The sequence below is a fragment of the Podarcis vaucheri genome (genome assembly GCF_965113315.1).
Source record: "Podarcis vaucheri genome assembly, chromosome: 1".
In the NCBI taxonomy this organism is placed as follows: Eukaryota; Metazoa; Chordata; class Lepidosauria; order Squamata; family Lacertidae; genus Podarcis; species Podarcis vaucheri.
Window position 1 is genome coordinate 14,919,319 of NC_138759.1, and position 114,785 is coordinate 15,034,103.

Consider the following 114,785-nt stretch of genomic DNA (forward strand, 5'->3'; position numbering starts at 1 on the left):
AACAATTGTCATATGGAGAGGAAATCGATGTTGTGCTAAGGCAATTGTTACATCAGGGAAAGCATTTTGGCTTGTCGGATGGAATAATCCCCCTTCTCTACTCCTCTCGCTGTTCTGGGGGTTCTCCTGACCCCCAAAGAGCCAATACCTGAAGGAGCGTGTCCACCCCCATCGTTCAGCCCAGACACTGAGGTCCAGCTCTGAGGGCCTTCTGGCAGTTCCCTCATTGTGACAAATGAGGTTACATGGAACCAGACAGAGGGCCTTCTCGGTAGCAGCGCCCGCCCTGTGGAATGCCCTCCCTTCAGATATCCGAAGCCATATGAATGGAGTCAGGTAAGATTTGCTCCCCAAATTTAGACCTCAATAACACCAGTCCCAAGCCTTCTAGCCTCAGGTATGGTGACTCTCCCCAGTCTCTAGCAGATCACATACTACCTCATTGCATAGAACACCCTCCCTTCAGATGTGAAGGAAATAAGCAGCTATCCTATCTTTAAAAGACATCTGAAGACAGCCCTGTTTAGGGAAGTTTTTAATATTTAATGCTGTATTGTTTTAACACTTGATTGGAAGCCACTCAGAGTGGCTGGGGAAACTCAGCCAGATGGGCGGGGTATAAATAAATTATTATTATTATTATTATTATTATTATTATTATTATTATTATTATTATTATTATTATATTAATTCCAAGGGTGACAGGAAGCAGAGAACAGAAAGTCACATTTCTCAGGGCTTCTGCTGATGGGATTCTTTGGCTGATTCCTGCCCATGTGTTTCTATTAACTAGCTTATCAACACCTTTTGTGCTAGCCAACCTTGCAAAACGCCTCTAGAATGGTTGGGTGCAATGGAGAGAAAACGGCTCTCACCAGCCGTTTTGCTAAAATAGGGTGCTGCAAAACTTACTTTGCTTCTTTAGGATAAAAGCGATGACAAACCTAGACAGCATCTTAAAAAGCAGAGACATCACCTTGCCGACAAAGGTCTGTATAGTCAAAGCTGTGGTTTTCCCAGTAGTGATGTATGGAAGTGAGAGCTGGACCATAAAGAAGGCTGATTGCCGAAGAATTGATGCTTTTGAATTGTGGTGCTGGAGGAGACTCTTGAGAGTCCCATGGACTGCAAGAAGATCAAAACCCTCCATTCTGAAGGAAATCAGCCCTGAGTGCTCACTGGAAGGACAGATCCTGAAGCTGAGACTCCAATACTTTGGCCATGTCATAGAATCATAAAGTTGGAAGAGACCACAAGGGCCATCGAGTCCAACCCCCTGCCAAGCAGGAAACACCATCAGAGCACTCCTGACATATGGTTGTCAAGCCTCTGCTTAAAGACCTCCAAAGCAGGAGACTCCACCACACTCCTTGGAAGCAAATTCCACTGTCAAACAGCTCTTACTGTCAGGAAGTTCTTCCTAATGTTTAGGTGCAATCTTCTTTCTTGTAGTTTGGATCCATTGCTCCATGTCCGCTTCTCTGGAGCAGCAGAGAACAACCTTTCTCCCTCCTCTATATGACATCCTTTTATATATTTGAACATGGCTATCATATCATCCCTTAACCTCCTCTTCTCCAGGCTAAACATGCCCAGCTCCCTTAGCCGTTCCTCATAAGGCATCGTTTCCAGGCCTTTGACCATTTTGGTTGCCCTCCTCTGGACACGTTCCAGTTTGTCAGTGTCCTTCTTGAACTGTGGTGCCCAGAACTGGACACAGTACTCCAGGTGAGGTCTGACCAGAGCAGAATACAGTGGCACTATTATGAGAAGAGAAGACTTCCTGGAAAAGACACTGATGCTGGGAAAGATTGAGGGCACAAGGAGAAGGGGACGACAGAGGATAAGATGGTTGGACAGTGTTCTCGAAGCTACTAACATGAGTTTGACCAAACTGTGGGAGGCAGTGGAAGACAGGAGTGCCAGGCGTGCTCTGGTCCACGGGGTCACTAAGAGTTGGACACGACTAAATGACTAAACAACAACAAAAAACTTACTTCCCCAGAATTGAGTGCAAGTAAAGGCATAGAACAGGGACGCGGGTGGTGCTGTGGGTTAAACCACAGAGCCTAGGAGAGATATGTAAAACTATGCCACCTAGATATTCATGACAAGAATAAACATGCCTGCATTTATAGTGAGTGGGGTAGTAATGGAAATAGCCTTCATCTAAACATACCAAGAAGGGACGCGGGTGGCGCTATGAGTTAAACCACAGAGCCTAGGACTTGCTGATCAGAAGGTTGGCGGTTCGAATCCCCGTGACGGAGTGAGCTCCCGTTGCTCGGTCCCAGCTCCTGCCAACCTAGAGCAGTTTGAAAGCACATCAAAGTGCAAGTAGATAAATAGGTATCGCTCTGGCGGGAAGGTAAACAGCGTTTCCGTGCGCTGCTCTAGTTCACCAGAAGCGGCTTAGTCATGCTGGCCACATGAGCCGGAAGCTGTAAGCCGGCTCCCTCGGCCAATAAAGCAAGATGAGCACCACAACCCCAGAGTCGGTCATGACTGGACCTAATGGTCAGGGGTCCCTTTACCTTTAAAGGCATAGAACAGTATATACACTAAGCCAGACCTCTCTGAGGTTATTCAGAACTATGTGGGATCTAGCAACCCACCAGATGGATAGAATGGATAGCATTGTAGAATTGCAAAATGCTGCATATCTACAATTCTTAAAATTCTTAAATTAAATCCTGCCTGGGTGAACAGTTCTTATACTACTTTCTTTAGATTTGTTGTCTGGAAACACCCTAAAACTCCAGTTTATACTACACTGGTACATCCAGCTTATGGGCAGGGAGGACATTATAATCCACTTCTTACGTATGTTCCCAGGAGTCTATCTAGGGGATTCATCAGACTCATAGCACCATAGCCAGTGGACTTTCCAGAGGTATCTGACTGGTCACTATGGGAATCAGGATGCTGAAGTAGAGAAGACCTTTCAGATGATCTAGCAGGTCTCTTCTAATGATCTTAGGTTTAATTTTAGAGCTGGGGGCAGGGTGGTCTGCTTAGAGGCATTCTCCAGCTCTTCACTGGAAAGGTGAGCTCCAGTTTCCCGAAGTAGGCAAATTATTTCCATGTGCCTTTATAGAAAAAAGAAAGAAACGTCAGTGTAATTATTGACAATAGTTAATAAGTTCCTTCAACAGTCCTTAGTGGAACTACCAGGGATGACGTGCCAAGACAAAGCCAGTGTGAGCACTCACTTGCTTTCTCTCTGCGACTGGCTTGGCAGCTACCCAGAAGGGGGAACTCAGAGGTGAGATGATAAATTGGCGGCTCCTTCAATGATCAGCCCCATCTGATGTGCCACACAGAGGGAGAGAGGGAGGGAGAGCATAAACACTTGCTCCGCTTTTCAGCAAGTACTCAGCCAGCTTTGCGTGCCCTTGGCTTTTTGCAACATGAAGTTGAATGCGGCCATCATAATCTTCACAGCTTAAGTTTCCACCCTGCAAAAAAGAAACATATCTCCCATCTGCGAGAGCAAATGCAATGCCATAATGAACTTTTCAATAAGCTGAATTCACCTCATCAGGCCAGCAAAGCCAAAACTGAAATGTTGTAAAAGAGATTGTAGCTCAAAAGGTTACAGGTTCAGTATCTGGCATCTTCAGGAATAAAACAACCTGGAGCCTTAGAGACACCAGGCCAGGTGGGTAGATTTCAGCCTTGTAGGTGGTATTTTTGGGGGTTTTCCAGGAATCCAAAGAACCACCAGCCAGAGTCAGGTGCAAAATAGTGGCTCAGCCTGCTGACGTACATTAAATGCACTTCCAGATTACCTGCTTATTGAACATTCATCCTGCTTCATTTGCAGGATGAATAATTGGCATAGACTATTTAATATGCTTGTTCTGATTAGTTTGAAGGAAGATTAGACAACATTGCCTATTTCACAAGCATCCAAGCTGTTTAGTTTGCAGGGAGATTAGACAATGTTGGCTATTTAATAAGCATTCATCCTGGTTTTTTGCAGAGTGGTTAGAAGATTTTGGATATTTAATTAGCATTTATTCCACTTACAGTGGTACTTCAGGTTAAGTACTTAATTCGTTTCGGAGGTCCGTACTTAACCTGAAACTGTTCTTCACCTGAAGCACCACTTTAGCTAATGGGGCCTCCTGCTGCCACCACACTGCTTCCACACGATTTCTCTTCTTATCCTGAAGCAAAGTTCTTAACGTGAAGCACTATTTCTGGGTTAGTGGAGTCTGTAACCTGAAGCGTATGTAACCTGAGGTACCACTGTACTTTTCAGGGAAGCTAAATGATGTTGCATCAAAGTGAGTGTTGTCCCACACTCCCCACAGCATTTGCCTGCCACTCCCATTAACAAGAAAAGTTTGGTATTTGGGGAAAGTTGAGTATGTTGTGCAAGATATTCCGGTCAACAGCAATTATGCAATCTGAATTTGCTGGACTGTGATTGAATCACACCACAAAATAGCAATGGTTTGGAAACGCCCGTAGAGGAAGTCACAATTACACATTGAGTATTTATCATGCTTCTGAGCAGGCTTCTGCTATTTTTATTTACCACTTCTTCTATTGCTTTCAATGTATTCAGGTTACCAGTATTAGCAACAGCACAAGCCATAGGTGGAATTCAAGCTTCTAGCTCCTAAAGAACGACAAGAAAAAATTAAAAGAAAGATTATGTATACATTCCATAACATTAAGCAATAACTGTATGGTATTTATATTTATTTATTAAATTTCTGTAGCACCCTTCATTCAAAGATCACAGAGCAGTTTACAATATAAAAACACAAACATAACATAGTAAGAAATGAAAACAATAATCCCTCCACACAGAGTTTTAAAAGCCATAGATTAATACATCTTATCTGTGAGTACAGCAGATATTTATATAAATATGGCAACACAGATATGTTAAGGTATTGCTGTTTTAACTGACACATTTGTCATGAATTATGCTATTGTTAGGAGACACTGAAACATTCTTTTAGCAAAAAGCAACACACAAATAGAATGAATAATAAATAATATTAGTGAGATTCCGAAATGAGCGAGAGTGTGAGCAAAATAGGAAAAAGAAATACAGGGTTTTCAAGTTAATGTCATTACCATTTGAACTACTCAATACAATAACCAAGTTTTTCAATCTACTTGGCATGAGTCTGAATTATTTATTATTATTTCTTAAATCTGTATACCACCCTTCATCCGAAGATCTCAGGGCAGCATAAAAATCAAAATTTAAAAAACTATTTTATATTTTCAGGTTTTAATCAACACATTGTGGCTGGTTTTTTGAGCTGCTTTGGAACTGCTATTGTTATACTATATGTAATAATAAGAATAATTTATTATTTAAACCCCGTCCATCTGGCTGGGCTTCCCCAGCCACTCTGGGCGGCTTCCAAAAAAATATTAAAATACTATAATACATCAAACATTAAAAGCTTCCCTAAACAGGGCTGCCTTCAGATGTCTTCTAAAAGCCTGGTAGTTGTTGTTCTCTTTGACATCTGGTGGGAGGGCGTTCCACAGGGCGGGCGCCACTACCGAGAAGGCCCTCTGCCTGGTTCCCTGTAACTTGGCTTCTCACAGTGAGGGAACCGCCAGAAGGCCCTCGGTGCTGGACCTCAGCGTCTGGGTAGAACGATGGGGGTGGAGACACTCCTCCAGATATACTGGACCGAGGCCATTTAGGGCTGTTTATGTGCTGCTCCTTAGCAAGCTGTGGGTTCCAGTGAGCATTGATGCATATGTCTGAACTGCCTGCTGGCCCAGGAACGCTCTCCCCGCAACAAGTGGAGAGAGTCCAAATTTGACAGTCATTGTCAACAGGAGTGGTCTCAGGGATCACTTTAAACCTCTTGTTAATTACCTGAATCTGCATAAATAAATTAAATAAATGCACTTAGGATTTGGGGGATGAGTCCCGCCCGCTTCCGCCCCACCATGCGGACACCCATGTTTTTTCAGAAACCTAATTTAAAGGGAGAAAGCAGTTTAGCCATTGCTCTTGTGAGACAACAACAGGGAGTCGTTCTTGCCCACCTAATGCAGATCGCCCAGAGATCCATCAACAGATCCACAAGCCATTCCACAACTTGCTTTACAGCAGCTTCATATGGAAATGAAAAGTAATACAAGTTCAAAAATGACAACTTTCCATGTAACACATTCTTTACCTGCTTCTTCTCTTTCCAAGAAAGTTGCCTTTTGCCCAGCACGTATGAAAGCTTTGCCAAAGACACCTCAAGTGTCATATCGCCAGCTGAAATCACTCCAACGTGAGCAAGATCCTGCTGTTGTTTAGTCGTTTAGTCATGTCCGACTCTTCGTGACCCCATGGACCAGAGCACGCCAGGCACTCCTCTCTTCCACTGCCTCCCGCACTTTGGTCAGACTCATGTTGGTAGCTTCGAGAACACTGTCCAACCATCTCGTCCTCTGCTGTCCCCTTCTCCTTGTGCCCTCCATCTTTCCCAACATCAGGGTCTTTTCCAGGGAGTCTTCTCTTCTCATGAGGTGGCCAAAGTATTGGAGCCCCAGCTTCAGGATCTGTCCTTCCAGTCAGTGAGCACTCCGGGCTGATTTCCTTCAGAATGGAGAGGTTTGATCTTCTTGCAGTCCATGGGACTCTCAAGTGTCTCCTCCAGCACCATAATTCAAAAGCATCAATTCTTCGGCGATCAACCTTCTTTATGGTCCAGCTCTCACTTCCATACATCACTACTGGTAAAACCATAGCTTTAACTAGATATAACCAAATGCCGAAATGTTGGTGCAGCTAATCTAACCGGCTGCAAAGTGATGATGTACAGGGAGTTGGGGGTATAATATCTATTTAGAGAAGGGGTTGGAAACCTCAGGCCAGGAGCCCAATCTGTCCCCTCCAGGTCTCTCAGGGTATCATACCCTCCAACATTTATCCGGGATCAAATCAGACACCGGGACGGCTTCTGTAAATCCGGAACTGTCCCTGGAAAATAGGGAGACATGGAGGGTCTGTGACAGTTTTGAGTGCTAGTGTTCTTAAAACTTAATCCTTTATATCCCCATTTTTGTGCTGGTTTGTTTTTTTGTTTGTTTGTTTTTGCTTATTAGTTGCTACTTAAAACAAAAATCCACCGATTTTTCATAATTTCCCACTTAAAATTATCATCACAGAACCCAGCACAGTCTACTTTATTATAATTTTAAGAAATTCTGCACCATGCATTTGTCCTATTCATCACCCGTCTGGTTCCATAGGTTGAAGCCACAGACCCTCGCAAACACATTCTGCTCCATCACTTGCTGAAACTCTTCCAGCAAATCAGGGCGGTTGTTTCCAGCAAATTGGGGAGGATGTTTGCTGCATTGCCTCATCCTTAAGTTTCCAGTACGATCCCCTCCATCGGAGGCTGAAGAAAAGCCTTCATCTGACACCAGGAATGTAGAGATTAGATAAGACTTCTCATTAAAATTATGTTTCTCTTGATCACCTCCCACACCAGTTCTATGTACCTGTTCCCTTCCTGTTCCCCTCCCTCAGATGCTCAGTGCCAGCCTTAGAGGAGAAATGTCATCAATGGAACTCACAGCTCGCTAAGGAGCAGCAAATTTATTACAGTGATGACCAAATTATAAACCTGGATGTGAAGACAGGTTCTGGCAGATTGAGTGGATGAGACCAGTAATGGAATGCAGATTCTGCACATTCTGTGGAGGGAAGTGAGGGACAGATGGCTTATCAGCCTAGGAAGGTAGCCCATCTAGGAGATGGAAAGCTCTGATCCTATACCTCTGCTGCCCTGCTGGATATCTTCCGGGTGGCTAAGGATTAAACCCTACAAAAATCCCGATTGGAGTCCCTAAGACAATAGGCTGGCACCTTGGAGCCTCCTTCCAGCAATTCCTGCAGCCAAGTTGGTGCCATACATATGCCGTATTCCATTTGACTTCATACCAGAGGCGCACTCCACTGTCTCTCGAGACAGATGCCAACCACAAAGTAAGGCTCATTGCTTTCCTGAAGCTCATTCCTTTCTGGAAGCAGTGAATTACTGAAATAGGAATGCCGAATCTAAGTCCACAACTAGTGCAGCCCCAACCACTTCCACAGGCTGCATGCAAATGAAGTGGCACTGAGACAACCTCGTGCCACAGAGATGTTTCCAACCACATCTTCTGTTATGTACTGAGTTGAATAGGAGCCAAACTGCAGCAGTCTGATTGGTCCTGGAACAATAGGATCCAAAATGCAGCAGTCTGATTGGTCCTAGAACAATAGGATTCAGAATGCAGCAGTCTGATTGGTCCTAGAACAATGCAGCAGTATGATTGGTCCGCAGGAGCCACCCAATCCAGCTCCAGGTGGAAGTGAATCCACAACCTGATTGGCCTACAGGAAAATCCCGGAATTAGCCAATCACGTGCGGCCCATTGTGTAAATAATGTATATAAAGCAGACATTCTGGGGGAACTTCCATTCCTCCTCAACACTATGAGCGGAATAAAGAGCATGAAATCCACTCTCGACTCCGAGTATATTTCATCTTCCATCACTTCTGACCATTGTCCTCTCAGGTTGGGGCTGGTGGGAGCTATAGTCAGAAGCACTGAGAGGCGAAGAAGGAGGAGGAGGAGGAGGAGGAGGAGTTTGGATTTAATATCCCGCTTTATCACTATCCGAAGGAGTCTCAGAGCGGCTAACATTCTCCTTTTCCTTCCTCCCCCACAACAAACACTCTGTGAGGTGAGTGGGGCTGAGAGACTTCAGAGAAGAGTGACTAGCCCAAGGTCACCCAGCAGCTGCATGTGGAGGAGTGGGGAAGCGAACCCGGTTCCCCAGATTACGAGTCTACCGCTCTCAACCACTACACCACACTGGCTCCCCAGGGTTTGGAAAAGGTTTGGAGAAGGCAGATCCGCACTAAGTGGCAGCAGGGCTCTCCAGGGTTTCAGAGGAACAGGTTTCCCCAGCCTTACCTGGAGATGTTAGGGATCGAACATACAAAGCATGAACTATGAACTCTCCCCCACAAGATCAAAAGTGCTCTCTTACTCAGGGACAAGTAGCATCATGCACCATTAAAGTTCCCCATCCTCTGTCTCCCCACTGTGGGCTGTCACCTCCCCCACCCACCTCCATCACACTTGGCGCCCCCAATGCCAATGGTGCCCCCAGTGTTGAGCACCGGCACCCAGGCCCTAGCCTCCTCCCTGGCAGGGCAGACCTCTGGCGAGCCCCACAAGCTCTCGTGGCTCAGGGGAAGAGCTTCTCAGCTGCTGGAGCCATGGGGTGCCAATGCCATGCTCTCCAGGCAATTCCAGGTTTGCCACTGTGGTCAGTGCTGCTGCTGATCTTCCCAAAGCCTCAACCGGAGTCTCAGTGCACTTGCTATTTTTATCCAAAGCACGTGCACCTCCCATCTGACATTTATCCCTTCTGCAGTCACTACATCCTTAGATTTGCTGGTGTCGCTGCAGAAGGCTGAACAGATACAGCCACTCGCAAACTCTCAGGCTGCAAAGCCTATGCAATCAATCAATCAATCAATCAATCAATCAAGCCTTCATCATTCATCTCATGAGAGAAAGCTTTAAAGGTACCCAGTGATTTTTAAACAGAGAGGGTAGTTTATTTGTCACTGTGTTTTTTAAAAAGATTTAAACAATTTCCCAGAGCTAAGAATTCACATAAACACACACATAAAGGCAAAGGGACCCCTGACCATTAGGTCCAGTCGTGACCGACTCTGGGGTTGTGGCGCTCATCTCGCTTTATTGGCCGAGGGAGCCAGCGTTTGTCTGCAGACAGCTTCCGGGTCATGTGGCCAGCATGACTAAGCTGCTTCTGGCGAACCAGAGCAGCACACGGAAACGCCGTTTACCTTCCCGCCAGAGCAGTACCTATTTATCTACTTGCACTTTGAAGTGCTTTCGAACTGCTAGGTTGGCAGGAGCAGGGACCGAGCAACGGGAGCTCACCCCGTCACGGGGATTCGAACCGCCGACCTTCTGATCGGCAAGTCCTAGGCTCTGTGGTTTAACCCACAGCGCCCCACACATACCCACATACAAAACACAATGCACCTAGCAGTGTATAGGTATAGGCAGATTTTTGTACCTTGCTATACTAATGCAATACGAAAACACTCAATTTTGGAACAAAGTGGTTATAAAACTTCAGTTCCTAGGATTCTTAGGTGGGAGCCATGACTGTTTAGAGTGATACGATATTGCTTTCAAAGCAAAGTGCAGATGAGGCCTAACGCTGGCATTCTGCCTGTTGGCAGTTGATGAACTGAATATATATTCCATGTTTTGGAAGGAGCTGCAAACCTGCAAATAAATTTCAAATACAAAGTAAATCCATACTGTCCACTGGGTGGCAGCAGATTCCCAGCAGAACAGAAAATTGTATTTCCCATGTGTGTTTGGTGATGCTGCTGGGAGGATCAGGCTGCGAGAGATTGCAGTCAAACCTAACTATGCACAACTGCTAGTTATTGCATGAAGAGGTTAAGGACCACAGAGTTGTAGAGAGACTCAAGTTACATCCAAGCCTTTCTATTCGCCCCCCCCCCCTGTGCTTCATGTAATCATTGAAGGAGGATGTGTGTAAGCTTGCTCCTGAGCTTACAGCACGTTTTGAACTATATTCTGCATTTTCTGCTCAACAGTATGTTGCCTGTATTATCACTGCTGCGGCATGAAACAATGCATGACTGAGACCTTGAATCTGTAAGTAAAACATTTTAAACTTACTTAACTGTGTGTGGTCTGCTCATCGCAAGAGGGGTAGAAAGAGGTCAGCTGCTGTATGCAGCTAGATGAGAAAAGGTTTAACCTGTATTCCTAAAACTTTAATGGGCTGCTTATTTTGTGATTTTAACTGGGGCTACTGGGGCTATGTGTTAGCCCCCACATTTGAATCCAGACACTCAGCCATTTCTTTTTGTTGTTCACACACAAACACATATATTTCATTTCTCCTCATACAGACAAGGTCTTCTGAACCCTCTGCTTCCCTTCCAGGGAGAGGAGTCATCCCTCTCTCCAGACTGACTGGCAAGGCAGATAACTCAACTACTAAAATACCATCCAACTGGAACTGCATCAGGGACTGGAACCTAACTGTTACAACTCTACAGAAACCATGAAGGAAAAACAGGGAGCGAACAAAGAAGACAAGATAACTTCCCCTGCAAGAAAAGGCAGAAGCCTCCAGTTAAGGAACATCTGCCTAAGACAGGGAAAGGAAGCTCTAACACTATGTGAGGTGGCAGCAGAATTCATTACCCACCCACCCAGATATTGTCAGCAGAGAAAGGAGAGGTGAGCAGAATGTTCCAAAGGACCATTAAAAAAAAAAATCAAAGAAAGACAAACTTCCATATCTGCAAAATGCTGCTGGAAGACATTCCCAATAGGGATATACAAGAGCAGTATCCAGATCCTGGGCAGGCTTCCTTCGCCTTTCTCCCCAGTTTGGGGTTTGCATGTTCCCTCTCAACCCCATCTGTGCCCTCCTTGTGTCCAAATTGGGAAGAAGCTTTTGGCAGAAGATCTCCTCTTGAAGGGGTGCTGGATAGCCCTGAGAGACTTGGCGAGTTCAATAGAAATAAACACTTTAACCCAGGACTTGTAAATTGTTAGACAAGGCATGGCCAGGTCACACCCCCTCACCTTCTGCAAGGAAGTATTGTCTGTTTCTTGTTCCTCCCCCCCTCCCCTTTTGTTCCAACCATGAGCACGTCAGAGGCTGGGGCTCCAGACTCAGACCGCATGTTGGAGACTAACACCTGCATTTTGCAACCAAAAAGACCTTGCCCTTATGATTTCTGCTGTTGCATTGAACAATGCGTGAGTGAAATCTGTGATTACTGTAAGTAAAGCACTTAAACATACCAAGGTTTGTGGTCTATTCACTCTAAGAGGGGTAGAGGCTTTGCAAACGCTGCACAGACCTCTGTTTTAAACTCTGCTGGGGGCTGTTTTGGCGAAAGAGTGAGTCAAGCCCTGCTTGCGCTTTTTTGAATTCAGGCAGTCAGCCATTTTTCCTTGGTAGTCCCACACACGTGGGACTTGCAGGATTAACTGGTGTTCCCAATTCTTTCCCAGAAGTAACAGTGTACCGCTCGTTTCTTTCGGAAACAAGGTTCTATTACATCAGGCAGTTGGTCTTCACCACACAGAAAACTGGCAGGATATTCATGTTGTTATGTACTGAGTTGAATAGGATCCAAAATGCAGCAGTCTGATTGGTCCTAGAACAATAGGATTCAGAATGCAGCAGTCTGATTGGTCTGCAGGAGCCACCCAATCCGGCTCCAGATGGAAGTGAATCTACAACCTGATTGGCCTACAGGAGAATTCCGGAATTAGCCAATCACGTGCAGCCCATTGTGTAAATAATGTATATAAAGCAGATACTGTGAGGGGACTCCCATTCCTCCTCACCACTATGAGCTGAATAAAGAGCATGAAATCCACACTCGGCTCTGAGAATATTTCACATGTTTTAATAGATCGAACAGTATCTTGGATCTAGAGGTGTCCTTCTACTTTAAGACTTTTTCCAGACTTTATATGCAATGCATTGAGTCAAGGGCACCACATCAATGTAATCCAGGCCTCTTTTCTTGTGCAAGGCAAGGAGGATATCTTGCTCTGGAGTACAATTTCTGGAACATCGGGATTAAATGACAAATGGGTCAGTGAAGTATTGCAAAAACAAGTAGCTGGCAACAGGGTTGGAGTTTTTTCTTGTTACTTCTTGGATTTGCCTCAGAAAAAGTAAATCCAGATTTTGGAGTGGGGGTGAGAGTTACAGGCTGGCATTTGGATGCCAATGATGCCAAGCTGATGTTGTTCCTCCAGTCTGCCAAAGCCCTGCCCCACACGTAGACCTTCATTGGCCGATTTAGATTTAAAATTTAGGCAGCCTATCCTGTCACCCTCCGTGGCTGCAGCCTTCACCCACCTTTAAAGGTAAGTGGTCTTTCTTGCACTGGTGGGAAAGAACTGAGCAGACTGATTGCAGTATTTTTCCTTTGGTTGCCAAACCACATTCTGTGGTCTGTACTAAGATTATGATCTGGTTAATCAGTTCTAACCAATTCTATAAAATTGCCCTTTGTGTTTCTTGCTTTGGTGTTGCTATTTGTTTTAGTTGTATTTCCACTGCTAACTTCTATAAAGGCATGTCCGTCCATCCCCCCCACACACACACACTTCAAGCTAGGAAGAAACAAATGGCAATTTCCATCATGCTGCATGAATGTAAAAAGGAACAACAGATTTGATTTAATCTGCGCTGTTCCTTTTGCCCAATATGTATTTTAAAAGACACAAAAATCACAGTGTATTAAAACTCATTGGCTTTATTTTTTCAAAGCAAACTAGCAATTGCAGATATAGCTAATAACAGAAAGCAAATGTTAAATGGAACACTTAAAACTTGAAATGCACTTTAATCCAAAGGCAAAACCAAAACGTTATCTTCCTATTTGGCTGCTGTGAATGCTAACTACGAGCTAAACTGAAGCGGCTTAATTATATGCACTTTAAAGAATCTGTCGCAGCTAAGCCCTGCTGTCAAAACTATCAATTCCAAGAATCTTAGCCATAGCAACTTGTATGCATCTTTAAAGCACGGATAGGGGACTTTTGTCCCTCCAGAACCGGTAAGACCAATTGTCATGGATGATGGGAGCTGTAGATCAACAAACATCTGGAAGGCCATAGGTTCCCCCCCAGCCCTGCTTTGAACTCAAGAAGAGAAACATCATAGGCAGGGTTAAATGGAGGTGGCGAAGGACTCCTCTTCCTGACACTGCCCACCACGGCAACATCCCACGGTGCTCCCACTCGTCCTACAGCTGCTTGGCTCCATCCCGTCAACTTCTGTACATCAGGCAGAAACAGCTTGCTTTGTGGGGCAGAGTCATTACATTAGCTCCCCGGTGACAGATGGGTCACTGCTGCTTACTGGGAGGGAAAGTGGCAAGGGAGGTTGGCACGGTGCAAACATGCAAGCAGGAGCACCGGATTAGCTCTGCCTGTGCGTCTGCACTGCACCAGACCCCTTGTCATCTTGCCCCTCTCACAGTAAGCAACATTGATCCAGCTGCCAGGAAGATGGCACAGCAGCTTCACTCTGCCTGGGAAGCCGTTCCTGACACCGAACTCTCCCCTCCCCCAATGCCAGGAGCCAAAGGTGATCAGGGCTCTCAGGTGTATGAAAAGGCCTAAGCATGTACCGTCCCCCTACAAACCCTGGCATTCAGAACTTTACTGAATGCATATAGGTTGGAGGGGTGAAGCCAGGTAGTCTAATGTTAGGGATAAGCAGTGCCTCATGTGGTTAGTAAGTGAGCAGCACTAAAGTTCTTCCAATTTCAAATACTGTACTGCACATACCTGTGTCGTTTTCTGGGGGCTTCTTGTTTGTTAGGAAAACAAGACAAACAGTTAAACTGGTAACGTCACATTTTTAAACACATCTTTTATATTTTTCTGTAACAGAACAATAGGTTTTTTTTAAAAACAACAACAACATTCTGATCCTAAACACACTTATTTGGAAGCAGATTGCACCAGGTCTAATGGGACTTTCTTCCAGCGAAGGACGATGAGAGCTGAAGCCTTAGGCATTTAACAAAATCAACTTATGCAGCTGGTACAAGGAATCAGTCCTCGCTCGTGCATCTTGTGGTTCAGACTGGTCAATGACAATGTTTGACTGTGGCTAAATGAGAAAGAAAAACATGGGAACAATGTCCAAACAACGTAACTTAGTACATGCAAGTAATGAACATTTTATTGTTTGTTCTTTTAAAGTGAAGGTTTAATGCTTTGGATGGAAGGGAAGGTTTTCTGGTGAGGTTGAAGGGGGGGGGGGAGAGGGGTGTCTGTTCCAGTAACATTTTCTCCTGGGCAGAGCTTATAACTCACAGAGGATGGATGGATGGGTAGGAAGGAAGGTAGGTAGATAGGTAGGTAGATGTAGTATAGAATGTTAAAATTATCTCTAGCACTTGGCAGGATGGTACAGGCACAACTACAAACTAACACAATGACATGAGGGTAGAGACGGGCATTTCTGTATATTATTTTTATTAGTATGTTCATTTTTGAACACAAGCATTTCTTGACTAGAGAACTGCATCGCTAAATCTGGGGAAGTGTGTGAATTTTGAACGATGGCTGCAGTTCGGTTTACATATTTTTTTCGGGAAGTGTTTAGCTTCATTTTGGGGGACATTTTTATGCTGGTCACTATGTCTCAAAATTCAGAGAAGAGTGGAATGCAAAGGATAAATGTACTCCAATCCACACCGCAGTCTAGGTGCTGTGGATCAGGGCAGGTCATACTGAAATTCACTGCAACAAATTCGTCAAGTATCCCCAACCAGAACACCCCAGATTCAAACCCTGGCATCTTCAGTAAAACAGTCAGGTAGTATGTGATCTGCTAGAGACCGTGGAGAGTCACCATACCTGAGGCTAGAAAGCTTGGGACGGGTGTTATTGAGGTCTAAATTTGGGAAGCAAATCTTACCTGACTCCATTCATATGGCTTCGGATAGAATTTGGGAGGAACAATTTCACGAGGTTTTGATTTACAAATCAGGCTGAGAGAGCGGGGAGAAAGAAACTCTTTGTGAGTAAAGAAAAACCGTATTAGTAGGACAGACATTTAAAGCACTCTTATACCACTTGAACAGTGATGGAGAATCTGTTGGGATTTCATTCTCTCCACTGCTGATGTGTGATTGTTTTCATCACATGTCTGTGTTGACATTCCATACAACTGGAATCATGGGAACGGAAGTTCAGTTACACGGTTCCGTTACTGTTGTATTTTTGCATTTGCTGTTCTCTCTCGGAGAAGAAGTGGAGAGGAGACATGTTTCCTTTGTTCTGTAACACCTGATCGTGTACATAATAAATTAGCTGAGAATCTACACTTCTATGCCTAGTTTCTGTTAGGATATTTCCGTTCCACCTTAAAAGGGAGCAGGATGTTTGTGTCACAGCCTGCGTATTTCCTGTTCACAGGATGTTTATGTTGCTATTGCTTTCGTTTCTCTCTCTGTCGGAGACACTGACGCAGAACAGTCATGTCTTTCTTTGGTCTGATCAAGGTTGAATAAAGTCTGTAGATAATGCTCACCTGGGTGCGACTTTCGCTGTGCATAATCTGCTGATAAAGAGTGTGCACGAGCCCTGGAATGTGGCAAGGTATTTCCAGGAAACTCGTGTCGCTAAAAGCTCATACTGCTGACTACAGGGATCGATGGATCGTCCGGCAGCCGGCTTGGGGCCATGATGGACTTTATCTCCCTGGCAGTATCCCAACAGTTTCTGCTTGGACTCTGCTACTGTATTGTGTGCACGTATCTTCGGATATGTGTCGCAGAAGCGCATCGGGACAGAGGAGTGATGGATCATCCCGAGAGGCGCTTGAGGGGGGGAAGAACGCAGCTGCCTGGTGTTTTCCCAAGTTGGTTACAAGGCCCAGCGTAGTACACCAACAGAATCCTGGGAGCTGTAGTTCTACAGTGCCAAACTACAGTTCCCAAGATTCTTTGTGGGGAAAGTCAAAACTACTAAAGTGGTGTAAGACCGCTTTATATGTATGGTGTGAATGAAGCTCAACAGGCCTCTAATTGTGTTTTTGCCTTGCAAGGGGAGGGGTAGTAGCTGAGGTCCCCAGCAGGGGGGGCAGGCAGAGGCTACACAGAGGGCTGGATGGAGATTCCAGGGCCCACCAGTTGTCAACCTTACTTTGTTGGGAAGCCGCTCAGGAAAAAAATTCAGCGTCACACAGAATCTGGTGCCCTAATTATCGGAAGGGGAGGTGTTAAAGGGGTCCTTAATGAAAGCCAGAAAGCCCACTTCCAACATTCCCCAACTGTAGCCAAATCCTGCCCCCCTCCTAACCTTCATTAGGAGGACAAGCTAAGAAGGCCAGCAGCTCCCCCTGCCCCTTTCTAATTCAAGCCCTGGCTGAGCTAATTTATTAGGAGTATTTTGACAAGGCAAGCATTTAAAACATCATAATTTAAGTTGATCTCCCAGTGCCAATGTTTGCATCAGCCGAGTGCATACACGTGCATGTGCCCGAATTTGTCTATGCAGATCTAATCCTAGCTATTTTGGGAATGTTTTGTCGTGTGTGACAACTCGATTACTACAGACTCCCCGCCTGCCATCTCCTGTCTCCCTGAGCTGTGCAAAGTACGGCAGTGATACGTTTTAATTCATTCTGTCTAGACATGTTTTTCAAACGCAGAGTTTCCCGTTAAGTAGTGATGACATATGGTAAATACAATTAACTTAAAACTGCAGATGCACGAGTGCCCCGAATACATAATGATACATTTAGGTTCTTTCGCTTCTCCAGGATTGTTAACATTTGTGCCCGGCCTTCTCTACCCTGGTGCCCACCAGATGTTTGAAACCACAGCTCCCATCACCCCTGATCCATGGCCATGCTGGGTGGGGCTGGTGGGAGTTCGAAACATCTGGATCGCAGCAGGCTAGGGAAAGCTGAGTTAGCGCTTCTTCAGATTTGTAATGCACTCTCTCTCCTGCTGTGTGCTATAAAAATGAATGCAACTTCTTATGGCAAAAAAAGGAGGTAATTTACCCTAAAAGCTTCTGGCGAGTGGCATCCTGCAACTGGGCAATTCTCTCTTGACCAAAATGCATCAGGCCATTTGGACCATCTGAGACCAGCTTGTTAATGGCGATCCTTATAATGTTTATCTGTGAATAAAAGAGGGTCGCTTTTTGAAGGCAGCAGAGATGGCGCCTGGTTGAATACAGTGGTACTTCGGGTTAAGTACTTAATTCGTTCCGGAGGTCCGTTCTTAACCTGAAACTGTTCTTAACCTGAAGCACCACTTTAGCTAATGGGGCCTCCTGCTGCCGACACACCGACAGAGCATGATTTCAGTTCTCATCCTGAAGCAAAGTTCTTAACCCGAGGTACTATTTCTGGGTTAGCGGAGTCAATAAGCTGAAGCGTATGTAACCCGAAGTACCACTGTAGTTGAGCTTCTGATGAAACTACTTTTCTGACTCAAACTGAAACACTTTTAAACCAGATCTGTTAAAAGAATTCGTTAGCTTAATCGTCTACCCAAATACAGGATTATTTCCCAAGATGTGGATCAATCTCATTGCACATAAACCAGCCAAGGCAGTTGGGTTCACTTCCAAGAAACCTGGGGGGGGGGGGAGCATGAATGGGATGAACTGGTGCGGAATTTACCTGGGTTATGTCCTCTGCATCAATTTTCACATCAAACATAAACTCCATGTCGTGGTCAGAGAGGATGGGGACTCCCAGCGAGTAGTTCCATCCCAAGCCACAAAGGACACCAATGTATCTGTTCCTGCTTTCATCAACCCTAATGAGAGCAACAAGCTTTTTAATGACCAAGTCATTTATACAGTAAACTGGCCTGTGATCCTCAGATGAGGAGTGGTATATTAAAATAAACAATTGCAGAAACTTTATATGACATCATAACCGAATACCACTTGTCTGCACACAATGGCGCTGTTTGTATGTAATTGTAAACCATAAAGCATGAATGAGCAGTGTTCTAGGCATGCTGAATCGCTCCCATTTCACTCCAAGAGCAACAAGCTTGGTTGTTTTTCCCCAAATGACCCATGATCCATAGGCCAGGAGCAAACCTTGGCTTACCACTATGGTTTGTCTGGAGAGAGATAAACCATGAGTGCTGATTCACACCTCACAGTAAGCACAGATAAAGGTAAAGGGACCCCTGACCATTAGGTCCAGTCGCGGACGACTCTGGGGTTGCGGGGCTCATCTCGCTTTATTGGCAGAGGGAGCCGGCATACAGCTTCCGGGTCAAGTGGCCAGCACGACTAAGCCGCTTCTGGCAAACCAGAGCAGCACACAGAAACACCGTTTACCTTCCCACCAGAACTATTTATCTACTTGCACTTTGACATGCTTTCAAACTGCTAGGTTGGCAGGAGCAGGGACCTAGCAACGGGAGCTCACCCCGTCACAGGGATTTGAACCGCCGACCGTCTGATTGGCAAGCCCACAGCGCCACCTGCATCCCTTCACAGTAAGCACACTTGTGGTTTATTGCCCGAAACTCAAGGAAAGGAGGACCTAGACAAGAACGATTCAGCAGCATGTTCATTCACAGTAAGCCATGCTCTAGGGATTACTGTGATCAGATTTCTTGAAATCCTGTCCCTCCTGACCCCTTTGCACCTGAGCTTCTGTGATTTGGGCAAACCCTACCCACAGACTCTTTTCACCTCTTTCTTTACAGAAATATGATTCTCAGGGATAGCAAATTTTCAGTATCACCTTCTGAACTTCAAATCTGACAGGTTACAAGCTTTTAAATTCGGCAACGTTTGAAATTAATTACTTTAAATATGCACAGGCCTGGCAGTAAGCATAGCCCTGGATTTGAAAAAAAGATCAATGTTTACTATCAGTGTGGGGGACTGCATTTTATGTCACACAACAAGAAGCCTTTGGAAAGAGTGTTATACATTCTATCAGGGAACTATAAAGGAAGCAGCACAAGCGTTTAAGTTGACTGCGATGCTCTTGTTTAGAAATGTGCACATACCTGAGATCTATCACAGGAGCAAACAGCATGGCCAGCAGTGCTGGAAGTCCTGGAATATGAGGCATCAGAGATGTCTCCCTGAGCAACATTGTGGATCCTGTTATCAGAAAACAACAGTAGTAACGATAATACTATTTGGTCATTTTAAAGAATGCAAATGTAAGATCCAGTGGTAACAGAACTACAGTACAGGCACAAGTGATCGATCAGCTCTTTATCAATGCTCTATTCACCCAGGAATGGTACACCACTTACCTGTTGCATTTACCGTCACAGAGGCAGCAACCAGCATCTGTTGAAACGAGTCTTCAGGGGCATCAACCACCACCACAGAGTTCACACTCTCCTTCTCCACTAAGACTGCTCTAGAGGGGAGGGAGAGGGAGAAAGAAAAGCAATTCAGTTCGTTTAAATGCCAGCCTCGCACAGAATTCCTAATATGAAGCAGAAGAAATCCAATGTCGTGAAATTGTCACTGACTAATTAGCGAAATTATTCTCCTCAACACCTTTCCTACTAAAAGGGTTCTATCAAACATCTTTTCTTTTCTCTTCTTTTGCCTGGACAAGTATAATGCAATTTGAAACTCATTTATACAAAATATAGTAGGTCGAAAATTGCAATTGTCAATTGATAATGATTGTTATGGCAATGTACTATATCCTTTGGGGTTTTATTGCTTTCATTTTTTTCTCTCCTCCCTCTCTCTCTCTTTGAAGCAGGCATAGGCAAACTCGGCCCTCCAGATGTTTTGGGACCACAAATCCCATCATCCCTAGCTAACAGGACTTTTATATGCATTGTAAATCTAAATCATCATCATCATCTTTTACGTACAAGCATTTACATAGAACTACTGCTGACAGGGGGCATCATTCTTCAGTCTTCCCCACAGAGGAAAGCGCTTCTCTTCAAGACAGTTCCCACTGTGGCATCTGTGCACCATCCCTTGATAGAAAAGGCACATCCGGGCACAGCTATATGTGCCTGGGTGACCTATGATTAGATTACCACAATGCATTCTACCTGCGGCTACCTTACAGGAGTGTTTGGAACCTCCAGCTGGCGGCAAAATGCTAGGGCTATTTAATGTCACGGCCTCGGTTAAGTATATCTGAAGGAGCGTCTCCACCCCCATCGTTCAGCCTGGACACTAAGGTCCAGCGCCAAGGGCCTTCTGGCGGTTCCCTCACTTTGAGAAGCCAAGTTACAGGGAACCAGGCAGAGGGCCTTCTCGGTAGTGGCGCCCGCCCTGTGGAATGCCCTCCCACCAGATGTCAAAGAGAACAACAACTACCAGGCTTTTAGAAGACATCTGAAGGCAGCCCTGTTTAGGGAAGCTTTTAATGTTTGAGGTATTACAGTATTTTAATATTTTTTTGGGAAGCCGCCCAGAGTGGCTCGGGAAGCCCAGCCAGATGGGCGGGGTATAAATAACAAATTATTATTATATTATATTATATTAATCTAGTTGCTTTGGAAGAGGGAAGTGTCAAGGTGTGAGAAAGCCCTCAGGAAAACCTTTGCTCTTCCTACTTAGTTGGTTTACTTAGAAAAATAGAGGGAGTGTGTTCTTAGACCGGAGTTTATTCACTTACACACAAACCCACCCACCCTGTGAAGAAGCAAAAATCCAGAAGCACAAAAAAAAACCCGCACAGCTTGAAAAAATGCATGTAAAATACAAGCTCAGACCTGTAAACTGCTACTCAGGTTGGGACCAAGTAAATAATAATTTAATCTCATGAGCCCTTAATGCACTGCAGTTGTCTAAATGAGATTAGGTGCTTGAGTGAGGAGGGCTTTTTAGGGGGGGGGAGGGTCAGTGAGATGCAGGGAATGGCTGTCCACTGTTAACATTTAAATACTTAAATATTGTGAAATCAGGTACAATTGGGCTCTGGGTCTTAATTAACCGCAACAAAGAACTACATCAGGAAATGCAAATACGTTACACATGAAATAACTGGTGTGAAATCACATAATGGAACATGGCAATAGTACGACCAAAAAATGTGTAAAATTCTGGCTGTAAGTGGAAAGTGAGATGATAATGTCACAGCTGGAAGAAGCCAAACTGCAGAAAAACTGAATTGGCTCTGGTTATGACAAATACATGTCAGAATGGACACTGGTTTGGGGATTTTCTCCCAAAGGAAGGTGAGATTAGCCCCATCCCCGATGCTGTTTTAGTCGAGCACAAGAAAATGTTCTTGTTATGCATGGATTTTAATGTATTGTTGAAGCTTTTAACTCTGCTTCGTTGGATTTTACAGTTTTAGTTTTAGCTTATTTTGTTACTTAATAATCATTTTTGGTTTGCTTCTTTTTGTAAAACTGCTGGGTTGGGGCTTATTAGGGCAGGAATGCAGAATTAAATAACCTAAATACCAAAGCAAGTATGCCTTTTTCTCCAGAAATACTAATTCAATGAAGGTCAGGCTTATGCAGATTTGGCAAATTAATCCATTGAAATTAATTTCAATTAATTGATTATACGTTCTTCAAATTTGGAGGTAGCCCTAATAAAAATTATGTGAGCCAGGGGGACACAATTTTGTACATGATCTGGAAGGAGATCAATGAGAAGTCCAGTTCAGCCAGAATGTCACGGAATGACCTTGAACAAAGCACAGTAACATGCCATCCTACCTAAATCTGGAGATTCTGGTCATGCTGCTGAATTTCAGGCAGTAGGGGTTGTATGGGCCAATAAGCCTTGCCTTAGGAGGAAAAAAAATTAAAGCAGAACATAAAACACCCAAATTAGTCCATTTCGGATTTTCTTCTTATGGTAGTAAAGTGTGGCTCATGTTTTGGGGTAGGAAGGGTAAATATGGAGGCATCAAAATAACGCCCCCACCCCAAACCCTTAAAATCAGTTCATGAGTAACATGAAACCACGGATTGGCGGTGCAAGGATGAGCTACTGTGAGCCTGGGGCTCACACACCCCCTTCTTCCAGCACAGCCACCGAAAGACTGAAAGACTCTGCTTGAGATTAACCACAGTTAAGTGTGCCATGCATTCCTTAAACGTAGTTAAATTTAACTAAGGTTTATTGAATCAATCCAGCTTCTTAAAACTATGACTTGACGTTGGCTTGGTTTCAACAAGCAAACAGTGAAGACTAACCACACTTTGTCAAGTGTGGATGGCATACAAGATGTCACTGAAACAAAATCCTCTTTGCGGGGAGCGTGAAACTTGCTCCAGTTCCTTCTCCTACACACTAAACCATGGTTTGGCAGCACCGTCAATGCAGCCTCTTAGAGCTCCGGAAAACCCAAAGCATAAAAACGGCTTGCACAAAATCGCAAGTTTACATGAACATTGTGCGTTTTGTTATTTCGCTCAGCTGCTCTCACACGTTTCTGTAGAGATGGAGCGATCTCCCACCCCCAAAGTAACCTTCACCAGCCACGTGGTTTCAGTGATGAAGAAACCTGGTATTAATAGATACTTGGATGGAAAGGCTGAATTACGTCCTTCAGGACACCCACAGCACGCCACTCTGAAAGCAGGGGAAAGTAATGACCGTGCCTCTTAAGCTTACCTTGCAGTTTGGCGCACTAAACCTATTGGCAGAGGCGTTCTCCAAGAGCATTTCAATCAAGCGATTCTCCTCTTCACTTGAGCTCCTCTGGAGAGAAGCATCCCTCTTCCTTTCTTCTGGCTTTGAAAACAGCTCTTTAAGATTTTCGTGGCTGAGCTAAGGGAAATTCAAAAGAAAACATTTTGAGAGTTATTGGGCGGGGGCAGAGGGAGGAAAGAGACTTAGTTATACTACATGGGGCATGAGAACTGTACTTAAGCCAGGCATCCCCAACCTTTGGCCCTCCAGATGTTTTGGACTACAGTTCCCTTCATCCCTGACCACTGGTCCTGTTAGCTAGGGATCATGGGAGTTGTAGGCCTAAACATCTGGAGGGCTGCAGTTGGGGGTGCCTGACTTAAGCTTTGCTTTGTTGGGAGTTGAGCCTGGGGCCAGACTCCCCTTCTTCAGGGTATAACACTGAGTGGGAGAGTGGATAGCCCTCAGAGCCAGTCCAAGAAGCACCACAAGATGTGTCTGCAGTCCCTGTCAACCCATGGCCTGAGGCAGTAGACTCCAGTTCAGAAGCCGTAACACAACCATAACATCCCCTGCTGCATTGGAGTCAATAAGTGCTAAAAAGGAGGGTGGGGCTCCTTTCAGCAAAGGCGGAGCCAGTTGCTAGGACAGAATAACAAAATCAGAGTTACAAGGGGCCACCATGGTCACCATCTATCTGCTTCAACCCCCTGTGATGCAGGAGGTGCAACTTGTATTTAATGCGCTGCCGGTGAGTGGCCGCCGGGACCACATAACACCGGTCCTGAGAGATCTGCATTGGCTCCCAGTACGTTTCCAAGCACAATTCAAAGTGTTGGTGCTGACCTTTAAAGCCCTAAACGGCCTCAGTCCTGTATACCTGAAGGAGCGTCTCCACCCCCATCGTTCAGCCCGGACACTGAGATCCAGCACTGAGGGCCTCCTGGCGGTTCCCTCATTGCGAGAAGTGAGGTTACAGGGAACCAGGCAGAGGGCCTTCTTGGTAGTGGTGCCCTCCCTGTGGAACGCCCTCCCTTCAGATGTGAAGGAAATAAGCAGCTATCTTCTCTTTAAAAGACATCTGAAGGCAGCCCTGTTTTTAATATTTAATGCTGTACTGTTTTTAACACTCGATTGGAAGCCTCCCAGAGTGGCTGGGGAAACTCAGCCAGATGGGCGGGGTATAAATAATAAATTATTATTATTAAATGACTGGCAGAATCCGAGACCAGGGAGAAGAGTTGGTGGAAGAAGATTGGAGGAAATTTAAAACTTATTTACAGAAACACTGCAAAATTTTTGAATGCTGATGACGTTGAAATGCATTGAAGGGGTTCTAGCAACAAGGTAAAATGTAAGATGGGATTGATAATAGATAAACTAATTGGATATGAATTTGCTGAACCAATTTTTAAAAAGGGATACAAAAAAGGGAGGCGTGAGGAAGTCAGGAAAATAAGTTAACTAAAGATGAGAAATTAAAAAAGAGGGAGTTTTGTTTTTTCTTTATGTGTTTTTCTTTTTTTTCCCTTCTTTTTTGTGCTTAATGTTTGTTTTTTTGTATTTTGACTTTGTATTTTTCTGTTTTTGTATTTTTTCTGAATTTTTTCACTGACAAAACTTAATAAAATATTAATAAAAAAAATATAAATAAATTATTATTATTATTATTATTATTATGGCTTGGTCTGAGGGACTGCTGGTGCTGAAGCAATGTCCCAGTTCTGCTCTCCAGCCTAAGCCCTGTGCAGAGCTGTCCAGGAAAACCGTTCCCCTGCAGCTCCACCGACATCAGAACTAACAGCACGACAGAGGTTAAGCCTGCAATGCCTTGCTTTCAATTCCCCCTGCTCTCACAGCTTCAAAAACCCCTAAAATGCCAAGACATTGAGAAGGAACAAGAGAACGCACTTTGGATTCATAGGAGTCTTCCGCCAGTTCGGCATGGCCTTCCTGAATGAGTATATCACGGACGTTCACAATGTCCAAAAGCCCAGAGTACCGAAGCACATCAACAAGCAGGATGCTGTGCACGATCGAGAAGACCTTCACCAGCAGAGCACAGCCACTGACCAAGGAAGCAAAGCTCTGGCTTGCAGCCTGACTCCACTGCTCTCCACATACAAGGGACTGGGCAGAAGGCCGCATTCTGCGCAGCTTGAATTCCAGAGCCTACACCAAAACACAAACAAAAAAACCCGCCAAACACGAATATATGCACTTTTGGCCCTGGAAAAGTTTGAACTGATTAATAACAATAAGAATAGCAAGAATAATAAGACCAACTAGGTTAGTTCTTGGTATGAGCTTTCGTGTGCAAGCACACTTCTTCAGATACTTTTCGTGCTTGCACACGAAAGCTCATACCAAGAACTAACCTAGTTGGTCTTTAAGGTGCTACTGGAAGGAATTTTTTTTATTTTGACTATGGCAGACCAACACGGCTACCTATCTGTAGCAATAATAATAGTTATTTAACACACACACTCCTCCCTCCAAAACACGTAGCACGGTTCCGTGATTTTTAGAACAAAAAGGAACATTACCTGGAACGGAAGCTCTCGGAGATGGCTTGGAATCTCTCGCAAGCGTCCCAAAGCTACTTTTGATCTGTTGCCATAATCTACATAGAAAACCTGGATGGTAAAACAACAGTAATGAATAGAAGGACTGGCAATTATTTCCAAAGCACAGAAGAAAATTGGCTTACAAATTCAGAGGAGCCTCCTGGTGCAAAAATTAGGCCCGTTATTGCATCACGTGAAATTTTATGGCTAAGGCAGTCATTTCAGCCGCTGCCCCCTTTGCTTAAAATGACCATGGGGAAACTTGCAGCTGCAGCAGCAGCAGCTGATCTAAGGGCAAAGTGATTTGTGTGCAACAACGAGGCTGGGTGCCATTTCTCCCCCACTATGAAACAATGGCAGGAATGTTTTGAAGTGGTCAGGGAGCACAGGGCAGAGGTGAGGTGCCACTCTGCATATTGTGAGTACCCGGCACACCAGTGGCTCACTGAACAAGTGCAGCTGTCACCAGGGCAGACAACGGACCGTGGAGAACAGCTTGGTGTGACAGCGTAACCTTTGTAGGCGAAAGATTCTGGGTTCAATCCCTAACTTCTCTAGGCAGACATAGGAAGCACTCATGCCTGAAACTCTGAAGACAGAACAATGGTCTAACTCCATATGGCAAGGGCAGTCATCACGGTGCCCTGACCACCGCGCTTGGGCTGATGGGAGTTGGAGTCCAACAACAACTGGACAGCCCCATGTTGACAACTGCAGCTTAAGGAAGCTTACTAGATTCCCAAGGATGCAATTTCTTAAAACGGCCATGCAAAGTCAGCCCAATTTGCCAACATGAAAGAGTCTGCCCTACTATTTAATATATTTTAGCCTTTTCTAACCCCTCCAATCGCTCTCTCCCAGCATTTGCCAATCCTGCCCTTCCCCCATTTTCTAGAGCCCTCAGAGTTGATTCAGAGCTGTGTGTGCTTCCTTGGGTTTGAATTAAACTGCAAACACAATCATGCTTTTAAAAAAATATGTACCTCTGCATTCTCTCCGGATACATATAAGACTTGGGCTCTGTAGTATCTCTCGTCTTCCCACTCAGTAAAGGGTGCCAAGCACACCAAATCTGGATAGGGACGGACTAGCAGAGGGGTAAGCTGTAGCTGGTTGATCTCAGCAGACACGTTGTTGAGCACAGACATATTTTTCTCGTCAATTCTGTAACCCCAAAAGTGCCCAACTTCGACCACCTGAAGAGATGGAAGGGAATAGATAGGTAGGTAGGTAGGTAGGTAGGTATTGACTGTGTGGTCAAATTCTTACTTAATCCTCCAGGATATCCAGTCAGCTGTGTTGCTACTCCCTTTGCAGAAACACGAAAGCCAGCAAAGAGGCAACAGTTAACTGCAGTTTCTCATTACGTGAGAAATGGGAAGCCGCCATTAATGGCTTTTAAAGGTAGGGGTGGGTGAAGAAATTTGGCTGAGTCCGCTTTTTAATGTAAACCTGCCCAGCAGCAGCAGCTGACAGGGCAGCATTCCTTGCCAGGCTTTCCAACAACTGCACATGGCTGGCAAGGCAATGGGTAGCTTGGCACAGTGCGGGCACAGCTAATCCCATGCTCATGATGCCAAGCTTGCACTGAGCTCCCTGCTGCCTTGCCCGTTCCATAACGATGAGCATAAAACAGCTTGCAAAAAAATGTGTGTATTAGGACAGCTGCACACTGAAATGCTTTCATGAGCACTTACAGTTGCCAGCTGATGCAGAAATGAGGAGACCTCAACCAATGATTGCGGGGAATGAGAAGTGCAAAGAGGACATGGGATTGGTTCTGGCAGCAATAATATGATCTAGACTCTGAATGAGCAATGACAAACCTAGACAGCATCTTAAAAAGTAGAGACATCACCTTGCCTAGTGATGTATGGAAGTGAGAGCTGGACCATAAAGAAGGCTGATGGCCAAATAATTGATGCTTTTGAATTATGGTGCTGGAGGAGACTCTTGAGAGTCCCATAGACTCCAAGAAGATCAAACCTATCCATTCTGAAGGAAATCAGCCCTGAGTGCTCACTGGAAGGACAGATCCTGAAGCTGAGGCACCAATACTTCGGCCACCTCATGAGAAGAGAAGACTCCCTGGAAATGACCCTGATGTTGGGAAAGATGGAGGGCACAAGGAGAAGGGGACGACAGAGGATGAGATGGTTGGATAGTGTTCTCGAAGCGACCAGCATGAGTTTGACTAAACTGCGGGGAGGCAGTGGAAGACAGGAGTGCCTGGCGTGCTCTGGTCCATGGGGTCACGAAGAGTCAGACACGACTAAACGACTAAACAACAACAGACTCTGAATGTGCACTAACTGCTGCAGTATAGTTTTATGACATTTGTACCTCTGTGACATTGATAGATAAATCAAGGCTGCTGATGGTCTGCAGTTTTTCCAAAGGACTACTGAACTTCTCCATGGGAGACACTGTGTGCTTCTGAAAGTCCACATTCACTCTAAAAAGAAATGCGAAGCGCAAAGCAAACAGAACAGAAATCACTCATCGCTACCTCCTGCAGACTGCTCCCTCAATTAAAATGTTTATAGCAACTGGCCTAGCCAGAGCGGAAGACTACGACTCCCATCATCCCTCTCCACAGGTCATGCTGGTTGGGCAGATGGGAGCTGTAGTCCAACAACATCTGCAGAGCCGCAGGTTCCCCATCACTGGTTTAAGTAACCAGCAAACCTGAAACGATCTCTTCTCCTCTCATGGGCAAGGCCTCAACGTAACAAAAGGACATGCTCCCCTCGAGCAAAACACCTGGCTTTTTAAGGCTGGAGCATCTACTGGAGTTGAACAAAGATGATGCTTTTTAAATACATTGAAAATGTTGTTCATACACATGGCCAATCACATAATAATAATAATAAGAAGAAGAGTTTGGATTTGATATCCCGCTTTATCACTACCCGAAGGAATCTCAAAGCGGCTGACATTCTCCTTTCCCTTCCTCCCCCACAACAAACACTCTGTGAGGTGAGTGGGGCTGAGAGACTTCAGAGAAGTGTGACTGGCCCAAGGTCACCCAGCAGCTGCATGTGGAGGAGTAGGGAAGCGAACCCGGTTTCCCAGATTACGTGATTACTGCTCTTAACCACTACACCATTATAATAATAATAATAATAATAATAATAATAATAATAATAATACCTCTGTTCCATTTTCAGAGCTAACTGTGATGCAGTGTGGCATCTAGGCTGATTTTAAATGTCAACCATGGTTAGTTCTAAACCAGAGCTTGAAACCGAGTTTGAAACAGCTGGTTTGCAAAGCCTGGCTACGTTAGCATTACCAGCTGCAATCACAACTTGCGGAAATTTGCAAGTGCTACGTTTACATAGACGTGAATGATTATGCATCTTTCATTTTCATAGGTTTCTCTTCAAGATTTTGTAAATCTAAATTTTAAAAAGCTAATATTTTTTTAAAAAGAAAGAGCACGTTCTAGAAAATGTAAACCACTCTCCCCTACTTCCAGAACAACTTGCTCTTTTCTTTATTGTTCAGATTTCGGGATTATGATTGTTTTGCCTCACAAAGTTTCCGAACCCAAAGAATGAGCAGAATTCACACCGTGCAGTGCGGCTTTAACTCGCTGCTCCCGTTCCTGTTTATTTGCCGACAGAATAAATTTATGCAAAAAAGGCGCATGAGAATTTGCATTAATTTGAAAACTAATGAATCTGCATCATACTGTGAACCCCGCGCCAGCATGTTTGGTCCTCCATCCATTTTCCCTTCAATCTCCTCTGGGGAATGTATATTCAGCTCCAATGGAGTCCGCAGCTGTGACATCTTAAGGGCCATATACACGGCAGAAAGTGTTTTAAAGCATTCGGTTGGATTCCGGGAAAATTCTACAAAGGCTCTACAGGGAGAAAATGCAAAGTAAAAATAAAGTATGTTCTGCAGGTTAGAACGAAGAAAATACTAAGGTGGTAGGGCGTGTTGAATTTTTCAACGTTCAAATTACAAAAATGAAGGCTGCCAGAAAGTTGTAATGTGACTTAGAGATTCAAAAGATATTTTGGAAAAATTAATATAATTTAGTTTTGCTTGGCAAGTAAAATGTGTGTAAAATCGTACAGAAATCATTCAGAATGACTGCCAAGTACTTTCAGTTATATATGACAGGCACACAAACCCAGAACATTTCAAACACTTATGACTGCGAAGATACCTTTGAAAACGTGTAGGCAATCTTTTTACGCTAGGTATTTATATACAGCCCTTTTGAAATATTTATCCCAGGGTAGCAATATTAAAAATGCACAAAAGAGAAAACGTTCTGCCCTGCCCATGATTAGCAAAACCAGAATGAATTATAGTTATAGGTAGGTAGCAGTGTTGGTCTGCCGTAGCCGAAACAAAACAAAATAAATAAAATAATAAAATAAAATAAAATAAAATAATTCCTTCCAGTAGCACCTTGGAGACCAACTAAGTTAGTTATTGGTATGAGCTTTCGTATCTGAAGAAGTGTGCATGCACACAAAAGCTCATACCAATAACTAACTTAGTTGGTCTCCAAGGTGCTACTGGAAGGAATTTTTTTTCTTTTCTTTTCTTTTTTGTTTCGAGAATGAATTATGCCCATGTTAAAAATGGAAGTTCCCTTACTTGGTCCCATGATAGGAAATGGATTTCACTTGGCCACACTGTCTGAACAGGGACTGCAGCTGCTTATGGTAGAGGAAGCCGTACGGGGGAATGTTCTTCAACTGTTAAGGAAAATGTATGCCTTCAGATAGGTCAAAAACAACAATGGTGTGTGATATATATACAGTGGTGCCCTGCAAGACGAATGCCTCGCAAGACGAAAAACTCGCTAGACGAAAGGGTTTTTCGGTTTTGTGTTGCTTCGCTAGACGAATTTCCCTATGGGCTTGCTTCGCAAGACAAAAACGTCTTGCGCTTTTTTCTTAAAACATCGCAAGACAAAAAGACTCGCGGAACGAATTATTTTCGTCTTGCGAGGCACCACTGTATATAAATATTATATATGAGAAATGTGATTATTAAAACAACAGTATCGGGGAAGAGGGACAGGACACTTCAACATGGCTTCACAAGGCAGAGTCAAAACTTAGTTTAGCTGTACCATTATAGTTGTTTTGGGATCTTTGCCCGACATCTCCCGGACGGCGATTTCTTCATCATGTTCCGCCAAAGTAAAATAATTCGGATAAAAAGCCCCAGCCATTACAACCTAAGGAAGAAGGAAAAGTTAACTGCCTCAGGAGAGGTGGCAGTTCTCCTGCAGTAAGCCATTTGTCACACTGCAATGACACGTGAGCCAAACTCTCTGGTTTCGTGGGGCTTGCAAATGTGTTTGTAGTTGCGTAAATGCAATTTGCAGTAAGAGTAAAAGAGGTTCCACTTTGGAACCAAGCATTTATTTTTAAGTCTCACAGATTTTCATTGGGACTCAGGTGTGTGGGGCTGACTGACTGACTCCAGCTACAAAAGCTGAAGCTGCTGAAGAGTCCTGGAAGGCCTACTGCCTGCCTTGCAGGCATTTTTCCAATTGGCCTGACTGACTCCAGCTACAAAAGCTGAGGCCACTAAACAGAATCTTGGGCTGGGGTGCTTTGGAAGGGTTTGTTGGCGGAGGGTTGTTGCTGGTGGATTTTTGTATACTTATTCTCGATTTTGTTGTGATTTATGTGGAAATGGTTGAGTTTTGTTGTGCATTTTTTTTTAAAAAGTTTTATTTGACGTATGTATATTACGTATGTATATCCAGAAAAACATCTCTCTTACATCCTGACATCTCACCTGCAAAATGAATCGCTGCTTATACACATGGTCCTGATCCATAGCAGGGGGGTGAGGGTTGACCTCCATGTTGAACACACCCATTCTCTTTTTCAGCTCCTCATACAACTCAGCCACCTAAAAAAATTACATCTGAATATTAAGCACAATACATCCCAAGACCATCAAAAGGAAATTTCATTAAGGCAAAACATCTCCCTCTCTTCTGCACCCTGCAAAAACAAACAAACCCACACCTCACTATTTTATTTTTTAAAAAATATTTATAAACAGCTCACAGAAAATGCAAGTATAAAATATACGCCAAACGTAATACAATGACTGTAACAGCACAACACTAGAAGAGGATTTCTTATCTATTTATGCCATAGGCACCAAGGGCCTAGGCCAAAAGCTAAATTAATATTGGTAGGCGTAATGGGTATGAGTTACTCGTGCGTAAACTGGTGCCTTTCTCAGTTAATTTGCCTTGTTAAAACTTTCTGACTGCACAGCCTCTCCTCATGGTGGCTGCCTCAGTCACTGGCAGAATCCGTCAGTGGGCGTTTCTTGAACCTCTTCCAACATAAAAGTTGTTTGACACCCAGTCTCCTCCTCCTCTCACTGCGCGGGAGTTTTCTGCGCAGGGAAGGTGTGGGTAGCGGAGGACCTGGGCTCTCCTCACTGATGTCCAGTGAAGAGTCCTGGAGCCCTCTCTCCACTTCCCCCATCTGCCCCCCTTTCTCCCGGGTGTTGCGCTGATTGGCTTCCCCCTCTACTGAGCTGTTTCTCCCCCTGCTGCTGGGTCCTTCACCAGCATCATCTGGGAGCCTCCCCTTCGCCTCTCGCTCCGATGTCAGTTCCCTGACAGTAGGGGGAAAAACATTGTAGTTTATCTCCACATCCTAAAAACAGAGTTCCGGTCAGCCACAACCCAATTTAAAGGCCATTCCCACCACCTTGACCAGTTTGCCATTTTTCTTTCTCAATTGGTACTCTGTGGCTTCCAAACATGCTGTCCCTCACTGGACCCCAAAGTGTTTTTGGGATGGGGGTGGACCTTAAGGATTTTTTAAAACATTATGTTTTTGCTTCTACAAGCCTTAGGGTTTCCCCAAACATGCCGATACCTCTCTCACTTCTCAGTGGCCTTATTTTTCTGGCACCATTTTTATTGGCTTTCACCATTTGAGTTTGCTGTAAGATGGAAGGATAGCAGCATCGTATGAACGAGGGAATCCTAGAAGCTGAAGGAGGGAGAAGCCCTTTGCTAGGAACCTATGTCCTTAATAGGATGGCACCAAAAGGGCCCACGACTATTGAGGCCCTGTTTGCAGGCCGTGCGCTTCTCAAGGGAGGAACTGAACTGGAATTAGCCTCTTGCCTTAAGCAGCAACAGTTGCAACAGCTTCATACAGATTTTATTTTGAGCTTCACGTCAGTGTCACACTTGCCAGCAGCAACACAACTCCTCTCTCAGCCGCCATGCTTATTACCTGTCCCAGAAAAATGCCGCACCCAATAATAATAATAATTTATTTGTACCCCGCCCATCTGGCTGGGTTTCCCCAGCCACTCTGGGCGGCTTCCACAGAGACCAAAAATACATTAAAATGTCACACATTAAAAACTTCCCTGAACAGGGCTGCCTTCAGATGTCTTCTGAATGTCAGGTAGTTGTTTATCGCTTTGACATCTGGTGGGAGGGCATTCCACAGGTCGGGCGCCACTACCGAGAAGGCCCTCTGCCTGGTTCCCTGTAGCTTTCCTTCTTGCAATGAGGGAACCACCAGGAGGCCCTCAGCGCTGGACCTCAGCATCCAGGCAGAACGATGGGGGTGGAGACGCTCCTTCAGGTATACTGGGCCGAGGCCGTTTAGGGCTTTAAAGGTCAACACCAACACTTTGAAACGTGCTCGGAAACATCATCTTGGTATTAAAGTCATCTTGGTGTTAAAAACAGTGCCTTTCCCACCAACAGGAGAGTTGCGTTCCTGCTGCTGCCAGCATGGGGAGCAGTGAAATTATTTTAAAATATATTTGTACAAATGATTTGCAATTTTGGAGTAGCACATTGGTCTAAAAACTGCGGCAGGCCAAGACACAAAACTGCTTTGCCACAAGAACAATTCATCCTGAGAGGGTACGCTCCGAGTCCCACATTAAACGCTGCACTGAGAAGTTCCACTGCGTTCCTGTGTGTTGGATCAAAGGGCTTGTTTGCTTGGAGCAATGTTCCCAATTAAACTCGGAGCGGAGGAAAGGCATGTCCCTGCCAATGAAGGTTCCCCATTATTTACTCTTTCAGGGTGCAACCCGTTACGTTCAAGCGGGGATAAACAACTTCCGTTAAGTGCGGGGTAACCTTAGTAACTGAGCACCGCGATTCAAGCACACTCATTAGCGGCCTTTGTCCGTTGTTTGCAGCAGGAAATCTGAACAGCTTTTGCTAAGTTATGCATTGGCATCTGTGGACCTACATGAAACGAACTGCATCCATTTATGCTTTTTTAAAAGCAGAAGACTGTGAGGAGCAGGAAATGGCAGGGCAGGAAATGTTATAGCTGGCTTAGTTTTTGTTTTGTTTTTTCAAGAAAAAAAGGTGAAGGTACTCACCACAAAGTTGTTACAGGAAGTGCCATACTTTTAACATTTGGGCGTGGGAAAGGTGCCAGTGGTGCATAGCCTTAAGTACTTCCGGGGGGGAAAGCACTGAAATTAAACTTTCCATTACATTATGGATGTTTCCGAGCACAATTCAAAGTGTTGGTGCTGACCTTTAAAGCCCTAAACGGCCTCGGTCCAGTATACCTGAAGGAGCGTCTCCACCCCCATCATTTTGCCCGGACACTGAGGTCCAGCTCCGAGGGCCTTCTAGTGGTTCCCTCACTGCGAGAGGCCAAGTTACAGGGAACCAGGCAGAGGGCCTTCTCGGTAGTGGCGCCCGCCCTGTGGAACGCCCTCCCACCAGATGTCAAAGCGATAAACAACTACCTGACATTCAGAAGACATCTGAAGGCAGCCCTGTTCAGGGAAGTTTTTAATATGTGACATTTTAGTGTATTTTTCATCTTTGTTGGAAGCCGCCCAGAGTGGCTGGGGAAACCCAGCCAGATGGGCGGGGTACAAATAATAAATTGTTGTTGTTGTTGTTGTTATCTTCCTTACTGAAAATGCCCTCGCCTGTTGAGGGGGCCTGGTAAGAATTTTTTCACTTGGCAAATTGGCACTGTCCATTTGGTGTTCACCTACCTCGTAGCAATCGCCACAACTTTTGTAAGGTTTGGTGGTTAGGTATTGGTAAAGCCTGGTTTGGGGGAGGGGAGGTGTGTCCATCACCTGCCTCTCCATTTTAAAGGGTATTCCGTTAAAGCAGCAGTTCTCAACCTGTGAATCCCCAGATGTTGTTGGACTACAACTCCCATCACCCCTAGCTAGCAAGGCCAGAGCTCAGGGATGATCGGAGTTGTAGTCCAACACCACCTCGGGACCCACAGGTTAAGAGCAGCTACATTAAAGGGATCCGGGGGTGTGGATCTTTGTCCGAAGCCCAGGTAGGGCTAGGGCCATGCCACAACCCCATTGGGGACCCTGGGAGAGCTTTAGTTGATGTACATCAGCAGGGCTCCCCCTATTGGTGGTTGACCCTTACTAGACTCCCAGCACGGCATGTAGGAGTCAGATATAGTAAGTTCAATTCTAATGCCTAAAGCCAGTAATGGCCAAACTTGTCCCTCCAGCTGTTTTTGGACTACAACTCCCATCACCCCTAGCTAGCAGGACCAGTGGTCAGGGATGATGGGAATTGTAGTCCAAAAACAGCTGGAGGGACAAGTTTGGCCATCACTGGCCTACGCCACTACCACTCACATTCTGTAACCAATGAAGTTGTGGCCTAAATTTGCCCATTTAACCTAAAATACTGTGTCCTGGTGTTATTCTTCAACATAAAGGGGGAGGCCTCGGGGTCTTGACATGCAGCAACAACAACCAATAAAATTTATATACCACCCTTCATCCAAAGATCTCAGGGCGGTTCGCAAGATAAAAATGCAACATGAAAGCACAAATAGTTAGAACAAAAACAAAAAATAGTGTTGGGCTAGGACTGGGGAGACTCTGGGGTCCAAGTGATGGCTCTCTCAGCACAACCTACCTCAAAGGGTTGTTGGAAAGATAAAACGAGGAAAAGTGGGGTTAGCTGTGTGTGAAACCTTGAGCTCCCTCTGGAGGAAAGCCGAGGTATAAATGTAATGGTGAGACAAATAAAATGAAGCAAAAAGGCTGACCAGGAGGTGGTTATCATGGGAACCCCATAGTCTGGTCTCACTTTGGAATTGTAAAATGTGATGTTTGTCTGAGGGGAGCTGCTTAAGAGCTCCTGGCATTGAAATGAGTAAGCGAACAACATCCCACAAACAATGAGGGTGCTTGTATGGTTTTCATGTGGATTATGTACGAAGGAACTTACACACACAAGGAACGGCTAAGGGAGCTGGGCATGTTTAGCCTGGAGAAGAGGAGGTTAAGGGGTGATATGATAGCCATGTTCAAATATATAAAAGGATGTCACATAGAGGAGGGAGTAAGGTTGTTTTCTGCTGCTCCAGAGAAGCGGACACGGAGCAATGGATCCAAACTACAAGAAAGAAGATTCCACCTAAACATTAGGAAGAACTTCCTGACAGTAAGAGCTGTTCAACAGTGGAATTTGCTGCCAAGGAGTGTGGTGGAGTCTCCTACTTTGGAGGTCTTTAAGCAGAGGCTTGACAACCATATGTCAGGCGTGCTCTGAGGGTGTTTCCTGCTTGGCAGGGGGTTGGACTCGATGGTCTCTTCCAACTCTATGATTCTATGATTCTACATGCACAGATACAGCTGTTGGGCTCATGTCTTGCTTGTGGGCTTCCTGCAGGCCAGATTGTTGGGCTAGATGGACCTTTGGTCTGATCCAGCAGGCCTCTTCTTGCCCAGGTACTTTGTATTATTGGGGGAAAGAAAACAAAGACGCACATCCAACTCACCTCTCTAATTCTCTTAATGTGAATGTAGTTGGAACGACCCCAGTCGAGCTCATCCTGCGGGAGAAAGCCAGGAAGCTAAGAGGCTAAAAAGCATGCAAAACCACTTCGCTCTCCACCACCTTCAGCAAAAAGGAGGCAACTGGTGGGTAGTTAATTCCAGTCCAAGGGGGCCATGGAAAGTTTATTCAACCCCTTATACCCATCTCTGCTCATAAAGCATCCCGTGGAGGTAATCTGGGATGGCTCAGTTGGTAGAGCATGAGACTCTTCATCTATGGGTCGTGGGTTCGAGCCCCGTGTTGGGCAGAAAAAGATTCCTTCCTTGCAGGGAGTTGGAGCCATGACCTCCAGGGTCCCTTGCAACTCTACTATTCCATGATTCTATGAGCTCACGTCAGCACCCAAACTTCCAGGATGTTCCCGTTAGGGACGGGTGGATATGTCAATTTGTCCGTGCCTACTGAGATCAAGCAGGCACTTTCACTGTACTTTTTTTGGCCCCTGAACAAAAACCTATCCAGATGCTTAGAAAGTTGAGGCAATTTGAATCTGTTGCAGTATTTTAACAGTTGTAAGGCTGTGGATTTTTATTGACTTTGTTTTATCTTTTTGTGAACCACTCTGAGGTTCTTGGTATTCAATTTTATGAACTAAATAATAAATACGAATTTTTGGTTTCTCGTTTTTCCAATCCTCCACATCGCCGCATCATTTTGATTTATTTTGATTTATTCCCTCCCCCAAGTCCTCATGCAAATTCATCAGCATTTTAGGACAAATCTCTCCTAACTATACACATGTTTGCTAAGCAATTTCTTCTGATATAATAATGCTTTTTCGTATGGAGGTAGCGGTGGCTCCTATATAATCGGGGAAAATGTATATGTTCAGTAGGGATGGAGTAGAAATTCGGTTCAGTTTCAGAAACGCATTTCAAAAGTGTGTGTTATTAGAAAGGCACACTAAAATGCTTTTGATTACTTTGGATGGCTTTATTTTATTTATTTTTAATGCAAACTGGTGTGGCTATATGGAGAAATAAGGAAAGCTGAGTTCTGGAAAATGAGAGGGGGGAGAGAGAAACCAGAATTGACAGATTTGGCCATGCCTGCTGTTCACCCAGGTGTTTGGAGGAATCTGATTGCTGTTGAACTGAATTTTCCATTACAACAGATATCACAAGTCAAAATGACATAACTGCAAAGGAAAAACAGAAGAGAGTGCAGAATGAATGCAGGAAGAAAACAATGTTACATCATAAACAACCTTCTTTAGAAAAGGCACAGAGAGCAAAAGAATGTATGAGGAAAATAATGTATTGTAAAGTCAAAGGATCAGTCTGGTGTTAGGATCTAGCCATAAGGAGTATGATTGTTCAAGGTCTTAGCATAATTTCTGGTTGCCACAAGCTTTTTAAGGTGTTGTTTTATTTTAACTTTCTGTTACTTACATAGTGTTTTATTCATGTTCTTATCGGTTGTGTATGGCAATGGCTCTGGTTTTAAACTCCTTCCTGGGACCCTGAATGTGGACCTAAAAGCTCAATAAAAAACCAACCACAGCTCTGAAAGCTAGGCCTGGTACTACTCGAAAGGAAAGGACGGAGATAAAGCTAAGTCTGGGTGCCCAGCAATTAAATAGTCCAGACTGATGCCTAAACACCTGAATGACAAGTGAAACTAACCTTAGGGTGTCTCAGTTTTCCTTTCTTCTTGCTTTCCTGCCATTCCTAAGCAAGAGGGGGGAAAGGGAATAGGTTCAAACAAAAAACAAACACAACAATAATTTGGTAATTTGCACTTCAACACAGCCTGGACACAAAATACTCCACATGCACCAAGAGCGAGACCTGGGCTTTGTATACACCACACACATTAAGCCCCCAACTTCCCCAAAGGAATCCTGGGTGCTGGGAATTCCCTAGGAAGAGGGACTGAGTGTTAACCCGCTCTGGGAATTGTAGTTCTGCGAGGGGAATTGGGGTGTGTGTCTCCTAACCACACTCAACATCTGGATCCATTTACAGTCTCCACAATTCTTTGGGGGGGAGGAGCCATGCCTATTTGAAATGGCAGGTGGTAAATGGGTGGCGCTGTGGTCTAAACCACAGAGCCTAGGGCTTGCCGATCAGAAGGTTGGAGGTTCGAATCCCTGCAACGGGGTGAGCTCCCGTTGCTCGGTCCCTGCTCCTGACAACCTAGCAGTTTGAAAGCACACCAGTGCAAGTAGATAAATAGGTACCACTCCGGCGGGAAGGTAAACGGCGTTTCCGTGCGCTGCTCTGGTTCGCCAGAAGCGGCTTAGTCATGCTGGCCACATGACCTGGAAGCTGTACGCCGGCTCCCTCAGCCAATAAAGCGAGATGAGCGCCGCAACCCCAGAGTCGTCCGCGACTGGACCTAACGGTCAGGGGTCCCTTTACCTTTAAATAAGCAATAAACCCACCACTCTCCATTTTCTTTCCCACCCAGCATGTTTTCCTCACTTACTGGGCTTTGGAAAAGGGACAGGATAGCTCTGAGAACATCCCAGAGCCCTTGCACAACCTTCCCAAAGCCTGGAAAGCAAGGTGTTGCCTTCCGTACCCCAGCGTCTGGGAAGGAGGTGAGAGGGCTCTGGGAACATCCCAGAGGCCAGTAAGAAAGGCGCCTACTCGCTTACTGGGAAGGGGCCTTCCTAGATTCCAGTAAGTAGCACTCTGCCGTATGGGGGGCGTTCCAGAGGTTCCTGATTTCGCCTTTGTGTGTAGACCCCTGGAAGCAAGCCCCCCCCCCACTAAGTGGCGGTCCCACTGCACAGTGTAGAGATGGTACCAAAATGTTTGCTCCCCTCCCCCCAATGGTGACACCAGTTGTTAGTAGCAAATGGGAACATAATTTGCGGGTAGTGGGGGAAAAGAGTTACCTTAAAGGCATCCAGAAGCGCAATACAGTCACTCTTGCTATTCCCAGAAAAATGCCGTTTATTCCTGTAAACAATTCACCGCAAACTGTTATAAAGTTAAAGAGCAGTTGTCACGTTTTACAGTTTTACAACACCGTTACTTTTTTAAATACATTTTTGGCTACTGCCTCTGAAACACCAAAGGAACACCAGTATGCAAGTAGATGTTCTGATAAAATAAAGCAGCAGATTAAGTAATGTTCAGAAAGAAGATCCACTGCAACCAGACTTAGCTGAAAGGAAACTATGTTCAGGATTGCAACCTTGACTGCCAAGTTTTAAATGTTTTTCTTCAGCCAAAATGGAAAATAGGTGAAGACACAAAAAATGGCAGATCGAAATATAACTTTGGTGCGACTTCATCTGTTTTTGGGGCGTAACAGGTCCAAACACACCAATTTCCTAGCACACACCCCCCCAGTTCATATAATAGACATTCTGTTTGCCTGCCCACCAACCTTCGAACAGCAGGGATTCATCCACCTCATGCAATACTAACATACATCATCTGAAAACAAAGCAAGTGTGCCGTTTTCTTCCAACTATTTTTTATGTATATGCAAGCTTATGTAGATTTCACTGGCTAACTGACCCACTGAAATTTTCTTTTTTAAAAAAATCAAATGACAGCCCATGGGAAAATACCTGTATCCATCAAGATGCTGCCTAAAAGGTATTACAAAGAAGTTGTTCAAAGAGAGGGCAGCAGCTGAAAGAAAGAGAAAGAAATGGGTTTAATTCTAAAAAGTGTACCCCACCTCTCCTTCACAAAAAGAGGTCTAGGATCCAAATTTTAATTCCACGTCATCCCTTACCACTGATCCTGCTAGTTAGGGATGATGGGAGTAATTATTATTATTATTAATAATAATAATAATAATTTATACCTCACCCATCTGGCTGGTTTTCCTCAGCCACTCTGGGCGGCTTCCAACAGAACACTAAAATACAATAACGAACACCAAAAACAGCTGGCGACCCAAGTTTAGGAAACCCTTCTGTAAGCTCCTTTGGACAACTACCTTGCTTAAATTTTTTAAAAAGCACCATGATTTTTAAAGCACCATGAATATTGAGGTTGCCAGGAAAACCTTTAGTAACCTAGGTATGCAACTTCCAGCTTAAGGCATTAACTATACTTACTCTGTTGTCCAACTTACCTATTATAATGCATTCTTCCAGGCACCCAAAGACGTGGCCAAGAACCATGAGTTTGCCAAGGTGCTGGTTCACGGGTAGCTGTGCCAACACCCTGCCTAGGAAGGTCAGCTCACCATCGTAAGGGTTTTTTGCTTCTGAATGGACAGCAAGTGCTCCTATCTATACCAAAACACAAGCAAAGATAGATGTTAATGGGAAACTGATTTGCCAACAATCACAAAGCTCAAGGCTAAAATTAAGAGTCCCCTAAAATATATATTCCAAACCTGCAAATAATTATTAATGTCAGGCCTGCGCTATTGTATCCGTCAAAACCCACGTACAACGGATGAACTAAGAGGGAACATGACCTCTTCCAGGACATGTTGGCCTCGTCTTCTGATAACTTCAATACTTATTGAGTGTTTCATCCATTTTGCAATGGTGTGGTGCATGTTGGTTGTGTTCCTCCCTCCTCTCAGAGGTCTCCGAATGGCACACGGCGTACTTTTTTTTAAAAAAACTACCATTACTGTTATCTTTTTATGTGAACCGCCCTGAGACCTCTGGGTATAGGGTGGCATATAAATTCAATAAATTAATAATAATAATAATAACAACAACAATAATTAATTTTAAAAATCTAAAAAATAATGCAACAATACTGTAAAATTCAGTGACAGTTAGAAACAAAAGAAAATAAAAGTGCTCTGCTCACCATGTTCTTCTTCCTTATGCCTGCTTTTGCAGTTGTCAATGTTAAAAACAATACAGTGGTACCTCGGTTTACGAACTTAGTCCGTTCCGGAAGTCCGTTCTTAAACCGAAACCATTCTTAAACTGAGGTGTGCTTTCCCTAATGAGGCCTCCCGCCGCTGGTGCCCTTCCACCATTTGGATTCCGTTCATAGACCGAGGTAGTTTGCAAACCGGGACGCTACTTCTGGTTTTGTGGAGTTCGTAAACCGAATCATTCGTAAACAGGGCTGTTCTTAAACCAAGGTACCACTGTACTATTTGAGCATGTTTTTTCAACCGATTAGCACACAGGTGGGAAAGTGTTCTCAGACTGAGGGCCATATTGCCTTCTGGGGGCCACACGCCAGAGGAAAAAGTGGGCACAGCAGCTAATATAAATTTCACCTTGTACAGAAGACTACATTCTACATACCGACACCCTTGAGCCTAAATCCAAACAAGCAAGAAGCTTTTGGTTCATGGAGACATGGGGTGCCATTCAACGTCATGGTGTTGTGATGTTCCCACCGGAACAATCCTCCCCCACATGCTGCTCCGGGGGTTATTCCATCCCCCACCCCAAAGCCAATTCCGGGGGGAGCGTGGAGAGAGGAGAGGATGCCCTGTTGCACAAGGGAAGTCCTTGCAGAGAGCTTCTGCTGGAGGGGCACATTAGATCAATCTTGCCCGCTGAAGCCAGGCAAAAACACTTGGGCCCAGAGAAGGGCATGGCTGAGGGATAGCGGATGCCTTCCCTGTTTCTGAGATTTAATATATCAAAATAAAAGGGCCCAACCTCCTTGAGATGCAGAACGGTGCGCTCAATATCGCTTATACTGGGAGGAGACAGAGCGGTTGCTAGCAAGGCCCTCGGTTCGCCCATGTCAAGCAGCTTCACCTTCAACACGGTACTTTCCAGTGGGCGCCGCTGAAAGGAAGAATAAGAGCACAGTGGCGACAAATGCGATTCTGTGTTGCAAATCTCTTCGCAGGTGGCTGGAAAGATGTTCGCCTTTACTTTCTGGGCTGAGCAAATCATATTGGGGGGGGGGAGGAGGCGCAGTAATAATCTCCTGACAGTGGCCATGTTCACACATCACTTTAAGCCGTAACTAAATGTGAATACGCAGCATGAAAGCGCATCTAAGGCCGTGGGTGCTTTGCTACTCTTCTGCTCCTGCCACGCTGCAAGGAATAAGTCATGTCCTGGCTTAGCGTTACGGCAGAAACCTGGGCTTATGGAGCGAAAAATAGGGTGTATTTATTAAATTTTTATACTGGCCCTTCATCTGGGCAGTTCACCACATAAAAAAAAGGTAAGAAACACAAAATACATAATAAAAACAAGAACAAACCTTGGCTACTTGTTTGCGGTTTGCTTGGAGAGAAAACACATGCAAGTTCTGGTTTGGACAATACATTAAGCCAGACCATGACTTGGTTTTCTGGAAGCAGCAGTAGAGAAAAAGTGAAGCACCCATGATGTCAGATCTAAATGTGAACCATAGTTTGAAGCTAAACTACAGTTTGAGGCGATGTACAAACCAGGCCATCAATCTCCTAACAGACATAGCAAGCAGGAGAGACAGGTTGCTCACCTGTAACTGTGGCTCCTTGGACATCTGCATGGTCCCCCACTGGGGTTCAGTGCTTCCTCAGAAGATCAAAACCTTCTCAAGCTAAGTGAGGAATTGTTTTGTCAGGAAGCCCACCCATGAGCCCCAGGGCACATACTCAAAGAAAATTGATTTTGCTTGCAATTTAATTGGGCAGCACCCAGTTCACACTTCTCAACCCAATATGCATACCAAAACACAGCTATCCCTCAAAATTTGCGCTTCTCCAAACAACGTACACAAAAATGCATTATATCTAAGTAAAGTGTGTATAAGCATGCAAATACCCAAATGCACTACAGTGGTACCTCAGGTTACGTACCGTATTTTTCGCCCCATACGGCGCACCGGCCCATAGGGCACACCTAGTTTTTTTGGGGGGAAATAAAGGGGAAAAAATTATTTTCCCACCCCAGGCGTGGGGCTGGGGCGGGGGAAGCCTGAGCTTCCCCCGACCCCAGCCCCCAGAACAGGCTGCTATCCACAAGCCTAGGGAGCCTGGCGAAGCCTGGGGCATGCTGAGCTCAGCGTGCCCCAGGCTTCAGGGTGCAGGCAGCTCTCCGCAAGCCTTGGGAGAGCTGCGTGACTTCGCGCCGGGCTCCCTAGGCTTGCAGATAGCTTCCTGCAGCCTGCATTCACCCCATAGGACGCACACACATTTCCCCTTCATTTTTGGAGGGGGAAAAGTGCGTCCTATAGGGCAAAAAATGCGGTACTTGATTCGTTCCGCAGGTCCGTTCTTAACCTGAAACTGTTCTTAACCTGAAGCACCACTTTAGCTAATGGGGCCTCCTGCTGCTGCCGCGCCGCTGGAGCACGATTTCTGTTCTCATCCTGAAGCAAAGTTCTTAACCTGAAGCACTATTTCTGGGTTAGTGGAGTGTGTAACCTGAAGCGTATGTAACCTGAAGCATATGTAACCTGAGGTACCACTGTATATTGGAGGAACCGGTTTGCAAAAATGTGTTTATTAGTCAAAACTGCATGCAAAAACGTGTTTATTGGGAAAGATGTGTAGCAAATTGCTGCCAGATTCTCGTGGGAAGAAATTCACAAATTGTTGCGGAAAAACGAGGAACTGAGAGAAACCGAAATTGGCAGGTATACATATATTGTGTGTGATTCTTACCATCATCTCAGGCAAGGTGGTCTCAGGTATACAGTTTTCCCAGAAGTCCTTGTACACTAGCCTGTAGCAGTATCCTTTAGAAACACGTCCAGCACGACCTTCACAGAAAAGACATAAGCTGCTTTGACTGGTTACATTTGAGCTTAAAACTTCCTTAACAGTGGCTACTCCTGAGAGGAGAGCTCGCCGTATCCCACAAATGCTGCCTGCTTGCTTTCATTTAAGCCTTATGCTCAAAAATGGACAAAAGAATCAATCATCCACAGAGGCACCAGCAATAGGGAGACACTGGGGGGCCTTTTGGATCTTTCCTGAATTTTGCAGCCTTTGGAAGGGCAAAAAAAGAGAAAAGGAATAGAGCCCTTCCAAACCCATCAGACAAATCCGCCCCATGACCAACATTTCTACCACCCCTGCAAACTTCATTATAGAACAAGCCTCTTTGCGCCCTGGTCTGTAGTTCTGCATCCTCCTTGAAGCTAGGATTTGTTTTACAGTGGTACCTCGGGTTAAGTACTTAATTCGTTCCGGAGGTCCATACTTAACCTGAAACTGTTCTTAACCTGATGCACCACTTTAGCTAATGGGGCCTCCTGCTGCCGCTGCACCGCTGGAGCACGATTTCTGTTCTCATCCTGAAGCAAAGTTCTTAACCTGAGGTAATATTTCTGGGTTAGTGGAGTCTGTAACCTGAAATGTATGTAACCTGAAGCATATGTAACCCGAGGTACCACTGTATTCTGGATTGTTTTATTTGATGGTTTAATGTGTTGTAAACCACTTTCAGAGTTTGTCTTTAAAATATAAAGTGATATACAAATGAAATGAATAATAATAATATAATAATAACTTTACATCAGCACCATCCTTACCTCTCCTCTGATTACTGCTGCTTTTAGAAGCCCAGCACAGCCTTAAGCTTTGATAGTTGGTCTCTTCATCACAGACAAGATTTTTGGTCAAACAGAAATCAATGACTACAAAAATAAATAAATAAATAAGAATGAACAAAGTTTAGGGAATAAAACTGTGCTTCTGCAATGCAAATGTTGGTGTAATGTAAGATAACACACACACAAAAGAGAGGAAAAGACTATGCAAAACGGGGGAGTGATGATCTGAAACGCCATGTTGCATTACAAGAAACTGTGTTCAACTTGGCTCAACTGGAGGCAGTCATAACTTTTCATGGTCGAAATTTGGGGGGGAAGTGTGGCTTATATTCGGGCCAATATGGTATGATAAGCATCTTCAAATATCTAAGGGCTGTGACATGGAAGACAGAGCAAGCTTGTTTTCTCCTGCTCCAAAGGATAAGACCCAAAATGATTCAAGTTACATGAAAAGAGATTGCGACTAAGCATCAGAAAGAACTTTATGAAGGCAAGAGCTGTTCAGCAGTGGAACAGACTCCCACAAGATGTGGTGGACTCTCCTTCTTTGGAGGTTTTTAAGCAGAGCTTGGATGGTCATCTGACATGTATGATCTAGCTGAGATTCCTGCATTGCAGGGCGTTGGACTAGAATTCAGCATTTCCCAACCTTGGGCCTCCAACTGTTTTTGGACTACAACTCCCATAATCCTCAGCTAGCAAGACCAGTGGTCAGGGATGATGGGAATTGTAGTTCAAAAACAGCTGGAGGCCCAAGGTTGGGAAACACTGGACTAGATGACCCTTGGGGTCCCTTCCAACTCTAGAATTCTAAAATTCTATAGTTCTAGGAGTCTGCAGCCCCCAACATCCCCGATCATTGGGGCCAGACTGGCTGGGGATGAAGGGAGTGAGAGTCCAACAACTTCTGGAGGTCCACAGGTGCCTAATCTCTGGATTAGAAAGTTTGATGGTAACTGGGGGGACGGGACGGGACCCAAGTTCAAATCCCACGCAGACATGAAGCTCACGCCAGTCACTGGCCCAGAATGCAAGCAATGCTATGCCAAACCATGACTTAGAACTTGGGTCGGCAAACCAAGGCCCGGGGGCCGCATTTGGCCCAACTGCCTTCTGGATCCAGCCCGCAAACAGTCTGGGAATCGCCAGGCGGATAGGCGTGCATCTGATTCTGATTGTTCGGGTTGCGCCATTTCCCCTACACACATACGCAGTGGCAGTGGCGTCTACTCCCTCCCTCCTCCTGGCTTCTCCCTGCCCTACCTAGAGGAGGAAGGAGGATGGGCTTTGTTGGTGCCAGCCCCACTACGGAGCCCTTTCATGCGTTGCTCATCGCCTCCCCCCCCCCCGCCGCCACCAGCCCCTGCTGCTCGCAAGACACAGGAGCCGCTGTTGGCTGAGCGCCCCTCTCGAGCGGCCGCCTTTTAAAGCAGCCCTTCTCTGGAGCCCTTTTGCGTGCCACTCATCATCCCGCCGCTGTGGCGTTTGCCTCCTAGGTGGGTCATAAGGAAAGGGTTAAAATGAGTGTGATGTGATTGGCCAGTGGAAACTGATAGGAGGCGTTAGGGTTAGAGGGGGAGTTGCGTGACAGTTAGTTGAGAGTTGAGAGTTGGGAGTTGAAGGAGGAGGAGGGAGGAATAGTCTGTGGGTTGGTTGGTTGGTTGGTTGAGTTATGTTGTGAGAGGAATTGTTAGGTGGAGTCAGATAGATAGATAGTTGGGATAATCAGTTTGAAGTTGTTAGGAACGAATAGGACAGTTAAGGAACTAAGATTAAGAAACTGCCAAGAAAAATTAACTGAAACCATAAGCTTGTTCATGCCTAAAAATAAACTTGATTATTTGTTAACGTTAACAACTGACTGGACTCCGTATGTACCCGTGAGGAGAAACGGGTTGGTGGCAGCGAAGAAAGCAATCACAGTGGTGGCACAGGGTCAATAGACCGCCAAATGTCCGGGAGCCCTGTGTGATCGCCATAGCCGCCTCCAGCCCCTGCCGCTCGCAAGACACAGGAGCCACTGTTGGCTGAGCGCCCCTCTCAAGCGGCTGCCATTTAAATAAGTCCCTCTCCGGAGCCCTCTTACACGTTGCTCATTATCCCTCATTCATTTCCCCCCCAAAATATAGTCCAGTCCCCCACAAGGTCTGAGGGACAGTTGACCAGCCCCCGGTTGAAAAAATGTGCCAACCCCTGACTTAGAATGAACACGCAAAAAGATGTGGGTAACTCTCTAATTCATCTCACGGGGCTGTTGTGGGAGGATTGTAAGAGGAGACAGAGAATAAGAAGCACATATGCCTCACTGAAGAGTAAAGATGGAGAATTCCAACAGAAACAGGAGCAGAAATTGCCAACGTTCGCTTATTCGTCCCACGTCCAGAATGAAAATTACTCCACTGAATACAATCTGCATTCACTGCTGTTGCTTTCAGTCTGCAAACAGTATTTAATTAATTAGATTTCCCCTTATTTGCATTGTGCTTCCTTTGCACTCAAGTGAACGAAGTGGAAGAACGTAATTTCGCCACAGCGGAGAATGAGTAATGCGCTTTTTGCAGAAGATGAACTGAAGCGGAACTGAAGCAGTGTTGCATGGGATAAATGCAGGACGGAAAAGAAAATGATGACTTCTTACATCCCGGCTGAAGAATCGTAAGAGTGGGATAAACCTGTGATTAATTAAAATATGTAGCAGCAGTCTGAATCTGATGCAAACTTTACACACACACACACACCCCAAAAAAGATATTGGTGTTTGGTTTTGCTTGCATTTTTAAGAGGTAATCTCCATTGCAGAAGTTATACCTTTTTTCGCCGCTAAACTGAAGACCAGATTTAAAATGGAGGGAGCTATCATTTCTAAAACATACGCTTTCAGCAGGCAGAAGATTCTGACTACCCACTGAAAAAGCCTGTCCTCCTTTTAAAAAATCAAGCAACTGTGAATGGATTAAGACAAGGGCACAGACATTCTCCTCCTTACCTCATGGCTGCTGCTGCTGCTACCACCAGAGGTCATGAGAATATTGTCAGCTAAGCTTGGGGCTGCTGCCAGCGCAAAGGTCACAAAACAGCAATACCAAACCACCAGGCAAAATGAAGGAAGTGCCTGCGAGGAGGTGGGGGGGTAGGATGGAGAGTGGGATGTGAAAACAAGCCCCCTTCTCTCCTAGCAGGGACAAGACAGGGAGCTCCCTTTTGTCGAGAAGCTGCTAGTGCCAATCGGAAGGTCTTGATCTTGCGTTTGTGTCGCTCCGCATAATTGTTTAGATGCTTCACATTGCTGCCAAGAGTCAGCTCACACTTTATGGGCCTCAAAGCAGGTTTCCTCTCTAGCGACACACACACACATTCATCACTGCAATACAGCATATGAAAGAGTTGGTTTTTAAAAAGCAATGCTCCTATCAGATTAGGCCAGTTGATGCCTACGGCTCTTGAGCAAGGTCGCACATCCTCAACACAAAGGCTTCTCCTACGTTAGAGCCCTTTCGTGCTGGTGTGATCGTATTTTTCTGCAACTGGCTGAAAGCAGACTTTTAAAAGATCACACAATGCTTCATATGATGCTCTGTCATCAGGCAATGCCTTCCCCGTGGTGAAGATGCTTGTTGTAATGTTTACTCGTGATGCTTCTTATTCAACATAAGATCCCCTGCAAATTTAGTCAGAAGGTTCCTCTTCAAGGCTTCTTCCCCTTGCTTTCTTTTCTAAGGGAGCGTCTCCACCCCCATCATCCAGCCCAGACACTGAGGTCCAGCGCCAAGAGCCTTATGGCGGTTCCCTCGCTGCGAGAAGTGAGGTTACAGGGAACCAGGCAGAGGGCCTTCTTGGTAGTGGCGCCTGCCCTGTGGAACGCCCTCCCAGCAGATGTCAAGGAAATAAACAACTACTTTACTTTTAAAAGACAACTGAAGGCGGCCCTGTTTAGGGAAGTTTTTAATGTCTGGTGTGTGTTGTTTTTAATATTCGGTTGGAAGCCGCCCAGAGTGGCTGGGGATACTCAGCCAAATAGGCGGAGTATAAATAAATTTATTATTATTATTAGGGTACTAAAGCACTAAATTGCAACTTAATTAGTCTGCTTTTTTCTCAGCAGCCTGTGTGCTGTTCAATTCCTGGTTAAGTTTTCTTCGCTTTCCTTCAAAAAGAAAAGAAAACGTAATTCAAGTAAACCTATAATTAAGGCATGCATACTCATAGTCAATAAAACGAGAGTCAACGATGCCATATCTCCACTAGGCAGGAAGCAATGACATGGGAAGACGGCAAAGGAAGGAACCTTCAACTGAACAGTACAGTAGCGCTGAAAAGTTTGGCAGTCTTCATTTGACAGGCTGGAGCGACAATTCCATTTGAAGAGGACAAAATCTCAGCAAATCAGATGTGAAAGAGAAACAAAGATACAATATAGAACACACTAGAATGTACTGGGTTGCCAACAATATTGCCTGACTTCCCTATTTAAAGAAAAGCGAGCGAACCAAGGATGGCAGTTCCAGACTAAACAACTAGTGCTGAAGCTACCAAAGTTAAAAAACAAACAAACCACACTTTAATCTCACAGAAAGCAAAAGCACTGAAGAACCCAGCTTGGGTTGGCTTAGCATTCTTTGGTGTGAGCAATTTGTGTACAACCCAGAAGCTGGAAGAATCAAAGTGCTGCAGAAGGCTGACACTTTAAAAATAGTGTTGTAAGTTTCACTGGTTACTGCACAAGTTTGGTATGGCTAATGGCCTCTGCCTTGTGACCATTATACTCCATGGTACATTATAATATTTGGCTTGCCAAGAGCTGTCAATCTCTACTTTTAAAAGCTAAAGTTTCTAGCCCCTATGGTAAAAAAATGCAAGCAACTTGTCTGCAAAAGACTCAAAAAGCCAGGCTTCTGTATATGTGAGGAGATTCCTTACATCTACTCAACACATCCTAACCACTGCATGAATACAATAAATGCTACTCCCCACTTCGCTGTCCTACAACCTCCCCCCTTCTTTACCTTTCTGGTGCTTACCAAACTAGCACCCGAAGCAAGTGCATTTGATTTTATGCAAATTGAATGAATCACAGTAAATTAAAATAATATGCCTAATTTAATGTGAGTAGTTATTGCCAAAAGCCATAAATAACTCCCTCTTCCTGACTTTCTCTCTGAACAAAATAAAACTTTTCCTTGGGGCAGAATTTGAATTTTTGGCACAGAGAACACTCCATCCTAGTTTTAAATGTGCCTCTGAGAGAGCTCCGAGACAGGGAGAAAAATACTTTAGCAATTCTGCCTTACATAGTAAAACAGGGACCCAGGGACCTTATGCTCAGAAGTTACTCTGAAGCAAGCAGCTCAAAGGGTTTTAAATGCCAATTTATCAATAATGCTAGAAGAAAAGAAAAGCAGAGCATACAAATATTTATTTTTATTCCTATGACCATAATGCATCAAAACATGCTTACCATATTTGACATCTGGAACTGTTACAGAGCTCTCTGCAATGTTTGTAGACAGAATGATCTACATGAAGGTTTCAAAAAAAGAGGAAATAATAAATTATTAATTTAACGATTTACATGATTTATTTAATTAACGGCATTTAAAGGCTGCCCAACAACAATACAATTTACTAGCCTTAATATTAAAAAGCTTTAAAAAAACCAAAAAAGCAAATAATCACAACAAAAATTATTACTGTTATTTAAATACAGCATATATGACCAAGTAGAATCATAGAACTTTAGAGGTGGAAGGGACCCCCCAAAGGTTAACTAGTCCAACCCCTTTTCAATACAAGAATCTCAGCTAAAGCATCCATGACAGATATAAAGAGAGACAAAAACACCATCAGCAAAAGCAAAAGCATAAACAGCGCCAAAAGATTAATTTCAAACCCTGGGAGAAAATAAAAATGTGTTCACCAGGCACCCAAAGAACCATAATAATGTGGGCACCAGGCAAGCACATTTCCTAACCAGGAGCCACCACCAAGAAGTCCTCGTCTCCAGCAGCCATCCGGTGCTTCTTATTTGGATAAGGCACCTGGAGAAGGGGCTCAGAAACTGACCTCCTGTCCAGGTAGGTCTATGGGAATAGATAATGTTTTAGGTATCCTAGCCCCAAGCTATTTAGATGAGAAGACTATATGGGTTGCATGTGGATGGTCTGCAATAGCTACTTTAATATTTTTTAAAAAAACTGGGCATCTTAGCATGTTTGTAAATAAGCCTTGAGATGCATGTAAAAAGAGATTTATGAGTGAATACTACTGAAGCCATTGTTCAAAAATCTCACCTTTCGGTAACCAGGAACTGGAGCCAAGAACACATTATTCTGTTCTTCTAAGGTGACGCTGGAATGCAGCGGATATACTTGCAACCTAAGGAAACACATGTGAGAAACTTGTGGCTCTTCCAAACCACCTGCTTACTGAGCATTCATCTCTATATATTTTCACAAATTTTGCTGGGAGGTAATCGGATGCCCGCTGTTTAGCGAGCTATCGCTGTGATTTGTTTGCATTGGTATTATACCACCTCAAAAACCATTATCCCAGCGCACTTTGCTGCCACCTGCCTTAGTGTAGAAAGTCCTGCAAGGCAGAGACAAGTTTGTTGCACAAGAACACCAACCCCACTTTAATTGTGCAAGCTAAATTTGACCGCGTACAACTGAAACCCACTGGCAAAATAGTGGCCCCAGTAGCAATAGAAGGGCACAACCAGACACTGGCACTGCAGGTCCCATGGTATGGAAATTTCCAGCAGAGATTTGGCAGGCATCCTTGCTTTTGACTTCCAGGCATCTCTCAAAGACTTTTTATTCCCACAAAAGGGCCCAAGCAGTTGTTTAACATTTTCTTAAGTTGGTTTAATGATTGCTCTGTGTTGCTTTTGCAGTTTTTTATGTTGCTACACATCACCCTGATGTTTTGCAAGAAGGCAGTAAATAAAACTGGATCTTGTGCAGGGGTTATTTGGGGGGGGGGGATAGCATGTAAAGCCGAAATCACATATAGTCACTCCCCTGGAACCAACCCTGCACAAGCAATCTTACCTTCCAGAGCCTGTGCAAGATCTCATGGGGCCGTCTGAGATCTCACAAAGGCCTCCAGAGCCATGCAAGACCTCTCCAGAATTTACAAGGTCTCTGCCTTGCTTACTGGGCTCTGGGAAACTCTCGCACAGGCTCTGGAGGCCTTTGCAAGATCTCGGATGGCCACACAAGGTAAGGCAGGTGGAGAGTAGGTGCAGAAAGAGCTTTTAAGCTCGCTGCCTTACATGCATTTAATTTGTGTGCTATCGGCCAGCCACCAAGCACATAAAGCTGCGTCACAAGTAAAGTTGGTGCAATTTGCGCGCCTACTGTGAATAATAATAATAATAATAATAATAATTTATTATTTGTACCCCGCCCATCTGGCTGGGCTTCTCCAGCCACTCTGCCCTGGACACAGATTTAACCTGTGCCTTCATGGATAGCTGCGAGTCCAAAATGACTCCCAGGCTGCGCACCTGGTCCTTCAGGGGCACAGTTACCCCACTCAGGACCAGGGAATCCTCCACACCTGCCCGCCTCCTGTCCCCCAAGAACAGTACTTCTGTCTTGTCAGGATTCAACAAACAAGGGGCTCACAGTTGTAAAAGAGAACATGTAGGGTAATAGTTTCTCTTTCACCCTTCTGCTGCCCCAAATAGGCTCTCTTAAGCTTTCTGTGCTATTACACCAAACTCTTATCTTCATCAAATGTGGCTGTGCAAATACCATGCACTTAAACCACATCCACCCTGCCCCCCCACAGAATTGGGAACTGTAGTTTGTTAACGGTGCTGGGACTTATATTTCTGTGAGGGGTAAACTAGTGTTTCCAGCAGGCTTTAAATATGTGTTAAATGTAGGGAGTGCAAGTGGCCTTCATTTAATTTTGCCCTATCCATGTAACTTACTGCAGCTAAAGGCAAATATATTGGGGGGGCGGGGAGAGAGAATGACCTTATTCGACAGGAATAGCACCACAGCGCCTCTCACCATAAACAGATTTAAGACTCACCTCTTGTGAGCCATGATCGTGAGAAGCTCATGCATGCGATTTATTTCTGCCAAACCTGGAGGGTGAAAAATAACCGATAAATAGGGTGCTGCATGTTTACTCGGAGCTAAAGAAGTACAAAATCATTTATAGTCATCTGGAAGATTGTTTATTCAACTGCAAGCAGCTTTCACCCCGAACAAACGTCTCCTATCTGGTTTGCGTTCACACTTTTTGATTCTCCAGCCAAGTGCTCAGATTGTGGCTTACAGTCTTATTTCACACCCCTGCTATCACGGCTGTCCGTCGCATTCCCTGTGACCTTCACCTAAGTTGTTAACATTTACTGCCCAGGATGTTCCAGACTCAGCTGAGAGGCTGAGTGATTGTTGTCCTATCTTGGGAGGGTGTGTTCGGTTTCTAGAGCCTCAAATTAAGCAGGAGGGTGATCTCAGTTGACCAGGTAACGGCCGAAAGCTAGTATTTGCACCAGGCCTGACCAATTCACAGGCTTCATACTCCTGGCCAATGGCAAAGGCCAACCTTGATGAAGCTGTTCCGTTTTGTTCCCGGATGAGGGAGCCAAAGAATGAGAGCACATAATCCACTTTAGCTCATCTGGCTAGGCCCCTGTTTGAAACCGGGAGTTCAAAGGGAGAGCCCATATGTAGGAGTGCCTAGATAAGGTCCCAAGTTTAATAATCCCTGGCATCTCCAGTTTAAATCTAAAAGAGTGGAAGAAGATCAGATAGCAGGAAATTTAAAATACAGTGGTACCTCAGGTTAAGTACTTAATTCGTTCCAGAGGTCCGTTCTTAACCTGAAACTGTTCTTAACCTGAAGCACCACTTTAGCTAATGGGGCCTACTGCTACTGCCGCGCCGCCGGAGCATGATTTCTGTTCACATCCTGAAGCAAAGTTCTTAACCTGAAGCACTATTTCTGGGTTAGTGGAGTCTGTAACCTGAAGCGTATGTAACCTGAAGCGTATGTAACCTGAGGTACCACTGTACCTCTGCCCAAGTCTTTGGAAAACCACTGCCAGGCAACTGGGCCTTAAAGAACCAGTAGTCTGGCCATGTGTAAGGTTATCTGCCTAACTCTACACAAGGAAACCGCAGCCCAAATGACAAAGAGTTGGTGACATTTCATCACATGTTAACAGTTTCTCCTCCATCCCCCAAAAATAAAAACAAACCTCACCAGGTAAAAATGCCAGTACACTACCACGCTCAGTTATGAAGCCCAAATTCTGGATTTCTGCATGTGGGTTTCTGGTTTTAGGGAAAGAGACAGTATGCATTAGTTTCACGTTAAAAGCAACAATGATCTACTTTTCCCCAAAAAAGGCCTAAGGAACAAATTCGCTCACAATGCCAACGAGGGAAGCTTCCCTTTGTGTTTAATGTTATTCGGCTAATTGAACAGATATGTTTACAAAGTGTTACCTGGAGCTACAATTTCTGCAAAATACATGCATGAAGAAGCTAAGAGCAAGAAGCCTACAATAGCCTTAACAGAAAGAGAAGTGTTCTTATTCCCTATTATATCTCAAAAACTTGTTGTGTAACAAGCTTTTACAAGCGCTCTCTTTACATCACAGCAGCTCACACTGGAATGCATCTTCCAGAGATGGCAATGTAACATATAGAATAGTTTTGATGTTTTGGGGCAATTCTAGCAGCTGAAAAACAAAGGCATATGCTTTCGAACTATGTATCTATGTTTTATTCACAATAGGAATCTGAGTGGCCTTCCCCATTTTCTAGCCAACCACCTCAGCCAGCATGGCCCAGGGTCAGGGATGATGGGCGTTGTAGAACAACATTTCAAGGACACCAGATTAGGGAAATGGGTGCTCTGCAAAGTGGTACAGACTTTAACGTTACCTATCAGCTATAACCATTGACTAGTGTGTGCAAGAAGCTCATTTTGTTGCTGCCATCCCCAGCACTCTCAAAATCTGAAATGTGACGGGCAGCAAATCTAGGGATTCTGAGGCAGATCCCCCCCCCATCACTTGCCACCTGGCCCCCTTTAACAATAATTTTAGGTAACTTTAAATAGAACTCAAAACGGCACCCCGCAAAAACTATGAAGCTAAATCCATCTGACAAAACTCACCCCCGCCTCCCCAATTATGAGCTTTTCTGATCAATCATTGGGAGGGGCCACACACACTGAAAGCCTCTTTATAAGGGAATACAAAAGAAGTCAGTTTTGCACATCTCTTCCGCTTCATAGGAATAATTAGACCTCGATATGAAATGCTGCAGATATTCACTTCACTTACAGCATCCAGAGGATAGAATGCTGGAACACTCTTTTTACCTTGTTAAATACCTCCTTTTAGAAGAAAAATACTAAGGGAGGGATAGAAGTAAGTCTAGGATAATAACGACTTCTTTTTTAAAATGAATATTTATTCGTTTACCCAGTGTTCCCCAACCTTGGGCCTCCAGCTGTTTTTGGACTACAACTCCCATCATCCCTCGCTAGCAAGACCAGTGGTCAAGGATGATGGGGAACACTGCGTTTACCATTCTTCAGTTCCCAAAGAGCTTTTAGGACAGCGAACAAAATGAAAGCCAGTTATTTAAAACAGTCTTCTCCCAACCTTGATCCCTGCAGATGTTCCAGGATTCCAACTTCCATCAGCCCCAGCCCACATGACCAATGCTCAGAGATGATGGGAGGTTGAGTCCAATAACACCTGGAGGGCCCTAAACTGACTACCACTGACTCTCCTCACCTCCCACCCCACATCCTCCTCACATACACCCTTCACTACATTGCCAGATTTAGGGTACTGCAGGCGGTTCCCCCATATAGGGCACCAAGCCAAGGGGGTGCAAAATATTAAATTAATAATAATACCACCTATATTTATACAGGTAAAATACGAGTAAATATATGGGTAAACTGTACCAAAAGAAATTTTTGTGAAAAGTAAGAAATTTCCTTGCTCAGGGCCCCATATTACCAGTCTGCCCCTGCTTCCCTTGTCCGAAAATTTTTATACATCACTTGGGAAGATAGGCAACGAATGCCAGTGTACTGGAAGAAGCAAAGATCACCAGTGTCGAAGCAATGATTCTTCAACATCAACTTCGTTGGACTGGTCACGTTGTGCAGATGCCTGATTATCGTCTTCCAATGCAACTACTCTATTCCCAAATTCAAAATGGAAAGCGTAATGCTGGTGGTCAACAAAAGAGGTTTAAAGACTATCTCAAGGCAAATCTTGAAAAATGTAGTATAAACGCCGACAACTGGGAAACACTGGCCTGTGAGCGCTCCAATTGGAGAACAGCTTTTACCAAAGGTGCCATGGACTTTGAAGATGCTCAAACTCAGGACGAAAGGGGAAAATGTGCTAAGAGGAAGGTATGTTTGGCAAACCTTCACCGTGATCAACTCCCAACCGGAAACCTATGTCCCCAGTGTGGAAGGATGTGTGGATCCAGAATTGGCCTCCACAGTCACTTACGGACCCACTTTTAAAACCATGTTTATGGAAGACAATCTTACTCGGCTATGAGTGATTGCCAAAGAATAAGTCGTCCTATTTCATACCCTCTGCTCAAATGTTTTGTCTGCACAACTGGAATGTCTGTAGGCTGCCTTGATGAAGGAAAGAGAGGGAGGTATCAGTGTGTGCGGAAACTACTGTATGGAGGTGAAATCTGAATTGTTGCTCTACCCACTTTGGCCTCTGGGGTTGCCCATCTGGGGTTGTTGGGAATCAAGCCTTTATCAGGAGAAACTGGCCACTCTCCAGGCACCCGGCTTGATCTCTGGTTGACCTCCCTGTCTGCATTCCCCGGCAGGATACAGGCTAGGTCGTGATCGGCGATCCTCCTCAGCGTGAGAAGGACACACCACTCTTCCCTGCTCCCCCCCAGGGAGGGGAAAGAGATAGACAGAAATGTATTTACATGTCTTTATTTCTGTCCTTGCAGCGTTACAGAAAACACGTCTGCTCTTCAAACTCCAGCAGCCGAGAGACAAACTCCTCCTGTACTTCCTGTACAGCTCATATTACACTCTAAGCTAATTACAGTGCTTCGCACTGTGAATAGACTGTCCCTCTGTTTCCCACGGAACAGTCCCAACATTCCCATTATGTTTTGCTTTCAAGCAGGCAGCTCGCGGCCACATTGCTTCTATATTGTAACACATTGGCCTGAGACCTCCAAAAGGTTCCCCGGAAGGGAATGTGACCCTCTGTTTGAGAAGGACGCCCCTTCTCTGTTTCAGAAGCTGCCAGGTCCAATTCTTAGCATCACCAGCTAGGGCCGAGAAAGAAACGCACACCCCTGAAATAATGGAAGGCCAATCACAGTCAATAATCCTAAACTAGGTGGAACAATCTTCCCAACCCTGCGTACGGCAATTTCCCATCTTTGCAGCTGCAATCTAAAATCTACTTGTTCTAGTGTAATTTTCCTTATCTCAATGAGATTATGACAGTAAAAAAAAGTATTAGGATTGAGGTTAACAGCAGCTATTTTAAAAACAGCATTTTGTTCTGACTTAAAACTAGGTCAGATATCCAATGGAGGGGGGCAGTGCGGGCAAGCCATATTTCTCCAAAAAAAGAAAGAAAAGAAGGTCATACATTACCACGAAACAAAGCAATTATCTGTCCGTGAATGTTTTCCCCTCTGTTTATTTTCTTATTATGAAACTGCCCTCTGATAAATACAAGGCGACTCAGGAAGTCTTGCAAGAACAAGCTCTCTCCAAATTGTTAAAATTGCTAGACTGTAAACGAAGATGATGATAGAGGACTCTGCTCTTTTATAATACCTCTTATCAACAAGACGGTACTAAAAATCTCAATACAATGCAATTTTAAGTTAGGAGCCGGCCTTATGAGGCTTTCAGGTTTTTGCAGTCACTGCATGCCAGGCTACTCAAAACGCTCCGGAGCACAGCAGATTACATTGCCTTAATCCGTTCTGCACTCTGAACTAACATGGACATTAAGTATCAAAATAAGATAAGATGAAAAGAGAGAGAGAGAGAGAGAGCGCTCAGGAGAAAGTGCATTGGGGTTCCCCCATCCATATAAGAAGTTTTTGTTGCATTTTTTTCTCTCTCCGAAATAATTTCATCCATAAACTACACAGATACAATCTTGCCCCGCAGCTATCAAGGCAAACTCTTCCATTTAACACAATTTAAAGAGACACTCATACACAGATGTGCTTTTAAATGCAAACAAGGCATTAAACAAAATCTGTAAAGCCCAAACACGTATTAGTCTATGTAGAATTTGCATTAGCGTACAAAAACAGGCAAGAAGCAGCAGCAAGTATCGGGACATATTTTGGAATTTGGTGCCAAGACTTTGGATTTCCTAATCCATGTTTACATCCCTAATCTGGATCTGGGCAGAAAGAAATCCCGGGAGGTGGGGGAGAAGTGGTTGGCATATTTTATACCCACTCAACATAGGAGGGACGAAACATACAACTAGAAAATAGCACCAAGAAAATAAAGAACAGACATGCCCTTGATAGGCTTGAAAGTACTGCCAAGTCCAACCATTCATAGGCTCTGCTAGTGATGATGCCTGTTATGTACTGAGTTGAATATGATCCAAAATGCAGCAGTCTGATTGGTTCTAGAACAATAGGATCCAAAATGCAGCAGTCTGATTGGTCCTAGAACAATAAGATTCAGAATGCAGCAGCCTGATTGGTCCACAGGAGCCACCCAATCCAGCTCCAGGTGGAAGTGAATCCACAACCTGATTGGCCTACAGGAAAATCCCGGAATTAGCCAATCACGTGGGGCCCATTGTGTAAATAATATATATAAAGCAGACATTCTGGGGGAACTTCCATTCCTCCTCACCACTATGAGCTGAATAAAGAGCATGAAATCCACTCTCGACTCCGAGTATATTTCAATGCCCATCCCAGTTCATGTATGGATTTCATGTATGGATGGAGGCAGGACTTCCGGTCTGATCTCCATTGCATTTGGCTGGTTTCCCAGGGCACCGGACTCCAGTCGTGCAATTTATCAGGGGTAACATGGGGGTTATTGTCCCCAGTGCAAAGAACTTAGGCTGGTGAGGCACACACACAACCCAGTGCACACCACTGCGGAACACACAAACCAATGCCACAGCGTGCACACACACATAGACGCACACCTCCATCAGCCCAGTGACAAACTGGCTACTGCTTGGGCCCAGACACTTCTACAGGAAGAGGTTAAGACAGTCTGCACCACATCGCAACTCTTGCCAAGAGACAAGGGACCAAAGACCTTCCCAGAGAGGGACAGATTCTTGCGAAGCACCCAAAAAAACAGGGAGCAGGACACGCAGCAGGGGACTTGCAGAAAACACAGCCCCAGGGCTGTTCTGTCGGTGTAGTTTTCACATGGTGTGTCTTGAGTACCGGAATTCATTTAGGAATTCTGCACTAAAGGGGCTCGATCACAGGAAAACTCGAGAGTGTTCCTCCAGAACTGACCCACAGCTGCAGGGAATGCTGGTTTCGTTATGGGGGAGCATTCAGGTCCCCACCTTCACAGTGCATTGAAGACACCCTTTAAGAAGAAAGGGGGGCAAGTCTAGCGGAGGCTAGTTCATTAGGCTGAATGGGGCACTGCGCCCCCAACCTTAGTCTGCCCTCAGCCGAGCAACACCTGCCTGATTTCTTACTCATAACAAGTCTGGGGATGGCACTGCCTGTCAGCTTTCTCCTCTGCCTCAGTGTTGCCCTTGTAGAACTCACCAAGAAGTAAGATGTGGACAAAACTGGAATTAGCTGGCTTTGTCATTGCTGAAGCCACCCGGAGCGGCTGGGGCAACCCAGTCAGTTGGGCGGCATAAAATAAGATCATAATCTCTGGCGCCACCTACTGTTGAACTCCCTGCCTTCTGCCCTACCAGACACCATCCACCGCTGACAAGCACCAATTTCCTGGTCAAAATGTTCAAAGGTCTCTTCCTCAGAGGCGAGGAGCCCACCTGTGCAACTTTGCACAGGGAGCAGGAAGAACAGAATCTCACCTGCTCTCTTTCATTTCCAACTCGTCAAACCACTGGATCAGAGAAACTGCAGCTCTGTACATCTCTTCAGGTATGACCGGGTCCTCAGTAACTTGAATAGGAATCTAGAGGGGAGAGCAAAAGGGTGGGGGTTACTATTACTCTTGCCATTTATAAAAGAATTGCTGTATTAAGGAGGTGGGGTGACACCGAAAGAATTATGACACCTTCCCTGCCTGAAGGGTCTTGCAAACAATGGTAAATGGACAAGGGATGTAGAAAGGTCAGGGATGTTAAGAGGAAAATGTATGAAAATGTTGTATAGTAAAGGTAAAGGACCCCTGACAGTTAAGTCCAGACTTTGGGGTTACAGCGCTCATCTCGCTTTACTGGCCAAGGGAGTCATTGTTTGTCCACAGACAGTTTTTCCGGGTCATGTGGCCAGCATGACTAAGCCGCTTCTGGCAAAACTAGAGCAGCGCACGGAAATGCCGTTTACCTTCCCGCCAGAGCGGTACCTATTTATCTACTTGCACTGGCATGCTTTTGAACTGCTAGGTTGGCAGGAGCTGGGATCGAGCAACGGGACCTCACCCCGTCGCGGGGATTCGAACCCCCGACATTCTGATCAGCAAGCCCAAGGCTCAGTGGTTAACCCCACAGCACCACCCACATCCCTGAAAATGTTATATAGATGGTGTCTAACACCGAGTAAACTGGCAAAAATGTATAAAACAAGATTGAGTAAATGTTGGGAACGCAAAGAGAAAGAAGGTACTTTCTATCGTATGTGATGGTCTTGCAGAAAGGTTAAAGCTTACTGGGAAATTATATATAATGAATTGAAAATGATGTTTAAAATAACATTTGGGGGGAAAGCAGCAGCTTTCCTTCTGGGAATTATAAGGGTAAAACTACCTAAACAGTATAGAAATTTATTTATGCATGCGACTACAGCAGCAAGAATGTTATTGGCCCCAAAATGGAAAGTAGTAGTAGTCCCAATGAAAGAAGACTGGATACAAAAACTCACAGACTATGCAGAAATGGCGAAACTTGCCGGAAAAATAAGAAATCAAGACAACAAACTTTCTATAGAAGAATGGAAATGGTTTATTGAATATGTACAAATAAATTGTAAACTGATAAGGACATTGGCAGGATTATTGTAATAACCTCCAGTTTCATCAAAGTAAATATAAAAGAATCAGTTAATTCAGAATATGCAGGAAGTGATAAATATAAATTTAACCGCAGAAAGAGAAGAAGGAAGTAGAGTTTTGAAATGTTAAAATGACTGTAATACTACTGAAATGTATATAACTGGAAATTACAAATGAAAATGAAAAACAAAAAGAGGTCAGGGGTGGGTTGTGAATGGCAGGGATGAGTGAAGGAAATCAGAAGAGACGTAGGACAGAAAGCAAGGTGAGGCAGGATGGAGGCTTGGTGGTGGAGCACCTGCAGGGATTGCAAAAGGTCACAGGTTCAATTCCCAGCATTCCTAGGTAGAGGGGGGTGCCCCATGTTATGAGAATCCTGGAAAGCTGCTGCCAGTCTGTGTAAGCAATGCAGAGCTAGATAGACCAAAAGGTCTGTCTCCATATAAGGCTGATATAGTTTGTTAATTCGTGTTGGAAATTATAGTTCGGTGATGGGTAAACTATGTTGCCCAAAATTCTGGAGGGGGGCGGGAATGTGCTTAAATGCATAGTGTGTACACAGCCCTGGTGGTAGTGGGTTACCCCACCCCACCAAGACACTGAAGGCAGGCAACCAACAGGTAGAGAGATTATTTTATGATGAACTGAAGTCCTGATACATTTCAAGCACAGCTGCTTTTCCTGTGGAAGGACTTCTAGTATGATTTTATTCTCTTCCCAATTATGCCAAAGTTGACAGGCAGGAAGTACAAAAGGGCACATTCTGCTCCGGATTGCAGAACATAAAGAAGCTGCTTCCTTCAATCTTTGGTAAGATGTAGTCTATTTATGAGAAAGGAGCTTTTAGGCGAACATGAAGAAACTTGCAATTCCCAGCCAACACAAATCTTCCATCAGTACATTTTTCAAAGCCAATTCACAATGTTAATTAACCGGAAGTCTTCTAAAAGGAGATGCAATTCCACCTGAGTGAACAGCCTTTGTTCCCCTTGGCTAAAGAATGAATTATTTTCTAAGGTCAGAGAAACCTGGATAATCAACATATTTAAAAATTGTGTGTAACAGAAGTAGACAGATGGTGAAACAATGCTTTTTAAAGAGAGTTTGCTGATTTTTACAAGTACCATTTATGTACAGTTGTACCTTTGTTCCCAAACACCTTGGTACTCGTATGTTTTGGCTCCTGAATGCCGAAAACCCAGAAGTGAGTGTTCTGGTTTTCGAATGTTCTTTGGAAGCCAAACCTCCAACGTGGCTTCCAATTGAGTGCAGGAAGGTCCGGCAGCCAATCAGAAGCTATGCCTCGGTTTTCAAATGGTTCCGGGAGTCGAATGGACTCCCAGAACGGATTACGTTTGACAACCAAGGTAAGGTAAAGGTAAAGGGACCCCTGACCATTAGATCCAGTCGCGGACGACTCTGGGGTGCGGCGCTTATCTCGCTTTATTGCTGAGGGAGCCGGCGTACAGCTTCTGGGTCATGTGGCCAGCATGACTAAGCCGCTTCTGGCAAACCAGAGCAGCTCACAGAAATACCATTTACCTTCCTGCCAGAGCAGTACCTATTTATCTACTTGCACTGGTGTGCTTTCAAACTGCTAAGTTGCCAAGAGCTGGGACCAAGCAACGGGAGCTCACCCCACCGCGGGGATTCGAACCGCCAACCTTTCGATCGCCAAGCCCAAGAGGCTCAGTGGTACCACTGTACTAAACTTGGTAGTCCTGAGATAGAAAAGGAGGAACATTTTTTTTTGGCGCACATAGCACACGCTATGCATGGTGTCCTACAGAGATGTGAACACAGAAGTGCAGAGTTGGAAGAGACCCCCCCCCAAGGGTCATCCAACCCCCTGCAATGTTGGAGACAATCAATCACAATATAAAGTATGCCAGACTGTTAGCAAACAAACAAAAAAACCATGTTGCACAGCAGAGATGGGAACCTGCAGCCCTAATGACATTGGACCCCAACTGCCACCCGTTCGTGAGAATGGCTAATGGTCAGGGGTGGCGAAAATTGAGATCCACAACATCTGGAGAGGTTCCCTGACCCTGTTGCTCAGTGACCATTAACCCAAATCCTTGTGTGAATATGTTAGTTTCATTTGAACAGTTGCATATATTTCACCTAAGGCAGTGAGACTGGATGGTCGGGATGGGTTGGTGAACTATTTTATGAAGGCTACAGGCCGTTTCATCTTCTATCTTATCCTAGGATTATTCCATTCTTACTTGTTAGAATGTAAAAGCCATCAGTTTGAGTTTCTCTGCTTCAGTAGCTTTCAGAGCTCGAGTTTTCACCTTGCTGAAGCTTCGGCGCTCCCCCCCCCTTTTTTTGCTATCTCCGAAGACAAGAGCTGCCAGGGCGTTTTACCAGGGAAGTTTGCAGTTTGACAAATACAAGAGTCCACAAATGGTACCCTGGCTGCCAGAAGTGACCCATTCAAACTGGAAACAAATCTGATAGAGACAGCTTTACCCAACACAATGCGGGCTTCTAACAAGCCCAGCACAGAAATAAAAAATAAGAGAATAATTTTAAATAGTTTATTTTGCCTTTAAAAACCAAAGTACTCCCATGTTGCTCTACTCTTGAGGAAAAGCAGCTGTTGAGACCCAACAATAATTCATGCAAGGAAGCCTATTCACCCAGGCTTTCCCCCACCAGGTTATGTTGATGCATTATAATCCGATCTACTGACTTGTGATGTGCTTTGCATTTGGTTTTACTGATGAAATTTTATTGTTGATTTTTGTGCTACTCAACACTACGACACTTTTTCTTAATGTTGACGGTACAGAACATTTTGCAAACAAGTGTTGGATAGAAACTAAGCGGTTTCCAGCTGTAATGCTTTAGGAGATATGAAAAAAGGATTATAAATGGGTAAAAGTTTAATGGTAAGGATTTGCTGAACTAACAAACTGAAATGGAATACAAAGAAGGGAAGTACGAGGAGGTCGGAGGAAATAAGGGTATGGAAGTTATGTTATTGAAAATTAATGTGTGTGTTTTAACTGCTTATTATTTTGTATGTTTATTTTTATTTTTTCTTATATTCAAAAAATTTCCTCAATGAATATCTTTTTTTTAAAAAAAGAACATTTTGCAAACAAGTAAGTAAATGTGGTGGGTTTTGTAAAGAAAGAAAATGACAAAACTCTCCTCAGACAAGAGAAATAAAACTTTTGACATGCTTTGCGATTACGTAAATCTTTTCATGTTGCAAGCCCCCTTGAGCATGGTTCTAACTACTACTACTTCTTTGGCGATCACTCGTAGCAGAGTACGATTGTCTTCCATAAACAAGGTTTTAACAATGAGTCCGTAAATGACTGTGGGAGCCAATTCTGGATCCACATGTCCTTCCAACAGTGGGGACATTGATTTCTGGGCGGGATTTGACCACGGTATGTTTCTAACTATGGAAAGGTGGCATACAAATAGCAGGGCTTTTCTTAAAAGGGATTCTCCCCCCCACCCCACCCCACAGACCAGTGGCATTACTGAGTGGTGACAGCATTCTGCTACTGGCAAAAGTAGTTGAGGAGGTTTCAAGCACTGAGATGTAAACAAACTAAAAATGGAGCCTTGTATAGAGTAACCAATGACAAGCAAGTAGGTCTGCACCCTGTAAACAGAAGGAAAGGGTGTGGTGCAGTATTTTCACTGAAAACAAGAATTCCAAATTTGTGCATAACCTTACCTCTTCCGATCTACAACTCCCATAATACAGAAATTTAACAAATAATAATAAATTATCATGCTATTCCTCCTCATATTCATAAAGTTATACAGTGGTGCCCCGCAAGACGAATGCCTCGCAAGACAAAAAACTCGCTAGACGAAAGGTTTTTTCATTCGCGATTTGCCTCGCAAGACGAATTCTCCTATGGGCTTGCTTCGCAAGACGAAAACGTCTTGCGACTTTGTTAAACCGTTTAAACCATGCTTCGCAAGAAGAAAAATTCGCTAGACAGCAAAAATTGCGGAACGAATTAATTTCGTCTTGCGGGGCACCACTGTACTGGCATAGCTGCCTGGGATAGGTGGGACTTATAAACCAAGGACACGAGGTTGGGAAAGGCTGCTCTAAGCTTTTCTTAGCACTGGTTCTTTCTGCTCAAGCATTAGAACCTGCCTACACCACTGCAGTGCAGCATCAGGCTCCAAGCCTTTGTGTATTTTTATGAAAACACAAAAAGAAGAAGCTGTAGCTGTTCTAACCCATATGTGCCACATTTCCACAGCAGCCAGCAAAGGCTAGTAGCTGCAGCACCATGGAGAGCTCCCATAGCTCTGACACAGGCCAGAGGTAAAGGGAGAGACTGTGGTTCTTAAAGGGCCAACCCGCTGGTCCCTCCTTCTGTTCCCTGCATCACTGGGCAGAACAGGTAGCCGATTTGTGTGATGAGTTAGGCTCAGAGGACAAGCATCTGTGTAGGCTCCAGACCACCAGTGCTGAACTCTGTTGGTTCTCAACACATCAGCATGAAGAGCCTGATCCAATTCCTCAGTTGGAGGCTGAGTATCCTTGGACCCGCCTCGTCTGACTGTGAGACCACAACACCAGTTTCCAACTGGAATCCAACCCATTACATAGAATTGCATCCAGTGCATCACTTAATCTCTTTCCAAAATGCTTCCCCAGAGTTGTTGCTTTTTAAACTTTATTTGCATTAGCCAACGGCCATAGCAACATAAAACAAGCAATATATACATTTAAAAAGACAAGAATTCGTAAAAGGACAAATGGTCAAGATTATCGTTCAGATAAAAAGGTAAAGGGACCCCTGACCATTAGGTCCAGTCGTGGCCGACTCTGGGGTTGTGGCGCTCATCTCGCTCTATGGGCCGAGGGAGCCGGCGTACAGCTTCTGGGTCATGTGGCCAACATGACTAAGCCGCTTCTAGCAAAGCAGCGCAGCGCACGGAAAGACCGTTTACCTTCCCACCGGAGCAGTACCTATTTATCTACTTGCACTTTAATGTGCTTTCAAACTGCTAGGTGGGCAGGAGCAGGGACTGAGCAACGGGAGCTCACCCCGTCACGGGGATTCGAACCGTTGACCTTCTGATTGGCAAGTCCTAGGCTCTGTGGTTTAACCCACAGCGCCACCCGCGTCCCTTATCGTTCAGATAGTGGCCCTTAATCTCATTGCACTCTCGATAAACCTAGCAACCTTTGCTGTTGTCTGATCATTTTGAACTGATAACAGAAAGAACAATGTGGCCGCAGATGGGTGGCCTGGGATGGTAAGTAGGAGTGGGGTGATGATCTCATTCCTCAGATCTTTATAAAGGGGACAGGACAGCAGAACATGAGCTACTGTTTCCAAATTGCCATCTCCACAGGGACAGAGTCGTTCCTCAGCTGGAATCTTTTGGTATCTGCCCAACCCTCTGGGGCTGATTTTGAGGGTGGGCTGGAGGCCGCTAGCTCAAGTGCCCTGCATCAGCAGATCCAAAGTGTTCGATACCACCCATAGCTTTCAGCTTTTTCAAAATAAAATAAAAAAGCAAAAGCCTTCATAAAATAGCAAACGAAGCTTGGTGCCTTTTCTTCTAGGAAAACTCCACCGCTATTAACAAAGCTGCTCCAGAGCTGCCCTAAAGGTACAACACACAACTGCCTGTACCATCCTATTTGTTCCTCCCTACTAAGCAAAGAAGAAGGGCCGTAAGCCAGGAAGGGTGGAAGGGGGAGTGAGAAGAGGGGGAGGAAATACAGTAGCAATAATGGGAGGATTAAAGCTGTACAGTCTTTTCAGAAGGTTGGGGTAGAGGAGCCAGGATCCTAAAGCAGCCCCTTTCCCATACACATGAAGGTGTCGGGCTTGAAATCAAATGGCTAGGAAACCTAATTGACAGAAGCAGTAACACGTCTGACAGATCCAATCCTGGAAGTTTTTAAAAAGCAGACTTTACAATTGCACAAATTCTCCGTCAGACTTAAAAAAGGGGGGAGGGGGGGAGATAGTCAGTGTACAGTCTACTATACACTGACTATCTGCCTTAGATCAGCAACTAACAGGTGTAAAACCAGGAGAAGTTTATGAACAAGAAGGTGACAAAGTGTTACCTGCTGAAAGGTGAATGTGAAGAAGAGGTTCCAGCCAAAGAAAGAAAGAAAAAATGTTGCTGTTTAAATACAGTTTGGGCTGTTTCTTTTAAATATGGAAACTGTGTGTTCTACCCTTATATAATTTTTGTACATGCTGCCCCTGACATTGCTTGTCATTTAAGTGATTGATAAACATGTAACACCTAATGTGCCTAATCCTTCACACAGGTTTTTTCCCAAACTGCACATTATCAGCTTCCCAGCTGCAAATCCCCCCTACAAAAAAACTACACACATTTTGTGTCCAACCACACACTAAAGAAACCTTGATCTGACCTGATAGGGAGAGACTTTCTAGTCATCTTTCCTGACTCTCTTACTTGCCATGCATCACCAGGAATCTTTCACAAACATCCAGAAGGATTATATAAGCGTCCCTCCCTGTTCTGTCCATGGGTGTTGCCAACACACTGCTGTCAAATACATGAATGCTGACGGGACATTGTTATAACAGGACAGATACTCTTTGTTCTGTGTATCGGGACTTCGATGACTGCAGGAGTCTATCAGTTTGCCTTTGATTGGCACTCTTGCTGGTTAACAGATACGCTTGCCTGGAGTGTACAGCCAATTAATTTTCTCCTCTCCCACTGGCCCCTTCCCCTCCCCACTGAATTAAGTCTGAAACCATTAAATCAATGCTTCGGCAGGATTCATTCGTTAGATCACATTACACTGACAATGCAGAATCTGAAACCTGGTTTAAAAGGAAGACATTATGTTAGGGTGGGGTGGGGGAGAATCTCTACTTTAAACCGCTTCCTTTCTTACCTCCTGAAGCTACTATGCATATGCCAGAAAGAGGAGAGGGGGAATTTCTTGGGGCTTTAAAGCCCATCTCCTTACCCTTAATACCCCCAAAGTTCTTCTAGACAGAGAGCCCAAAGCCAGTTGTTTTCCATACCCTGATATGACTGAGAATAGGCCTCAGGTCGTCGAGGTAATATTCTTCAATAGCATGAGGCTTGCCTTCTACTTCAAACACATATGCCGGATACAGCCTGTTGCGGACTGGGATAGCAAAATAGTCGGCAAACTCTTGGCAGTTGATTGTCGCAGACATCAGAATTACCTGTGGAAAGGGGTAAGTATGAAAACGAGCTTCAGAAGCTTCACAGCTTGAATTCCTACTGTGTACTGAATTTTTTTGGGTGGTAATTGTTAAGTTGTGGGTGAACATATCAGACGACACATCGATTCTTCAAACAGCTCTTGTTTATTCACAGGCCAGAACAGAACTGAACTGAAGGGTTCAGTCAGCCTGCTTATATAGAGCTCCAGTACAACGTAACTGTAACAATTTTCTAAAACATTCCAATCACTGAACGTCACTTTTGATCCCTTATTTGCATAACTATCTACCCTGCTGGCCCAGGGTGAGAACTTCAGTACATAACAGTAATGGTATTGTTTTTGTTTGTTACTATGCTATGTATTTTTATGTTTTTATTTTGTAAACTGTCATGTGTTCCTCGGATAAAGGATGCTAGGGAAATTTAATAAATAATAATAATAATAATAAAGCTGTTTGCATTTGACACTTTGTGTGTGTGTGTTTTAAGAAGAGAAGTGGGTATAGATAGTTTCAGACACTGACTACATTTGATCTTGTCCATACAAGAAAAAAGCACAACGTGTTTACTCAATGTGCACAATAAGAAGATTAAAAACCCTTGGGGCACAATACTGCTGCAAAACACGGGTCTCTCGTTAATAGATACGAAGTGTCACAAAATCGGAGTGGGGGGGTTGCTTCCAAATGTCATTCTGCTAGTGTCATGCGATCCCCTCTGTGTAAATGTCATTTCTAGGGTTCATCATCAGCACGATCAGGCCTCAAAATGTAAGAGCAGCCCTGCCAGTGGCCTCTCTAGTCCAGCATCCTGTTCCCAGAGACATCTGATTTGCCAGTGTGAGGAGCTCCCAAGCAGGACTGCACAATAGCAACTCCCAGCAATTAGTATTTAGAGGCTTACTGCCAGTTAAGAAGGAGGTTTCTGCATGTGCTGTAGAAAGAAGTGAGGGGCAGATGGGGCTTGTCAACCTGGGAAGGTAGCCCATCTAAGAGAAGGAAAACTCTGGTCCTAAACCTCCGCTGTCTTGTGGCAGGCATATCTTCAGGAGAAGAAAAAGCTAAGGAATAAACCCTAGACAAATCCAGAGTGGAGTCCCTAAGGCGGTTGGATGGTGCCTTGTATGCCTCCTTCCGACAACTCCTGCAGCCAAGCTGGTGCCAAATGTATTATCCTGCTTTCCTTTGGACCACATCAAGGGTAATAATAATTATTATTTTTATATTTATATCCCGCCCATCTGGCTGGTTTCCCCAGCCACTATGGGCGGCTTGCAACATAAATAAAAACAACAAAGCATCAAACATTAAACAACAAAATATCCTATACGAGCAAACAAACCAGTAAGTCAATAGAAACAAATAACAACAATAATAAACAATTTACAGTTATACCCAAATTAAAATAACCGCCAACCACAACTAAACATTTAACCAACACCAACCCAACAAAAAACAAACCAGAAGAACCAAAAATTAGAACCGTTTAAAACATTTTAGCCAGTTGCCCCAACCCAAGAGTGCATGCCTGAGAAAGTAATGTGGGGGATTTCTAAATCTGAATAACAAAGGACCTGACTCCTTTGTTATTCAGATTTATTTATTTTAAAAAATAAATAAATAAATAAATCTGAATAACAAAGGACCTGACTTCCAGCTTTGATGAGGTTGCGTCCTGACAGCACATGTTTTGGCGATCCTCTGATACACACTTGGGGCATATATCTTCCCCCACTATAATATGCGCCTCCAATGCTATTTCCTTATTCTTTGCAAACGTTGCAAGTAGCAACAGAACGTATCAATGCTGGTTAATGCAAGCACAATCCTGTACTGCCGCAGAGCGGGCAGAAACGAGGGGTTGGAACGAGGCTGAGAAAGGGGGCTTGTCGTCTGGGCAGCCCAGCACCTCCATATACACTGCCCAGGTTTGAACCCCGGAGAGGTCACTCCAGTGCTGCTAACACAGCAGTTTGACCACCTTCAGAGGCGCAATCCATCGTCTCTTGAGACAGACAGATGCCAACAACAACCTCAACCGTTTCCAACAGTGGAGATAGGATATAGCCTTATCCTCCTATAGCTGCCTTCATTGTGCCTCTGTCTACTACAACAGCCTCTCCAAACCTCTGAACGTTTTGCAATGCAACTCCTATTGGCCCCAGCCAACACAGCTGTTATATTTGTACTCCAAAACTTCCAGAGGCCCCCCAATCAGGGAAAGGCTGTCTCAGAGCATCACCTACCCATCACTGTTGGGTGCCTGAAGAAGCCCTGGAAGCCTGTTAACTTCTCAGAAGAGATGGCATGCTTTTCAAGAGTTATTTACGCAGCACATCAATGCTTTCCACCACTTCGTGGCCTTTTCATCCAACAGCGAAACTGTTGGAATCAGTTTTCATTATCGCTATTCAACGAACAGAGGGTTGAGCCGGAAAAGATCGCAAATGCACGAGGGGCACTCTGAAGTCTGCAGATGCTCCCAGAGGAACAGTATTCCAGGGGAAACAGAATGCCCAACCATGATGGACTCCAGCTGAAAACTCGCCAGCCCCGATGCGCAGGGATTGCTCCGCGGCATTCCCAGCTGCGTTTCCTGGCTTTGAATGGGCTGGATTCAGCTGTGATGCCCTTTTCAGCTGGAGAACGAGTGATAGCTAGCAGAAGATGGCATTGGTGAAAGGAACAACAAGGGAACCTGGAAGGCGCAGGACTGGGTGGTGGGGGTGGAAAGAGAACGTGTGCAAGTGGCAGGATGGGCCTTAATTGACTTTCAAAAGCAACCAGATATCTCAGGATAGAGCTGTTTGTGACGCAAGCCAGATGTCCTTTGTCCCTGTATGCTGATGTCTAGTCCTACTCTGTCACTACTTTGAAAGCCTGGTAGGCTGTTACACGACACCCCTAACACTGAAAAGACAGCATTGCAGTATTAGGAAATTATTTCCATGCCGCAGAATTATGATAAGCCAATCTTGCATTTTCAGAATGCATTAACTTGTAGTTTAAATTTACCTTCACAAATCGCGAATTGGTGCGCAACAGTTTACGGACCACCAGCAGTAAGAAATCCATTTCTTCAGTACGCTCGTGCACCTAAAGGGAGTCACAGCAGATGAGAGGGCTTAACACAAGTGAACTTGAGAGCTGCACTGCGCTCAGAGAGCAGCGTTCTACCTAGCTAATTCTCCCCACCACAGCCTAGGACCCTCGTACCTACGGGACCGCCTCTCCCAGTATGCCCCACAGAGGACCTTAAGGTCCATAAATAGCAACACCCTAGAGGTCCCGGACTCTAAGGAAGTCAGATTAGCCTCAACCAGAGCCTTTTCAACGCTGGCTCCAGCCTGGTGGAACGCTCTGCCTCATGAGACCAGGGCCCTGCAGGATCGGATTTCTTTCTGCAGGGCCTGTAAGACAGAGTTGTTCCACCTGGCCTTTGGCTTGGAGCCAATTTGATTCCCTCCCCCTCTTTCTTTTTTCTTTTTCCTTTCTCCTCCTGTGATGAGGCTGCATTTTAATATTTTAATGTTTCAATAATTTAACGTTGTATTTTAATCTTGTTTTTAAATTGTATTCATTCAACTTGTTTTTATTATTGCTTGTTAGCCGCCCTGAGCCCGGCCTTGGCTGGGGAGGGCAGGGTATAAATAAATTATTATTAATTGTCAGAAGATCAAAAGGGTAACCCTGGCATGCACATTTCTCTTCCTCTCTCACCCCATCTTTCCTGGTTGCAGCTAAAAAGGTGCAGAGTTATCTTTTGACCGTGAACCGGTTCAAAGTATGAAAGGAAAATAAAACAGGCAAAAGGCTAAAAACGCAGCAGCCAGATTACCGGCTGGGATGCGATTTAGGACCCATTTCACCCCTAAAGAAACTGCATTGGCTGCCATTTCATTTCCTGGCCCAATTCAAGGTGCTCACATTAGTGTTTAAAGCCCCAAACAACTTAGGCCTGAAATCCTGACCCTACAGACCCTCCCAGGTGTTAAGAGTAGTAGTTGGGCCCTCTTGGTACCGTTCCACCACACTCGGAAGTTGAGAGTGGTGGCAGCAACAGCAGCCCAGGAAAGCAAAATCTCTGTGGCAGCTCCTAAGTTGTAAAATTCCCTCTACACAGGGGTGAGCCTTGCTTCTTCGCTATACAGCTTTCGGTATATGCTGAAGAAGCAACTCTTTAACCCAGGCCATTGGGTGTTTTCAGGGTCCACCCTATTCGTGTCGTTGTAGTATGTTTTACTCGTAATAAATTTGATGACAATGATCTGCATTTCCATGGGGAGTGCACTCCAAAGATATGGTGCCACCACAGAGAAGGCCCTGGCCCCTGGAGCCACCAACCTGGCAGGTCTCAATGATGAATACAGATACAGTGGTACCTCGGGTTACATATGCTTCAGGTTACAGACTCCACTAACCCAGAAATAGTGCTTCGGGTTAAGAACTTTGCTTCAGGATGAGAACAGAAATCGGGCTCCGGCGGCGCGGCAACAGCAGGAGGCCCCATTAGCTAAAGTGGTGCTTCAGGTTAAGAACAGTTTCAGGTTAAGAACGCACCTCCAGAACGAATTAAGTCCTTAACCTGAGGTACCACTGTATTACAGGCATCCGAGCGCTATTCTCATCCAGAAGGTGTGAGGTTAAGAGCCCGATGGAAACATTTCCTACGATAAGCAGCCTTGGTGCAATCTTTTATCTTCCTTCAACTTACTTCATCTATGAAGACGTGAGTGAACTCCGAAAGGCTTTTGGACCCCACTATTTTCTGAAGGAGAACTCCAGTCGTCATATAAATCAGCCTCGTGTCCTTGGATGCAACTTTTTCTAAACCAACCTAAAAACCATTGAAAAATATAAACACCACACATTTTGCTTCAAACACGTATCATGAAAACATTTGTGGCAGTCGACGAATTTTGGTTCAAATGGTTCCCACGCACAGGAAGGGCTGGTATGAAAGGCGCTCTATAATGCACCCTTGTTTGTCCCAAGCGTCCCCTGAGCATAATGAAAAAGAAGCTGTTCTGGAACAGAAATGTCCTCAGAAGAACAAGCAGCAAGGTATTAAATTGCGGCCCTTTCTGAAAACACCTAAAATTGGTGGTCATTCATTAGGGAAACTTGAGCCACAGACCTGCAGCAGGACGGCAAATGCCTTTTCGGCACAGGAGACTGGGATTCGACTAAACCTCTATTTCAGCGCACAACAAAGGCCGTCTAAGAATCAGATAATTTGGCCCGTCCAATTCCAGGAGGGAAGAAAGTGAAAAGAGAGGTTCAGGTGGGCTCTTTACACAACACACGCTTTAACGTTGGGTTAACATGCCACTGTACCTGGTAGCCCACAAATTCCCCCAGGGGCCACGCCCGCTGCTTACTAATCCACCTCGCAATACTGCTGGCACCAATTTTCCTAGGCTGCGTCACTACGATGTTGCAGTAGGTGGAGCGCTGCACGCAGTGGTCCAAAACAAACTGTGGAAGCTGAGTGCTTTTGCCGCTGCCGGTAGAGCCACGCACGATTAGCACAGAGTTGCTTTCTATCAAGGAGATCATCTAAAAAAAATAAAAATACAGAACCGTAACTTAAGACACGTCTGCAGGATGACAGGCCGCAATCATTAACAGCCTTTTCTGGATTTTGATGACCTTCTCAGTTCTTTCACTCTAAAAAAAGAGGAAAAGATCCACATTTGGTTCCTTCTATTGCCCGCTGATGAAATTAAGAGGGTTGATCAAGAGAAGCTTCTCCTCCAGATGAAAATGATGGAATATATGGAGCTGGCTGACCTTACTGGAAGAAACCAAAAAGAAGAGGATTAACAAGAAGAGTGGGGAAAAAATAAGGACTATTTGAATAAATACTGTGATATTAAAAATTAGAAATTACTTGAAAGTACCAGAATAGGCCTAGGGTTAAATTAAGAGTTAATTAAATAAATAAGATTTAGAACCTAAAGGAAAGTTAAGAAATTTTATTTGAATTGGAAGACTGTGTTTTTAAAAAAATGATACCAGAAAACTGCTACATTTTAATTACAAGGAAATTCAGATGGGAGGGCTCAGAGGAAGCCCAAAATATGTTTATGAGGTTAGAAGTTTAAATAATTAATTAATTTGCGTTCTTTAGGTTGTTTAGGTATTTAGGTACCTTGTTTTTATTTTCTTTTTTGTTTATATTTGTGATCTTGTCTTTTTTCTTTTGTTTTTTTTTTGTTTTTCTTTTGTTGTGATATGTGTTATATCTGTAAGAAACTTTAAAAAATATATTTTTTAAAAAAAGAGAGAAGCTTCTCTTCTGTCCCACTTGTGAATGTTATCCTCAACACAAAGTGCTTCTCCTCTCCTTTAAGGCAGGATTGGGGAACCTGTGGCCCTCCAAATGTGGTTGGGCTCCAGCTCCCATCAGCACGGCCTCTGGCCAGAGAGGGCAGATACTGCAGTCCAGCAAACACTGAGGCCAGAAAACCATCCGTTCTCCACTGCTGCTTCAAATCCTATGCATGGCCTTGCCTTACTCTTTCAGTCCATGTTCCCTTGCACATGACCTTCCATGGCAGGGGGTTGAACCAGTGTTAGAAACTCAGCTATATAAGCTAGGCGCCAAATGGCTCCTTAAACCAGGGTTTACAGTCACCAAAACGGAATGTCCAGCTGCCATTTTGCGGTCAGACAGCTCAAAAGTTGTATTTTTCCATTCCAGTTTTTGGTTCCTGAAATTGGTTCCGATTGTGCAGATGAGATATCAGGGGTGGAATTCTACAGGATGCGTTGTTGAGTGTGTGAAAACAGGTGAGATCTAAGGATCCATCTTGGCACCCAGGCATCTTCACTTGGTCACAAGTGGCCGAATTCCGCCTGGCGAATTTCGAACGCTGAGTTGGGACTACACGACTCTCCATGCTTCCAACTCTACAGTAGGGTTTTGCAATTCAATCCCAGCATCTTCAGTTGCCATAACTTGTTCCCTGACACTGTCCAAAATGAAAATAAAGCTCTGGGGACACTGCCACACAACATTCTTGCTGAATATTACCAAAGCATCGATGACTACAGTGAGATCCTCTTTACCCAAGAAAGGATGCAGCCAGCACGCTAAGATTTAATGGATGAAAAGGACTTGATGCAACAGCGGAAACTATCTCGGCATCCAAAGTAAGGGGGGGGCGTTAATAGTGCTCAAGTTGTGAACCTGTTCCTTAAGTGGCATTGTGATGCTCATTCAGAGTAGGCCAAAAAACCAGCTCCCTGGTCCATTAATCTAGTCCACATGCATCAACAGAGAAGCCTGAGACAGATATACATGGGAGGAAGCTATTGATGAATTACAAATACCAAAGGCAAGAAAACCCTTTCCAATACCTGTTTTAGCACAAGTGAAAACCAAGCAGACAGTAGCTTGGGGGTGGGAGAAAGAAAACACAGCGTAACTTTATAAAGCCAAGATGCAACATCATTTACCTCTTCTCTGTATCTTGATACAGGCAGATCAGGATATTTGTAATTGCTGACTGGCATGCAAGTTGCAGGACTGGATTCACGCTGGGGTGGTTGGAGTGGAGCTGGAGACACAGTCAAAAAGGTTAAGAAAACACGTGTCAAGTCAAAATGTTAACCAAGTCGGATGGGCGAATTTGTTAGTTTCTCATTTTTTCCAACCTTAAATTCAGTTCTCCACATCAGTTTGGAATAAATAAATAAAAGACCTTTTGAAAATCTATCAGCTTTTAAAGCAAATTTCTCCCAATATACAGAGGCTTATATGCAATTTTACCTAAAATACAATTTATTTTTTTGCAAAGCAGATGCTACTGAAATAATGCATTTTCGTATGCTGTTTTGTATGCCAAGATCTGGCTTAGTTACATGAACTATGTTGCCTCTGCATTTATTAAAAATATGCTCTTGCATCTGAAGCCACTTTTTTGAAAAAAGCACTTTGCTTACTCCTGTTTATAGCTGGCTATAAATAATCTGGATTCATTTCTGTTCTATACATCTTCTGAATAGTTCCCCTCCTCTGCCCCCGCCCCCACAAAGAGTATTCTTCCCCAAAAAATCCATGCTTTGAATTGAGGATTAACTGGATTTCCTCATATTTGCAGAGCTTGCATTATTCATGGCTTCTTGAAAGATCTGTTTTTTCTGGTGGCAAAAATCTGGACTTTTTGAAAGCACACAGACAGGCACACAAGCAAGATCCTTTGCCCTTGCTGATACAATGTGTAAATTATTAGAGAATACAAACAAGATTTGGCAGCTGAATCAGCTGCAGACTTCTACCAAGTATTTTTACAGCACCTCTCGCAATCCTATTTCCCAAAATTACATGGGGGAGAAAAAAAGACCCACATGATTTAGGTGAACTTTAAAAAGATCCTGTTTAGCCAGGTATTTGATGGCCAAATGTTCTTATTTTGTATTTTTATATAGTGAACCACCCTGTGATCTTTGGATGAAGGGAAGCATACCAATTTAATATATATATATATATATATATATATATATATATATATATATATATATATATATTGTTCTTGGCAACTTGAAACTATTAGCTGTGAGGGTAAGTGACTAACTGTTTAAAATGTTTTCACATGTTCTCATGTTCTTAGATGGTTTCATTATTTTAAAATGTTTGAAACGTGTTTTTATTTTTAAATATCATTGATTTAACGTTTTGGCTTTGCTGCTCCTCTGGGAGGTAGTGCAAGAATAGAAGTGTAAATAACAATAGTAATATTTAAAAAACCAAAAAACTGAGTCCTAAAATGGCTTTCCTCTGCAAGTATTATAATGAATATTTGCTGAGCCTCAAATAGCCCCACCCACAGATGCCACATGACACCCTGGTGTGGATGAAACGACGTACAATATTGATCGTGTACAAACTGAACTGAAATTCCGCTTGCAGATTACAACAGAAGAGCCACACTAGGAGCGGTATATCTGTCTGGAATCAGCCGGAATGCAGCAGTCTGGTCCCTAACTGAGAAGAGTGCAGCAGCCCAGCTTGGACAACCACACTTCAGTGTAATACTTCAACCATACATCCATCAGATTTGGCTGGTGGCCCAGCAGTGCCTTTATCTGGACAGGGATAGCCTAACTTTTTTCTTTTGCCCATGCTCTGGTAACCTCTCTCTTGTGAAACACAGCAAAGGAAGAAGAAAACTCACAGAATCAGAGAGTGGTCATGTTTACACCATTCAGCTATTGTCCATGCGGCTAAGCTTCTAAGGAGGGTCAGAGCAAGTCCTTGCTTATGGGAAGACCTGAAGGCTTACTAAAAAAACATCTCTCCCTCAACCGGTCATAGTCCCATGTCTGAGATTCTCTATAGCTTCAAAGACAGAAAGAGAAATTGGGAGTTGCCAACAACTCACTTGGAAGTAAACCACTTCCTAACCTCTTCTCTGCTGAGATGAGAAAGCTGAGGGCACACACCAGACTGTTATGGGATGTTAACAGGAAATACTGAGCCTAGGGCTTGCCGATCAGAAGGTTGGCGGTTCGAATCCCCATGACAGGGTGAGCTTCCGTTGCTCGGTCCCAGCTCCTGCCAACCTAGCAGTTCAAAAGCATGTCAAAGTAAGTAGGTAAATAGGTACCGCTCCAGCGGGAAGGTAAACGGCGTTTCCGTGCGCTGCTCTGGTTTCGCTAGAAGTGGCTTAGTCATGCTGGCCACATGACCCAGAAAAACTGTCTACAGACCAACGTCGGCTCCCTCGGCCAGTAAAGCGAGATAAGCGCTGCAACCCCAGAGTTGTCCACGACTGTACTGAACTGTCAGGGGTCCTTTACCTTTAAAGACTTCCTGCATTTCACTGCTGACATGAATGTGCAACTTGGGCCACTGTGCTGTTGCCCGGGTTGGGTGGCCATCTGCCATGTAGGCTTTGAGATTCCTGCATTGCAGAGAGTTGGACTAGATGACCCTTGGGGTCCCTCCCAATGCTACAATTCTATGATTCTGTGATTCCAAATGCAACTAGTCTTAACAATCAGCCCCCTTCCACCAAGGTCAATGGCATTTAAAGGTGATTAACTTCAGCTATATTGTGCCCCTAATGAGCAGTAATACGCTTCTCCTCCTTGTAATAAGGTTTTCTGGCCAGGATTCTTCTAAATATAATCCTTGGGAAAACTCATGTACACTACAGCATTCTGTCACAACAGTACAATGCTTGCTGGCTACCCACCCTCTGGCAAATTCAGAGATGTCAGTATGGAAACATCAACAGCTCTGCATGATTTGACCAATGCTGGAAGATATTTTAAGCCGCTAGGAGAAAATGGTTCTGGCAGCATTGGAAAAATCCAAAGAGATTCACTGCCAGGTGCCTAGAAGTTTGTTGGTGACACCCAAGATCTTGAATTTCATGTTGTTTCCAAGCTCTAAGTAGGATCTATAGAGGAAACGTTGACACTGGGTCTTTACAGGCTTAATACTGGCATCCAATACAAATTTCTCCACAGTACAAATGGTTGCCACGGAACACTTTTTTTTTTCTTCACACAGAAGTGCAACACTCACCCTCTTGTGAACTGTGACACAGCAAAGTGGGTAGCATTATAAGAAGGCGGGGGGGTTAAGCTGGTGGACCCCCAAACCTTTGCTCAGGGTAGGGGCTGAGACCTCTTGTCAAGTTTTGCTAAGTTTGCCACTGTGGGTGAAGTTATTATGGGTGAAGTTGAGGGTTCAGGAAGGGAAGGGGCGTTTCTAACATAGAATCCTCTTGCCTTTGCAGAAAGACAAAAGGGGAGACCAAACCAACTGCCCTTAAGATTCTGTGGACTGAACCAACTGTCCCAAAGGTTCTGTGGGCCATGGAAAGCATATAAGTTCCTCCTCCATGCCAAAGATAAGCGACTGTGATTGCTTCAGGAGCGGGATCAGGAGAATTCCAATGGACTTGGGATGAAGGGAGAATCATTCCTCCTGCGCTTCCAAAACTATTGCTACATCCCTTCCTTTGGCCCGAGGAAAACCCTCATAACAGTTTCAGTGGTGATGGGTCAGCTGGTGGCAAAGCGTGGTCCAGAGAAAACTGGCCTTCTGCAGACGTGATGCTTGAACAGAATGCAAGATAGTTCATCTGTTGGGTGGCAAACGATGAAGGAGCAATGCACTCTGCCTGCCCCCTAATTACTGTTGAAGACACTTAACCAGGCACCCCCAAACCCAGCCCTCCAGATGTTTTGGGACCACAATTCCCATCATCCCTGATCACTGGTCCTGTTAGATAGGGATGATGGGAGGTGTAGTCCCAAAACAGCTGGAGGGCCGAGTTTGGGGATGCCTGCACTTAACAGTAGGGAAGGGATAGCCAATCTGATGTGCTCCAGGTGTTGTTGGGACCAGACTTTATCATAGAATCATAGCGTTTGAAGGGATCCCGAGGATCATCTAGTCCAACCCCCTGAAATGCAGCTGTCCCATACAGGGATCGAACCTGCAACCTTGGTGTTATCAGCACCATGCTCTAACTCAGCTATCCAGACTTCCACCAGCCCCAGCTAACATGGTTAATAGCCAGGGACAATGCGGAATGCAATCCAGCAACCTCTGAGAACATCGTGCATTTTCAGTCTAGGAAAATATGCGCTCAGTTCCTCCTGTTGACTCTTGTGCACAAGTGTTGCGCATATACACAAACACACTCCAGCTAGGCACCACTTCAAGTTCACATACATGATCTTAATCCAGCCTCTCCCAAATGCAGCATCTCACAATCCCTTCTCACAATTTACGCATGGCTGCCTAAGGTGCCTTTAAAGTTAAGGAGAATTTTTTTTTTTACCTGGTTCACAGGGAGGCCAACTGCTGTCTGATGCATCGAGTTCATCGGACTCCAGTTGTCTGTATCTTTCAACATATTCAACTCCAGCACTCTGTCGAGCTCTGTCAGGTGGGAAGACAAAATACAGTCTCACTCTTATTTCATAAACTCAAAGAAACCTCTATTTTTAAAAAAGTTTTACAAGTTGTGTGTCTTTGTCTCGCAATTTGATCTTTCTACGTGGTTTTGTATGTACTGTGGTATTTTATGTGTTGTGACTTGAAGTTGTTTTTATCAATCATCGTTTAGTAGTTACTTATTGTAATTGTAAAGAGTGATTTCTGTTTAATTATTTGCCGATGCTTTGAGAGGACACTTGTACCTTAGTTCTCAAGTTTAATCCATTCCAGGAGTCCGTTCGACTCCCAAAAATGGTTCGAAAACCAAGGCACGGCTTCCAATTGGCTGCGGGAGCTTCCTGCAGCCAATTTGAAGTCATGGAAGTTGCGTTGGATGTTCGGCTGCCAAAAACTGTTCACAAACCATAACACTCACTTGCGACTTTCGGGTGCCAATTTGTTCAACAACTAAGGCATTCAACTACCAAGGTACCACTGTAGATTTTATTGCGTATGATTATATTCTAATAGATTATTAAAGATTGCTTTGTTTGATATAAGTGTCACATTTTAAAGTTATGTTTAACGGGGACTTTTTATATTGGGTCAGATTATTAGAAGATGTGTGTTCTTTGTTGTACACTTTATTGCTGTAAAGGGCCTTGTGCATAGTAATGAATGAATGAATTTCTTATTTCGGTCACAGACCAGTTCCAGCCTGTGAATAGTAATATAGAAAGGTAGCATACAAATTAGAAGTGATATGAAATGAGGCACTCCTGTTAAGTGATGGAGAAGGATGCAGCAAGTTGTAAATGGCAACTGGGGATGCTCACTGGACCAAGTTTGGTCCCTCAATCACACACTGAGCTCCAAGGTGCACCACAGGGCCGGCCCTACCATTAGGCAGACTGAGGTGATTTTCAACTGTCATAAAAGGACGATGAAATTACATGCAATCAATCATTATTACAGTGGTACCTCGGGTTACATACACTTCAGGTTACATACGCTTCAGGTTACAGACTCCGCTAACCCAGAAATTGTGCTTCAGGTTAAGAACTTTGCTTCAGGATGAGAACAGAAATCGTGCACGGGCGACGCAGCAGCAGCAGGAGGCCCCATTAGCTAAAGTGGTGCTTCAGGTTAAGAACAGTTTCAGGTTAAGTACGGACCTCCGGAACGAATTAAGTACTTAACCCGAGGTAGCACTGTATAATAAGCATCATCATATTTTTAAAGTCATGATACCTCAGGTATCATAATAACCTGAACAGTCTTGGACATATTATGCCTTTCTGCCTCAGACAGCAAGATGCCTTGGCTTAGGCCAACCCTATGTGAAGACAAAAGTAAATTTTCTCTTCTTTTCTATCCTGGCATAAATGATACAATAATAAGGAAGAATTTGTTTAACCCAATGAGTATTGCTGAGTGGGCTGGGATTTTTCAAAAATCCAAGGGCTTTACAACTATTTCCAAGCAACTCTTCAGGCTATTTTTTTTTTCTTGCCTGCTTGCTTGCTGGTATCAAGAAATAGCTATTAAGCACTAACCACAAAAATAACATCAAATTAACGAAAGGAATGCCAGCTTGTCCCTTCAGAGGAATTACTGGGAGGGAAACACCATTTAACACTAAAAATAATTGGCACATTTGTACTAAATATACTCCCACAACAACACGTTAGGCTTTAAATGAATTCAGGGATTTCAAAAGGTCTTCCCTGACTTAAAGCTATGAAATGACCTCAGAAAAGGTTGTGAGCCAATGCCAGCAAAATGGGGGGGGGGGAGAGAACTGAACCCATACAAAGGAAACCACAGAGACACATAAATATGTACATATTTCACATATATACATCACACATATCTCAAAAGCAAGGAGAGGGATATTACAAATGACACTGCTATAACACTCTCATTTCTTAAACATCTGTGTTACAATTTTTATTATGCTATACAAGAGATGGTCACAACAACTGCACACAATGAAAAACAGGGAGCATCCCAGTACAGTGGTGCCCTGCAAGACGAATGCCTCGCAAGACGGAAAACTCGCTAGATGGAAGAGTTTTCCGTTTTGGAGGTGCTTCGCAAAACGAATTTCCTATGGGCTTGCTTAGCAAGACGACAATGTCCTGCGAGTTCCTGCTGGTTTTTTCCCTCCCCCCCTTTTTTTCTAAGCCGCTAAGCCGCTTATCAGCTGATCCGGTCAGCAGATAAGCTGCTAAAAGCCGCTAAAAGCCGCTAATAGCGCTAATCCGTCAGTGGGCTTGCTTCACAAGACGAAAAAACCGCTAGACGAAGAGAATCACAGAACGGATTCTTTTCGTCTTGCAAGGCACCACTGTATATGAAGCATTTCTATTATCTTTAACGATTTCTCATCCAAAAGCCAGAAGACTTTGCGGCTCTGAAACAACCTCACTGCAAGAAGTTGCTGTGGAAGAAGTTGAAGAGCCAATAAACGAAAGCTTAATCCAGACAAGACTGAGGTGCTGATTGCTCCCTAGACCAGATGGATGGGAGGCAGCCTGCTCAAGATGGGGTTACACTCCTCCCGAAGGAGCAGGTACGTAGCTTGTAGGATCCAGATCCAAGTGACCTCAGTGGCTCCCACTTGTGGCTCCAGCTGTGCCCCTACGTCATGGGCAGGCAAAGTAAGGCCCGGGGGCCGGATCCGGCCCAATCGCCTTCTCAATCCAGCCCACAGACGGTCTGTGAATCAGCACATTTTTACATGAGTAGAATGTGTCCTTTTATTTAAAATGCATCTCTGGGTTATTTGTGGGGCCTGCCTGGTGTTTTTACATGAGTAGAATGTGTCCTTTTATTTAAAATGAATTTGTGGGGCACAGGAAATTGTTCGTTTTTTCCTCAAAATATAGTCCGGCCCCCCACAAGGTCTGAGGGACAGTGGACCGGCCCCCTGCTGAAAAAGTTTGCTGACCCCTGCCCTATGTGGACAGAAGAAGCCTAACCTCTGCTGTCTATGCTCTGGTAACTTCTAGGCTGGACTACTGCAAGGCATTTACATGTTGAGCTGCCCTTGAAGACAGTATGGAAACTGCAGCTGGCAAATTATGGCAGGATAGTCAGAACATATTAACACCAATTCTGGCACTGGTTTTTACCCATGAAGCCTTATCTGCAAGGACAGTGCCTCCCCACATGAACCAACCTAGACCCTGTGGAGGCCCCTCTTCATGTGAGGTTTGGAGGATGGCAACAAAAAAGGGGGATTTTCCAGTGGTGGTCTCCTGCTTGTGAAAACTCTCCATGGGGAGCAGTGGCGTAGCGTGGGGGGTGCAGGGGGGGCCGGCCGCACCGGACGCAACATCTGGGGGTTAGGGTTAGGGGGCGCAAGTCCACGGGTTAGGGGGCGCAAATTACTTGCCTTGCCCCGGGTGCTGACAACCCACGCTACACCACTGATGGGGAGGCACACCCAGAGCCATCTTTGTCCAGTCTCAGGTACCAGGCAAAGGCTTTTCTTTTCTCCCAGCCTCCTAGCCCTTAATTTGAAGGATGGCATTGTGGCCTCTTTTAGCAGGGCAGGACTTGTAGCCCTGCCTTTTGGTTTAGCTGTGTTTCCAGTCCTTCATTTGACTTTCTTTTTTTAAAGTTTTCGTTGTTGTTTTTAACTGATTTTAATGTAGGTCACTTTGAGTTAGCTTTTAAGAAAAGCAACTAACATAGTAAAAAGTAGCTGTCTTATTACAAAAGAATTTCAGAAATGGACTGGAAAGAGAAGTTGCTGAATTAAAACCATGGAGAGACCTGGTCTGAATAGAGACATTGCAGTCTTATCTCATTATACAGTACATGGTTCCCCCCACCAATTGAAGACTGAACGAAAACCTACACCAAATCCATTAATCGCCAGAACTTAAAATATAAAAAACATGTCGTGGGATTAGCTATTCTAACACAGAATTTTCAACATACAAGATGGCTGGTCTTGACCTATAATGCTCCCGATAATACAAAGTGACAGGGTGCTAAGGCAGCACATGAACAATGGAAATTTAAGTGGAAGCAGTAAGATGTACCAAAGCCACTGGAAGTCGTAACTCTGAACGCAAGCACTTGTGACAGCATCCCATCTTCCACAAGCCTGGATATTTCTGAGGCCCTTATTTTTCCACTTTAATACCCAATTCTCCATCCCTACATCAATGTTTTTGTTAGCAAGAGACTAGGGGTTTTACTTAATACTGATGCCAGCATCAATCAACCCAGAGGTTGTGCTTTCATCTGTATGGATGCTCTTACAAACACTGCCCCCATTCCAGCACCAGTGTCTTCCTCATCCCTCACAGCTGCTTCAGTTATAGCTGGCGAAGGGCTGAACGACAATGTTATGCGCAGTGTGAGGTCACTGCTGAAAGTGGATGCCCCGTGTCAAATTTGCCCTTCCCCAAGCTTACAATGAGGTGCACTTACCTGCCAGGGAAGCAGGTGCTTATTGAGACTGATTGGGCAGAAGTTCAACAGTAGGGGGAGCCAGAGACAAAGAGAGGCAAAAATGTTGTTTTCCTTTTGATTAATTTACTTTGGTGTTGGGGGATGAGTGAGGTGCCTCAGGGTTCTGTCCTCTCCTCCATGCTTTTTAACACCTACATGCAGCCGCTGGGAGAGATCATCAGGGGGTCTGGGCTGGGTGTTCATCAGTCTGCGGATGATACCCAGCTCTACCTCTCTTTCAAATTGGAACCAGTGAAGGCCCTGTGTGAGTGTCTGGAGGCGGTTGGATGGCGTCTAACAGATTGAGGTTGAATCCTGACAAGACAGAAGTACTGCTTTGGGGGAACAGGGGGCAGGCAGGTGTGGAGGACTCCCTGGTCCTGAATGGGGCAACTGTACCCCTGAAGGAGCAGGTATGCAGCCTGGGAGTCATTTTGGACTCACAGCTGTCCATGAGGGCGCAGGTCAACTCTGTGTCCGGGGCAGCTATCTACCAGCTCCATCTGGAGTGCAGGCTGAGGGCCTTCTCGGTCGTGGTGCCTGCCCTGTGGAACACACACCCCCCCATCAGATGTCAAGGAAATAAACAACTATCTGACTTTTATGTTTTATGAAGTCATTTTTTACATGCTGTAAGCCGCCCAGCATAGCTGGGGAAACTCAGCCAGGTGGATGGGGCATAAATATTATGTTATTATCATCATCATCATCATCATCATCATCATCATCATCACTACTACTACTACAGTGGTACCTCAGGTTAAGTACTTAATTCATTCCGGAGGTCCGTTCTTAACCTGAAACTGTTCTTAACCTGAAGCACCACTTTAGCTAATGGGGCCTCCTGCTGCTGCTGTGCCACCGGAGCACGATTTCTGTTCTCATCCTTAGCGGAGTCTGTAACCTGAAGCGTATGTAACCCGAGGTACCACTGTACTTTAAATGTGTACTAGTAGCGTTTTCCAGAAAAAGAAGTGCCGGAGCTCACCGCCATAGTCGCCAATGTCGCCACCATCTTGAAACCAAAATCACATGACTAAATGCTGGGCTATACCATCTTATAGGGAGATTCAGATTGTTTCGCCCCTCAAATCAGCGCATCACGAAAAGGATGATCAACACAGTACGCTGATATGGTGTTGCCCACACTTGCCTTACTTTAGCCTACTGGCCGACAGCTTCCTTTCTTGATTGGCTCCTGATGCTCTTCCTGAAAGAGCCCCCGCCCACCCCAAACACCCGCCCCTCGCAGTTTCTGATTGGTAAAACGTTCACTCTTTCAGCATCAATTATTCTGCAACTCCATCTTGTTGCCTTCTTTGGTAAAGAACACCTGGTGGTGCTACGCAGGGTTGCAGGAGCCAAATCCGGCAGCGATACTTTTGCTTTGCTTTTGACGTGTGTGTGTGGGCAGCCTAGCAACGTCGCATCTCCCGCTGTGCTTTGCGCCGCTTGCATCACCATCACTCCCCACCATGCTCCGGGGTGCAAACACTCAAGGCAGGGAAGATGGCAAAGGTGGCGGTGGCGCAAGGCAGGGGCCAAAAAAATATGTCAGAACTGGGTTCCGGCACATTCCACCAGAAGAAGAAAAAAGCACTGTGTACCAGGCAATGGCAGCAGGTCTCTGAACCATCAGCCACTGGAGAACACAAGAGAATGCTCTTTTGCTCCTAAAAGAAGACTCCTCCTGCTGGATCAAGCCAAGGTCCCAGCTAGCTAGTTCAGATTCCTGTCCTCACAGTGACCAACCAAATTTCCCAATAGGAAACCTGCAAGGAACAGCATTCTCCCCAACAACCTTCCCTAAAAACTGATATTCAGTGACAAATGCCACCTCTGATATTGGCGGAAGTACACACCTGTCTTAGCTAGTGGCCACTGAAAACCTCATCCATGAAATTAATCTAGCCCTCCGTTAAAGCGATCAAAGTCTGTGGCCTTCACTACATACTACGGGAGTGCCACCATTCAACTATGTCCTGTTTGTTGCCTTCCCAAGTCTTCTGGCTGGTCACAGTGGGAAATGGTATGTATTAGTATGTATATTATTATTATTATTATTACACTCGCTGAAAAGAGTTTTCAGCCAATATAAACGACATTCACAGGGGCTGTGGCCTTTCCTTTAGTAGACAAGGTAGCATTCAAAACTGGAAGATGCTTGAATTCAGCTACCGAAATAGGCTGATTCGGGAAAGGAAAGGGGGGAATGGAAAACTCATTAATTCAAAAACCTTAATGCGCCACTGCATTAACTAGCATGACGCGTACCTTTTCAGAATTTCAAAGCTTTGGGCTTAACAGTTATAAATATTGAAGACTATGTAGAACCGCAGAATAAAATCTAAATTCTTAACCCAAAAAGGGGGGGGGGTGTTCAGTGCTAACTATACAAGCTATGTACAAAAGGTGTGCCTTTTACAGGCCTTGCATTCAACCTGCTCAGTCACTTCTTCTAGGGCCAGAATGACTTTCAGTATTCCCTGATCTCACAGCCATTTTATTTCACAAAATTCTGACCTTAGTTTATCAGTTGAGTCTTGCCTATCATTCTCATTTTTTCCCTGGAAAGGACCACAGCATCATTTAAGTGAAGGTTTGTTTTGAGGAGGGGGAAGAGAGAAATCCATCACAACTCAGGTGAACACCCCTTGCTTCGCTTCTGAATGTGAAAAATATATAGAAAGAGTACCCCTTGGCAGCTAAAGAGTTCTCTTGAAGGGCAATCTCACATTTGTACATTAGAAAGCCTGCAACCCACCCCCCACAAATGAGATGGCCATCAACTTAACCTTGTCAGTCAGCTGTCATGTCCAGGCTTTCAGCTGGATGCCTAAAGCAGCTCCAGCACATAGCCAAGACATGTCAATCATAAGCCCTAAATATGACTACTAGGGGTCATTCTGACATAGGAATTGTACTGAAGAGTTTTAATGCCTCCATTAATAATTAGTCCAGTGAGTTTTAAAATTCACAGGCCACAGACCACCAGTGGTTTAGATCGCACCTAGAAAGGCCACAGAAGAAACTGCTGATGGTTTCTCTTGAGTAAAAAGCGCTGGTGACTGTATAATAAAAACTTAACGACTTCACCCCTCTGATGCAGTTGTACGCAACACCAGACCTATAAAAGGTTACGGGATTTCAGCAAGAAGATACGGGATACACGCTGATTGGAAATGAAGCAGTGTGACTGCCCTAAAACTCTTCCAGGAACTAACAGCACTAAAAGTGGGATCATGTATGACCACCCTGATACCATCACAATCACAAATAGTCACAAAAGCCCGATAAATAGGACACTGGGAAACACCCTTATTAAAAATGCTATTTAATGGCTGCTTTTATATCCCACTTTCTCCTCCAAGGAGAAATTGGATTCCCACACAACAACCCAGTGAGGTAGGTTAGCCTAAGAGGCAGTGACTGGCCCAAGGTCACCCTATGAGCTTCACTGCTGAGTACAGAGTTGAACCCCAGCCTCCCAGGTCCTAGTCCAATGCTCTAACCACTAGACCACAATGGCTTTCTAGGCACAGATTCTACCACCAAGTGATGGTGCCTGCACAACTATAATGAATACTAATTAAAAGCCTCCAACTAGTACAGTTAATATAGCATATATGTCTTTAAAAAGCAACAAAGACAGAAAGGAAGCCTTATGTAAGTAAGGAGGCCAGCTCTACTTACTACTCCAGATAAAAAAAATAAAGAAATCTTAAGTTAATACTTCAGGCCATGAGTCATTTGCCAGCTGAGATCAAGCAGAGCTGTTTTCTTCATAATGTGCTACAAGAGAGCATCACTTTATCTGAAACAAGGGAGGGACACCAAGATCGTAGCAAGTCTAAATCTGCCTGCTCTGCAGATTTCAGAACTTTTTGTCTGTTCGTTTCGGGACCAAATAGCACAAGCAAACTTAGCAAAAGTTGCATCGAAACACATTTGGAGAAGGCAGAGTATCGTTGCACAGCAGAGAGTCACTTTCAGTAATGTCCTCCTGGTTGTGACCACATGGCAACAGGGCCATTACAAAAAGAGATTACAGCTATTTCACCCACCCCTCCCCACACAAAAAGGGTGCTAAATCACCCAAAAGCCAGCATGGTATAACAGTCTGGGTGTCACGTCAGGATCAATTTTGGGAATGTGAGGTGCAAAGAGAGAATCCATTTGAATTCACACAACTATATTATTTCATTATTAGTTAGCACATTCTTAAATAAACTACCTACCTATGAAAATACATAGGGGTGTGTGGAGAAGAGAATCCAGTTTTTCCATGGAAGCATTAGCACTTATGCCAACGCAGCAGGTCTGTCAAACTAAATTCCTACCTGAGCTTTGCTTTGCTGCATCCAGCCATGGAGGGAGGGAGGAATGCCAGACATTTACAATTTCTCCCCACACTATAGACATTTTAAGCAAGCCTAATATCTCCAGCAGATTGCTCACCGAACATACAGGTTACAGAATTTACTCAGTCCTTTTGCAGAAGAATCGCATTCTCCAAGGGAATCTGTAACAGGGTGGGTTTTTTGGCTGTTGTTTTTTATAAAAAGAACTTTCTAGTTGCAGTACAGGTTTCTTTTTTTGTTTTTAGAAAAATAAAAATAAAAAAGAGTGCAGGGACCTGGCAAATCCGCTGGAGAAAATTTGGCAGGGAACATTTTAATTCCGTCGGAAATTTTGCAAAGGCAGTTGTGCCATTGCAAGTCCAGTCTCTTCCCCGTTTTTTTGTGGGTTTTATTTTTTGTACTGCCCCAAACACAATGCAATGTGAAAGCCTCGCTATTGAGGATGATTAATACTGACACCTGAATTTTTCCAACATATAAGTAACATCGGCTTTAATAACAGCCACACACATCACCCTTTATATTGCATGACATCCAGGCCAGATCTGCATGGCCGTTCTACCACACGAAGCAGTTCAATACAACACAACGGAGGGGGAAGGGGGCTGGCTGGGCGAGACCAACACTTATAAAAGAGAATATTGTCACTGGAAATTACAGCAGTGGGAGGGAAAAACAGAACAGACTTGTATTCTACACTTTCTGTTCAGGTTTATGGTAGGAAATGAAATAAAAGGTTTGGCAAAACGGCCGTTTAAGACTTTTTGCACGAACAACACATATAATGAATCTTGAAAGGGGGTATTTCTCCCCTCCCCAATCAGCCAGTCAGCAAAGGCAGACTAAGGAAGAAGTCATATTCACGTAATGGAGGAGAAAAGTCTGCAATAAGACCTGGCTATTGTTTCTTAAAAGAGCTGGGGATCTAGGTTTCTTGGAGGGGGCCATCATTCAATAGTTAAGATCGTGTTTTGGTCGCAGAAAGCTCACAGGTTTCTGGGCATCCCCTTTTGAACAAAACAGGTAAGCCAAGGATAAGAAAGCTCTCTCTCTATGCTTGAGATCTGGAAGGCCACTGCCAAGCAGAGAAGACAACACTGAGATAGGTGGACATACTGAAGACTGCCTCATCCTAGGCTAATGCTACGTGCATTTACTTCCAAGTCCTAGCTAGGATTTTTATTTTTCAAAACCAAGTTTCTCATGGCTTATTGGAGGTGCTTCTTTAAATACCTTCATCATGTTAAAAAAAAAAAACCCACAAAACCGTTAACAGCTGCGGACTATAAATAAGAACTACGCAAATACTAAGAGATTAATTTAATCAGGGGAAGTATAGACTAGGAATCTCTCTCTGTATGCGGCCGTGCAAGTAGCCCCCAACTGGCACAAATCCAGTTGAGATGAGCTATCGCAAGGCTGTATTGGTTTGTTATATATGTGTGTGTGTGTTAACTGTGGATAGGTAAAACAGAGCAGCTGCTCTGACCTGTCCTCCTCTTCCTCTACCACAAGTCTAACAGGAGGGGACAAAAGGGGGGGGGGAAATCCAGCATCAAAATGGCCTGAAAGTTTAGTTCGACAACGAAAGCAACGTGGTTATTTTTAGAGCACTACAGGCATAGAAATAGAGCGCCAAACTGTGACCTACAGCTATGCACATCCAAGCATCGCATCATCCGACCGACAGTCTTAACTTTAGCTAGAAGCACATCTGGCATGACTTCAGACCATCGTTGTTCGTCCAGCTACCGACAATAACTTTGGATGCATATCGCAGCTGTAACAAGCTTCTGAAATCCTCGTCCTTGCCTTTATTTTTTAAGCCCACACAACAGATCAACTACTGCTCAAGACAAAACTGTCTAAAAGGCAGAAGCCCTGAATGGACTTTGGGAGAAGAATTTCGGAAGGATCCACGTCCAAGTGCACAGGCTCTCTCTAATGTAAGAAGCAGCAAATTAAGCAACCACAGAAGCTGGAAAAGGATGCAAAAAGATGAATGTGCCATCTTCAGTGCTCCTTTCTCAAGTGGGTAGAGTGAGGAATGCTTGTCTGCTTTTTTACAGAATGTGCAACTGCCTGTAAAAGGGAACTATGCTGGAATAAACAGCCTTCACGTCGAGCAAAACTCGTACACAGCCACATCGGGGAAAGATACGCCTTTCAATAAGTACAGTAAGTAGGTGAGTCATTTCACTCAAAACTTACAAAATGAAAATTAAAAGCACAGTACTGTAGTTGTATTGACTTTAGAAATTGTATTGACTAAAAACAAAACAAACAAGGATATAGAAGCCTCAGAAACGACCAATGTCTTGCATGGGAAGGGTAGTGATCTGTACTTCCAGATTTCTAAGAGTTTAGTAAACTGTAGGCATCCAAATGTGTGTATGTATTCATGTTATGTACATGCATATCTTAATAACTGGAACCATTAAATTCAGTGGAAAAACTTTTCTATCTCTGTTTTAAAAGATTACGGTACATTTGTTAAGTTTTTTGGGCTTTGCCTAGCTCATATAGTGCAAAAAGCTTACACATAAACACACACACACAGCATAATCTGACCCAATCCAAACATGTTTGAGTCCAATTGGTTTTAAAGGGGGAGCAAGCTTATATGTCCAGATTGTTACCAAATAGTGTGATCCTATATATGTCTACTCAGGTACAAGGCCCACTGAGTTCAATGGGCCTTGGTCCCAGGTAAAGTGTGTATAGAATTGCCACCTCCATGAGTCAGATTGTGTGGTAATTTATGAATGTTGTAACTGCACCGAACAAACCTGAATAAAGAACCTTCTCTCTCATCTTTTTAAATAGCTGCCAAAATGCCATTCTTTGGCTGGATGAAATGGCCAAAAAACTATTCTTATAAAACCGGACAGTACCCTGGCTCAGAAGTTGTGACCAAGACTCTCCTGAGGGAATTGAAATGGCACCTCAAGGAACGTGAGCGCCTGATACAGGAGATAGAAAATGAACAAAAAGTTCAGAAAACTAGTGTGGATTACAACTGGCTGAAGAGCCAGCAAACTCCTCCGATAACTATCCCAGCGACTGAACAAAGACAGCTTGAAGTCCTTTGCTCCCAAATCCAACCGTGCCAAACTGGAATCATTCTCAGCAGGTAACACCGTTTTATTGACCTAGCATCACATAAACGTCTGCAAAAAATCAAGTACTGTAAAGACTTAATAATGCTTCTGGAAAGTAAACCCCAGGTAGATAGTCCTCAGCGTGGTTACATGGTTCATTGCAAGTATGCTCTGGACTCTAGCCTTAGCTTATTCCGAAGTCCCTCAAAGTTCAATGGGTCACCTCAAGCCAAGTGTGCATAGGAGAGATTTTGGCAAATTTAACTGCACAAGTTAAATGCTGGTTGATGTAACTTTCAATGTTTATCTGTTCCCTGAATGTGATGAACAAAACGTCTATGCTAAAGCCTTCTAGAAACAAAACTTTAGCTTTGCTATGCAAATTCAATGCCTATTAAAAGGTCTTTATTATTTAAAAATCAGGTGCATGCACTATTTTTGCTAGACATGATACGTATCGGCATATGTATGAACTACCCTTTTCCCCAGTGTGTATAGCTTAAAATTTCCTTGCTATCGTTGTGGTTGTGAAACTAGTGAGTCACGATCCAAATTCATACACATGTTGGTAAAGCCAACATGTGCGACTCACAAAAGCAGCCTATTAAAAGCTCTCCATTAAAACATTCCTAATTCTATACATACAACTTTTCACCCACAGGCAGTGTATAGGAATTCAAAAAAGAAAATCAGAACAATCCTATGCTCTCTTTTTGAGCCCAGTAAAAGACTGCAGGGCAACGTCAGTTTGAATCAGCTTGCTCAGACAGCTTAATATGGGAAGGGGGAGCAGAATAGCTTCCACTGTTATATGACATCAATATGCATTACAAGCGCCATTCCTCCCTGTTTCTTGATGGTGTATTTAGAAAGCAACCACAAAAAGGACAGAACACCTTTCTCCACTGCCACCAAAAACAAAAGAGATAGAAGTGATAGGCACATACCAGCAAACTAGGTATCAGGCAACAAAACCACTTCCCCAAAACATCAGACTTTTGCAATAAGTGATAGGGAAAATCTACTGGAAATTCCCTTCCATGCAATACCCAGCAAAGGAATCAGAATTAAATTAATTTTAAAAATTAAAAATTAATTTTTAAAAAAGTTGTCTGGAATCAACCTTAGATTTCAGGTTGTTTGAGGTTTTCCCCCCTCTTCTTTCTAGATTCCGTGAGGTTCTGGCAGAAAACGACGTTTTACCTTGGGAAATTGTGTACATATTCAAGCAAGTTTTAAAAGAGTTCCTAACCAATCTGGAGAGAGAGGCTCAACAGGAGCAGCTGGCTGACGTTTGGAATACAAATTGCTCCATGCACTTTGCAGCACCTGGCGACAACTCAGGCAAAACAGACAAAGAGGAGATCCCGACTGTATCTAGTTACGTTGACAAGAACACACAGGGCATGTTTCCAACTTTCTCCCACAGAATTTGGAATCTTCCCTATTACTACCCATCAAGTTAAGTTTCCCTCTCTTCCCAAGGTTGCCTCTGATGTCCCTCGGTTACCAGCTTTCAGCAAGATTCAACAACTCTGAAGAAATCACAAAATTTTACACCACTCCAGCCCCATTGCTGCAAATTCAGAATGTTAAACCTGTTACAACTTGCATATAATTTACAGTTCTTAGGATAATTAGAATGCCAGCCTCTTTCTACTGTTTTGCTAGCTAACCATGTTGTGTAAAAGAACCTTCCTAGCCCAATCCATACTGTAGAGTAGACTTTTTTAATGAGATGTCTGAAGTATGCTGTTCATAATGTTCCTATAAGCATGTACGGTAGAAAACTTCAGTTTGCAATATTTTAAAAATGAAATCACTGTATAAATAATAAATTATGTTAGAGAACAACTACCAGACTTTTAGAAGAAATCTGAAGGCAGCCCTGTTTAGGGAAGCTTTTAATGTTTGATGGACTACTGTATTTTAATATTTTGTTGGAAGCCGCCCAGAGTGGCTGGGGAAACCCAGCCAGATGGGCAAGGTATAAATAATATATTATTATTATTATTATTATTATTATTATTATTATTATTATTATGATGAAAAGCAATAGCAAAGGGGAAGGGGAGATTGTTCTGTGGTCGGCAGGCATGCAATCTTTTCCAAAGTAAGTCATTTACTCTCTGAAATGAAAACTCAACAGTAAAAAAGGGAAAAATTAAACAGCCTTTCCTGCACTCTTATTTATAATGTTGGTCTTCAGCAGATAGGAACCACTCTGGTATAAGGCAAATCACAAAACAATGGACACCACTATTTGCTTTTTCAATGAGAGAGGCAGGGAAAGAAAAAAATCAAAGACAGCACTCATTTACTACTGTTAATAGTTGTGTAAGAACGATGCAGCACTTCCACTGTGTAACAAATTTAAGAGCTCTGATCTTCTCTGCTTCTAGTCATCCTAAAGTAGAAAAATACCTAAGGGGGGGGGGCACGAAGTGGAAATAAACCACAAGTCCTATGCTGCAGTGTGGGGTTAAAAAGTGGATGACAGATTTGATAAGTCTGATTACCTACAGCCTACAGAATTTTTCTGAAGAAAAAGGTTCCCTATACAGTAAAATTCCTGGTTAGATCTAAAAACAAACCAACTTGGGATACATACATATAAACACTCCAATCTTGCTTGTTTTCATATACATGTTGTTAGTCTGTGGTTTTTAAACACTTCAATATATGCTTTTCCCCTCAAGCATTTGTTGTGGGGGGTCATGCAGAAGGGTGGTCCCCCCCCCAATAGCTTGAAACTGACATGTGGGAACTGTGGCCACAACTGACATAAGTAGAGCAGAAAATCAATGAAAATAGTTGCCAGAATTGACTTTTCCGCAAACATATCCAAGCTAAATTTAACTCCCACCATTACGGAACAGCAACTGACACGCTTGCAGTTTTAGGGTTATGCCACCAGATAGCAAAGTCAGAGTCGAGAGGCAAACACTGCAATCCTAACCCCACTTCACCTGAAAAGAAGTCCCACTGAATTCAATAGGACTTGCTTTTAAGTAAAAATGGGGCTTTAGTTTCCTATTGCATACACACATTTCTTTTGCCCCTGATGCTTAGGATATAATAAATTGTGCAGGTTTTCAAGGCTGCATCTTGAATCCAACGCACTCCTAGCATGAGGGGAAAAACCGCTGTTCAGAAGCTGATCTCTGAGTTCCGTCGATTCCCCTTTGCAGCCCGATCTTGATTTTCTGCCTTTTACGCACCTATCCTTTTTATTTAAATAAAGCCCTCCCAAAGAAAGGAAGCCTTATTCCCCAAAATTTATCTTCCAGACACCGCCCCCCCCAAAAAAACCCCTGCAACAACCAACAGTTCCACAGCAGGATATGCAGAGACCTCCACACAAATTGGTGCATGCGCAGTCTGCATTTATGGTGTTGGGAGGGCCAGGGAATTGATGGCCCTGTGGATGGTATTGAACTACAAATCACATCAGCGCCTTGTCATCACTGCCAGTGGTCAGAGATATCGGGACCTAGTCCAATACTCTAACCACTACACCCAACTGACTCTGACCTGTTGACTGAATGGAGGCGGGGGGAGAGAATCTCTCTCAGCTGCTATCATATTGTTAATCTTTGGAAGAGAAGAATGTAAGCAGAGCCCTGCTGGATATGGCCAAACGAACCCCACCTTGGGCAAAAAAAATCCTGCATTTCAGGGGGTTGGTCTAGATGACCCACATGACCCCTTCCAACACTACAATTCTATGATCCTATTCTCAAAGTGGCCAGCCAGAAGATGCTTGCCTGTGAGGAAACCCAAAAACATATATATCATTTTCCCTTCCCACTCCCACATGCCTCTCTAAGTATTTTTTTACCCCCCCCTCTTGTAATTTCTTCTCCCTTTCTCCTTTCACACTCAGCTTGTACCTTATTCCCTGCCTTCAAAACTCCCATTTATTCCATCATCCCTCCTCCATGATCCCATTACATTTCTGCTCTATCCAATCCCTTTTGGTTTCCAGTCTATTGTTATTATTAATAAATATGAAAACTTTTCTCTCACATTCTAATTTCCTTCACTTCCTCCTCGAGCTTTTTCTGCACTTAGGAGAGAGACCTTCCTTCCTTCCTTTTGCCCCTGAACATCTCCCAGCCATCTTGACTCTGAAGGCAAGGAGTTGTTGGTGCAGGCACCAGCCTAACCAAAAAAGCTATAATAAAAAAATTCCTTCCAGTAGCACCTTAAAGACCAACTAAGTTAGTTCTTGGTATGATACGTATCTGAAGAAGTGTGCATGCACACGAAAGCTCATACCAAGAACTAACTTAGTTGGTCTTTAAGGTGCTACTGGAAGGAATTTTTTTATTTTGACTATGGCAGACCAACACGGCTACCTATCTGTAACAAAAAAGCTATGACATAATTAAGGGGCTGGGCAGGCTGAAGAGCTTGTGGCGGTGAGGCCTGCCTGTAAATGGCCCAAGGCCCATCATTTGAATAACATGGTTCTAGATTTTGCACAGATATGCAGCCATTCTGATTACTGCAAAGCTGTGCCTGTCCAGTCCTGTCCCAAAGAACTCATGCTTCCCGCAGAGGAGTCAACCATCAATACATAAAGGAAAAGTGGCTTTATAAATCAGTCTTGTGACTTTTGAGAGAGAGCGCACACATGTCAGGTTTTACTTGACCAAGACATACCTTACCCGCTGATATTTTAAAATATATGCCGCTGAAAGGTTCCTGGCTTTGAAATTTTGAATTGTAATTCTAATTTATACAGCTTAGATTTTAATTTTATCGATTCCTGTGTTGTTGCTGCTGTTTTTAGATTATTGTATGTTAGCTTTTGCTTTCATTCCAAAAACTGCCTGCAGGGCCAAAGTGGGAAAGTGAAGTGTTGATCACCTGGTGGTAACACGATTAGCTTGGAAATCAAACAATCCATCAAATCAATACCTAAGAGATCCTATCAAAAGCTCATCTAGTCCAGCATTCTCTCTCACAGGGGCCAAAGAGATGCCTTCAAGAAGTTCACAAACAGTAGTTAACACATTACCAGGTAGCATGGGCATAGTGGGAGTGGGGCAGGAAGGGGCAGCTGCCCCATGAATAAAAATCAAAAATATATAATTGAGGTTCTGCCCCCCCCCCCAACAAAAGGCCTGCACCCCGCAACAAAAATCCTGGCTATGCCCATGCCAGATACTCAGCCTCCACCACCTGCTTTTCCAGGTGACTGAGGTGGGATCATACCCCTAAAATACTCCCCCTTTCCCCCTTCTGTTTCTAATGAAACGCATAACATACACTCTGGGGCCTCAAATGTCTTTTTAGACTGAGTATTCCTAAAAGGCTATTTCTCTTCACTTGCTTTCCTCCAGTCTCCTGGAGCTACAAACATCTGCCTGCAATGAGGAACAAATAATCTTCACAACAAAAGCAGCAATCCCCCCCACACCTACCTGGGAGTAAGGCCCCTGTGAACTCCACGGCACTTACTTCTTGAGTAAGCACATACAGGATTGTGATGTACAGCCTATCTTTCGTTACAAAGCAGTCCCGAAGAGACCACTTCATCAGCTGCATGGAATGTTTTATTGGAAAAAGGCATATTTTTCCTTTGGACAAATTAAATACAGTGGTACCTCGGGTTAAGTACTTAATTCATTCCGGAGGTCCTTTCTTAACCTGAAACTGTTCTTAACCTGAAGCACCACTTTAGCTAATGGGGCCTCCTGCTGCTGCCACGCCACCGGAGCACGATTTCTGTTCTCATCCTGAGGTAAAGTTCTTAACCAGAAGTAATATTTCTGGGTTAGCGGAGTCTTTAACCTGACGCGTATGTAACCTGAAGCGTATGTAACCCGAGGTACCACTGTAATCTATGGCATTTTAACCTTGGGGTGGGTATTGTTTTCACTAGGTTACACATTTTTGTGTTTTTATATTGTCAACTGCCCTGTGATGCGGTAAGCAATAAATATAGATTGTGCAAGTTAGCCTGCAAGGCCCCAACTCTTCTCAGGGATTAATGTACTCTACTAATTAGGTTTGGGGTGAGTGCATTATGCAGCTCTATTTCTTCCCAAGATTACTATTTCCACCATTCAATGGAACAGCAATCTACAAATCCTGTTTATTAAATTTGTATGCCGCCCTTCATCAAAAAAAACCTCAGGGCAGTTCACAGCATAAAAACACAGAATAAAACCACAAAAAACAGTACATAATAAAGACAAGAACAAAACAAACCAGTAACCCCCCCCCTCCCCATATATATCCCTGGGCTCCTTTGGAGAAAGTTGCTAAACTTTTTAAAATAAATAACGGCAAATTAGATTACGATCTGGTTAACTACAATAACAAGCTTCCCCCCTCTTTTTTTTTAACGTACACAATACTATTATTTTTTCCTTTTTGTTTTCTACATGGGTACTGTTTCTTGTGTCTTATCTTAATCTGTGCACGTGTCGTTTTGTGCTTTTTTTCATTTTTCAGTAAAGCATCCAAAACAAAATATAAATAAATAACGGTGAGCAACAAGCTGTCCCGCAGAAATACATACGCATTGGCAGAAGGGGCCTGCTCTTTCGCAGACCCCCCCGGGCTGTGAGCCGGTCCACCAGCCTGGGGCTGCCCCCCCAAGAACTCTACTCCGCTGACTGCCTTGCCGATGGTGAACCAGTCGCTGATCTGGTCCAATGTGAGCTTTCGCAACATCTCTGCCCCCTCGCCAAGCCAAGACAACCCAACAGGGCCAGCGCCCCCTCCCTAAGAACCCAGGTTAATTGCTAGGCGCCACCCACAGCCACGTGCTAAACATTCCGCAGGCAGAATTCTGCGACTCCTCTTGAATGGGCGTGGCTTCCGGTGCAGAGCTCTCCTACGCATCTACTGAGAAGTAACTGCCGCCGCGTTCAAACGGGGCTTGCGCCCAGTTTAGGCGCGCGCGGCCCACGTGCGTAAGGACCGCACAAGCCCGTTTGAATCCGAAGTCCAACTTCAACTCAGGCGCGTTTAGGCCTGCAAGCAACCTTGCGGTGCTTTCCGCACCTTTACTCGAATGTAAGCTCTCCGCACCTTTACTCGAATGTAAGCTCTGCAGTGTGAAATGGGATGTGTATATATTAGAGAAAGACCTGCATCCTTTACTCGCACATGCTTAAAACCATCCGGTGAATTTTCGTGTTTTTGCTACCGGCTGCTCTTTCCTCCCTAAATTGGAAACTGCGCTGCAAAGTGCTAAGCGTGTTTTTGTTGGACTACAACTCCCATCAATGCCTAGCTAGAAGGAGCAGTGGTCACGGATGATGGGAATTGTAGTCCAACAACTTCGGGGGGGAGGCGCAAGGTCGATGAGAAAGGCTGATAGATAAAACCCACAATATACGGTTTATCTATACTTCTGTCGTCGATCGCGCAAAATGCAGTTATCTCGTCGGTTTTTCTTCCACCCACGAGTAAACGTGCCTAGAGGACGGGATCGGCTCGCTTTTACTCTTTTCTTTCGCAATTCTAAATAAAAATGTAATCTACCTTACTGCAGGGTAAAGGGGGCGACTAGACTTTTTGGGGGTGGAGGTTGCCGCACGCAGCAATGCAGCGGCGACCACTTTGCACTCTTGCACAGCTGATTTCCAAGGATCTCTTTCATTCTTCCAGCTAATTAAATGACAATCTGATCATCGGAGAGGAGACGATTTGCATCCTGTCAGCTTGCTTGGGCTGCACCGAGGAGTTTCTACCCAAACATTTGTATTGTTTATTTTTTTGCTGCTGCCCAGTATGGATGGATATATTATTATTATTAAATTTCAATACTGCCCTTCTTCCAAATATCACAGGACGGTTTACAATATAAAAACACAAAAGTGCATACCATAATAAGCCACTCTGCTGGAGGGAAAACATGCACTTCATACGCACTTTTTTAGTTACAATGAGGTTAGCAATTGTTCTACGGCAGGCAGGCGGCAGTCCAGTTTAGCCCACAAACAGCGCCATCCTGTGCAGTGTGGTACAGCGGTTACAGCATCGGACTACAGATGGGGAAGACCCACCCAGGTTCAAGGAAACCCGCCCCCCACCCAAAAAATCAGCAATGATGCTCGTTGGGTGATCTTAGGCCAGCCACTTCTTTCTCGCAGGGCTGTCGGGAATATAAAACGGCAGGAGGGAAATATCATACACCTGCTTGAGGATATACATGTAAAAATAAAGAAATACAGGTATATGTTTGCTCAGAAGTAGGTCCCACTGTGCCCAATGACTCCTACTAATGCAGCTGCCTGCTATGTACTTCAGATCCATGCTCAACAACCTGGATTTGCGATCATCCTCAAATAACTTCAGCGAAATAATTACTGAGCGGCTGTAAGAGAAGTAGAATTTCAGCAGCTGTGCCTGTTTACAGTACACGTGTCAAGCTCACTGGATCACGTGGGGCCAGCCACTGCCTCTCAGCCTAACCCACCTCGCAATGTTGGTGTGAGGGATTAAAATTAAAACTACGTGCGCCACCTTGAGCTCCTCGGAGAACCTGCCGCACCGGTAACCTATGCTGCTTTTGCTATTGGGAAGAGACAAGCGCTTGCGGTGAAAAATTAAAAAATGACAGCCTGGGCAAGCAGGTTTAAGACGCTTAAATTAAGAAGCATGTGGATCGCACGTCGAACTGCCCCAGTCCATGCCAGTGGCGTAGCGTGGGTTGTCAGCACCCGGGGCAAGGCAAGTAATTTGCGCCCCCTAACCCGTGGATTTGCGCCCCCTAACCCTAACCCCCAGATGTTGCGCCCGGTGCGGCCGGCCCCCCTGCACCCCCCACGCTACGCCACTGGTCCATGCAACCCTATTCCGAGGGAAGTTTTGCTGAATTCAGTGGGACTTATTTTATTCCCATGTTGCACAGTGATGTCTCCAAACATGCGGGTCTTAATGGTTCAAACACATGCGGCGTCGTTGTTGTTTTAACGAGGTTTTATTGCAGCCCGATCCTATGCATTATCAGAAGAAAAATCCCGCGGAATTTAATAGGCTTCATCCTCACCCTGAGTAAGATTGCAATCTTACTTAGGAGCAAGCCCCACTGGATTTATTTCCCAGTAATCATGTACATAGATCTGGCTCTAATTTGAAAGCGAACACGATTTGAGACCTTTCGAGCTGAATCCTGAGCGACCGGGGAAAGCTCGAGCGGCGCAGGAATTAATTCCTATCCTAGGAACTCTTGACCAGGCGATTTTTTTTTTAATGCTGCTCCTAGTCTTGCTCAATGCAATGGGCTCTGCTCGCAAATCCGGCAGCTTTTAATATCTGGATGCAGTACATTGAAATCGGTGGGAGCGGCAGCTTCAAAGCAAAACTTTCTGCAATCGTGTTTGTAAATTTACGGCTGTAAATTTGCCTTGCGCAACCGCTTCGAGGTGTCCCCCCCCCCCACAGTCAAGCGACATATAAAATAAAATAAAAGCTTGGGCCAGGCGAATCATCCCTATTACAACGTGCAGTCCACCACCGGGTAGGGCAGGCGAAAGCGGCGGCTGTCGTGCGAGCTCCTCCAGGGTAGGGGGCGCTGCGAGCGGAAGGAAGCGGACGAAGAGGCGCTCTAGGCAGGCCTCGTTCTTCTCCCGGCAGGCCTTGCGACGGTCGGCGGTGGCGGTCCCGGTGGCGGCAGCTTTGTGACCTTCGCCGTCCTCCTTTGTCGTGTCGCAGGCTTCGAGGTAGGCCCGGCCTTTTGCTCCGAGCCTTCGGAAGGCTTTGCCCTGTTCTCCCGGCGGCGGAGGCGGCGTCGAGGGCCTTCGTCCCCGCGCCTTGGTGGCCGCCCGGCGGCCTTGCGGAAGGGCGAACGGGGTTGCCTTGGCTACGGGACCGTGAGGGAGTGTGGAAAGAGAGAGAGAGAGACTTAAACTGAGGAGCCAAGCCCAAGGGGTCAGCCGCAGAAACTGGCTTGGCGGGTGAGGCCGGTCTGAGACTCAATCCCGGAATCGTGGAGATGAGAGGGACTCCCGAGGGTCATCTAATCCAACCCCCGCTGCGGTGCAGGAATCGCAGCTGAAGGATCCCTGACAGATGGCTATTCGACCCACTGTGTAAAAAATCAAAAATCTCCGGTGAACGAGAGTCCACCCCCCACCTTGCACTGCTGAACAGCTCTTGTCATTGTAGATTTGGGAGGGATCCCCAAGGGTCAACTAGCCCAACCTCCTTGCAAAGCAGGAATCTCAAACAGCCATGACAGATGACCACCCAACCTCTGCTTAAAAACCTCCAAGGAAGGAGAGGCCACCACCTCCTGAGGGAGTCTGATCCACTGTGAGGCATTCTTCCTAAGGGAGGTGGGCAACATAAGGCTTGCTTCTTTTACAGTGAGTGAGTTTGTGTGTTTTATATATGCAGTGGATGCTCGGGTTGTGAACATGATCCGTGCGGGATGCACGTTCGCAAACCACAGCAGCACGTCTGTGCACGCGCGGGTTGCAATTCGGCGCTTCTGTGCATGCACAGTTTAGCGCTTCTGCGTATGTGCGACCTCCGAAACCCAGAAGTAACCTGCTCCAGTACTTCCAGGTTTCGGAGTGTCCATAACCTGAAAAAACACAACCTGAAGCGTTTAACCCGAGGTATGACTGTATTCTCAACATTGGGTCCCCAGATGTTCTTGAACAACAGCTCCCGTGATCCCTGGTCATGATGGCTTGGAATGATGGGCGTTGTAGTCCCAACATATGAGGCCCCGATATTGAGAAAAGCTGCCTAGCCCTAGCATGGCTTACGCCCAAAGTATCTGAAAACCTCCTCCTCCCCACTCAACTCAGAAGACCTATGTGAAGGTCGGCTCAGCTACTATAAATCAAGTGGTGGGTGGGTCCTCCTCCAGAGATGGCCCGGCATTTCACTTTTCCTGCAGAGACAGCAGCAGCAATTTGCAGAGCAGGAAGAGATGGTAGAAGTTGTTCTGGCTGCCCAGAAGTTAGAAAGTCAAGTCAGGGGGACTTACTCTCATGATAGTGAATATAGGATTGCATCCATCAACAGTTGCCACCTGTCTCATCTCTTGGTGCTCTGACCTCAGAGAAGGGCGTTCAACAATGATCTTAGTGTGCACTCCTTAGTCCAGCACTCCTTCAGTTATCTAGGGCTCAAGTTGTGCGAGGGCTTTAAAGGTAAACAAAAGCAATTATGCCTAGAAATGGACTGGCAAAGAGCTTTCAGAATCAGTGAGAGATATTCCCACTAGGCCAATTAACAACACGGCAAATTTATTTTGACATTTCAAGTGTGCATGATATCTGCATATTAGACCATTTTCTTCATGTTGACTTTTCCTGTCTAAAAAGATGACACCTCAGAATATGTCAGATGAGCAAACAGCATTGAAGAGGCATTTGACAGCCATTGGTAGAATTCCTGCATTATCATCTGTGGTCAAAATCATATGACCATGTTCACTGGCATAATCTGGTCTTGAGAATCATTCCACATTTTGATTAAAGCTATCTCACACCTCTAAATGTTGTAGTGACTGAACTCTTAAGCAAAAGTTTTTAAGCCTGCCCTGTGGTGGTTGGGGCTGCACGTTAGTTGGGAAGTTGTACTCCAAAACACCTAGAGGGCAGCAGGTTGGGGAATTTTGCCATACACCTTGGAGTTAAAAAGACCATATTGAAGGTAACACATTAACCAAAAAAAAAATGCAATTAAACATTGATTGGAGTTGGGCATGTTGCTAAGCATTCTCTTGATTTTAAGTATAGCGGTACTTCGGGTTACAAACTTAATTTGTTCCGGAGGTCAGTTCTTAAGCAGAAGCTTTTCTTAACCCAAGATGCACTTTCACTAATGGGGACTCTCGCTGTCGCTGCGCCACCAGCACGCAATTTCCATTCTCATCCTGGGGCAAAGTTCGCAACCTGGAGCAACTACTTCCGGGTTGTTGTTTAGTCGTGTCCGACTCTTCATGACCCCATGGACCAGAGCATGCCAGGCACTCCTGTCTTCCACTGCCTCCCACAGCTTGGTCAAACTCATGTTCATAGCATCGAGAACACTGTTCAACCATTTCGTCCTCCGTCGTTCCCTTCTCCTTGTGCCCTCGGTCTTTCCCAACTTCAGGATCTTTTCCAGGGAGTCTTCTCTTCCCATGAGGTGGCCAAAGTATTGGAGCTCCAATACTTACATATACAATACTTCCGGGTTAGCGGAGTTTATAACCTGAAGCATTTGTAACCCGAGGTACCACTGTACCTGTAATGAGACCTATGCCTGTAACTCAGGGATGGGGAACCCGTGGCCCTCCAGGTATTGTTGGAACCTAACTCCCATTAGTCCCAGCCAGCATAACCAATGGTGAGGAATGGTAGGAGTTGGTAGCAACATGAGGACGGCCACAGGTTCCCCACTCCTTTTTTTCAAAAACAACAACTATATCCCTAATGTTAGACATTTGCTAACTTCAAAATACTAAGACTGCCATTCTGTTCCAACTTACAGATGTTTAAGAGTGCTTTCACAAGATGGTGGGACATGCAAAAGATTTACCATACTCAAGTTCACCAAGAACTATGGGTTGGTGCCCTCTTAACCAGCCTCATCTTTTACAAAATCTCCTATGGAGGTAAGTTTTGTGCGTTTCTCTTCCAAAGTTGCAATTATAGGTGTCAGCTAAAATTGGCTTGGAGAGGATATTAGCCCAAGAGAACTATAATGATAGTGAGCTACTGAATCAAAACAAAAAATGGATTATGTTTATGGTTATATGTAAAAAATATATACAGAAGTAGCTTTCATTCATTTGAATGCAAAATAGCAAGCTACAACTTGTATAAACTATAATATTAATAGCAAAATTCTCAATATTCTGAGAGGTGCCATCCTTAACTAGGGCCTAACTTCAAATAAGAAATTCTATGTGAATTATTATTATTATTATTCTTTTTTTGAGTTCTTTTTTTTTAAGCTTGATTTAATCAAAACAGCTTCAATGAAAGGTGCACATTCCATTTGGTCTGTGGAACACTATGGTAGGCCCAGGATAAATCTTGGATTCTTCTTGTAAAAGATTAACAGATTCCCACACTTCTGTCTTGGATTACTTTCATGATTTATTCAGGTACATGTGCCAGTACAAATTAGTTTGACTAGTCCCTTATTGTATGGCCCATATTTACCAAGTTGCACAGCAGTATTTTCTTACTATCTCTTTCCAATAAGTAGTGTTAATGTTGTGCATCTCAATCCTATCCATGTTTACTGTGAAGACTATCCCAAACTCATGGAGATTTATCCCCAGGCCACTGCATAGGACTTCAGCCTTAATAAAAACCTCAGGTGTAGAATTGCCTCACTTAAGAATGATTAGAAACTGGTAAACTGGGTAGTCATGAATTTTGACCTCTGATGTAGATGTAGTAGTCATGTTTAAAACATGGCTTAAATCTGGCTTTTTCATTGTGCCTAAATTTGACGAGAACTGTTAATTAGTAGTTTTCTAATTAATTTCTTCATTTTCTTAGGTAAAAAAAAGTCACTGGAAAATAGTAAGTACTGACAGCTTTTCTTTTGCAAAATGTTTAATTAGTCAAGACAGAGCTTGAAATAGCTCAAAAAAATGTAAAACAGTTCCCAATCATTGATGCTGAGGGTGTGTACAAAACTCTGAAATTGCTGCTGCCACTTCTGAAATGTTCTGAATAAAAATCATTTATAACCAACTACTGTATATTGCAGGCATTTGCCCATAATATTTTAAAACCAAACCTACATGCTGTTATATTTCATCATCCAGCCAGCTAGAACCTAATTGGTATTAAAATAAATAAATAGTCACTGTCTGTGCCAGATCAACAAAACTGATGTCCCTTACAAACTTCAGGTATATCTGTGCTCTTGAGTGCTGCAGAGGGCATAGCTTGTGCAACAGCTGCCCAACTGCTGAGGGCATCAGCAGTGTCTCCTTGCTAGAAGCCACTGAACTGCGGCATCCCGTTTCTTCTCTGAGAAGTGTTGCAACTGCTCTAGTTAGTGTTTGCTTGTTGTCACTAGGGTGGAGATTGCATCAGCACAGCAAAGGGGCTCTCAGACTAATCTTAAAGACACTTGCTAGAAAGTAAGGCTCCTTGTACTCAGTAGTCATGCATAGAATTGTGCTGCTTGTCTACCTAGATTTTAGCGTACTGCGCGTTTTGATTTTAAAAAAATAGATGAACTTAAGTATCCTTTTACCAATATAGTCATTAAAAGTATTGGTTTCTCATAGACATAACTAACAAAGGGGAAACGTTGTTGGAGAAAACTCACTAACACACTTTCTAAAGGTGTTGCCAGGTTTCATATGTGTTCACACCAGGTTGATGGGGACGGTAGAATGTGTTCCACTACTTGATCTGCAATATTTTTCAGTCCTTATAAAGTGGCTAAACATGACAGCATAGAAGTTGAATGCAAATGGCTTCCTGAAAATTGCTCAATCAATTGAGTTTGTCTGTGTGTGTTGTTTCAGAATCCTCTTCTGGCCACCATTAAATGTTCTTCAGTATGAATTTGAACCGCCATCCTGACTGTAGATGAAGCAAGCTGCCACCATGGAAAATTAATTGTGTACAGCATTAGCACAGTGGTAATCTGCCATGGACTGAATAAATGTGTTGCTCAATAAATGTGCTGTCTATTATTAGTGCAATTTGTATTACCTTAATCGCATGCCACTTCCAAATATGATCAAAATCTCTTATTATGTGTGACTTTTATTTATTTCTACTTATTATATTTTGCATTTCAACTCTGCAGTACAACACAATAGCAGAGTAGGGCATTAGTATGTTGACATAACACATAATAATATGCCTGGCATCTATTATATGGGTTTAAACCACAGCCTTAAACCACAGCCTTCAGTCAGATTCCCAGGGCAGCTTACAGAATTTCAGAACATAAAAAGGCTGACAGCCAACAAAAACGCTAAAAAAAGCAGGATCTGTAAAAACGGCATAAGAAACTGCCAGCCAAGAGAAAACAAATCAAAGGGTCTGAGAAAATAAAAGACATTTGCTTGGTGCTGAAATGTTATCAGTGTAGGTGCCAGCTAAATCTCACCAGGGGAGAGCATTCCACAACTATTACTTCTGCAATACCTCAGAAGGTAGGGGAACCTGGAGAAAGGTCTCTGAACATCTTAGGACATGAGTGGAGAACCTGTGGCCCTCCTGCTGCTGTGGACTAGAACTCTCATCTCTCACAATTGGCTATGCTGGCTGGAGCTGATAGGAGTTGGGAGTCTGACAGGTTCCGTACTACTAGTGTACAGAGTGGCAAGTGGTTTTTAAGGTATGCTGGCCCAAAACTTGTGCTATCCCAAATGTGAATTTGCCATTTGTTCAAGTGGTTTCACACTTTCTTCTGTTCCATTCTTTAGACTGTTACTTTATACTCTTGATCAGAGGTCAGCAACCTAAAGCCCATGGGCCAGTTCTGGCCCAGGGAGCTTCCTGGAACTGGCCCACAGCTGTTCTGTGGATCGGGGGGGGGATTCTGTGCTTTCCCCCCCTGTGGCGCCATTTTTTTTCTTCCGCAGGGACTGGCTTCCGGGTCAGAAGAGCGCCAGAAATAGCGTGCACTCCAGGGATCCCTGAGATTTGCAGAGATACGAATACCTGAAACACGCCCCCCCCCCAAAAAAAAAGAATAAAAGTCAGGTGAGAGCAAATCGCCAAAAACAGCCCAATGAGGACTGAACATGGACTGATTGTTTGGGAAAACATCAGATATTGAATTAGAACATGAATGGACTGGAGTGACTTGATTTTATTGCAACTGCAATTGGGCACAACTGTGTTTATCTCACCTCACAAACCTGCCAAAGAGAGCAGAAAATGTTTGCTGCTACAGTGGTGCCTCGCAAGACGAAATTAATCCGTTCCGCGAGTCTCTTCGTCTAGCGGTTTTTTCGTCTTGCGAAGCAACCCTATTAGCGGTTTAGCAGCTATTAAAGGCTTAGCGGCTATTAAAGGCTTAGCGGATTAGCGGCTAAAAGGCTATTAGCGGCTTAGAAAGGGGGGGGGAATCGGAACACTTGCAAGACGTTTTCGTCTTGCAAAGCAAGCCCATAGGGAAAATCGTAGAATCATAGAATCATAGAGTTGGAAGAGACCACAAGGGCCATCGAGTCCAACCCCCTGCCAAGCAGGAAACCATCAGAGCACTCCTGACATATGGTTGTCAAGCCTCTGCTTAAAGACCTCCAAAGGAGACTCCACCACACTCCTTGGGATCAAATTCCACTGTCGAACAGCTCTTACTGTCAGGAAGTTCTTCCTAATGTTTAGGTGGAATCTTCTTTCTTGTAGTTTGGATCCATTGCTCCGTGTCCGCTTCTCTGGAGCAGCAGAAAACAACCTTTCTCCCTCCTCTATGTGACATCCTTTTATATATTTGAACATGGCTATCATATCACCCCTTAACCTCCTCTTCTCCAGGCTAAACATGCCCAGCTCCCTTAACAGTTCCTCATAAGGCATCATTTCCAGGCCTTTGACCATTTTGGTTGCCCTCCAAAATTGCCCTTCGTCTTGCGAAGCAGCTCAAAAACGGAAAACCCTTTCGTCTAGCGGGTTTTCCGTCTTGAGAGGCATTCGTCTTGCGGGGCACCAGTGTACTTCTTGGCGCATATTTACTGTGATTTAAAAACAACAACCACCCTGCTAATACAAATTCCAAAGCGAATGTAGTTCATTGTCCCCATAGAGGTTGTGACTGGAGAGAATGGTTTTTGCAGCCTTAGACTGGTCAAGACTGTATACTGCAGGTCAGGGTTTTCAGTTAGTGATATTAAATCCTTATTGCACATTGGGAATTGGGCCGAAGCTGAGAGTGTACAACAACCCCGCAGTGTTAAGCATTGCTTTTATTTCCAAATTGCAGGTTGGGCTGAGATTAGTATACAACAAGCTGGGATAGCCAGTTGTTAGGGCATCGGACTCGTAATCTCAGAGTTGTGGGTTCAAACCTCATTCATTGCAGGGGGCTGGACTACATGACCCTTGTCCCAACTCTATGATTCTAAGCATGTGGTGTAGTTAACTTGTTTTATCCCTTTTGCAGTGTGGAGGAGCTGTGCTGAGAGAATATCTTACAGCTGCCCTGCAATGTAAGTCCACTGTTAATATTGCAGGTCAGAGGTGAGGCTGAGGCCAGCTAGGATTCTCAATTTGAAAAAAAACAACACCATACCTATCAGGTTGCAACAAAGGTCAAATTTATTTTAACTTCCGCCTTAGACGGAATCATGCCCAATCAAGCGCTTGGATGCGTGCAGAAACCTCATGCTCTCTTGACCTGTGTGCATTTTTAAATGCCTGAAAACTAAGCAGGCTCTCTTGCATTTAGTGCTAATTTATTTTAACTGGCTTATTGCTAGCACGTGCTTGGGTATCTATTACCATGACACATCTATGATAAAAGGCAACTAGAATAATTGGAGATCTATGATTGAATCCGTGGCTTCAGTTGTCCCATGAAACAAAATATCGCTCCCACTATGGAATCTGCTAGGGACGCGGGTGGTGCTGTGGGTAAAACCTCAGCGCCTAGGGCTTGCCGATCGCATGGTCGGCGGTTTGAATCCCCGCAGCGGGGTGAGCTCCCGTCTTCAGTCCCAGCTCCTGCCCACCTAGCAGTTCGAAAGCACCCCTAAAGTGCAAGTAGATAAATAGGTACCGCTTTCTAGCGGGAAGGTAAACGGCGTTTCCGTGTGCTGCGCTGGTGCCGGCCGCCAGAGCAGCTTCGTCACGCTGGCCACGTGACCTGGAAATGTCTCCGGACAGCGCTGGCCCCCGGCCTCTAGAGTGAGATGGGCGCACAACCCTAGAGTCGGACACGACTGGCCTGTACAGGCAGGGGTACCTTTATTTTAACCTATGGAATCTGCTAAATTCCATAAATCCTGGTGAATAAATGTTATTGGAACACTTTCCATAAAATGTATGTATTTAGCTGAGGGACCATTTCAGATTAATCCAAAGACTTGTGCTCAAGTTGACTGTTCCTCCATTTCATGAGGCAAACTTCTCTTAGTTTCAAAGGTGTTTTGCAAAGAAATGTAAGGAAAATAGAGGAAGGATGCTATTTAAAGGAGAGAACCAAAACATCAGTGGTTCCTTGGAACTGATTAAATATTGGCAGAATCCAGGTTTGACTCTGTGCCATGTAAACTAGGATATGACGATGAATTCCGGATTGTTTCCATTCCTGTTCGCTGGAATTTTGCAGTGCTGGTTTAGTCACAAAGCAACAAATACTGAACGTCAGACCCAGGTGTCGCCTCTGTATGATCTCATATCAGCTGGTGCCTGAAGTGAAATTCAGTGAATAAGAGGAAGCCTGCCTGTAACAGCTGCGTTGCTGTAGTCCTGAAAGTTTGGAAATCTGTTCAAACGGAAGCTAGCAAGATTGGAGATTTCCCTTGAGCTTTGATTTGCTGATTACAAAGTTGGCAGATGGGAGAAATTAAATATTAGTAGTTAATCCTCAAGAAACCTCTTCATCGTATAGCAGAAAGTTCTAGCAATTAACAGGAAGTTAAAAACAAAAACAGAAAGGCAGCGAGGCTTTACGAGCAGCTTCTGAGAACTAGAAATTCAGGAATTCTAATTGTGGCAAATTGAGACCTTTCTAACTTGTAGTCACTAAAGTGGATTGGCCTTCCCTGTTTGCTTTCCATCTATCATTTTTGACACAAATGAATTCTACACAAAGGTAGTCATTATTTGGCCCCGTGTTACATAACTGGGCTTCGTTTATTTCACTGTAGATTCTAGTTTGCTGCTGCTAAACTTTTTCTAGGTACTGCCTGCTCAGAGAAAGGGCTGTTTCCTGATTCAGGTAAAAGTAGGATAATTCAGAGAGGCAAACCCACATTCAGAGAGGGAAGCAGTTCCAAATAAATTTCTGAAAGGGCCACACAATAATAGCAACAGTACTCTAGTGACTTGAGGGATTCACATGTGTTGGGCTATTAAATCTGTTCATACCTTTATTGGATTTACTCCTCAACTTGTGTCTACAAGTGCTACAACTTATACTACTTGAGTGTGTCCCGTAGTCCTGAATACTTCTGAAATTTTAATTGTAGGGAGGCTGCATCCTTATGTTCCAACAGAGCCAAAAAGAACAGCACTCCCAGCTTAAAAATGCCACTGCAACCTTTGCAACTAATTATTTAAATATTTTATGTACAGTGGCAGCTTAGAAAATACCATAAAATCCGATGAACATAGCCAATATAACAGCTAAAATAGGAGAACTAAACAATAAAAAAATCACCATGAAAACCCTTTTGGGAATCAAGTCTTGAGGATCTGCAAAGTTAAGAACACAAGTCATAGGTCTTGCTGGATCAGACTAAAGATGCGTCTCATTCAACACCTTGTTTTGAACAGTGGCGGGCCAGATTCCTGTGTGAAGCCTGGCAAGCAAAATATGAAGCCAATAGCCCTCTTCCACACCTATTTCCTAGCAAATTGGTATTCAGATGAATGCTGCCTCTGATTCTGGAGGTAGTATAGCCACTTGAGAGGAAGCCACCTGCCACCATCAGATCTTGGGCCAGCAACTTCCTTAAATTGTGTGTCAAGCATGCTCTAGTTATCTCTCACTTGGATTACTGCAATGCGCTCTATGTGGGGCTACCTTTGAAGGTGACCCAGAAACTACAACTAATCCAGAATGCAGCAGCTAGACTGGTGACAGGGAGCGGCCGCCGAGACCACATAACACCAGTCTTGAAAGACCTACATTGGCTCCCAGTACATTTCTGAGCACAATTCAAAGTGTTGCTGCTGACCTTTAAAGCCCTAAAAAGCCTCGGTTAAGTATATCTGAAGGAGCGTCTCCACCCCCATCGTTCTGCCTGGACACTGAGGTCCAGCTCCGAGGGCCTTCTAGTGGTTCCCTCACTGCGAGAAGTGAGGTTACAGGGAACCAGGCAGAGGGCCTTCTCGGTGGTGGCGCCCACCCTGTGGAACGCCCTCCCACCAGATGTCAAAGAGAAGAACAACTATCTGACTTTTAGAAGACATCTGAAGGCAGCCCTGTTTAGGGAAGCTTTTAATGATTAACAGACCACTGTATTTTAATATTTGTTGGAAGCCGCCCAGAGTGGCTGGGGAAACTCAGCCAGATGGGCAGGGTATAAATATTAAATTATTATATTATTATTATTCTAGTTGTGGTCATACTGCTTTGTACCTTTGCCTCACTTACGGCAAACTACCTTCTTGTTCTGCCACATTAGCTTTAATCATAGAATCGCAGAATCGTAGAGTTGGAAGAGACCTCAAGAGCCATCTCGCCCAGGAATCTCAACTAAAGCATCCAAGACAGAGCTTTAATCCAACCTCTACTTAAAAACCTCCAAGGAAGGAGAGTCCACAACCTCAGTCCACCGTCAAAGCTTAGCTTTAAAGCTAGGCCTTTCTTAAGGTTCAGAATCTTCATGTAGACCAAGACCAGAATCTCCAAGATTAGGATCAGGGCTGGTTCCAGATTTTGGAAATACCCTCAAGCCAAAGTTCCTCTGACTTACCTGTATCTTAGCATCTACTTGCTGGCTCAGAAAGCCAGCAGATAAAGGAGTAAGCATCAGTAGAGAGGGACGCAGGTGGCACTGTGGGTTAAACCACAGAGCCTAGGGCTTGCCGATCAGAAGGTCGGCAGTTTGAATCCCCGTGACGGGGTGAGCTCCCGTTGTTCGGTCCCTGCTCCAGCCAACCTTGCAGTTCGAAAGCACGTCAAAATGCAAGTAGATAAATAGGTACCGCTTCGGCGGGAAGGTAAATGGCATTTCCGTGCGCTGCTCTGGTTCGCCAGAAGCTGCTTAGTCATGCTGGCCACATGACCCGGAAGCTGTACGTCGGCTCCCTCGGCCAATAAAGCGAGATGAGCGCCGCAACCCCAGAGTTGTCCGTGACTGGACCTAACAGTCAGGGGTCCCTTTACCTTTTCTCAGTAGAGGGAGGAGAGGGAGCACCGAAGGGACAGGCAAAATTCTTTCCAGGGTGTTGAGGCCCCAACAGCTCCAGCACTGGTTAGGACAACTATCCCAATGGAGATGGAGCCTTAGGGTGCAATCTTATACACCAGGGGTGGGGCACCTGTGGCCATGCAGTGTGGCTGAACTACACTGCTTAGCGACCACTGTGGTTAAGTGGTATACAAATAGTTGTCTTTCTTTTTACTATCACCTCATGCTGGCTGAGGCTGACAGGAGTGCCACGACATCTGAAGGACCACAAGTAGTTCTCACTCCAGTTATGGATGCTTAGCTGGGAGAAAATTTCATACAACTTAATGGTCCTTACTTCTGACCAGACTTTTCTCTGGACTCTGCATCTTTTAAGTTACTTCACTAATGTAAAGGAACACACAGATATTAGGGCTGCCAGATCACCCTGAAAGTTGTTGAGCTCCCAGTACGTTTCCGAGCACAATTCAAAGTGTTGGTGCTGACCTTTAAAGCCCTAAATGGCCTCGGTCCAGTATACTTGAATGAGCGTCTCCACCTCCATTGTTCTGCCCAGACACTGAGGTCCAGCGCCGAGGGCCTTCTGGCGGCTCCCTCACTGTGAGAAGTGAGGCTACAGGGAACCAGGCAGAGGGCCTTCTCGGTAGTGGCACCCGCCCTGTGGAACGCCCTCCCACCAGATGTCAAAGAGAAAAATAACTATCTAACTTAATGTTTAATAGGTTATTGTATTTTAGTGTTTTGTTGGAAGCCACCTAGAGTGGCTGGGGAAACCCAGCCAGATGGGCAGGGTATAAATAATAATAATAATAATAATAATAATAATAATAATAATAATAATAATAATTATTATTATTATTATTATTAATTGTGATTTTTTTATTGACTTGCCTAAGATCCAGGACAAAGTGTCGCATTTTGGAAACCCCCCCCCCCCAAGTCAATTCCACCCTTGATATCCCAGACGTATGGCAGCCCTAGCATATACAGTATACAGTCCTTGAACGATACATGTGTGGCTCAGTCAAGAGTCACAGTGTGCTGCAACAAAGACCAGGTTTCTAAGAAGGGGAATTAGCAATGAAAGAAAAATGAAACAGAACTTGGAACAGCTGTAGGAAATTGTTTCAACCCCTGAGGCCTGCATTCCCTTGTAGACAACTCTCTGGGGCCACATTCCAATGGTGGGTGGGGACAGAGGGAAAAGTAGGCAGAGTCATGGATGTAGCTCTTACCTAACCAGAGTATGCTAGACCTTATAGCTCAGACGGTAGAGCATGAGATTTTTAATCTCAGGGCTGTGGGTTCGAGCCCCACATTGAGTGAAAGGTTCCTGCGCTACAAGGGGTTGGACTAGATGACCCTCAGGGTGTGGAAGTGAGACGAACCGACCCAGACCCTGCGTTTGTCATCTGAGGCCCTTCTCTATGTCCCTCCATCCCAGAGAAGTTCAGAAGGTGGCAACAGGAGAACGGGCCTTTTCTGTAGTGGCTCCCCGATTGCGGAATGCTCTCCCCAGAGAGGCTCGCCTGGCGCCATCGTTAGATTTATTTAGGTGCCAGGCAAAAAC

General features: G+C 44.5%; 2 protein-coding genes and 1 long non-coding RNA gene across 6 annotated transcripts; 2 read left to right on the top strand and 1 right to left on the bottom strand.

Moving 5' to 3' along the window:
• Positions 1 to 10,296: 10,296 nt before the first annotated feature.
• Positions 10,297 to 11,879, top strand: LOC309531167. Its single transcript, XR_014219117.1, has 2 exons — positions 10,297 to 10,713; positions 10,974 to 11,879. It is a non-coding gene; the product is annotated as an uncharacterized lncRNA (long non-coding RNA).
• Positions 11,880 to 13,339: 1,460 nt separating this feature from the next.
• On the bottom strand, positions 13,340 to 99,056 carry TDRD9 (tudor domain containing 9). 3 transcript variants are annotated; one of them, XM_082216580.1, is made up of 36 exons: positions 98,768 to 99,056; positions 80,203 to 80,303; positions 75,860 to 75,960; positions 73,733 to 73,954; positions 73,110 to 73,232; positions 71,411 to 71,491; positions 68,228 to 68,395; positions 60,058 to 60,161; positions 54,225 to 54,295; positions 53,043 to 53,097; positions 51,287 to 51,371; positions 50,455 to 50,512; positions 44,979 to 45,083; positions 44,107 to 44,204; positions 42,158 to 42,289; positions 40,645 to 40,804; positions 40,130 to 40,193; positions 39,446 to 39,509; positions 38,226 to 38,270; positions 36,542 to 36,595; positions 31,539 to 31,655; positions 30,862 to 30,969; positions 30,381 to 30,481; positions 29,455 to 29,628; positions 28,101 to 28,212; positions 26,741 to 26,953; positions 25,737 to 25,826; positions 25,102 to 25,362; positions 23,173 to 23,328; positions 22,269 to 22,339; positions 19,872 to 19,981; positions 19,617 to 19,713; positions 18,257 to 18,395; positions 17,630 to 17,748; positions 15,536 to 15,608; positions 13,340 to 14,722 (listed from the first exon to the last, which is right to left on the bottom strand). In XM_082216580.1, the coding sequence occupies exons 1-36, from the start codon at positions 98,920 to 98,922 to the stop codon at positions 14,621 to 14,623; spliced, it is 4,089 nt and encodes a 1,362-aa protein (XP_082072706.1). In that variant the 5' UTR covers positions 98,923 to 99,056; the 3' UTR covers positions 13,340 to 14,620. The 3 variants fall into 3 exon arrangements, with proteins under 3 accessions (XP_082072706.1, XP_082072708.1, XP_082072707.1); XM_082216582.1 differs by lacking the exon at positions 98,768 to 99,056 and adding an exon at positions 85,759 to 85,854; XM_082216581.1 differs by lacking the exons at positions 80,203 to 80,303; positions 98,768 to 99,056 and adding an exon at positions 78,936 to 79,034.
• On the top strand, positions 90,562 to 94,248 carry RD3L (RD3 like). 2 transcript variants are annotated; one of them, XM_082219992.1, is made up of 3 exons: positions 90,562 to 91,309; positions 91,958 to 92,264; positions 93,401 to 94,248. In XM_082219992.1, the coding sequence occupies exons 2-3, from the start codon at positions 91,966 to 91,968 to the stop codon at positions 93,696 to 93,698; spliced, it is 597 nt and encodes a 198-aa protein (XP_082076118.1). In that variant the 5' UTR covers positions 90,562 to 91,309; positions 91,958 to 91,965; the 3' UTR covers positions 93,699 to 94,248. The 2 variants fall into 2 exon arrangements, with proteins under 2 accessions (XP_082076118.1, XP_082076117.1); XM_082219991.1 differs by having other exon boundaries at positions 90,564 to 91,317.
• Positions 99,057 to 114,785: the final 15,729 nt, after the last annotated feature.

What these genes read in the sequence shown, in the direction of transcription:
- TDRD9 (XM_082216580.1), bottom strand. Translation starts at nt 98,922, where the DNA reads ATGTTGCGAAAGCTCACATTGGACCAGATCAGCGACTGGTTCACCATC. An exon ending in ACGATCATGGCTCACAAGAG is followed by an intron (nt 51,372 to 53,042) that starts GTGAGTCTTAAA and finishes GTGTTTCCTTAG; the next exon opens with GTTGCAAGTATATCCGCTGC. An exon ending in AGTTCCAGATGTCAAATATG is followed by an intron (nt 45,084 to 50,454) that starts GTAAGCATGTTT and finishes TTATTTTTGTAG; the next exon opens with TCATTGATTTCTGTTTGACC.
- RD3L (XM_082219992.1), top strand. Translation starts at nt 91,966, where the DNA reads ATGCCATTCTTTGGCTGGATGAAATGGCCAAAAAACTATTCTTATAAA. An exon ending in ACTGGAATCATTCTCAGCAG is followed by an intron (nt 92,265 to 93,400) that starts GTAACACCGTTT and finishes TCTTCTTTCTAG; the next exon opens with ATTCCGTGAGGTTCTGGCAG.